This window comes from Eleginops maclovinus, chromosome 16, assembly GCF_036324505.1.
Source record: "Eleginops maclovinus isolate JMC-PN-2008 ecotype Puerto Natales chromosome 16, JC_Emac_rtc_rv5, whole genome shotgun sequence".
Lineage (NCBI taxonomy): Eukaryota > Metazoa > Chordata > Actinopteri > Perciformes > Eleginopidae > Eleginops > Eleginops maclovinus.
The window spans coordinates 6,282,235-6,423,663 of NC_086364.1; the positions used below are offsets into that span (position 1 = coordinate 6,282,235).

The 141,429-nt window shown below is 38.6% G+C and overlaps 5 protein-coding genes across 7 annotated transcripts; 2 read left to right on the top strand and 3 right to left on the bottom strand.

Moving 5' to 3' along the window:
* Positions 1-24,822: 24,822 nt before the first annotated feature.
* On the bottom strand, positions 24,823-31,039 carry pctp (phosphatidylcholine transfer protein). Its single transcript, XM_063904814.1, has 6 exons — positions 30,860-31,039; positions 29,751-29,868; positions 28,701-28,780; positions 28,385-28,556; positions 27,366-27,433; positions 24,823-25,986 (listed from the first exon to the last, which is right to left on the bottom strand). The coding sequence occupies exons 1-6, from the start codon at positions 30,986-30,988 to the stop codon at positions 25,912-25,914; spliced, it is 642 nt and encodes a 213-aa protein (XP_063760884.1). The 5' UTR covers positions 30,989-31,039; the 3' UTR covers positions 24,823-25,911.
* A 4,124-nt stretch (positions 31,040-35,163) lies between these two features.
* Positions 35,164-38,721, top strand: tmem100a (transmembrane protein 100a). Of its 2 annotated transcripts, XM_063904849.1 has the most exons (3): positions 35,171-35,398; positions 36,649-36,744; positions 36,898-38,721. In XM_063904849.1, the coding sequence occupies exon 3, from the start codon at positions 36,989-36,991 to the stop codon at positions 37,385-37,387; it is 399 nt and encodes a 132-aa protein (XP_063760919.1). In that variant the 5' UTR covers positions 35,171-35,398; positions 36,649-36,744; positions 36,898-36,988; the 3' UTR covers positions 37,388-38,721. The 2 variants fall into 2 exon arrangements, with proteins under 2 accessions (XP_063760918.1, XP_063760919.1); XM_063904848.1 differs by lacking the exon at positions 36,649-36,744 and having other exon boundaries at positions 35,164-35,398.
* Positions 38,722-55,461: 16,740 nt separating this feature from the next.
* Positions 55,462-70,921, top strand: mmd (monocyte to macrophage differentiation-associated). Of its 2 annotated transcripts, XM_063904322.1 has the most exons (8): positions 64,769-64,809; positions 65,132-65,165; positions 65,928-66,009; positions 66,248-66,408; positions 67,199-67,273; positions 67,367-67,468; positions 68,451-68,520; positions 69,291-70,921. In XM_063904322.1, exons 2-8 carry the CDS (start codon positions 65,140-65,142, stop codon positions 69,492-69,494), a joined length of 720 nt encoding a protein of 239 aa, XP_063760392.1. In that variant the 5' UTR covers positions 64,769-64,809; positions 65,132-65,139; the 3' UTR covers positions 69,495-70,921. The 2 variants fall into 2 exon arrangements, with proteins under 2 accessions (XP_063760391.1, XP_063760392.1); XM_063904321.1 differs by lacking the exons at positions 64,769-64,809; positions 65,132-65,165 and adding an exon at positions 55,462-55,711.
* Positions 70,922-72,111: 1,190 nt separating this feature from the next.
* hlfa (HLF transcription factor, PAR bZIP family member a) lies at positions 72,112-84,623 on the bottom strand. Its single transcript, XM_063903559.1, has 4 exons — positions 84,262-84,623; positions 82,455-82,808; positions 76,719-76,921; positions 72,112-75,779 (listed from the first exon to the last, which is right to left on the bottom strand). The coding sequence occupies exons 1-4, from the start codon at positions 84,374-84,376 to the stop codon at positions 75,564-75,566; spliced, it is 888 nt and encodes a 295-aa protein (XP_063759629.1). The 5' UTR covers positions 84,377-84,623; the 3' UTR covers positions 72,112-75,563.
* A 36,807-nt stretch (positions 84,624-121,430) lies between these two features.
* foxk2b (forkhead box K2b) lies at positions 121,431-134,578 on the bottom strand. Its single transcript, XM_063903684.1, has 9 exons — positions 134,080-134,578; positions 128,112-128,306; positions 126,926-127,079; positions 126,208-126,354; positions 125,900-126,093; positions 125,205-125,407; positions 124,441-124,683; positions 123,553-123,753; positions 121,431-122,962 (listed from the first exon to the last, which is right to left on the bottom strand). The coding sequence occupies exons 1-9, from the start codon at positions 134,370-134,372 to the stop codon at positions 122,763-122,765; spliced, it is 1,830 nt and encodes a 609-aa protein (XP_063759754.1). The 5' UTR covers positions 134,373-134,578; the 3' UTR covers positions 121,431-122,762.
* Positions 134,579-141,429: the final 6,851 nt, after the last annotated feature.

Consider the following 141,429-nt stretch of genomic DNA (forward strand, 5'->3'; position numbering starts at 1 on the left):
ACTGCTTGTAAAGTGGAGATGTTTCCTCAGTAACTTTATGACATATGTCTGGTCTAGTTATCCATTTAAAAAGGTGAAGCTGCTGATATTATATGTTCTTGTCAGCACATCTCATGAAGAGATCAAATACTATTGAGCAATAGAGCTCTATTGTTGTCCAAAATCTATTAAAACACATCAGTGAGTCACACTGTTGCTCTGGGTGACGTGTTTCTTCATTACCATGAACACACACACACACACACACACCCTTATTTATTTATTTTGAATCAATCACACACACACATACCGTCCTGCTGCCATAAATACTCACTAGAGCACCAAATGTGGATTAATCTGCCGTTGAAAATTGCCCCCTGCAAATCGACTTTGTACTGTTGTTTGAGTCAAATGTGCTCAAAGCTACAGCGCCTAGCTCCAATTTTATGGGATATCTGAGCCTATTTTTAGATGGATTTATTTGTGAGCTAGTTTTAAATATATTTTTCATTAGGAAAAAAGAAATTGGGAGGAGGATAGTATTGGGAGAGGAACTCATTTTGTTGGCTTTGCTCTCTTTAATGGGATTCGTTGACAAAAGGAAATATATAATAACACTAACTTAGTTTTTTACTTTAGTTTCCTAAGTTGGGGAAAGGTACGCTGTATAAGTCTGTGGCTTCGTGACCTCTCCTGTCACTTTTCTTTGTCAACATCTTGTGTAAATGCAAAAAAATATATATATATAAATAAAATCTTTATCCATTAAAGAATTTGCAGAAGTGTGCAATAGATAGGTGCAACATGTTTATTTGTTTATTTTTTTACAAGTGTTTTACATTTGCTTAATTGAAATGACAACTTCATTATGTAAGGATTTTCACTCAATTGTGTTTTTGTTAAATACAAAAAAAATGTCCCCTTAAGTCACATAAAGATATGAACTGAAATACTTTGATGTTGAATATCATTTTGCTTTCATTTAATTTCTCTTTTTTGTTCCTATCATACTTTAGAGCAAACCAAAAAAAGGTGTTGGAGAGTTTTTCTGAGGAGAAAATGTTCCGAGTCCTGATTTATCTGTGGTGGAGTTGAATTACAAAACCGACTCTCGGAACAGGAACACGTTAATTGATTTCTAATCAATGTAACTGACCTGTGTTGGGAAGGAAAATACTGCAAGCTTAGATTTCGCCTAATTCCAGGAGTCTGAAAAATGAGGAGTGGCAGAGAGGAGACTTTTTTAAAAGCTGGAGTCAGTCTGATTGCTCCCCAGGGAGACATTTCCACCCCAGTGTCCCACAAATGACATGTTCGTATGTAACGTAATACGCTTTCTTTAAGAGGTGACGCTTTAGTAGGAGACACATTCTTCCCAAGGGCCCTACAGTCACACACTAAAAAAATGTGTTGGTTGTTCTACTTTATCCTTCTTTTGTCACACATAAAAATACTAGTGAGAATTCATACCTGCTCAGGTAGCTGATTAAGTTTGATTTATCGCCGTGCAGATTCCCAGAATTCCTGGATAGTCTGCAGAAACAAGAAGACAGAAGGCACCGCTTGTAGAAGTTTAAGAAACAATAAACTATCTTTGAAGTTGAATTTAAGCACATTTTTGAAAACAGTCTTTTCAGTGCATCTTTTTACCGATTATAAATCAGTATAAAAACATCTCATAGCACATTATAATAAACTTATCAGCAGATAAATGTATATTTTTGTCAACTTTAACTCTTCTTATAGGCACCTAAATTTGCTAAAAATATAAAAATGTCTTCCTATAACTTGTTATTTTTGAGAAAAACTGCACCTTAACCTATTTTTATAAGTGTGCTAAGGACTGAATCAAATGTTTATACACTGCTTAGAAATGTTTAATATCAGCACTTCAGTTTAAGTGTTACCCTGATTTGTTTTGGGCAGGATTCTTGTGGGCAGATTTATTGGACTATGATATCGTACATCTGTTGTGCACACAAGCAAATTAACAGGCAATTTGTACCAATGCGATCTGTTTTAGTTTAAATTAGGCCATCACATAAACACAGGCAGAAAGACATTTTCCACTGCTGTGGGCTGTTTGTTTTCTGAAGCATTTTTCTCACGCAGAATGAAGTATAAAGACTTTCACAGACACCCAGCATGGCACCTACGACGCTCAGCAGCAGACACCGTGTGCATTTGTGTTTTGGAAAGTTATTATTTTAACCCGTGTTCATTTGCTGTAAATGTGCCCAGATTTGAGCAAAGCAGAACATTGATTTTACGTGTTATTGCTTCCCAAAACCTACTGTGTGAAGACGAAAATAGAAGTAAAGTCAAACAGGAGCATGGCAGATAAGAAGAGAAGAGTAGCTCGTCTTTACATTTCTCTGAGACATGATATCCACACAGGGTTTCATTTCATGGACTCCCATGTAGATAAACATTTAAGCGTTGGATAACATCAAGTATGTGCTGTTTGTTGATGTGTGTTGTTGTTCATTTATTGTTGAACTGTAGATGTCCAACTTGAACTCGGTCATTCATTTTTCAGGAAGAACTTTGCATCCGAATTTTGTAACTAATTAAAAAATAATAATAATTCCAGGTATTTTGCAAAAATGGATCTACAAACAAAAAAAGGAGGAGAAAAGATGACTTGGAAAAGGCCTGTCAATCACAAAATGTATCACACAGTATGTATTATTTAGGGGTGCATCATTATATATGATCAGTTCGAAAGTGGGTTGAATAATCCAGGGCTCCCAAAGCTTTATTAACATCAAATTCATTGTTTCATTGAGATGCACTTTAAACAAAGTAATGTATAGTATGAATGATCTCACTCACTTATGGAGATTAAGGAAAGTAATGGATGATGGTTGATGGCTATTCTAAAGTGTCTGCACATTAAAAAACTGTAGGAAATCTGTTTTCTGAAACACAGACCGACCGAGCTAGCAGATTAAGTTTGTTTTCCGCAATGTTTCTTAATATCAAACACATTGGGAAAGGATTACCACTTTTACTACATCTTAGCTGCTTGCTATGTGCACTCTGTGATGAGGTCATGTGCACTGCTTGTAAAGTGGAGATGTTTCCTCAGTAACTTTATGACATATGTCTGGTCTAGTTATCCATTTAAAAAGATGAAGCTGCTGATATTATATCTTCTTGTCAGCACATCTCATGAAGAGACCAAATACTATTGAGCAATAGAGCTCTATTGTTGTCCAAAATCTATTAAAACACATCAGTGAGTCACACCTTCCTTCTTTCATTACAATGAACACACACACCAACTTTGGGATTTTAGCCTCTGCAGACCATTTACATGCACCAAAACCTGTATAACACTACAGGAAAGGGAAGAGCCCATAAGGCATAATAGGGCTTTAAGTATTTAGGTATAAACGCGAGAAGAAAGATAATTAGCCTCCCAGTGAGCATGTTGAACCGTTAACACCCACTCTTAAAGGCTGCTTACCACTAATGAGGTTAAACGTGATATGTAACCTGAAATTGTAGTAAGAGATGTTGGCAGTGAATCAAAGGAATGAATCATTAAACTGAAATAATATTGAAATCTTCTCCTGACCTACGTTATACAACTAAAACGTTGTTTTCTTTTCACACACTTTAAACATTAAATCTTGTCCAGCATTCATATTTGTATTATTATAGCTTGCAGTCATTTAAGTTTAAGAGTTTGATATTGCTTTTCTTATCCTGCATGGGTAATACAGATCATTATTCTATTGTTTTTCAATTATATTTAGTTGTTTGGTCTATAAAGAAAATAGTGCACGACATGTACAGTATAGATCATGTATACTTTACCTGATTTACAATGAAATAAACCAGAAAGTAGAACATCCTTACATTTAAGAACACATTTCATGTTTTCCAGCTCTAAAAATGACCTGAATATTCATTTGTCATCAAAACTGTTGATAAATCTGTGTATTTACTAATCAATTATTGGACTAGTTGTTAAAGCACAGTTTCTAAACACACATGCCGCAGAGCTGTGTCTTTGAATGGCATCTGAAATGTCCTCTAGATAAATGTTGTTTCTCTGGAAGAAAATCTAGATTGATAGATGGTCTGCCATGTTGTGGCATGGCAATTCGGCATGGAAGGGTGCACTGTCACCAAGGTCCAGTGATCAAAGGGGTCACTGAGGTCAGCAGGACAGTTCACAGTCTCACACCCAGACCAGAATCACCGCAGACCTCTGCTTCATATCCCCTGCCGTGAGAACTCTGGAGCTCTGACTTCAGGCTGCCAGACAACCCATTTCTGGAAACACTTTAAGCCTTCTTTTAGTGTCGATAAGTTGTGTATAAACATTTAATACATTGGGTTGTAACAGAAATGAAGTGTTAATTAATGTATTTGTCTATAACTCCTCCTGTGGGAACTGATATGTAGAGGCTGGTTTAAAAACCGAAAACCGTGTCTCCAACAAAACTGCATTTACAACTTTGTTTATAGCGATTACGGTACTAAAGACGTGGTTAAAAGTGTAAAATTAAACAAAACAAAGCAACGAACCCAACAAAACTACTTGGTTAGGTTTAGGATTTGCTTTGTGGTTCGGCTTGATATTAGTTTGTTACAACATTCAAGTTATACACGTTCAACAAAACCAACATTTACTCTCAGTTTCACGTGGGGCATAATCTGTTTTTCCTGAGTAAGAAATCTTATGTTTATTTGACATTTCTCAATGCAGACTTAAAACAAATGGATAAGTAACTCATTTGTGATCTTTTGAAAACATAAAAAAGGAAGATTTTTTAGTTTTTTCTCAAATTTCATTGACAATTCTGCTTAATCGTAAAGGAATATGTGAGGGGTTTTTTTTGCAGATAAACAGATAACAGATGAACATAGATAAAACACCGGTGAAATGATCATAAATAGGTCATAGGAGAAGTTTCAGATGTTGACATAAATTCTACAGAAAAAGAATCGCTAATTATTTTGATAATCAATTACTTGTTTAAAAGCAAAAATGCTGTTTTCAGTGTTTCTAATATGGACATATCCTGCTTTCTGCTGTTTTATGTCTTACTGAACTGAATATCTTTGAGTTTTTGACTGACAAAAGTTATTAACCCAATAAACCCCCTCAAGTTTGTGAAACGGGTGCATATTTGTCACTTTGTTCTGACATGTTTGAAAATAATCAGCAGATGAATCAATAATGAAATAATCATTATTTGAAGCCCAAGTTGATATTAATAAAGACTTAAAAGAGCAGTGCAATATGTTAGAACCATGTTTTAAAAGTATGTTTGCTGCTAATAAATGCTGACTCTTAAAGTATTCAGTAGCTGCATCTCTGTTAAATTCTCCAAGTTGTCAGGATATCTTCGGGATAAAGTAGTGTGTTTTGTAGCAGTCAAACAGATGTGTGGCGATTGAAAACCATAGATTTTTCCTGTCTTTGTGTTGGTTTTAAGTTAAGTGAACGTCATTAACCTGGCAGAGGGAGGTTGTTCAGTAGCTCCGTCAGATACGAGCTCTTTGGGGATCAAAGAAATTCTCGGCCAGCATGGGTGCTGTTTGACTGTGAAAACTCAATGTTGTGCCCCTGACGAGAAGGGATTCACTGCCAGATAGAGACAAAGAGGGGATCAGTGGCCTGCCAGGGAGGGGGGTGGGTGGATGGGGGGGTTGAAAGCAAACAGCCTGCTGCCAGTGTGATATATGTTTAAGCCCACTGGGTGCAGAGCACAGACACCCAGCTTAAGATCTTTAACTCGTCTCAGCAACCGGGATGGTCGATCCTGCCGACTCTGCGACTCAAGCTGCTGCTTTATTAAAGAAAAACACAAGCTGTGCTTAAATGCCCATATGAAGGCAAAGACCAGAGCATTGTCTCCATTTAAAGAGAATAAAACCCATTCTTGGATACAAGTATACAAGTTTGTACAACTGTTTTTATTGTACCCTTAAAACTAAATTGAGTCTCTTTGAATCTATAAAATAACTTTTACCAGGCAGCATTCCTCAGAGCCTTTGAAAGGGTTAAATTATGTAACTGCTGAGGGATTTAACTGCTAAAAATGTTCAATCCTACCTCTAAAGAAATATATTTTCAGACAGGAAAATAATGTGCTTACAAAGTAAAAAGAATGCACGTTAATGTTTCAGTGAGTGTAAATCTTGTGGAGTAAAATAACAAATGATATAATGGGCTGTAGGATAGGACTGGGCAATACAGATTAAAAACTTTACCATAGTATTTGTAAATCTTGTTCATATGTACAGCATATGCAGTAATATTTCATCTTGTCTTGCTTTTGTTTATGGCAACGTAACTGTAATCAAGACGATGAAACTCTGTAATAAAGACTGCTCAAATGCTCATTAAGCTGTCAGACAAAACTAATCTTTTGGGTCGAAAATCAATAAATTCCTCCAGAGATTTACTGACTCAGTTTCAATGTTCCTTAGTTTAAAGTGCTGGAAGAAACAACTATGCAAATGCTTGTGGTGACGTCTTGATAAATGTATCATTTATGGGTTTGCATGATAGAGTGATATTTCATCTAGCATATAAACTGTTTTATGGTGTCATAACTGAGAAACAGCTATAAATAATATACTCAAATAAAAAAATAGCAAAAAGAAAATGCCTGTTGGGGTTTCAATAGAGGTTTAACTTGTGAGCTAAATATTATTGAATATTTATTTGTTGTCATATGGAAAAATGTTATGATAAATAAACAATATAAGGCTCAGCAAACCAGAAAAATTATCTTTTGGTCAAGATGTACTAAATCTGGACTATATTCCTCGGTCTATTCGTTAGGTTAATGCAATTTAAAAAGGGGCCTCTTCTCTTTTCTTTTTTGGAGTTGTTCCATTTCTGTCCTGTGATTTGGTGCATGTAAATGGCTTGTAAAGGCTAAAATCCCAAAGTTCCCTCCAGAGGGAGTTTCTCTCGTACTTTAATGTCCTCTAGTTAGTCATTGCGAACTGATGAGAAATCGGGAGATTCATTTGACAAGAAAGACGATGTCTGTATGATAAATATGACATGAATCCACCATCATCCGCCCGCATCTGTTTTTACATTCAGCTCTGTCCAGCTGCTCTGACCTGTTTTAAACTGCTTCTATGAAACATTTACTGGTCCAACTCAGCGTCCCAGACACTGAAGAATGAAAATAGTGGCTCTGAGATCCGACCCTGACTCGTTTACAATGTTCTACTTTTCCCTCTCCTTTAAATGTCAGTCTGATGCCAACCGAGGTCTGCGAGTAAAGGCGAGGGGGGACCGCTATTTGCCATGCTGTAACAATTAATTAGGATTCACTCAAATTACCTGAGCAGTCAACCGAGAAGCTCCCACAAAGGAAGAAGATCCGCTCAGACCACCCAGATCCCTCGGAGAGCACCGCTGCAGCTAATGTCAATCATTTTTAAATAAAAGCAAATAATATTGTGTCAAAAGCATTCAGCTCGAAAAAAAACCTTTAAAGAACTAGCTAATGTAGCATTAAATCCAAATATAAGGGGCTTTGAGATGATTTTACAATCATTTGAGTAGCTTTCAGAGCACAGGGATTTGCTTTCTTTAAATACATTTTAGGCATAGTGCAAACGTTCTTTCTTTTCTCCCTGAAGACTTTTAAAACAATAACAATGGGTTAGGGTCTTTGCAGGAGAATGGTTGTGATGTAGACAGGCAGCAGCGTCACATCCTGTTCTCCAACCCAGCTGATTTATTTAATATTGCAAACCATTTCACAGAGCACCAAACAGCTGATCGGGAGTCTGCGGTCGGGTTGTTTTTAGTGTCTCTCTGATTCTGCTTGGCTTCTGTACAGACTGATGGAGAGAGTGGGGTAATTTGTGTCAAGGGGCAAGTAGTGCCACCCCTGTTATCTAGAAAACCATAGAAGAAATGGTCATGTGACCACATATTTTTGAAGAGGCATCCATTTCAATCATCCTGCAAAGAAGGGAGACACATGGCTTGAGAGGTAAACACATTTAAGTTAAAAAAAAAAATGTTTGCCCTCCAAAGTAGCATTTCTATGATCAAGGTTTTTTGATTGCTGTGTTTGAACAATTTAGACAACTTTAAAAACAGTTCACACATGTTTTAGTGCTTTAGTAAGCTACACCATGAGTCTATACAGTTAGCATGATGCTAGCTCGAAACAGCTGGGGGAGGCTTTTTTTTCAAAATGGTGGGCTTGTGTTTCCAGGGCTTGGCAACTTATGATCATTTACTATATATTACTTTATTGTATTTTATTGTTATTGTACATTGTATTCTTACATTTGATCACTAAAACTATGTGACATTCTTAATTTTAGACCAAAATCCATCATGCCACGCAAACATAAGACAGACAGGGTTCCAACTCCTCTTGAGGAGTTGGAAGAAAGAGCAGTGAAAGAGGTGCAACAGGGGAAGACCATACGTCAGGTTGGAAAGGAGATGAAGATCTGCAGGATGACCATAAAAAGATATATGGATAAGAAAAAAATAGGAGAAGTAACAAAGCCATGCTATGGAAGAACAGCAGTCGCCAAACAAGTCTTCAATGAGAACATGAAGAAAGAGCTGGCTGACCTTATTAAGACACTAGCAGCAATGTCTCATGGCATAGGTGTCATGAAATGCCGTGAACTGGCTTTTGAGTTTGCGCAAAGAAATAGCATTGGCATGCCTGCCAGCTGGACCAGAGACGAAAAAGCAGGTTCGATAAAGTATAGGCTATTGGATTGTTACTTGGAGCGGATAGCTTCAACTTATCTGAATGTAAACTGCAATGTTCTGATAAACTTTTAACCTTTTCTAGGACCTGATTGGGTCAACGCCTTTAAAGCATGCTACCATTTGGTATGCCTTCTTCTGCCTTCTTCTGCTCACTTGGGTTATGTGTCTCCAGAAGTCATTCTTCCCTTGCCAAAAGCCACAGAAAAAAAGAACAGAATTGTAAGAAAGTGAAAACAAGAATTGTGACCGACACACCTGAGAAGATGGAGTTGGAGAAGGCTCACAAGAAAAAGAATATAAAAAGGCTGAACAGGAAAAGAAAAAGAAGAAAAGGGCTCTGAAAGCTGCAAATCAAACCAAAACCAAGAAGAAAATGGCTGTGTACAGTAGCTCAGAAGAAAGCTCCACCACCAATGATGAGCCAGAAGATGGCCTGGAGAAGAAACACAGCAGAGAAAAAGAATGGGATGAAAAGAAGAAAAGGAGAGGAAATAAGGGGGCTCTGAAAGGGTCAAAACCAACCAAGCCCAAAAAGAAAGTGCTCTCCAGTAGCTCAGAAGAGAGTGACTTTCCGATTCCACTTAGCGATGCCACTCATGAGAGTTCAGATGTCCAGAGTGACGATGATGATGGTGACAAGGATCTGTCTGCTGGTGACTTTGTCATTGTGAAGTTTGCAGGTAAAAAATCCAAATCCTATAACTATGTTGGATTGGGGGAGAATGTTGAAGGTGACAAGATCAGTGCAAAGTTTCTGAAGCAAAGTCGTAAGAGGTCTGTTGATGGAAAGCCCATCTTCACATTTAGAGAGAATGATGAAGTCATCCCTAGAGGTGATGTACTCAAGAAACTACCCACACCACAAAAACTTGGTGGTACAGCCAGAAGGGAGTATAGGTTCACATTCCCCTGGAGCATTGACAAGTGGGATGTTCAGTAGTAGGCAGAATCTGTGAAGAGATTCAGATGCAGATGATTTGCAGATGATTAGGTGGCTCATTTTGGAATTTTAATTTTGTTCTGAGTATGTGTTCATGTGGCGCTAGGCCTTGTTTAAGCAAATTGGCCACACCACAAACATGAGATGGTCGCCCAGGAAAATAATGTTAGTTTACATCGTGTGAATGCATATCTTTACGGTCCAGCTCTAAAGGATTAAGTTACCTACAATGCTAGCTGTTTGATTTATTTTGTGATAGCAGGGATTTGTCTAAACCGGGTAACAGTGGCGCTACGCCCTCTTCCTTTCGGCATGCACCCTCATACCAAAACGCAGATTTTCCCCATTTAAAAATGTTAAAGTGATGCCAGAAAACAATATTTCTGTTCGTCCAAAAAGGTATAATTTCTCCAATACTATGAAACGTGTGTCAAATAGACAGCTTTGTTTTTACGAAGCTCCAACATATGTTGTTGTTTACGTCTGCGGCGCCCTCTTGTATACGGGCGATGTGTTCTCGCCAGAATTGATATATACAAAATCAGCTCACTCATACTTAATTTTTCTCGAAAACCCCTGGCTAGTCTACATTTCTCAGATAACTTGTGACAAAAACCAAAAGGAGGTTCTCTTGGTTCAATTTTGCTGAGAAAGAGATCCGGATTATGGTTTGAACTACATAATATTATGGGTTTCACTCATTCATCTGACAGATGGTTACAAATCCCTCTAACGCTTCAGAAAGGGAACTCTATAAATGTTTTAATGCTTCACCTTTGTTGCTCAAGTACTACTTAGTAATAGTTTCTTAGCTTAATTATGAGAGGCAAGACCCACCAATTAACATCAAATGAGAAAGAGTTGGCATTAAACACTATTTCATCTTACTATCAAAAAGTTAAAGCATTGAGTGCTTCAGTAAGGTAAATCTTGTTTTTTACATGGATTAAGGACCTAACAACTTTCAGAGTCACACATTCTGTGTCTTTTTTGATGTTTGTATTATAATTTACATTATACCTTGTCCTTTTATTTTGCCAACACTATTGTGGTTTTCTGCCTCTTCCTGGCTGTATAGGATTTGTTATATTTGGTGTTATTATGCATTATTAAACTGTGGATGGACTTCAAAAGAAGTTTACCACTACATTTTAAAGATGTAAAGTTTTAAACTCCATTTGAGCATGATGGTGAGTCATCAGCCAGAAGTCAGAGCCACATTTGAATGATCATTTCTTCTTAAACCGTTCTTAAAGTTACGTGTCTTAAACATAAAGCAAGGACAAATTGACCCAGATGATGAGAGCGATGTCTGTCCACGGCTGTGGGTTATAGGACATTGTCGCTGGTGGAGAGAGTATAGATAAGGCTGTGGGGAGCCGACAGTGAGTGATGTGCTGCCGGTCATTCAGACACTCGGAGATTGGCGTCTCCAAAGGCTTAAGGAGCAGAAGGAGCACGCTGGAGTTAGACTAAACAAAGCCCTGTCCACCCCGGGCCTCTCTGGGGACTACAAAGGGTGAAGCTGCTCCTCTCGATACACCCAGAATCCAGAGCAGCAGTCGGAGTAGGCGGCAGGTAAAGAGTTCAGATTATCACTGCCGTATATTCTTAAGGAGATGATCAACATCCTCTCACTTCAAAGAGGGACTACTTAGTCCACTAAAGCACAAACGACTTATTCAACATCACTTACTTGTTTTCCCCTCACATTTTTTCCATGTTTTTACTTTAGTTAATTTATTTATTTATTTGCTTCTTTATTTATATATTTTTTTGGATAAATGTCCCGGTTATTTTTCAGTAAAACATTGATTTTATTTCACCTTTTTTAGTACTAATAAAAACATATCTCTAGCATTAACATCATATACATTCATGTTCACCCATTCTCTGATCAGATAATGTTTTTATATTAAAAATAGGTAACGTTGAAAGATTTTCTGTGTTAAGACATTATTTCTGAGAATGTTGGAATCTTTCGTTAAATAAGGAACAGGCTTTTTAGATTTTTTATGTTTTATTTTCTCAAAGAAAGGTAGACAAATTGCTAATATTTTTAACCAACAAAAATCATGCATCTGTTTGGCATTAATATAAAACCAAATGTCAAATGATACTTCGCCCTATATGTTTCTTGATCAGTATTTTCTTGTGTGAGAGCCAAAAAGGCATCAGTAACTCCAAATGAATAGACCTAAAAGAACATGAGGAGATAAAGGGCCTGGTTTTGATCTACAGCAACGGTGAACATGGTGATGTTATTACTCTTTAAAAAAAAAGTGGGCCTCAACGCAAGTCTCCATCCAGAGTCCATTTCCATTTTCTTTAAATGAGCTGAGATTTCAGATCAACTCATCCCATATACCGTGAATATTGGTATTCCAAGGTCAAGCGTATTCCTCTCACAATATTTGCACAGTTTAGTCATGCTATAGTGATTGTGTACATATCTTTATTGTGTAGTGTGTGTGTGTGTGTGTGTGTGTCTGTATGCATGTGTGCCACTGACAGTTTAGAGCCACAGAGCTAAAACAAACTACAACATGTGGAATCATCCCACGTAACAACCGTTGCACCAGACTCATCCAGACAAGCCTGAATGGCGAGCTCTGTGAAAATCCAGTCTGCAGCTTGAATTCCTTTCAGTATCTGTGAGACGGCTTAATAACTGTAGAATTAAACTAATTACGAACACAAAGTTAGCGGTGGCGGAGCTGGCAAGCTCGGGAGACCCTGAGAGTCTGGATCCCGGCCTATCTCCTTCCTCCCAAAGCATGCAACCAAAATAACCAGATTAAATGGAGGTAGATTGAATAATTGATGTACACGAGTGTTATTATGTTCACTGGGTTTTGCTTGTGGATACAGGTTGCGGCACATTACAGAGCCAAAGTGAAATCCATCAAAACTGAGTGCGGAGATGCTGCTTTGACACCAACACCAAGTGCGCAGTGCAGTCGATTAAGATGCTTTTTTTCCCGGAGAAAGTGAAAGAGTTTCTGTTGCCATGGCTGCTGCTGCTGCTGCTGCTGCTGCTGCTGCTGCTGCCATTAAACACTTCTGTTCCGTGCCAGTATGTGTGGATTCAAGGGCAAAGCCGTAATGAGCAGAGACATTAATGATACTGCAAGATGTGCTCCCGCTACAGCCCGGATTACTGCAGTCAACTGGTTCTGTGATGGGGTCCTCCTTCAAGCACAAGTCAAGAAGAAATAGAGATCAGAGACAGAGCACAAGTCAATCAGAGCAGTAGTGGAAAGCAGGGAGAGGATGTGCAGAGATTAGGTCAGGTAAGGTCTTCCAACAGGTTAAAAAACTAAGATTCACCCTTAGGTTGACTTTTTTTATGGATAAAGCATTGCATTGTGCGCATTCAGGAGGCAAACCATAAAAAGGGGACGTTTCTAGCAGCAGCCCATGAATTATATCCATTACCATGGATTTGATACTGTGGAATGAACAACAGAGGAATGATAATAACTGTAATATTGTCACAGCCATTGTGTGTCCTCCCCCGACTCCCACTTTGTTTGTGAAAGGCGACGGTATGAGGGTGACTGGCCTTTGATTCTGGGAATCAGTAAATCAGTCTGCAGTCTACAATGAGACATCTCATTTGAGGTATTTGTGTATTTTGGGTTTATTGGTCCCAAAATCCCCCCATCCATCTTTGACCAACACTTTTTTTTTTTTTACTAGGGAATACACTGTTGAGAAGTTTATAGAAGAGCACTTAAGTTCACAGACGGGTTTACTGCTGGCTCCGTGCGCTTGGTGTGAAATAACAAACATTTCTCTTTAAACTGTTTTACTGCTCAGTAGAAAGTGTGGGGTTACTGAAACCCACATAGCAGCGGAGACACAGAGATTCATATCTATATTTCATTAAAAAAAACTCTTCCTCCTTGGTGTCTCCACACTGCAGCACAGTGTCATTCTGAGTTAATTTGATAATGATGGTGTGAAATCCAGCATGCATCAAACCACAGACTGAGCTGCTACCTAAGGCATTTCAAGAAAATTAGGTAGAGAAATGATATTAACAACATATGATTATTATGTCAAAACATTCAGTCGTAAATATTTAGAACATCTAATTGCAGTAAGAATCCTTGTAATTACAAGCTATGGAAAAAAACATTTGTTGTAAAGACTCATCATGCCAAGTTAAGGATCATTGGTGGTTATTGGGGACCACTGAACAAATGCTTAAGCCAGAATAAAACCTTTCAAAAGATAATTGATAAGGATTAACATTTTGTTTCTGAGACTGGTGCTACTTCATCAATCAGAGACTTTTCTGGCAGGATCTTTTGCCTTTACACATGGGGGACTTTTTTCTTGAAACCCAGAATATAAGTGGAGAAAGGGCGACAAACTATTTTCACAAACTATTTTTCAGAGCGTTTACACTGTGAATAAAGGCATCAACCAATCACATCCTCATAAACATATTAAAAATGAGGTATAAAACAAACAAGGAGGCTATTTGTATTTTGACAGACAGCTGATCCACTCCTTCTGTTAATATTTTCACAATAAAAGCCCCAGACATTGTTTTATTGTCGTTTAACACCCCTGGTGAAAAAAGAGCTTTGGAAAAATAATAATGGAAAAAATGCCACAGAAACGGTGGGAAGCTTGGAGGAGATCCAGTTTGTTTAGCCGATACAACTCCTCGACATATTTCTTCAATTAACACCTGAAAAGTGAATTGCTACTAGCAAAAGCTACAGCAGATCCATGTGGAAAAAGACAGATAAACCGACACTGTTGGAGCCATATTTCGATTTATATTATATTCAAACATTTATTTTTTGTAGTTTCCAGGCTTTTATTCTGAAGGCACGTTTGGGCACTGGGTGATAAGGGCACCTGGTGTAATTGTATATAATGGAGACAGGTGGTGGTGGGAATAAGGTACCAGTAGGCACATGGTTTTTTACCAATGTTATTCGGGCAAGAAAGGAGAAAGGGAATCAACAGTAAAGTGTGTTCATTGATCATGGAAATAAATGGACAAAATGGAAATTCTTGTCTGGACTTGCATCCTTCCTCTGCGTACAATTTGCTAACTGGTGCCTCAGCGACCGTTTTACTTTAAGTTAATTATCTGTTTATTTTTATATGATTTTGTCCGCTTCAGAATAAAATGTAGTTTGATCATCAGATTACTGTTTAAGGTCAGACTCTGATCACCTTTGGTTTCCCAAGTGGTTAATAAGAAAATAACTGATTTAATCAAGTTTTTCTAATTTTCCAAAATAATGTAAAGTTCTATGTAGGGGACTTTGACAGCTGTGCTCAAGAACTAAAACCACCTACTTAAATTCTCAGAATAACCAAAAACTGCTCTGAAAAATCGCAAACCGATTATCAAAAGACTTCTCTGCAGTACGAAACAAGTCACAGGTCAAAAGTGTTTTTCGGTTTTCAAAGAGAAAAAAGTCACATTGTTTTACTGCAGGTCTAACATTTCTTTACTGTTTCTTGAGCGGTATTAGTGTGATTTAGCCTAATCCAAATAATCACTGAAGGCAAAGCAGCGCTCCAAGAAAAGCACTTAAGTGGTGCCAGCGCAAATCATGCTATTTATCATTCCTCGGTAAACATGTCTCTGCATTACATGCATTTCTAACCAACACCCTTATTTTCCTTATGCTTCACACCTTATGCCATTTAAGTAAGACATTTAGCATATCAGCACGTACTTTGGTTTTAGGAGCATGGTTCAGGAAAAGAAAAGAAAAATCATCTGCTTGGAAGATAATGACATAATTTGAGGTGTGGGATCCTGGCGAAGAATCAGTCCAGGAGCCAATTAGCAATCACACTAAATCATACACCGTGTAGCAAGAGATCAAGCAGAAAACATCCTGATATTCTCAAGACAGCGCTGGGTGTTTAAACACATTGTACGACACGTTGTGCTGCGTGTTCCACTTCTTGGAAACTGTCTGTCTGTTGATGACAAAGAGCGGAAAACTGAGAAAGCTGAGAGAGAAAGCACAGATCCCTCCTCTGCGTATCCCGCTTCACCTCCTTTACGCACAGCCATTCATGCTGCTTTGTTTCAAGCTGCTTGGCTGACTGCAGGTCTGGCCTGCTGATTACAGTGATAGACATGGAGGAATCTGGCGCTGGCTGCCAGAAACCACAGAAGAAAAAGGAGAGGACCCTCAGTCTGTACCGGTAAGGAGAGGTAAACACAACTAGTCCCTCCTTGGTATGCAGGGCTTATGTTGGCCCGGAGAGGAGCTGCAACTCAGAGGAGGTGCCAGTCTGTGGTATGCTCAGTAGAAAACACAATTATTTTTAATGAACGCAAAAAAAAAACACCCAAGAAAACAAATAGCAGCTATTAACCGTACAGTCTGAGCAGCCTATTTCTGTTATGCAATCAAACCCATACTAGCACAGACAAGCAGAGTTTAGCCTTTAAATTCAGTAATGCATTCATTGAACATGAGCTGTAAAAAGTCACTTTCAGATTATTACAGATTATTTCCTTGGTCTTGCAGTCCTCCCTACATCCGTACTAAGCCAGCTACTTTTTTTTTTCCACTTCCCATTAAAATCGGTAATTTTCACAACTAAGAACTAAGCTTTCTGAAAATTAGAGTGTAGATGATTAAAACAGAGCTTTTGGAAATCAGGGAGTTAAGCCTAATCAATGATCATATAAAATGATCCCATCCCTGGTTAAACATTCATGAGTTCAAACCACTATTTTCTGTTGTTAAAGAGGACATATCATGCTCAATTTCAGGTTCATATTTGTATTTTGTGCATCTAATGTGACATGTTTACATGCGTTAATGGTTAAAAAGTGCTTTATGTCCCACCTCTTTGCCATTCTAGCCAATAGAAGCACAATTGTTACATAGTGATGTCAATATGCTAAGGAGGTAAACAAAGGAGTCCAATGGAGGCAGGTTCAGGAGAGTGTGAGCGAGAGAAACTGCCTCTTGAAGTTACTTTGGGGTTTGAGCCTTTGCAGACCATTTACATGCACAAAAACCTATACAACAGAAAATAGGAAAACCCCAAAAAAGCATAACAAGAGCCCTTTAAGTGTTTGTAAACAACATACAAAGGTTAATGATAATGATAAATCATGAGGTTTACTGTGTTAGGCAGTAAAGGTGATCACAGAGCACCGAAAACTTCTGTCAAACTGCTTATCACAAGTTAGCGATGATGCACAGTTTTGTTGTTTGTTTTAAACGAAGAAAATCTAAAGTTGACTAAAGTCGACGTGATCCAATAATGTGCGATATAAAAAGCCTTAGTCTGCTATTCATACTCGGTGAGTGGCTGAAACAATACTTCCAAAATGAGGCTTTTCGTGCAGGTACAAAACACTGGCACTGTGACAAGTTTCTCTTCCAAGAACTACGATGGAAAAAAAGCTTCCAAGATAGAGACACAGTTTAGATCCCAGAGGTTTAAGGTGTGTTTGTTTTCCAGTTGACCTTTAAAACTTTTAAGATCTTAAAACATTATGATGGCCATTACAGAGGTGTAAATGACAGCTATATTCAGAATGTTGCTTCATATTTAAAAAAGGAGGAATACGAAAGTTGAAGTTTTTTAAATAAACAGATTATTTCCATCTTCTTCACCCTAGGACTTCTTTTATAGGAAACCACTCATCTGAGTAACCACCAAAGCTTTGTACAGTTTGATGATTTATTATTCACTGAGGTTGGATTACCTCCTAATGTTCAGTGTTTGATTTACTCCACTGATTTACTGGAGAGAAATACAGCTGTGCTGCAGATACTAATGCTGACATCTCGACTGCGCTGAAAGCGGCATTATGCAACGCGTGTAGACGGAAGATTAATGATAGGAAGACATTAGAACATTATCAACTTCTTTTCCTCTTGGTTGAAATAACTTTTATTAAATTACATGCGAGTAGACAGGCTGAATGTTCGTTTTTCAGAGTCAGCGGTAGGGCTGGAGGTGGAACGTTTTATAGAGGAAATAAAAGAAACTCTGAACTGAGCCAAAAAATTTCACCAATGAAACTTAAGTTTTTTATTACAATACAGTTCAGCTGTTTTTATTTAGCCAAAAACACGAACGGAGAGTGGAGAGGCACTAACCGCTACTGTAAGATTTACATAAATGTATCCATGACAAGGAATGCATCACTTATTAAACTCATGTGAATGAACTTTGTTCGATTACGTTTACAGCAGATGTATATCTGAAGAAAAAAATCTTACTTAAGACAATGTTTTATTTCGTTTTTTAATAAATATGCATTTAGCACGTCTGTTTGGGTAAAAAAAAAGTATTTTCTATCATAACAAAAACTCATATTGGACTGATGAAACAAAATCAGCACACAGCATGCCGGAAAGCAAAAAGCTCCAACATTTCTAGAGCTACTTCTAAGTTGTAGAAAGTGCCGGTAGATGCAGAGAACAGCCTTTTGAGCTTAAGATAAACAGAATGATAAACACCTTCCAACCTCAGTGGTATTATGTTGGCGCAGGGGGGCAAAAGCTACAAAAATGTCACACTTTAAGGTAAGTTACAGCCAGTAAGTTGGCTGCGTTATATTTTTCAGTGCTCCTGGCGCCCCTCCAAACATTGGCTTTGTAGATATTGCAAACAGCCGTAGAACTTGTTGGCGTAGAAAGCGTGAAATACCTCCAAACAGCTGACATGTTTGTTGTAAGCTCCCTCAGCTCAGGCTTTGCACGAGGATAAGGAGTAGCCAGCCAGGGAAATCCGTGGGATAGAACATTTGGCTGTAAAAGCCCAAATTCGGGCGCCTCTGGTATGATGTAGAAAAACATATAAGCTTTGTTTTCTAGGTTGCATAACTGCAGGATGGTCCATTACATCAGATTGTATTTTTTAACCATGAGGCACTCTACATTAGTTTGCATAATTGGCCAAAAGGATTCTTAAGCGCATTGATTTGAAGCAGACGCTCGTTGTATCACGCATCCCTAAGAATAATATGAACTTCTGTCTCAGCCTGTCTCAAATTCTTCCTTATTGGCATAAATAAACTCTGAAAGGCTGCATCATTACTCCTATGCAGAGGGGACAGAAGTACACAGATTATTTACTTGAGTGAAACTAGCATTACTACGGTGTGAAATAACTCTGATCTTAAGTAAAAGTACATGTTATCATAATTAATGATGCACTAATGTCTTCCTCAGTTCAATGTTACAGATGGGAAAAGTGGTTTGATTTGAACTACTTTATATACTAATACAGTAGCTTACCTATAATAATATAAGATAATATAGTCGTTTTAAGTTTGATCTGAATCTGCAAAGTAGCTAAATCTGTGCAAACAAATATAGTGAAATAAAAAGTGGGGAAATGTGAAAATACACAAGTGAAGTCATCTCAATTTTTACTTAGGTACGGTGCTCGGGTAATTGTACCATTCCATTCCACCACTGCCCCTATGTGAACGATCTGTCCCCTTTCTAGCAACTCTGAAACAGTATTTTGCCTTTAGATATGGTCCCACATTCACAGTATAACCCTGCCTTAATGGGAAGCATTAACAATACAAATATCTGTAATCTGTCATGGATTATCTTGAGAAGCGCGCCTTATGTTAACAAACGTTCTTGCACTATGACACTTGTGGTTTAGAAGAAAGCCATTAGTGGCCATTAGCCATCACAGGAAATAACTTTCATTCTCTGATGGAGGAGAGAAGAAAAGAAATTCAAGCACTGAATTTGGTTCCCTCCAATTTTCCTTCTGTATAAAACAGGCTCACGTTGAGCCTTCATGTGAATCTTCATGCATAATGGAGCAGAGGGCCTTCAAAATAGAGCTCATTTGCACAGAGTGTGTGGAAGAAAAAGGAGAAGGAAACACATAAAAGCCCATTCAGGGTCAAAGATTCCCTTGAGTACACCAATATCTCTAATAGTAATCTATTAAAAATCACTTTGAAAAACCACGTTGAAAAATAGGCTTCCAAGCGGGGCCATTACTTTGTTACCTCTGGCAGACAGAGAGGCACCTGGGAAATCTGAGCTGACGTTTAGGGGGAGCAGCAGTCCAGCAGAAAACCTATATCACTTTCTTAAGCTAATTAGCCCTGTATATTACCAATCAAAAGAACCTCACTCTGAAACACAACGGCCAGCCAAGAAATATATTTGTCTTCCATTTGTGGAAGACTGGCAGTGGAAAAACTCCAGGGCTGAATATTACTCACCCAAGACATTCCAGGGGATAAAATGTTGCATTAAAGCGGGATTTAAACATCTGATTTCTGTCACTGCTACCACTGTTATTCCCAAACAAACGGATGAGAGCTTTGTTGAAACTAGATCTCATTATTTCAGATCAAATCAGTTTTTCCAATCAAAAACTGGAATCAAGTTATACCAAATGTTCTTACATTGATAACTCTCTACAATCAATCTGCTGACTGTGACATTTTAATATTATTCACTGACTATTCTGAAATGAAAACTTTACATGTTGTGAAACAATACAAGAAAAAGGAGACAACTCCGTGAATAATTGATTCTTTCAAATTAATTGCATCAGATATTAACGTTGATACATGCTGAAGGAGTCACAGCACTATCATCACTGGTTTGCCATTTTGCATATACTACTCAAATTACACAAATATTGCAATATGACTGAAGGCAATGAGGTGTAGAATTGTTCCATTCTCCATTGTTCTTCCCATACTTGTGTTGTTTCCAATCGGTCTTTATTCATATCATCTAATATGCAGAAATAATTCTATTTTTAAGTAAATAGTCTCATTTTGGACAGTATATTTGAGATGTATTTATGAGGACCTGTTGATTATGGCTCTATCCATCTCTTTTATGTAATCATTTTATTTTATTGCGATTTATATGGCCTTGATTTATTCATTTTTGTACTTTATGTATACACACCACATTGCACAATACAGAACGATGGATGAGGCACTGGACGAGTTTAGCATAGTCTTTCCTTCATAAAGTGTAATGTGCTGTTGGTAAACAACAGGCAACACTTCGACCAGTCAATGTACAACTTCCACCAGCAGAGGGCAGAAAGACATCAAAGATCTGCCTGAGCTGACAGCTGGTTTAGGTTTGGAGCTGATGCATCCTTGTTTTGTTCTGCTTTATATAAAACAGATAAATACTTAATGCAAAATCGAAATGTAATCTTGCTTGGAAAAGGTAAGCCGTTCACAGTTTGACAAAACCAAACATTTCTAGTCTAAAATTGTATTTGCATCCTATAATTAAGTAACTAACTTTTGAATGCATTCATATGAGGCCTATAGTCTTCATTATCACATTTTCTTTCTCCATCTCTGACATGATAATATTCACCTTTAAGTTGTCCTTTGACTGAACAGTAACAGTAAATGAAGCTTGAAATGTTCCTTCATCTTTATTCATATTTTAATTTCCTCTAATTGTTTTCCTAGTGGTTTTTAAGGATTTTGTTAGACTATAGTGGAAGGACACTGGATAGTCTTAGTCTTAAATTCAGCGTTCTGATGCACTTAAGGAGCAATACAAAAAGTTGCCTTTAAAGAGCCGCGAGCCTTCAACATCAGTAACATTTCCTCATTACGATATCTAAATAAAGACTGAACCTATGCGATAAAGGTTGTTGAGTAGTGAAGTTGCATCACTCCAAATAGATAAGAAATAATGTTAATATGCATGTTGAAATGTATACAGGCAGTGTCAGTTATGACTGCCAGACATAAGCTGACCATTCAAAACACATTTTCAAAAACAACTTTCTAATTGTTTTTCACATCTTCCACATTATCAAATTTATATTTTAAAGGTCTCCTATTATGCTATATTTCAACAATATATTGAAGGGTAATATCTATACAAAACATGTCTGTGAAGTGTTTTGCTCAAAATACCAAACAGATCCCCCATTGCAGCATGCCTCATCCCCCTCTATTTCTGCCCTGTTCCTGAAGTGCTGATTCTGTGACTGTAGCTTTAAATTTGAGCTGAGCTGAAGCTGGCCACGCCCCTTTGGAGCGTCATGCAGCCTCTCTCTCTGTGAAGAGAGAAGTTTCTAACGGAGAAACTCAGCTAAACGATGCCATGATTAAACGCTATATTATGTTCCAAACCACATCCAGCATTATATCTGAAACACTTCTCAGTGTTTACCACTAGAACAGAGACATTATATGTATTATATAAATAACAACTCTAAGTACCTCCTGCAGACATCCTGCTGAACACACAGAGGTGCTGCGGGGGGGGGGGGATTCAGCTCGCGACTGTATATTGCAGAAAGATAGGTTGGGACGTGTCACGTCGGCAGGACGTTGCCAGGAGTTCAATTTAAAGCCAGCCCACATTTCCAATATGACGTCATAACCGAAGCAAATCTGGATCAGCTCGTTTGTACCCCTGTTTTTAGAGATGTGGGTAAGGAGGAAAAGACATCAAAAGGTGCATTTTGCATAATGGGGACTTTCAACGATTATAGTTACCGAACATGTCGGAATCTCAGGACAAACAAGCTGAGCATACGTTAGAAACAAAAAAAGCAAAGGTCAATATCTACTGCACTTGCAAATCTTAATACAATGGTTTGTTTTAACCAAAAAACCATCAACTTCAGTGTAGGCTGGATAGCTGTCTCTCAAAGTACTTAGATAGTGTAGTCCTCTCTTAAAACACAATATTTTGATCTGGATAGAATCACATGAAGAGACTCAAAGCAAAGACCCTGCATCTCCATTATATTATGCCAGACACACAGTGCGGAGGGAAATAAAGTCCACCAAAACCTTCCAAACGACCCCAGCAAATGACCTCATAGGAAACAAAGACCATCTTTTTCCCTCAGGAAACATCTGGGCCAACACTTCAGTTCCACAACTGATCAAAAGAGACGAAAAAGCCAGGGCGTGTCACTGCCTGATTTTACTTTTAAGTCTGTGGTCGCGAGTAATCAGGAGGATAATAGGGGCAACAAGGAAATGACCCTGTAATTCATTGTTTCCACTGAGCACTCCTTTGAGGCAGCAGGACCTATACTGTATATCATACCTAGTATTAAAAATCCTCCACCTCTAACTGATATGATGCAGTGTCCTCACATAAACTATACTTCATAGAAAAACTATACTTCAATGAAGGAGTTCTTCCTCAATCTGAAGTGCTTTATCAAACCCAAACACTAAAAAAAATGTCCGTTCAAATGTGAGGATTTGCAGCTTTTTTTCTATTTAACATGGCTGGAAGTTGAATATCTTTGTATTGTTTATGGTTAAAGACATCACCTTGGACCCGGGGGAAGTGATGTTTCTGACGTTCAAGACACAAAATTACAACACATCAGATTAATTAACAAAAAGGAAGCGGTTACAGATATAGATGAATCAATAAGGAAAATAATCGTATTGGCAGCCCTAATCACTATCCCTTTAATTATTAGTTTAAATGATGCTTATATAACTGAAATAAGGGGGTGGAAGAAGTATTAAAATCCTTAAACAAAAGAAAATTTAACCAAAAGCTCGAAAAGATTTGACAATAAAAAATATAACGTATATTGTAATTGGAAAACTTTCTCCACACTTTTGCTCGAGGGGTTAATGTTCATAGTTTAGGTTGTCAAGTCTTACAGCAGCTGCTCGTTGAGACATAATATTAACTTCATATTCCATATTTTATTATACTCTATATTAAAATACATGTTCAGTTGATAGGTAGTCATAACATTGTTTTTAGATTTGAGTCTTGTCAGGAATTTATCTTCCAGAAAAATAAGGGTTTTGAGCTCTTATAATAAATGTGAAGCATAACCTGGAGCTAAACTAACATCTCAGAATATTACATAAAGTTATTCACATCTCCTCCAAAGTTATAGTAAGAAGACAGTCACACTCTAAAGTTATCAGCTGGACAACATGTAGCAAAATATCTTTTAAATAATCAAAACAATTGTTGTGCTTATTTAGGAAGCTAAATCAAACTAGCTCTGTTTACATCTGTCAGATAAAAATGTTATTGGAAATACAATGACACCTTAGCAGGCTCTAAATGTTTGTCATCTAGAACTCAGCTGATCAGGTATAACCTCCTCTCAGCCATGACTATACAGAAAGTTTTTTGCAACAATTCTCAGTCTCATACAGCAACAAACACAGAGTTAGCTAGCTAAGGGTGGGCAGTAAGGTAGCTAGCAGGCTAAAGTTTAGGTTTAAACTAGTAAATAAATCATTCGCATCACAACAATAAATACAAAGAGTATACAACCACTTATAACACTTACCCACATTTTTTACTGAACACATTAATCCATGAACATGGTGTCAGGCTACATAACATAATACAGGCTACATGTGGTTCTTACCTGCAGCAGCACCTCCACCTGGCCAGCATATGTGTACGGTGAAAGGCTCGCGCACGCAGAGGGGGTGTCTCTAAATGTGCCTGCGCGCGAATGCAACATCGTTTATTATAAATTGTCTAAGTAAATACTACACTGTAATACGTGTGTATATAATATTATGTCTTTCTCTTAAATGTGAAATAGGGCTGTAAAAGTTATAGAAAAAGTGTTGTAGAAAGTAACAGTTAACGGGGACAATGTTTCATTATCTAAGCATGATGAATGTACCGTAGGAGATCAAAATATATAGTATTTGTTCTCAAATGTCATATGTAACTGTCCATATACTCAGAGTGTGTGATATTTGTTTCTGCAGTTCATTTATATAAGAAGGGACATTTTTTAATGCTTTAATTGAACACTGTAGCCTACTATTGTTTGAATGGAACTGAATTATAATGTCCACCCTATTTATATCAATGAAGGCTAAAAAAACAAACATCTGCCTGTATAACAAATACACCACAAACCACATCGTACAAATAGTTTGGTGAAATATAATCAACATCTATTAAACTGATCCTACACACACTTAAACTGTCAAACTCAATGAAGGGCTGTTGTATAATACTGAATTAGTTTTAGAAAGAGTATCTAATAAACTGGCAACTGAGTGTATAAACTCTATATAAAAATTTCGATGGCAAACATTGTATTACTTCACAGTGATTAGTGTTGCTAAGGTTACCATGTACTTGTAAAGCATCTTTATGTGGTAGTGGATCTAAAACGATGGAATGCTCCAGAAATACAATAGACAGTTAACTAAATTTAAAATGTAACTTTATTTATTTCAATCAATATTACACAGTAATAGGCCTTAATTGTGTAGAATAAACTATATTCACCTACATCAACTGGAGCACTGAGGTACAGCCAAAATCAATAGAGTATTATCACAGATAATCAATTTCACCCAAAATCAGTATCATAAAATCCCCTTTGCATAATTAGTAAACCCATGAAAATGAATCATAAAATGCCCATCAGTTAACATTCCGCGAAAAGTACAGATTTGTAATTTTCACAACATTATAACTGATGAATGAATTACAGCAAAATGACATTGTCGGGAGCAAGAATGTGGTGTGAACAAAACATACAGTACAAAGAATCATATTATAATGCAACAGTTAAATTGCACATGTACATTTGAGAAACTAAAAAGAAGTTAAAGTTAAAATGTGCTATGAGAGGAAGGGGCAAACTAAAATACAGTTTGTCCTGTGCAGGATTCGTAACTCTTTTCCAAAAAAAGTAGCTAGGACTAGCACCAAAAGTTGCTAAAAGTTGCCACATGGAGTCATACACTAATTTGCATACGCATTAAATGTAACGGTTGTGCTTGATGAAGAATGTTGCTGAGAAATTTTAAATATATTGCAAAAATATAATACAATTGAATATATAACTTGCTTTTTCACTAATGGTCTGAATAAATTGCTAAATCTTGGCGCTAGTATTTGCTGGTAGTGGCCAGTCAAGGCACCAATATTAATACAACAGGGTGGGGTTTGTCCTTTGCCAATTTAAAATTCCTAAAAGCTCCAAAATTCTGGAGTGACTGGAGCTCACAAACAGTGATAGCCCAGAAAAGATAATACAGTATTGATCAATACAGTACAATGACACATAATTGATTCCCCAGCAGCCTAGTAATGAGGGTGGTAGGTCATGCACATCATGCCTGAGTTAACAGCATGCTACAACAACAAGTAGCAGCCCACATCATGCCACATTCACCCCATTCAGAAACATCACATTTGATCATACAGCAGCAGAATACCTCCTTAGACTGAAACAAGAAAAATAAAATTGAGCCCTTGTGCATGAGCCATTGTGCTGTCAGTTGCATTCACTTCTTCGTGCAGAATTTGCTGTAGTTGCTGCAGGCCTTCTGCATGTCTGTTAAGAAACCTGGAACCCCAGTCTGTTAAAGACAAACACACAAAGTGCATCTATCAGAGAGCATAATGAACAGATGTGCTGAGAAGACACACCCAGGCGGGGCCACCAAGAGAGGAGCTTGTTGACATCATCCTGCAACACATCTGCTAACAATAATGACGGAAAAACATAAAACAGGCAGAGGGACGGAGCTCTCCGAGGCCTGCAAGACAACCCTTTAAACACCCTCTTTAAAGTAGATCCACGACGAATGTGTTCAACATAGTGAAGTGTTGCTGGAGTGGTATACTTTCTCAAAACTTTCATACGTCAGAGAAAGTATTCCTTTAATAACATTTATTAAAATGCATGAAATTAAAGTTTCCATGTCACTTTTAGGGTTTCATAAATAAAGTATTTCTACTTCATGGCTTTTATTATTGACAATTTTGTCTGTTTTGCTGTGTCTATTTTTTATGAGAAATTCATTGATCTGAACAAATGGGAAACGTACAACCACCTTAAGGTAAAAAAAAAAAAAGGACTTACATCAGACTAGATGCTTATAAACTCTTATTTTGGTGGAAAATGGGTATTAGACATCAACATTTAAAAACATATCACTCTTTTTTTGGCTTTCTGTTGATGGGGTGTAGGTGTCGAAAATGGTCTTAAAGTGGGATTAATCTAGGAATGGCTGAAAACAACTTTTGAAGTTCCAGTTTTTCAGCTAAGTTTGTTGTCTGGCAGTAGAAACAATGAGAACTGATTAGTTGCCAGCTTGGCTGTATAACTAAAGAGTAAAGGAGGCCATGTAGAACAGGATTGTACAATTGGTTTTTCCCAGTGTTGTGGATATTATCACGTCACAAACAGCCGCGGAAAAAATTAAGAGACCACTTGAGCATTATCATTTTCTCTTGTTTTATTATTTATAGACCTGTCTTTGAGTTACATTTTTGATTTTTGTATTCTATAAAATACTGACAATTTTTCTCTGTGTTGGAATTCAACAGACACTGGAATGGCTGCCACACATGTAGAGATAAGATTTAAGAAAAATGTGGAGTGGTCTCTTTTTTTTTTTGATTTTTTCTTTTCTCCTTTTCCTTTGTGCAGCTAAGGAACCATCATCTCCATAGGCAACCATTCTAATCCTCTACTTTGCTGAGAAATATCTCCAAACACATCTGGTGTACATAAACTAAACCTGCGTCTTCTTCAAGCTCAACTGTTTATTTACTTTCCTTACTAATCCCAATGAGTAAAGTCTTTGCATGTGATCCATTTGTAACCGTTCAGCGAGGCCAGAGCCCCTAAAGCTTGGGTTCTAAGTTTACAGCTTATACTGTTTTATTCTTGCATTGTTTGTATCCATTGCAGAAATATTAAATAAAGTAAAAGAAACATGTGTGCACTAACCTTCGCTGCCCAGTTCACCAGCCAGGTGGGAATCGAGCCACCAGGGTTGTCGAAGTAGTTCATGAAAACTGAAGAGAAAATTCAATGAAAACCAAATACAATTCACAAGAGTTATTCCTCCCAAACACTTACAGTAGAAACCTATTTACTAAGGAAATTATTATTTTTTTGCATTTATTTTCCCTATTATTATTATTATTATTATTATTATTATTATTATTATTATTATTATTATTATTATTATTATTATTATCATTATTATTATTATCATCATTATTATTATGTACATTTATATCAAAAATGTTTGACATATTGCCCATGCCCATACAAACATATTTAATTCAAAATTAACTGATCTGTAAATGCCAAGACATTGTTTGCTGCATAAATGGCTTGAACTAGTGATTTTGAAAAGAAAGTGTGTGTCAAACTAATAATATACACGTTTTTATTGTACAAAACACATATTTAAACATTATGTTGCTCCGACATCTGTCTTTTCTTTTCAAAATCAATTAAGTTCCAGCTCTGACAAATTATTACAAAACAAATATGTAGTCTTTAAATGTTGATAACTAATGTAGCTAAGAAAAAAAAAAACTTTTAAATACTAGGATATGGCTCACCACTAATTGCTATTCGTTCATACAAAGTGGCAGTGGTTACATTTTATTCCTTGTATGTTTTCATGTTATTATCATGCGTCACCTTCATGGAAGTATAAAGAGAACTGGATACAGCGTTGGAGGCGGGGCCTGTTCATTATTGTGAAATAAGCCCCGCCTCCAATCTAGCCAAATGAATGGAGAGGGAAAATTACTCTTAGGCCCTCATGATTTAAATAAGGGCTATCCAACTGATCAAACCGATTAGTTTATTTAACTCAAATAACATTTTCTGCTGATTAACGGGAGACTCTTTCCCAATGTATCTCTATAGGAAAAACTAGAAGTATTTTTGGACACAATGACGTCATGGAAAAAAACTGAAGTTGTAGTAGTTACTTCTTATAGGGTTACCTTTGGTTCCACAGCCTCCGTCGCTCTCCAAGGCCACGCTCTGCTTGTAGTCTTTGACCCGCAGCACGCCGCTCTTTTCTGCACATGGTGTCTCTGGTGCACTTCTGGCCAGGATCACCCAGATCTTCCTGCCATCCACATCCAGGTCTCTGCGCTCCCTCATGTACACATACTGAGGGTTCAGCTGTTAGGGAAGACTCTTTGGGAAAGTATATTCTCCATTACAGCATGATTTTAACTCTATAAACCATACTTGATTCTTAAAGAGAAAATGTTTAGTGTTCACATTGTTTGTTCGTTTAGACCAGAAGGATACATCTCTGTTTGACATGGGAAATGGGTATTTTACTTCCCAGTAGATTGCAGTTTGTCCACTGAAGTCCTTCTGATAGAGCTCTGAATAAGAAAACAAGAAAAACAATTACTAAAAAAGGCTGCTAAAGATGCATTCGATGTGTGCAATGCCTCAATCTCTGAGGTTACTCTGTAATTTGTTGTTTTTCATCTATTATGGTAAGGAAAGGACAAGAAATGGTAAGGAAATCATTACATCTTTCTTGTGTATTTCAATGCATACCCTTGAAATACTGCCCATGGCCAAATTATGCAATTAGAAATTAGCAATAAACAACTATAAGAGCCAAGTTGGATAAATGTGATTCAGTACAGTACATTATCACATCTACTAGATTTAAATGATTTAAACTATCACACTTTATACAGTAGTTTTCAGCTATTTCATGTAGGAATTACAAGTTACAAGAACATTTTACGGCAGAAATGAGCATTGCAAAAAAACATATTACCTCCTGGACAATATTATTTACAAATGCAAAAATAGGAGCAATAGTTTCCCCTTTTTTGTCATTTTGTGCACTGTTGAAACATGATTATTTGGGCATAGTTGGCTAACAACTAAGTGCAATTGACTGCTGGTCGACTTTATTCTAGGAGGGGGAGACACCATAGCAAATACAAGAAGACTCTGCTACCACCATAGACAACAAACTACCCCAAAATGCGATTTAGAAGAAAAACCTACTTAATAAAATCACATTCGACGAAAATGTCTCTACTGTTTCTAACATACGTTAGGTAGCTACAAAAGGACAACAACATGTTACCTGCAGGTTACTGTAGAGGTGCATGGAGACAAGGATTAAAAATGTTATTTGACAGTAAAAAAACAGAAAACTAGCTCTAAGAAGACAGATGGTTAAAGACTGACAACAGAAGCTAATAATAATGTATGAATGTCAGGAATGTAGGCTACTAAGGAATAAAACCAATCATTATGAGGAACAGTTGATTTGGGTGGAAAGGACAATGACAGTGTGAACTTCGCCTTATCTTTGTTTTTTATTACCTTTCACATATGTATCCCAATTTTTCCGATACGCCAAGTCCATGTAGACATCTGCACACAGCTCTGCATTGCAGGTGTTGAGCACACCAAAGACTTTGTACTCATAAAGTCCAGTTTCCTGAAAACAGCACATGAAATTTCTCTCTTCCAAATGCAGGCTACACGCCAAAACCACAGTATGTGACCAATCCCATAACCAAACAACTCTCCTTAGAGCGGTGTGCGTTAAACCCTCTGTCACCCAAAGTGTGTTGGATTTATTCAGAAGCATGGACGCTGTTGTGAAGACACTCCTTTCACAATGAATTGTATTAGACCTGGCAAACTGCATTTCTAGGCACAGATGTTGTGCCTGAAAGTGTGTCAACTTCAAGGGAGAGTGAAACCAAACTCATTGTTGTTTTCCCTTGTCAGAGAACAGCACATGAAGGGCTTAACCCAAATAATTGCAAAAGATTCTCTGGATTATCTCAAGTGAACTACAAAAAAACATATTAACTTTTGTTTTTCAAAACGAAATGTATGTATCTTTTTTATTTATTTGTTTGTATCACGTCAGGAGGTATAATTCAAACACAGTGAGGGCATGACGATAACTATTGTAGCATAATATGCAGTTTAAGATTTAAATGTGACTTGTTTTACCTTTTTAAAATTGTTAATACCTTGTTAAAAATCATTCAAAAGCTACTGCCTTGATGGGCCAGATGTATGCCGAATTGACAAGTGGACCTTTCTTATTACCGTAATGTATTAAATCAGGTTCGATGATGTGGGTATATGTGCCCAAACAAGAGGCAACTTTAAATGACCACATTTGTAAATGGAGTTTGGTTTGACTGGTTCAACCGCTCTCAATTCAATTTCCGGATAGTTCTCATGTTGGCCGCTAGAAAATCACTGCAGCTGTTTTTTTTTTTTTTTTTACCAATGTTGTCAACAAATGAATCACTCTTAAGATAACAATCTTATCCAGTTTGGATAGAAAGACAGGAAATCGGTGATGATACCATTAGTGCAGTAGGAAAACCGATACGGATTCATTCATTCAGTCACGAGCAGCAGTCTTCCTGTTGTAAAAGCAGCAGTTTTATTTATAATTCTCATACCTTATCGTGGAGCCGGTAGATTTTGACTCCCATTGTCTCAGTGAAGAGTTCCCATCCTCCCTCCAGCTGCGGCTCATCCAGCTCCTTCCAAGCGCTCTGAAACTCCTCATCTGTAAACTGCAGCGACATGACGGCTCACGCTCGTTCATCTGACAACACACACCTGACATGTCATACAAGCGAGAGCACCACTTCCGGCCACGGATTTCAAAATAAAAAGCTGGCAGGAATGCGTCAAACTGGGATAAATTTAACTACAACAAAACTTCCATTTGGAGAAATTTAATTTGGGAAGCAATTTAGAAAAGTATTTACACTACAAAAAAATATAGCAAATTGATCATATACAAATAAATATATGACAAAAGGTATGCTAGCAATAAATACAACTCAATGTGGTTTATATATTTGAAAAAAATCAAATAACAGTTTAATATAGTTCACTTTTTCCCAGCACTGTATGTATTATACATTCTATCTTATGATTTTAATCACTGTGACATATATTGATTTATATATGTCCCATTGGATCTGGTATCACTGTTCATGTTTTATGGTTTTATGGTTCTGTGATATTACTTTTTCTCTCTGTTTATTACTTGTTTTTAATTATTATTATTTTCTATCTGGCATATTTATTTTGTATCTGTAAAGCACTATGGGCTGCATCTTGCATGAAAGGTGCTGTATAAATAATGTTTATTATTATTATTATTATTATTATTATTATTATTATTATTATTATTATATATTTACATCATATTGATTGAGACAAACACTATTACTTTTTTAATTTAAGTTAAATATATATATATATATATATATATATATATATATATATATATATATATATATATTATATAATTCATATATATATATATATATACAGTGGGGCAAAAAAGTATTTAGTCAGCCACCAATTGTGCAAGTTCTCCCATTTAAAAAGATGAGAGAGGCCTGTAATTTTTATCATAGGTATACCTCAACTATGAGAGACAGAATGAGAAAAAACAATCCAGAAATCACATTGTAGGATTTTTAAAGAATTTATTTCAAATGATTGTGGAAAATAAGTATTTGGTCAATAACAAAAGTTCATCTCAATACTTTGTTATATACCCTTTGTTGGCAATGACAGAGGTCAAACGTTTTCTGGAAGTCTTCACAAGGTTTCCACACACTGTTGCTGGTATTTTGGCCCATTCCTCCATGCAGATCTCCTCTAAAGCAGTGATGTTTTGGGGCTGTTGCTGGGCAACACGGACTTTCAACTCCCTCCAAAGATTTTCTATGGGGTTGAGATCTGGAGACTGGCTAGGCCACTCCAGGACCTTGAAATGCTTCTTACGAAGCCACTCCTTCGTTGTCCTGGCGGTGTGTTTGGGATCATTGTCATGCTGAAAGACCCAGCCACGCTTCATCTTCAGTGCCCTTACTGATGGAAGGAGGTTTTCACTCCAAATCTCACGATACATGGCCCCATTCATTCTTTCCTTTACACGGATCAGTCGTCCTGGTCCCTTTGCAGAAAAACAGCCCCAAAGCATGATGTTTCCACCCCCATGCTTCACAGTAGGTATGGTGTTCTTTGGATGCAACTCTGCATTCTTTCTCCTCCAAACACGACGAGTTGAGTTTTGACCAAAAAGTTCTATTTTGGTTTCATCTGACCATATGACATTCTCCCAATCCTCTTCTGGATCATCCAAATGCCCTCTAGCAAACTTCAGACGGGCCTGGACATGTACTGGCTTAAGCAGGGGGACACGTCTGGAACTGCAGGATTTAAGTCCCTGGCGGCGTAGTGTGTTACTGATGGTAGCCTCTGTTACTTTGGTCCCAGCTCTCTGCAGGTCATTCACTAGGTCCCCCCGTGTGGTTCTGGGATTTTTGCTCACCGTTCTTGTGATCATTTTGACCCGACGGGGTGAGATCTTGCGTGGAGCCCCAGATCGAGGGAGATTAGCAGTGGTCTTGTATGTCTTCCATTTTCTAATAATTGCTCCCACAGTTGATTTCTTCACACCAAGCTGCTTACCTATTGCAGATTCAGTTTTCCCAGCCTGGTGCAGGTCTACAATTTTGTCTCTGGTCTCATTTGACAGCTCTTTGGTCTTGGCCATCGTGGAGTTTGGAGTATGACTGTTTGAGGTTGTGGACAGGTGTCTTTTATGCTGATAACGAGTTCAAAAAGGTGCCATTAATACAGGTAACGAGTGGAGGACAGAGGAGCCTCTTAAAGAAGAAGTTACAGGTCTGTGAGAGCCAGAAATCTTGCTTGTTTGTAGGTGACCAAATACTTATTTTACCGAGGAATTTACCAATTAATTCATTAAAAATCCTACAATGTGATTTCCTGGATCTCTTTTCCCATTTTGTCTCTCATAGTTGAGGTATACCTAAGATACAAATTACAGGCATCTCTCATCTTTTAAATGGGAGAACTTGCACAATTGGTGGCTGACTAAATACTTTTTTGCCCCACTGTATACATACAGTATATATACCCTACAGTTAATATTTTTACAACTATTTGCCCTTTATCCTTTGATATATCTATACATTGTTACACATAGTATTCTAAATCTTTGTTAAAACTGCAGCAGCACATTTAAGTGTTCATAGTGTAGGTGTAGAAACACAACATTTAAAGATCAACTATACGCCCACTGCTGCTGTCACATCCATCAGTCCTTGCTGTTGCTCTAAGATTAGTTGGATGCAATCCTTTGACATTAAAATCCATGTTTCATGAAATAAAAAATGATTATGGGAGGAGACAACATGCCAACATCCCATTTTTCCATTTGTTTCTGTGAAATAATCGGTGTTATGCAACAGAGAGAAAATCCCTCATCAAAAGTGAAAGATCAGCCACAGTTTAAATGTGTTTACAGTGTACAGCAACAGAGCAACAGGTGTGTGTGTGTGTGTGTGTGTGTGTGTGTGTGTGTGTGTGTGTGTGTGTGTGTGTGTGTGTGTGTGTGTGTGTGTGTGTGTGTGTGTGTGTGTGTGTGTGTGTGTGTGTGTGTGTGTGTGTGTGTGTGTGTGTGTGTGTGTGTGTGTGTGTGTGTGTGTGTGTGTGTGTGTGTGTGTGTGTGTGTGTGTGTCAGAAAGGAAATCAGCAGGCGTTGTGTGACATTTGTGTAATCATGTCAACAACATTGATCCCTGAGAGAGGGTCACACACAGATCTCGCATACTGGGGCATGTAGTCATCATGAAAACACAAATGGAAGACAAAATAAATTTAAAAACAATTGAAAACATCTGTTTACTTTTCTCCTAATTCAAATGCGATGGATGAATTTGCTGGAGCGGTCAAAAATGAATTTATAATATTATATTAACATTATATCATATTATATTACAGCATATTAAATTCATTATATCACACTATATAATATAATATCATTATAAATGATATAATATTATATGAAATTATTATTTTATTTCTATTAAAGACATTTTAACACATTTTCAGAAATATATACAAACATAAAGGGAAATAAATTAACAAATAAATACATGAGATTGTCTTTATATTTAGAATGTGTTAATCTACTTTTTATTGTTTTATTAATTTCTCTTTATATTTCCACATTCATTTTCTTATCATGTTCCAGATCTATTCATTTTTTGACCGCTCCAGCAAATTCATCCCTGGAACATGATAAGAAAATGAATGTGGAAATATAAAGAGAAATTAATAAAACAATAAAAAGTAGATTAAAAGATTTTAAATATCTCAAGATAATCTCATGTATTTATTTGTTAATTTATTTCCCTTTATGTTTGTATATATTTCTGAAAATGTGGTAAAATGTCTTTAATAGAAATACAATAATAATTTCATATAATATAATATCATTTATAATTTTATATTATATAGTGTGATATAATGAATTTAATATGCTGTAATATAATATGATATAATGTTAATATAATATTATATAATTTATTATAATATACTATGTCAATATAAAGTAATGATAATTTAATGTTATATAATATTATATCATATAATACTATAGTAGCCTATTGTGATATTGGTCTGTGAGTATGTTGAGCCAATACAATGCAAAGGAGTTCCGTGCCTATAAAACTACATTTAATCTCTAAGCAGTTACGGAAATAAACAAATGTTGATTTCAAAATAATATACATACAAGGAAAAGTAATTTCAAGCAATGCTCGCCGCAAAATTAGATTTATTTTGAAAGTAATGACCGGAAAAGGCATTCCCCCTTGCGGCTGTGAACTTCATGCTGCAGTCATCGATACATCAAATAGTTGGACTGAATGGGGATGGCAGTCGGAGCAGCAACCCTGAACCTGAGGACTTCACGGGGTGACGCCTCTCATGAATGGGAGTCATATTCCAGCCCGGAAAGAGAAGCTGTTTGCGGTCAACTTCACCAGAGAAGAAAACTTTTAATTAGATGAATCTGACTGAATATTTTATGAGCGGGTTTACACTGAGGCAAAGCTTCCCTGCAGCTGAGGAGCACTTTGTGCGACATGGAAAACGGTTGTGAGGTAAGCAACCTTTCTTCTTTCTGTAGCCTACTATACTTTGTCGAGCTGTCAAGTAGATTTACCTGACTACAAATAACAAGTTTAAGTTTAAGTTTAAAGGTAAGTTATTCAATTATTACCAGGCTCCAAGTCACTTTACATGGCCGTGGTTGCAGAATATTTTGCTAAAAAAGTATGTTTTCTTCTATTCAATAACTTTTTTTATCGCTAATTACAGTAGCATTAACAAACATTTGAAATCCTTATTGCACACCTGTCAGACATATTAAATTACGTATTACTGGCTATAATTTCATTTAATTATGTTTACTTTCATACTAACACTTGTTTTTTATTAAACTGTCTTAGCTTCACATCTTGGACCCTTTTTCCCCTGAAATTTACACGGGCAAAAATTCCACTTACATTTTATGAGTAAAGGGATCAAGTGTGAATTGGATCAAGAGCATTTCAAACAAAGGCTGATGTTCCTTCACAGATGGTTTTGCTTAGAACTTTTTTTTAAATCCCTAAGAGGCAAAACTTTATTTGGCTTTAACGATAATAGCTTTAACGTTATTTTGTAGAGCAGACATTTTTCTTCTTTCTTTTTTTTCTGTTTTTGATACTTGCTAAAGCTCTTGCTCCCACTCATTTCTAAAAAAAAGTTCATTTTAGTTCACAAGTAGCATTATTTACATTCTAATTCAATCATTTTGTCAATAAAAGTGTATTTCTTGATTTCCCAAGTTCCGGTAAGATGTTTTCAAATTCCTTTTTTTTTTTTTTTGGTGACCAATAGTCTAAAAATCAAAGATGTTTTTTACAATCCTATACAACAAATAAAAGCATCAGACACTAATATGCAGAGCTGGAGAGAGTGAGTGTTTTGCATTTTAGCTTGAAAGACTAAACAAAAATTGGATCTACTAGCTTTAGTTACTTTGTTATTTGAATTCTCCAACTAAATACCCACAATGCTGTTGTTTTTGAAGTGTAGAATGTAAACTTTACCAAGCTTAAATTCTCAGGGTTTCTATCAAATTTAGCTGACTTCTTAACGACCTTTCACAATTCTTCAAGAGATACATTCTGTTTTCTCTTCATAAAAAACAAGCATTTTAAAGATAGCATTCCTGACACTACCCATTTATTGTCACTGACTCTTCACACGATGGAGGAAAGAATGAGTGCTTGTGAAATTGCTGGTGATTTCGAAGCTCCTCGCATTTCACGGAGCAGTTTGTAATGCCATATCCTGCGCTCTCCAGGGAATGTCTCAGCTCGTGCGGGGCTGAGTGGTCCTGCGTCATTCAGACAACTCCTCTGCCGGGGTCAGGAGGCGGTGGCTGGGATTGTGCAAAGAGGTTACATTAAAGTAGCTTGTGGTGGGGGGTCAGAAAAATGTTGCTGAATTGTGAAATATGGTGTCAATTTCTACTAAAAAACAACTCTTTCTGGAAAGTCTGTGTCATGTGTTGAACAACAAGTATGACTCTTGCAATTTTTCCCCCTCATAGACTGGAACACCCTAGCAAAGAAGGGAGGTAAAACGGTGACAGCGTAAGGAACCATCTGTGGTTGGTTGACAGAAGGCTGCTAGATCCTGCAATGCCAGAAGAAGCAAATGAGGACGCAATGAGAACGCCAGCAACCCCAGAGAAGGCCAACAACACCGAGTGTCCCCCAGCCACCACAGTGAACATCCCCCTGGTCAATGAAGTGCAGCTGACCGCAGCCACTGGCGGCGCCGAGCTCTCCTGCTACCGCTGCACCATCCCCTTTGGTGTAGTGGTCCTCATCGCCGGCATCGTGGTCACCGCTGTGGCTTACAGCTTCAACTCGCATGGATCCACCATCTCCTACTTCGGCTTGGTGCTTCTATCAGCTGGGTTGGTGCTGTTGGCGTCAAGCGTGGTCTGCTGGAAGATGAGACTGGAGAGGAAGAAGGAGAGGCGACGGGAGAGCCAAACCGCCCTAGTCGCCAACCAGAGGAGTATTTTTACTTGAACTAAAAGATGGACCCACTTCCTGGTTTTCTGGGTCAAAAAAAAGGCCTGGTTTTGAGATTGAGTTGGAGAACCAAAGATAGAATACATCAACACAGACAAATGCTTAAAACAAGAACCAACTGAAGGCTACAATAACTGAAATCAATATGTTAAAGACGTTTTAATGTACATTACAATTTCAGGATTGATTGAGGCACAAAATAATTCATCTCCTGTGTTCTGCACATGACCAGCTGCAGGCAGATGTTGGCCAGCCTCTTCAAACCTGTAAAAGCGTTTTTTTACCGCAGACTATCAACGCCCAGAACTTAAAGCTTTGAAGACATTTTAAGGATTTATATCTCAAACAGACGTCGAGCATCTGGCCAACTGGGAACGCAGCCAAGAGGAACGTATCACAATTAAGATGAATAACCACCGTGTAGAGGAAGTCTCCCATTAATATTCTGTTAGATGTGGCGACTTTGAATGTAAAGAGAAGGGATTGTGGTTTGAAAGGCCCAGGAGAAGGAAAGGGAAACTGGAAAATCCAGGACAATGATTCATCCTTCATTTACTTCTCCTCAACTGTTTATGAAGTGTCAGCGTTCATCTCACAAGGATTGTCTGTTATGAAAGTTTATGGTACTCAATGTGAGGATTTTCTTTCAAATCTCCAAATATTTTTGCGGCATGTCAGATTAGATGGCACATGATATTTCACTCTGAGAATGTTTAACCTTAACTACATTTTTATCTTAAAGCACTTTGATTTAGGGCTGCAACTTACAATTTTATGATTTTTTAACCTGTCCATAACTTTTCATTTAACTAAAAAGTGAAAAATGTTTATTCTGTTTTCTCAAAGTCCAAGGCAATGTCCTTAAATTTCTTGGTTTTTTAATGCAAAACCCAAAGAAATTCACTTAATAATAAGATAAACCAAATAAAGCTGGAAATCTCCATGTTGGATAGGTTAACAAAAGCATTTACTGACACTTTTACATTAAAACTTACTTTAACTGCTCTATAGATATCATAGCAATTACTAATTCTGTCGATTGAGTAATCTTTTCTAACAAAAACTATTGCAGCTCTACTTTGATTATCATAATCATTATATTCAGTATTAAACCAAATCTATAAAGTAATAAAGTGACACTTCCAGAACTGTGAGTAGTTTTGGCAAAAATCGAAAGAAATATTTTGTATGGTGATGATCGCTTATTGTCCAGTGTACTTCCATACTGTAAGGAATGTATAAAATGTAGCATATGTTTATTTTTTTTGATGTAATCATTTGCATGTATTAACAAGACAAGATGAGGTTAAATAAACTCATTGATACTCAAATGTGTCATAGTTTCCCATTTGCGAAGAACGACTCTCAATGTTAGCAAGAACCAGATCAATGCTGGTCGTGTTTTTGGTTACTTATGTATCATAAATGTGTCTGCAACAGAGCTTATTTTCTGCAATATATCAAAAGGCAATGAAAAATTCCCTTTGTTTTTTGTCAAACACATTTTGATGCTAACTTCAAGGTCAGACTACGAAAAATATGTCATCACTGCACTACTCTATATCTCTGTTGTGCTGGAGTCGGAGCAATATTAGCCTAGCTTGCTACGCAGTTGCTAATTCTCCCTTTTTCTAGTCATTCTGCACAGTTAACTTAGCTAACTATGTTGTTATTTAAGCTCTGTACGTTAACAGAGGTAAAATTAATATCAATGTTATTATTTTACTCAACAAGAAAGCAAATAAGGTCATTTTCAGATATGTTGATTATGTGACAAGATCTTGCTGTTCCATAATTGTTTTCTAAAGGTAAACTTCACCTCAAATTTCAGGCTCTGTCAGTGGTGGAATGTAACAATTACTGTAAATCAGTAATATTTTGTCATACTTGTACTTTACTTGAGTATTTCCATACTTCTTCTTCACTACATTTTGGAGGCTTATACTTTTACTCCATAACATTTATTGAGCCCTAGTTACTTTTTACATAGAAAAACAAGATATGCTGATATGATAAGATTCTGTACTATTGATCTACCCAGAATTTGAAAAAGATCTAAAATGGACAAACTACAATATTATTATGCTCTTACTGCTGTCTGTACTTTTACTTAAGCAACATTTTGAAGGGCCTGAGTACTTCTTCCACCACTGCATTGGTGAGAAGTTGATAAATGATACCTTCTAGAGGTGAATTTAAGTATTCCTGAAAGAATTCCTTCCAGTTTTTTTGCTGTTTTTCTTTTTTTATTAAGATACAGTATATTGAACAGTAGACCAACGGTATAATGATGAAACTGTCTTCAAATAAACGTCTTCAGCATTTCTCTGCTGAAATGTAATATATTATTACTGGCCAACATATAAACTTATACTGATTATTAATCGCTCGGTGCTTCTTTCAATGTTCATAGGAAATATGATCTTCTATGACTCTTGATGAGTTGTCGTCAGTGTTTGTATTACTAAGAGGTTAAGTGTTGGAGAAGTGATGAATTATTACACAATCAGCTCTTTGCTTTCAGGGCTGAATAGAAGGAAATGTTTATTTCTCTGATGACGTACATGGGTGGGCCCGACTCTTCACACACATACATCTGATTACTTAAATAATCAAACTAAATAAGCTAAGTGAGTTCCCGTAGGTTTCATAGATTTCATCAGATAGCAGGATAAATTAGAGGGTCAGTTCATTCAAACCACAAAAAAAAAACGGATCACCGGATGTCGGATCTCCATTTGCTATAAATAATAATAACAGTATAATAATAATAATAATGTGTTATTTGTCATTGCTTCTCAGCACCACATATGAAATTCAAATTGATCTATTTTATTGGGATGAAAACAGAAATGTTAAAGGAGCCCTCTTAAGCTTTTTCGGTTTTCCCTTTCCTGTAGTGTGTTATACAGATTTTTGTTCATGTAAATGGTGTGTAAATGCTAAAATCCCTGTGTTCCCTCCAGAGGGACTTTCTCTCCAAAACACAATGCCTGAAATGCCTCCATTAGACTCCTTTTTCTACTTCAACAACATAGTGACCTCACTATGTAACACTCACTTTTCTATTGGCTAGCACTCCAACACATTGTACGTGATAGGCTAAGGGGGGGCACATCTTTAAGCGGTTGACCAATTACAACAGAGCCGGCCAGCTAACCAATCAGAGCAGACTGGGCTCTGGTTTCAGACAGAGGGTGAAAAGAGGTGCTGCAGCACAGGCAGTATGAGAAAAATAAAGAGCTTTTTGAACATTAAAGTATAGAACCTGCAAATGAGCACATTAGGACCCCTTTAAAGAAAACTAGAGTTGTAAGGTGTAATGCTACTGTGAAAACATTGTTTTTAATGTACTGAACCGTTTTGAAGTTTTTGCTATTGCTTTCATCACAAATACTGGAAAGAAATCATCCAAAATACAGCTTTATTTTACTTACTTTGTGTCTGTAGATTTTAGCTATATTAAAGGCCTCATTTTCACACTCAAACATAACATTTCAGAGAAGTTGCAACCCAAAAAGCAATTGTATTAATGGCACTAATTGTTGAGAGAAGTTTCATGCTGAAATTGCACTTCCTGTTTGTTTGTTTTTGTAACATTTTATCCAGAATCAACCTTTAACAGTACAATCAAAGCTATACCTAGACATTTCAGACAAAATCGTTTTGGTTTTGTTATAATTTAGGTAAACTGACCCTTTAAGTGTTTATTATAACACATTTGATGCCACTTTAACATAATAAGACTGCTCTATGCATAATTTGTTTCCCCATTTATACATTGTCTAATTATAATCATCCGCCCATTTTGTTGTAAGATTCTGCAGAAAATTAAACATATACATTGTGTGTGTTAAAAGGAAGTTGAACTCTCCTGTTTGACCCAGGTTTAAAATAGCTTGGACGTGGATGTGTATTTATAGGCAGCATTTGCATTGCTATGCATCCCCGTGACACCAGACACTACAACTAAATGGTTTTCTTGCGTCAGAGGAGAGCCGTCAACACACTTTGTCACTTTGGGAGATCACCACCACACAAGCAATCATCCTTTTTGGCCTGCAGTGTGTGGAGATGGGAGTTAGGATCAGTAACATTTATTGGACACATGACACGCTGAGGGGTCTCCTGCCTGCTTGTCAGGTTAGGGGAAGGCCGAGTGAAGCTGGAAAAATGGGTGACTTGATATGAAGTTTGACAGGTGCTCTCCACAAGTGTCTTTAGCCTCTTTACACACTGCTGGCACTGCATGCAGGGCTGTGTGCGTCACTTTCTGTGCCTCGCGTGGTTGACATTCCACTCAGTGCCACGCTGCCTGAGTTGGTTTATCAATAAACAAGAAGGCCATTAAAGAGAACTAGTTACAACACAGCAGAAGAAATACTCTATTAGAATACAATCATATGTCTTAAAGTTAAAAAAAATAAATGATGAGAGGATATTTTTGTTTATTCAGAGGGTAATTCCAGTGACAGAATGAAACACAGGAGAGGTCCAGTAAAGAAAGAACACACAAGAATATTGAAAAGAAAACAAATCTTCATTAATACTTGTTTTTTCCTTTCTTTTATGAAAGATGGAAGAAATAGTGATGTACTTAAGACACCCTGGAAGTGAAAATAAGGACAATAAGAAAAGTAAAGATAAGGATGAGTAAAACAGTGGCCAGCCCCTAGCAGTCTGTACTTAGATATTTTTAAATGAATTGGTAAACATTTTATACAGTCAGTTATAACAAATACAGATTCATATATGTACAGTGTAGATATAAATGTATATTGCAGTAGCAGTTTGCTTACAGTATCAAAAGAAAACCTATTGACCTCAGTTTTCATTGGCAAGACAATTAGGAGAGATAGGACAGAAGGAAGGAGTAAAGTAAATAAATACAAAGGAACTAGGAGAGGAAGACGGAAAGGATGGAAAGGAAATCAACAAATCTAGAAAAATTGGCAACAAAGAAGAAACACTTTTTATGAAAGACATACGGGAAAGATCGGGGAAATAAAAGATAAGGAAATGGTGGAACTAAGCTAAAGGGATAAAATGGGAAAATCATAAAGACTGAAAGCTTATTTGAATACATATTGTAATTGTCTCTTGTCCTTTAAATGTAGTTACATTATATTGTCTGCAACCTTAAGCTTAATGTTGTTTCTAAAACTTTGCACACGGAATACAGCTAGGAAATCTCTTGACATGGAGGTACCACCTTTGTCAATAAAAAAAATCTAACAAGCTGAAATTCCTCAACACAATCCATCCCACAGTGTTATAATCCAAAACAATTAAACATAATGAGCTCAGCATTACAGGGATCCTGGTACAGTAAGTCTCATAAGGCAGGTTGAGGCTGACCTGACCTGACAGCCATCACACTGGCTGACTCCATCCAAGGTCATTTTTCTACAACAACGTGGAACACAGAGAAGCCAAATGTTCTGTTCAACCTGTTAAAGTTATTCTACAGCCCTCTGGAGCCGTACAAGGAACACATACTGCCTAGATAAGATCTGTTCCAAGAAAAAGGCTCCGAGGTTCATGTACTGTATCATGAGATCAAAAATAAACTTTGTGGGCGTCAGGAGATTGATACTGCTGATCAAGACTAATCTGAGGAGATCTTAGGTATCAGGGTTTATTGTTAATGATTCAGATTGAGTATTGCTCCTATTCAGAGGAATCTTGTCTGTAGCGTTTTAAAGCACGACTTCTGAAAGACTGAATTGTGAACAATGGTGCTTTAAAGGTATAATATGTAACATTTCAGCATTGTAAAAATGCAATACATTTATTATTCTTTGAGACATTTTGCTTACAAGCAATTCAGAAATGTATGGTTGGTAGAGGCCAAGCCAGAAAACCACGAGAGTTCTTAGAATTCTTCCTCTAGAGATCATGAATGTCTATATGACGTGGCTGCAAGGTAGTGCGCTGATCTTTTGATCAGAACATATACGGTAAAGTATATTTTTGTCCTGATCCATCTATATAAAAACCTGTCTAGTATTAAACTGACCACATTTTGGCCACTTTTTGATGTCATAACAGTTTTTTGGGGGTTATCCAACCATTAGTTGATATCCAACCAAGGTAACACCCGCCCAACTTATCAGCTGAATCTCCTCCTAGAGCCCGGTTGTGTTTTCAATCAATGACTTCGCTGAGGGGAGTGGCCAGCAGCAGCTCATTAGCATATAAAGCTACAGACACAGAATCAGCACTTTTGGAACAGGGCTGAAACAGAGGGGTATGCTACAATGCATGATCTGTTTGGTATTTCGAGCCAAACACTTCAGGGACATGTTTTTTATTTATCTGAGACCTATAATATATTGTTTTGTTGAAAAAGAGTATAGTAGGGGACCTTAAATTACTGCGGTTGTGAGGTTGTGCAGTGATCGTTCAATCAGAAGGTTGTGGGTTAAATCCCACCCTTGCAGTCAACATGTCGATGTGTCCTTTGGCAAGATACTTTAACACGAGTCGCTCCTGATGGCATGGCCAACGGTGTATGTGAATTTGTGTGAATGAAAACTTACTTGAGCCAATTGCACATCGCTCTTTATGAATGGGGTATGAATGGGTGAATGACTTGTAAAATGTAAGGCGCTTTGAGAGGTCGTAAAGACCGGATAAAGCGTTATATAAACACAGTTCATTCACCTACAGCTGATAGTTGTTGAAATGTTTTACTGCCCGTATCAAACTTGTGGACAGACTAACCGACATTGCTATCCCTGGAGTCATGCGACCAACATGGCTAAGGAAACAAACAGTCAACACTGTAGTTTTCTAACCTGCTTAAGCAATGCGCAGTAGAGAGAACTGTGGATCTTCTCTGAGGTCTGTGCACATGAACAGCAGCTGTCCTGTTGTGGGCGTCTCTGCTGCGGGACGGGACACCGCCCACTGGAAGGAAGTTAAACTCAAAGCTGGGCAAGAAGGTGAGCCAAGCTCTGAGCATGAAACGCTTCTCAGTGTCACGCAGCAGCTTCGCTCCTTCCTGCCCACAGAGGTGTGTCTGCTGGGTTTGGATTGAGGTAATGAAGAAATTTTCAATAAACGATACCCTGAATACAAAAACAAGTTGACTGAGACAGCTACAGACTAAGAATTCTATTTAGGTTGTGACTGTGCCTCCTTTAAAAACATATAAAACATGCTAATGTATGCTAATTAAGATCAAACATAAAGTACAGCTCATGCTGATGGGAATCCCATTTGTTTATCAGGTTTACATTTCAAGAAAAGACCTAAGTGATTACAATTGACCCCAAGGGTGAACATGAATCTTTCTGCCAAATTTCAAAGCATTTCATCTAATAGTTATTATTTCAGCCTGGACCAAAATGTCGTCCCTATAGAGCCGAGATGCTAGCAAGCTAGTTTGTTTGAAGCCTACTGATGCCTTTAGCCAACAGACAGACATTTCCACCATCATCAAACACGATCATCTTCAGGTCTTCCAGAAACTCTCCATCCATTTGATAGTTTTCAGTCAGATATTGTTCCTATGACAAAAGTATGGTGCTTTTAGCACCCTTTTTTTCACAAGGCGTTCAGTTTGAATGCAAAACGTCTCCATAATAAGATCCAGATATGTTTTACAGTGTGACAGTGGTGGTCACTGACCCTGCACGTTATGCTCTTTCTTTGATTCTTTCATGTGCTGCCAGTGTTTCTCGAGTGTTGGCCGCCCACAGTCCCAAAGGTGCAGCAGCCTCGGTTCGCCCTTCTTCCATCACATAATAAAGAGAAAGCTCTTCCTGAACAGGTCCTCCCATTTTTACAGTAAATTCCACTTAAAAGGACACAGTTGAAAAAACTAAATTACTTTAGGTTTTAGGCAACAAAACAACTTGGTTAGGTTTAGGAAAGGTAATGGATTGGTTAAAATAGGTATGATTGTTACCCAAGGATGTACGTTTGTTAACTTTGTTATAAGATAACGTAGGCAGCTTAACGTACGTTGACTTTCGAATTAACATTGAACAATAACACAGGTGATAAGGATGAAAAGCCTATGTTTAGTTAGGGAGCGCAACGAGAACCCAACGAGACGCTCTACAGTATATTTCCTTTTTCATGAAATTCGGTAAATACTTACTTTTAACAATAACTTTAATAGCAAAATGCTTGTTTTTAAAGCAACAACTGGAAAACACAACACTTCTTTTTTTTTTGTGCAAAAAGTCAAAGTTAGCAACTAGCTAGTATAGAATAGAATATAATTACTTTATTGATCCCAATTTGGGAATTTTTTTAACACAGAAGCACATTCAGCAGCTCAACCATGAATTATTTCCTCAGGAGTTGGTGGAGACCAAAACAGAGCTCAACAGAAAGTGAATATTTGACTTCTATAAATGATGTTTCCATAAAACAATAATGCATTGTCAACCACATAAGAGGAGTTACTTATTTCATCCATGTTACATTTGTTTTTGACGTATCAGAAATACATTTTTAATCAAAGAACGAAGAGTGAGGCAGATCAAACAAACACAGGTCTTTCACCGATCTCTTTTCTCTAAAGTGTACCAAATATTTTATTATTAAATATTTCTATGCTAACTTGTTAGGTTTAACAAGCTCTTAATTTGCTTGTATGTCAGCTGATTGCAGATGGTTTCTGCTCTGTAATGGACAAAATTAGTGCACAATTTTTTTAACCCTGCATCCATTTTTCCAGTAAGGATTTTACCAACAAAGCAGATGGTTGTAATGTTGCTTTTAAATGTTGGGTTCCCTTGAGTTCCTAAGAAAGCAAGAAAACTCCTGACAGATGCTGCTGTCTGTTTTCATTTCAGTTTATTGAAATGATTAGTAAAGTGTTTAAGAGTTACAACTTTAATCTGCGTTCATTACAATATTACCCAAAATATATCCACCTGTGAGACAGCACATCAGTTTTAGTTAAACTGTTTGGGCTTTTAATCTTTAGACTTTTTGTCTTTCTTTCACTTTTAAAATATGGCAGCTGTGGGACATATTTTAATCGGACCATTTTATTAAGTGTTGCACCACATCTGAATCCTCTTTCTGCATTTTAAAGTGTGCAGTCAACAGCAGAGGAGGAGAAAGAATGAGAAGCTTCAGAACTAAAGGAAAGTTAACACCCTCATGTCAGTCCCATCATGCATCAAGAATGATTACGTCCATATGTGCAAGGAAGAAAAAATCATGAGCAGTTGTTTGACTTAAAGTAAGGCTTTTTTTCTCGGTGTGTTTGTCTTATTCCCACACTGTGATTCATCTTCTCTGACGCACATGGGTTGCAAAAGATGAGAATTGCATACATGACTAATTTGTCACCATACAAGAGAGATGAGGGACTGTAGATAGCTGCAAGGCATCTGTGATTATCTGGTAAAAAGCCTGTTTTTTGTGTAAATAATATAAAACTCTGGGTGGATTTCCTTTTCATAATCTTAGTTTGATTATCAAAGATTTGCTTCAACTCTGCTGATGTTACCCGCTCTGTTATATAAATGTCTGACGTGGACATGTTAAGCAGCAAGGAACTGTGTCAGGGCTCACATATGAGGTTAAAATGGATCGTTTCTGAAACAGGAGCCTATTCAGCTCAGATTGGCTTAGAGATGTGTCAGAAATATCCCGCCCCTTAGCCTATCCGGTTCAATGTGTTGGAGTTATAGCCAATAAAAGCGCGAGTGGTACATAGTGATGTCAGAAACCACTCTCGGGGGGAACGATGGGATTTAAGCCTTTGCAGGCCATTTACATGCACAGAAAGAGCAACATACATCTGTGCATCTTATTTCCCTCATGTATCTGCGTGCAATCTCAGATTTTATGGGAAAAAAACTCTACTAATAGTCCTAAATCAGGAACTCAAATTAAAAGGACAATGAGTTTGCTGTCACAACTGTGGAACAGTCCTCCTGTTTAAATTTGCTGTGCAACCTTAAAAAAGAATCAAACTAAATCATTTTTATAAACTTAATTAATTAACTATTTGACTTGTTTAATGTGTTTCTTGTCATGGGTGTGGGGTAAGTGCATGATATTATTTATATGCAGTGTGCAGCGGCTATAAGGACTTTTATTGCACATAATTCAACTTATTTTGATTTTATAGTTATTTATTTGTTGAATTCTAAATGCAACTGTCACAAAACCTAATAGTCAGATAAGACAGGAAAGGAGGCAGCAGAACAATTATACCTTTTATTGCTAGATATTTAAAAATGTGTACTGCAACAAGTTTCCTTTATCGTTCCAAGGAAAAGGCTTTTCCTCCGACTGTAAATAAAGTAAATAAGGGGAGGAAATGAGAAGGTGTGTCTGACAGGAGGTCATTTAACAAACACACTGATGTCATGGGAAGTAACTTCTTCACAGCTCTTGGTTTCCTTTTTATCTGAACAGCTGAGTTGATCTGTGAAGCTGAAACTTTTCCTGCCTGCACCTCATAAACCTCGGACAAACCCCACAAAGTGTTTCCAGGTTCTTCGCTCACAGTTGATATACACAGATCTGATACAGAGGGTGTTATCATGGCCCAAAGATAGAAATGAATCCAAATAATTCATTTTGAGAGAATGTGGTCTATGGTTTCTTTGCACATCTGAAAAATTCTGACATCTGTTTCTTATCAGTTTCAGTTTGAGCGTGAAGCCGCTTTGCTAATTGAAATGAGGCCTCTCCCTACGCACTAAATCAAGTCAGCTGTTGCTTTTTATTTCCTGTGTTCGATGGTGTGTGTTCATGACAAAATGTTCGATTGCCCACTTATACTTGATTCACATTGCAATTGGAATATGTTTGTTATTTAGTTTCCATTTGTTTTCCATTTGTGTATGGAAAGAGAATTTGAAAGAAAGGAAAAAGACACAGACACTCTCTCCTTTGTAGCCAGCTAGTTGCATGGCTCTATACGGTCACACTGATAAAAACCTAAATATCTTAATAATTATTGTATTAGTCACTTTCGGAGACATGTTCCCCTTTTTAATAACTTGTAAAAACTTTGGTGATCTATTAAACTATTACAAGGGTTAGGTGACTGGTAAAAATGTGCTGTAAGTGGGAGAATGTAAAACCCCCCTAATACACCCTAATTATGTGAAAGGGTATCCTTTCTTTGGGTGATGTTTTTTTTGTGAGATTGTATTGTCAGGTTTGTTATGTGAACCATTTTTTTTGTATTACACATTTCCCTGCAGAATAAATGACATTCCCATCAGCTGGATTTTGTGTTTAATACTGGCTAGCGATTGTTAGCATGACACATTTAAACTAATGAGGTAAACCTGCCAATCATCGCCATGTAAACACCGTGAGCTCTCTGAAATCACTGCTGCTCTGACAGTGAGCTCACGTTCTGTACACTTTCTGTACGTTGTGGGCCCCATGAAGCAGCAAGAGGCCCCTCTTGATCCCTGTCAACAAAAGACCCAGACACAGCCACAGCCACAGCCCCCCATGTCACTTTATGCTACTTAATACTTTTACTCAATACATTTTATGGGCTATGTCATACTTTTTTTCCCCCCACAACATTTATTTTACACATTTAGTGAGTTCAACTCCAAATGAAGTACTGTACCTTATACAGTAATTCAAATAAACCCCTTTTTACAAAGTGCAACATTGAAGTGATAAACACATTAATGCACCATTTATTTTATACAATCATTTAAAATATATGGTGCTTTAATGGGCCATTCTGCACTAACAAATACTTTTGGTACTTAAAGTATCATTTGATGCTTATGTTTTTTACAGAACCATTTTGAATGCAGGACTTTTACTTGTACATTAGTATTTTTTAATTGTAGTTTTGCTACTTTTACTTAATCCTTGTACTTCCTCCACCTCTGCTCCTGAGTGAGTGTTACCAGTGTCCTGGACCCCTGTGGGGGAGGTGTGTGTGTGTGTGTGTGTGTGTGTGTGTGTGTGTGTGTGTGTGTGTGTGTGTGTGTGTGTGTGTGTGTGTGTATGTGTGTGTGTGTGTGTGTGTGTGTGTGTGTGTGTGTGAGGAGATCTTGGGGTGCTGCAGGACATTCCTCTGTGTGTTGCTGCCTGAGAAGGACAACGAAATGCGGTCTCTGCATTTGACCCATCCTAGTGTTAGGAGCAGTGGGCTGCCATTATGTACGGCGCCCGGGGAGCAGTGTAGGTAACCAGTGTCTTGCTCAGGGACACCACGGTGGCACTTGGTCTTTCGGGGACTTGAACTGGTGACCTTCCAGTTCCCAGGCCAAGCCCCTATGGACTTCGCCACCACCGCCCTGTGATGACGTACACGAGACAATGGTGAGGAGTCAGTGTTACAGCTCCCTGCTGCTTTGGGCTGCAGACTGTAGAACAGAGCTATAAGAAAAACACACAACTTATGTCCTCAATCAAGGAAATATACTGTTCTGGAGAAGAGAGAATCTAATTAAAATGTCAATGTTTTCTTGATTTAAATGTTCTGAGAATGTTCCAGTAGACATGGGAGTACAATGAGAAAGGGGCCCCTGGGCACAGACATGCTAAATGCCGCACAATTTCTTCTACGTAAAAGCAAGACACATAGATTCAATCATTTTTTAGCCAATTTTTGTATTCATTTTATGTCAGTTGCAGCTCTTTGTGATCATTTTGCGTCCCTCTATAATATTTATGGAACCATTTTTTCCCTTTGTGTTCATTAATTTATTCCTTTTTGTATAGCTTTTTATGTCATTTTGCATCTCTCTGGAATACGTTTTGAGCCCCTTTTTGTAGTTTTTTTATCTTCTTTTTAGGTTTTGTGTCTTTTTGAAGTCATTTTGCAGATATGTGTAGTTGTTTTATGTCTCTTTGCAGTCATTGAGAGAACATATTGTCTATTTTTTAGTCATTTTGTGTAATTTATGACCATTTTGTTGTCTTTTTGAAGTTATTTTATATCTTTAAGAGGTTATTTGTCTCTCTTTGTGGTTTTTTGTGTGTCTCTTCGTATTCATTTTTGTCTCTTTATAGACATATTGCTTCTCTTTGGCCTTTTCTCTTAGAGAGTAAATGCAATGAGTGACACAAATTCACACTGGTGGCTGCTCCTGTGCAAGAGGAAACCATGAACTCTGGGAGGAGCAGGTTCCCACACCCAGAAGAAGAGACGCACAACGCTCTAACACAAACAGTCCACCACTCAGGAAGGAAAGGGCTCTCTTTGGGCCTTTATCAGATCTGCTGGATCCTCGTCCCGTCTGTCACCCGCTGCTGTCCGAGAGGGACGACCCCACCCTCCAGTCTTCTTCTGCATCAGGGTGTTTCAGATGAGGACACTCTGTGCACGTCATTGTCAGACTCGGGGGGGCTTTGATCGAGAGTTTAACTGATTTGAGTAGTTTATTATTGTCAGGGGATTGATGCCTGAAAAAAATAACTAATAGATATCACTATGAAACATTCCGAGTTGATAAATTACATGAAGACAAATGTTTTTTGTATTACAAGTTTTATAAAATGATGTGTTTAAATATGCAAATTAGAAATATCATCATTTCACAAACCCAGGTTAAAATGAAAAATAAAAACGCATTTTAGGATCATTTGTTCCTTTTTTGGAGTTCCTTTTTTTTGGGAGTATAATGGTTTTCAAATCAGGCGATAAAATACAACCCTCTGTAGAATGCTTCAGAATATAGATAGGAGAGTATGTGTTACAAATTCACTTATAGCTATCACTATGATTTTTTACATTTAGAGAATTATTATTTGCATTACATGCTTTCCTATAATGTATGTTTAAGTATGCACACGGCGCATAATCCAATGCTAGCTTTTGGTGAATTTAGGAGAAATCTATTGATGCAAACAGACAAAGGTCGTAAAATAAATAGCCCAACGTCTCAAATATTGACCAGTGCATGAAAAAAGAGCCTGCGGTGTCTCGCCTTCAGTGTCTCACCTTCAGTGTGTGTTTGTTGACTGTTGCTCATGTGTCTGCAGCAGAGGTTATGATGGAGCCTCAGTCAGCAGGGCAGCGCAGCTGGAGCTTCCCTCAGCTGTCTCCTGGTTGTGTAACCGCACCTCCTCGCTGACCTCATGGAACGTCTCTGCAGTAACTCAAACAGCCCGAAGACACAACGGAGACGGAGAAGGATCACGTTCACCACATCGCCTCCCTCCGCTCTGTGACCTCTGACCTATAAGCCACTTCAGACTCTACTCAATATGCCCCTTTGACCCAGTAGAGGACACTGGGTCAGTTGCCAGTTAAAAGAACATGAACAATGGATGTAACCTGAACTGTTTTGTTTTGTAACTGTGACAGAGAGGTTGATTTAAAATCACTCAGTTTCAAATGTATTCTCTCAAGTGCGTAATCTTAGCTCTGCTTTCAGCGTGAATTAACATTTTGTTTTCCCACCATGAGAGAGGACATTTACATTTTAAAGGAAGCCATGCTTACTTTGGAAATGGTCTAAGCATCTGATGTAAAATATGTAATTTGACATGTTGTATGGAAAGACATTAATAGGTAAGTCCTTGATACCTGGGGAGAAAATAAGCTAAATAAAAAGCACTTCTGCCTGTCATTAATTCTTGCCACCCTTTGCAGTTTTATAAATACTAATATATCCTACAAATCAGGAAGTTATTATATTCATAGTAAATATGAATCGTAGGGCTAATAAAACAAAAAGTAATGAATGACAAGTGCACCACTACGCTATTAATAAAATATAATACAAATAAAGTACCATTCATGAGGTTCAGAGTTCTGAATTCATGATGTATGTATAATACAAATACTATGCATTAATGTGTAAGCAGTGTTTTAATGTTAGGAAAGTTTACTTTCAACTTACATTTCGTGTAAACCAAAGAAAAAATTTGAATTGCTTCAAAGTTTTTTTCTTTGTCCAATTAATTATTTATCAGTCGTTTTGTCCTCCAGGGATGACTTATATCTCATGTTTCCTTGTGTGTTTTCATACTGTATATAGTGGCCACAGTAGGGGAACATGGTCTCTTGCTCTGCTCATTTGTTTTTGGGGATGGTTGATGGTGGTGAATAAAGGGTTGACTTTCACTGTGTGTAATCCAGGGGAGACTCTTAGCGTCACGCTGTGGAAATGAACAAACAACCTGTTGAGGCAGAATATAAAGCACATCTAAACTCGTAACATCCTTCGCCCTCACGGCCCGTGAAGGTTCCTGCAGGGTTTGTCAACACATCCTCTCCATCTCTCCCTGCTGTCAGTCTGCAGGCCTCAGCGAGGCTGCGGGACTCCCTGGCACCAGGGTCTGGCGCTAGAGGAAGATCTATCTCCAAGATATGAGCAGGACACACTCCACCCAGACGCCTGCTGTACACACAGACAGACGTATTACATCACTCCCCGAGACCACAACAACACAAACATCCCCAGGACAGAAACACCTCTCTTCCTCTGAGGCGCTGCTGTTTTTAGAGCTTTGCTTCAACTGACAATCCATGTCCTCACAAACTAAGGCTTTTGTACTATTATTAGTTTCATATTATTTGTTTTTTAGTCCAATGTTAGTGTTAGGGTTAGGGTTTATTATTATTAAAACAACCACAATATGTTTTCTATTTGTTTACTAATTTTAAAATTCTTTGAGAAAACATTTTATATTGTATATTGAAAGGAGTCATCATTTTTGCACCTTCTTTATTTGTTTTAACTTCAATGGCCTTATATGCCATCATTCATATAACGCGCAAGTAAAGAAGTAATTTGCCCGTTGGAGATTAATAAAGTTAATTTATTTGTCTTCGTCTTCTTCTTCCCAAGAAGAGGGTTAACAACTATTGATGATTGTCTGCAACACCAGAATAATTGGAAAAACTGGTAAAAAGTTTACCGTTACCTGCCTAATAAAGTTGCCTTTGAATAGCATGTAACAGATACTCATACCAACATTACTAAAAAAGGGCTTCAACAGGTCCCTAAAGTTGTGAGTTATATCCACATTCATGAAGTGTGTCCCCTTGAGTCATTTATTCCAGACTTATGTGCTATTAAAGCATTTTTAATATCCCTTTTGTTACATGAAAGGCCATCAATCATCATGAGCAAATAGCGACATGTTATGAAACTGAAAAAGTTGGAAATGGCACAGTCATCGTTTGCAGAGTGCACTTTGACTCGTCCAGATGCTGACTCCTGGAGTGGCACATAATTTCTCCCTGACAGATGATCGCTGTGTGTTGGCCATCAGTTCTCATGTGTGGAGGTCAGCCAGGATCGGGGTCAGGCTTTCTGCTGCGAACATCAGTTTCCTGAACATGTAGAGGGATTACATGTATTAACGTGAAGAGTGAGGTCACTCTGTGCTCTGCAGATGTAAAGCACATCTGCTGCCACCCCTCACTGTTACGCACCAGAAGGCAGGAAACATCCCGACGGACTGGATTAGTGCTGGATTTCAAGCTCTCCCTGTTTATTTTATGAATACTTTTCTTGCTGGAGGAAAACCACAGTGTACTGCCCTGTTGGCTCTGCTCTCTTTGAGTGCAGTTGTTCTGGTCTAAGGTTTTCTTTATGGAAGCCCATTACCGCCACAAAAAAAAAAAGAAAAAAGATGAAGGTGAAAATCTTTGACTATGGAAAAACATTTGAATATTAATCAAGACATCTAAGTGTTTGAAAAATTATTACTTAGTATTTCGAAGTTAGGATTTAGTATCTAAAAATAATGTTTTTGAATCTTGACTTCGTAAACTCAATATAACAACTTAATACTCCAAAATAGTGACTTAGTATCTTAATAAATGCCCAAGTATGTTCAAATAATGGCTTAGTTTGTCAAAATAGTGACCAAGTATCTTGAAATATTACTTAGTATCTAAAAAACAGTGACTTTGTATCTCAACATAATGACTTCGTATCATATAAATCAAAATGTTGATTTAGTATCTCGAAATAAAGACAAACTGACACTTCAACACCATATGCTCCCAGTGTGTCTGGGTAACAGTTGGTCTGGCTGATTCCAGTCCCCCGTTTACTTTGCTAGTTGCTGCCCTCTGTTGTCCATCGGTGTCACAGCAATCTCAAATACCTGCACGACAACAAACGCAGTTACAGTACATTTGTTGAGACACATGCAACTGAAAGTCAAAAGAGTCACCTCCTCACAAACACACACATTTTCTTGGCTGCAATCCTTCACAATCATGGCGTGCTTTGGCATGCTGCAGCAGAGATTATAAACCAGAGCAGTCCACTGACTGTGGTAATCCCACCTCTGATTCCCTGGTAGCCTGCAACAAGGAGTCTGCTGTAATCTGCTCAGATTACATGTTCAACAAAATAATACAAGGTCATAGATTTAAGAGAGGAATGTCTTTTACTTTGTCCTGTTGTTGACAAAGTCTTGTGCTAACATGTTAGCATTTTTTCCCGAGTGGCATTTTAGCCGCGCAATCCGGCCTCTATTTAGCCAGATGGCTTCCTCTGTAAATCCCCACTCACAATCAAGATTAAGATTACACCACACAAACATGCGCTCAAATGCGTCCCATACACATTAATTAATATCCACTTTCAAGCAGATGATATAACACAGGGTCTGTCGCGGTTACAATTGAAGCTTAAATTATTAAAGGGAACTGTTGATCGCAGAAATTCAAGGTTGGAGGAGTGGCGCGGATTAAAGTATTTTTACCACAAAGCCCCGTATTCACGGCGCTCATCTGAAACCGAGAGGTGAGAGACAGAAACAAGGGAGGGGGGAGGACAGTATAGGGAGACAGATTGAAGAGGATAGAGAGGAGGAAAGTCTTGCTGTTTCCAGGCTTGTGTTTAGTGCTTCTCCGTTTGTAAAGCAGCCGGTAGCTTCAACTTTCCCTTCTTCTGAGGCCTCAGAGGCGCTTGTTTTTCCAGGCCTCGGGGCCACCCAGCATGAAGCGGGCACCATGGGTTTTCTGGAAAACTATCAGGAGATCGACCCTGTCACTTTGAACCTTTGCATCCTCATTGCCAGCTACGTTATCTTGCTCCTTGTCTTCCTGATATCGTGTATCATGTACGACTGCCGGGGCAAAGATCCCACAAAGGAGTACGCCCCGGACCCTCAGCCAACTCAGTCTCCCATCAGGCTGGTGGTGATGCAGAGCTCACCAGCCCCGGTTGCAAGGTGGGACACGGCCAACATGATCACGACCTACCACGAGCCAACACATTCGGACTTTAGGGAGAAGAAGAGCACGATGGTCTGAGAGACTCTGCAGACTCACCTTTGTATATACCTGACTCTTTTTTTTTTTTTTTTACGTATGTTTCTTTTTACTTGCCTCCTCTCTGAGACAATGCTAGGATTTGACCTACGCCGAACCAGTCTTGCACGGTAGGTATGGGAAAGAGACATGCGTTGATGTCTTTAAGTGCTGTGTGTTTGCATGTAAAATCCCTATTTATATCAGGGATATCAAGCCAAAGCCTGCTGTTTGCTTGGGAGAGGAAATGTCACAACTGATAAAGCACAAGGAATAAAGAGTGGGGCTTTTCTGTTGTGTTGACTAAAAAGGGTTTAGGATTAAGGTAAGGGCTAGGAAAACACACAGAGAAGTGTAGTATAGGAGCAACTTAATTATAGTCTTAACTGTGGCTCTTTTTATATTTCAAATGAGATATTTTAAGACCAACAAGTGCCTTAAAGTGAGATCAATACTTGACACACCTTGTTATCTATGGACTTTGTTCCTCTTCTACTAAAAGTAGATAAAAAATGATCCTATATATTTCGCAATGAAGGGTGCATTGCTTTTTATTGACTGCCATTCAGGGATTAGTGTCATCATTTGGTTAAGTCTGTCAGTAACCCCTTACATAACTCGACGGAGTGTGATGCATGGATGTGGTTGTCAGAGCGGCAGACAGATGAGTGAAAGCTCTCCTGGCAGGTCCTGACGTCTATACTTTCTTATTTTGAGATGTGAGAAAGCTCCTCCCACACAACAGAAATACTTCCATTCAGCTTTCTTGACACCGTGGCTGAAAGTTTACCCCTTGTCTGGAACGTTACTATAGGAATGATGAACAGATAAACAGCGAAAGGAAAAGCTTATTGCTCTTATCAAATGCGGAAATGGTTAATCAAGTCTGTGGAAACATGCAAACTGCATTTTATGTAAATAAGCATGGAGCACATGTGATTAATAAGTTAACTGATTTGAACTACATCTGTGTAACCCATCATTAATTCTTGATAGGTATTTATTATTATGGATCTTCAAATGGTCTCCGCCGTGACTTCACTTCGATTAGATCCGGCTAAACTTTTATGCTTGGTAAGAAACTCTCCAAACTGTTTTACAGGTCATTTATAGTAAAGCATTTCCTGTGCAGTGCCATGAAGCAATCAGACTGATTAGCTGGCTTGTCCGAGGTTCTAAAATTAAAGTAGGGGTACTTTTTCTTAGAAGCTGATATCCCAAAATGTTCTGGATAACAGAACTGAATGAAACCCAAATACCTATCAGACTTTGATATCAACTCAAGAAAAGTTTGCCATGTTTTAGTCAACAAGACATGGAGATAAGTCATTGAACCTGACTGTTGGAAAGAAGCCACATTGGAGTTTTATTCAGATTAACATTTCCTGGAGAGAAAAACAATCCTATTGGATGAGTTTAAACTCAGTTGATGCAAAAACAAACAAAACAAAAAAAGCTGGAAGCTAACCCCACTTTGATCCAGAGTCCATTTGTTGGAAACTGACAAAGGTTTATTTCAGGGGATGAGTTTATATTGCAAAAAGTTATTTAGCTTTTTTCCTAGAAATGTCCAGCTACAAGTTTAAGCAACAAGTCTTTGTTGAAGAACGTTGTGTCGTTTTTATACTTCTCTTGTTCCTGGCTCACAATTACACCATTTACACTCAAATTAAGATTCTATATGAAATGTTGTGCATTACAATTATATATATGAAAAGTAAATGAGAACAGTGTGCGTGCTAACCTATGTTAGATAGTTAGCTTAGCATGGCATCACAATTCAAACCATCGCTAGAGTAGGTTTATACCACATTCAGTTTGAGTTAATGTTATCAGTTTTGTATTCGTAAAAACAAATCATGTCCACATTCATCTTGTCATTACGGCTGGGAAAAACTGATTTCTAAGGGAGCTTTGATAAAGCCCAATGCTGAAAACCACAGATGTGCCAATAAACCAAACAGAGATGGACGCATCATGTGAGCCAGGTCTTTGATCTAGGTCATAACATGGTGCACAGATGAAGTATGTTTTTGGGAAGACCTTGGAGTTTGCAAACCCTTGATAACAATCCAATGAACTCTTGAAGCGCAATTGCAATCACCATGAGTAAAAAACGTTACGGCTACAAACAAAGTAAGTCACGGTCGCATGACTTAACATGACCATCGTAAACTGAAGGCGTCTAATATTTGGCTGGATGACTTATAGTAGTCTCATTTAGTCACTTGTTAGCAACGGCCACTCCCCCGAAAAACCCTCAACAATCACAGTTCTCATGATTCTTCTGACAACATGAAGTTGCAAACATTTTGTTTGAAATAAAATATGGAGGTTGTTGTTTATATATTTTGCTGTACACTTCTTTTTATCATAGTATGTGTTTCTAATAAAATTAGGTTATCAATTCTGATATAAAAACTGTTTTTTTTGCATGTATAACTTTAAGAGGATGTTTTTAACCTAAAGAGCACTTTTTCATACTCAAGACCCGCAGCCAAATCTAGTTCCTTTTAAATTTTTACTCTCATATCTATGAAGGTTTTCAATACATGTCTATCCCACCTTGTTGTACCTGAAGCATATTTGATTTAATGGCATCAGAAAAATACATCTGGTGGCCAAATATCAACTCTATGTGGTTGAATGGCATGCAAACATTGATGGTTTTCAAGTTGACTTTCTAAACGCTTTTTGTGATCCAAATTACATTTTTGATTAATTAAAAGCATGTCAACCAACTATATTTATCTGTATCTTGAAGTGATTTTCATACCTGGTGTGACTCTTTGAAATGTAATTAATGTAATGTAATCGAGAGTGGGAGTATAAGCAAACGGAGAGGCAGGAACCCAAATGTGGGAGCTGATTATTTAACACACTGTGATTACAGCTTTCAGTTTGTGCTGCCAACAATCACAAATAGATTCTGTCGCTCCGGGAACTCTCAGTGAGCATGGGCACAAACCTAGAGCTCAATGTAATCCTGCTTCTGAGAAATGTGCAGAAACTGGGTCTCATTTGCAAAATAGGTTGATGGTAGTCTTGGAAATGTTTGCAAAGATTAGCCAAAAAGACGATCAATGCATTATGTATATAGAAGGGCTCTTGGAGAGCCAAGACCTCAGCTAACATCTTGCATCCTGCTGTAATCCCACTGACAAACACAAACAGAAACTAAAACATAACAGCCGTGGCATTGGTAACTAAGTCAAATAACTCTCTATCATTTTAAATGGCTTTAATTTAATTTTTGTCATTCATATTTATGCAGACCACTAAGCAGCTGGATTTCTCGTGTATTTGACTGTTCCATTAGAGACTCTCCAACAATAGTTATAGTAAATAACTATTGTAGTTGACCTCTATTACAAACCTGCCACTTGGTATCCAAACAGCCAGAAGTAATCTTTTTTAATATATATAAAAAAAGCAATATTTATTGAAAGATCATGTTAAAAACTTAAGAGAATGACTTTCATTTGCAGGACCTTTTCGTAAAGCTTTGAAAACTGCATGTCTGGGACTCATTCACCAGCCATTTTTCAAAAGTAATTTCTTCTTTAGACCCACTTCAGATTAGATATTCAACGAACATGTGATATTTGAGGTTCTCCCGTAAAAAGAAAGAAATCTTTGAACATTCAAAAACATGCTGCTGAACATTTGAGTTCTGACAAGTTTTCCTGCATAATGTTTAGCTAAGGATTTTTCATACCTTCTGAAGTAATAATATTCTCTGGATTAAAATAATATCTATGTGTGCATGGGCCTGCTGTTTCAACCTCTTTTGTTGGGATTAGTGGGATGTTATAAAAATCAGGATTGTGTGGGGAAAATGTTATCCTAAAAATGATGATCTGATTTAAAAATAGGGAATGTTTTAAGAGCAGCTTTTGATTTTGTCTTAAGCGCTTGACTAGATGGAAAATCTGCTTTAATAGAGAAACCATATATTTTGATTTTGAGTGTTTGTATTAGTTTAATCAAAGCAGTAGCTCCTGTATGAGGCGCTGAGGTGTTAAGTGAGTACAGGCAGTCATTCATACCTCAATGCAATCTGTAATCCTCAGGCAGAGAAACCAGCGTACTTTCAGCCACAGAGCACGATATGCTCAGCTTGTTAGCTTCGAGATTTAACTCGGATACAGCAAAACACTGAAACTACAACGCTCCTAACTCACCGTGCTTAGATTTTCCATTCGAGGTCCACATGAATTAAATCAGAGATGTTTAAATAGTGTAAAAACTGTATTTTATCGGATCTAAATTTAATTTTCAGTTGATATATAATTGTGGAAAGGGTTTTATTTGTTGAGGTTCAGTCTGCTTCAATATATTTTGTTGCAATAGTAAAAAAATATTATTTTAAAATGCTCTCAATATATATGGAACTATCTATTAAAGGACATTTTAAAATATTTAAGTTTCCATTGTCTTGACTTGCATAAAGTTGATGGGAGAACAGGTTATCTCCACATTAATTTCCTTAGCTCCAACAATTGAGGTCAACTATGGGTCACGCATCCGAAGATGTATCAGTAAACCAATTACAAAGCTGTTTAACCCTGTGTGACGTGCATAAAGCCTCTTCTATTCTAAGGTCCACCCACCTATATGCCTGTCCTTACAATCCCTTTGGAATATTATTAACACATATTTGTGGAAGTCAGGCGTCACAAGCAGTGTTTTCCTCTAAAGGAGTTTGATCTTTTTCCAGTTTGTGTTGTTTGTATGAAATAATATGTGATATCTGAGCAGCTGTGGGCTATATATTTATGGCGCTGAGAGTTCAGCTGGGGATAGAATGCTGGAGGCTAACTATTTAATAATAGTTTTTCTAAATTGTTTCTGTGGATTTACTAAATGAAATACTGGCATCTCAACTTTTCACTGCAACCAACAATACAAAATACCCTGAAGGATATACAAATAATTACTTCATCTAAGAACAGACATTGAACGTGTGGACATGTTCAAGGTCAAATCACAAGTCTTTAATAAAACAGACTGTTTTATTAACACACTCAATGTTAAGGAAACCTTATTTTCCATTTGCTCTAGTTTTAGTTGAATATTAGCCTTTTTTTTCAACTGCCTCATTTCTGATGAGGTTTCTTATTTGTTTTTCTCGGTAAGAATACAAAAGTGCCTAATTTGTCAAGGAAAGAAAATGACCTTTTGCCATAGTCGAGGATCTGAAACCTTATACACTCACAACATTAATCAATAGAAACACATTAAGACACGGACACAGAAATAGTTGAGGTTAAATATTATATTGTTGTACAACAAACACAATATTGGGAAAAACACTACCTTTGCTCTTAAGCAGTCAATTAAGTAAAATGCTCTCCCACTGATAGAAAGAATCGTACAGGTTATATATCAGAAACTTCCCGCCTTGAACGCACACACACATTCCTGTGTCAAGTCTTATTCTTTGGCATAAATTACAGACAGTTACATTTTTTTTTGGCCTAAAAAAACATGTCATCCCTGCACCAATCTATTATTTCTGCCAAGGAGGTTATGTTTTTTTTTTATGTCTGTTGATCAGAATGTTTATGGAAGAAATACCTGCCAGATTTGAATGAAATTTGATTGAAGGGTGCAGCTTGGCAATTTATAGATGTCTAACATAATGGTCAGTGGTTTACACAGGCTGAAGATATTCCAAAGTTGTTGTTTTACGCAATAAAATACACGAGTAAATAACCTCGTAAAAATGGTGTTACGATTTTAAGTGTCTTAAAAAGGCAGTTGCAAACAAGTAGGTTATAGTTGATATGTGATACTAACCCTAATCCTAACCCTAAAAGCAACGAAAGAAAAGAATGGATTGTGCCAGGTAGTCAGAGTCAAGAAAAGTTTCAAATTAACAACATGTACATGCTTCCTTTTGCTGATAAACTCATCAGGGATAGCAGGGAGGATCCTCTCACCCTCCACATTAAGCCCCCGTCCTGCTCAAATCATTCACGAGACCCACCTACTTTTTCTTTTGTTGCTACACTCTTAGCCTTTACCTCACCTTGAGTACTCAAATTAAATACCATGACACAACATGATTTGGGTGAATCTAGGCAGGAAATTCCATTAAGTCATGGAAGTTAATGTAATAACAAAGCTACAGCCCCTTTACCCAACCGTAAATAGTCTGTTGAATGGAAAGGTGAAATCTGTTGGCAGGTAAACAGTTTAATAGAACTGCAATTGAACTGCGATAAGAACACGACATTAAAGCTTCAACTTTCCCTTTATACTGGTTTTAATGTAACTGAACGGGGCGTGGTGACGTTCAGAATGATAAAGTTGTAATTTGTCATGTTCTAACAAGCCCTATTTTCAACATGTCAGGTTTAATGACAGTTATGTCAAAGCAAGATTATCCCCCCCATGAGGCACTGAAGTTAAGTTAAGTCTCTGTAGTAGAAAATATTATTTCAATGTAGTTTTACACAACTGACTGTTTTTTAAACATGTAGAGAAGCTATAGCGCCAAGAAAATACAAGAGAAAGACTGAGGAGATGGAGAGAGCAGCCACTGGTGGCAAGAGTGGAAAATCCATCAGAGCAATGGCAAAAGACAGAAACTTTGACAGGTCGACCCTGCGTAGATACATAAACAGGAAGGAGGTAAAGGAAGTGAAAACAGTAGGGTACAGGTAACCAGCAGATGTGTTAGAGAGGGTCTTCACACAGGAGAGAGAAGGAGCTTGCAGACCACATCAAAAAACAGTTCCACTGCCATACTCCAAAGAAATGCTGTGAACCGGCATTTGAATTAGCAGACAGAAAGAAATACTCCTGTAGCAAACAACCCAGGTTTGAACTTCAAAAGTAAATTGGTCCATATACCCCCAGATTGACTCGGATCAATTTACCCTAGAGATAGGGCAAGTTAAGCCACAAGATCACTTTTCTTTGAGAAGTCGTATTTTCGTGGCCCTTTGTGATAAATGCATCCTTATGACTGACAGAAGACATCCTGGAACAAAGGTTGTTGTGTAATTTGACTTCTATCTAATTGTTCCTGGCCTAAAGGACAACATAAGTAAAAAATAACTCATCTTACCCCACTCTACCCTAAATTTCCTCAAGTGATGTCAATTGAGTCAGTGCCGGTTAAAGACGTTAGACCTCTGTGATTTGCTTGTTTCCTCAGCTTGAAGTTTGTTGCTCGAGGCTACATTAGCTGCCACCATAGCATAACACACCCAAATCATCAAAAGAAGATGTCTTTGGTTCTTCTCTAACAATTTTGTTTATTTCTTCAGCCCATTATACACTGACTATTTCATATTAGGGCGTTGCTAACGCAGTGCATTACCAATTAAGCTTAATCTGCACATGCTAATAGTCTTGAGAAGAGGTGTAATCAGGCAAAAAAGTGAAGAAAAGTGTAATGGATGTGCAGGTCTTTTAGAATAATCTATTCTAACGATGACCACAACCCAGAAAAGAAATAGGGGAGCACACACCACCATAAAGGCCAAAAATCAAATGTTTTAATAAAATAAAGTTTGATCAATTCTAAATTAAATCAAATAATTGCTCATAACTGCATAACATAGTTCTATAAAGAGACAGGAAACCTCCAATCATAGTGAGTTGGATGGGGATTGTTTACGGCCAGCACAGGAAGATCCCTGAGCTGCTGACACGCTGCCAAACTGCAGCTCTCAGGTCTGTATCACATTAGAGGTGTCAGCGAAGCAGCGTGCGGATAAAGCAGACTGTAGCGAGGGACAAGAAGACTCTGTCCCCTGACATATGGCCCTGTTGTCAGTGCTAATGTCCTTTTTAAAACTACACAATGAGCTTTTTCTCTTTGACTGGATCAATCCCATTGTCTGTTTTCCCTGGTACAGACAATGTGTACCACAAAGCCCCAGATACCTTTATTTAAAAAGTTAAATCACCATTCTGTTATGATTTTTTTTTTTAGACGTATCTTTGTAAGTTAAATGTCAAGAAAAAGTGGTTATATGTATCTGCTGACAGAAAAACATTCTTGAAGTACCTACAAGACAATTGGCATTCAATCACAGAGTGCACTGCATGAACTTCATTAAGCCCGAGGATTGCACTTTGGTCTTACATAAAGCCTCTGTTATATCTAAGAGACACTGATCAAGTTATAGTGCTGTTATGTAACTGTGCTGTTACATCGTGACACTGTATATATGTGTGTGTGTGTGTGTGTGTGTGTGTGTGTGTGTGTGTCTGTCTGTGTCTGTCTTTCTGTCTGTCTGTCTGTCTGTCTGTCTGTCTGTCTGTCTGTCTGTCTGTCTGTCTGTCTGTCTGTCTGTCTGTCTGTCTGTCTGTCTGTCTGTCTGTCTGTCTGTGCAGTTCACTGTCTAGTGATGTCACTTAGAATGTATGCATATTTGGTGACTATATGTACAATTTTGACGAAACATGTCAGGATTGTCAGATTCAGATTGTATAAAATTGAGATGTTCAACATTTAAAGACAAATGTTTGGGGTTGGGTTGTTTGTTAGAGGTCAGTATACAGTATATAAAAATACTTTGTATTACGTTTATTATTAGTAAGTGTTTTTGTTCCAGTAATACTTCAACTCTGCAGTTATAAAATGTAGAGAAAAGACAATTTTCCTGATGAAGGACGATTTTGAATTGAAGTATTTATATCTGATCTATACAAAAAATGATTTATAAAACATTAAACCATTAGTTACAAATGTATGACCTATTTGTAAAGGGTTTCATAAGTATTACTAACAAAGTACAGGCAGCAGTTTTATCTATTGTTTTTTAAAGTTATTTTACTTTTGTTAAGGTACACATGACATGACAGAAGTGGGGGATGAAAAGTCTAAAAACATTTAAAAACAACCACAATTGAGTCACACAACAATCACTTACTACAACACAGCAACGACAAGTCAATCAACATCTTACAGTATTTCTATATTTGTTTATTTATTTTTTCCCATAAACATTGTACTTTTTTATATTTGCATATTACTGGGCGTGTGAGTGTCTGTGATGTTCCTATTTTGGACTCCGCCCTACCTAAGACCTGATTCGCCACTTTTCCGGAGGTCTCGAAGCCTATTGGCTTAAACCAGTGCCACTAAATGTCTCGCCACTGTTTGGGCGGCGAGGCACAAAAAGAAATCATGTTTTTTGTTGAAAGGCACAGCGGGGAGTAGCCTGTCATTGACTGGCGGAGCTGCTTGCTTGCAGGGGTCTTTTCGGTTTGTTCTGGCTTCTGTTGGTGCTTATGGATATTTCTAGCTTAAAGAAGAGGCAGTGAGCCAGTCTTTGTAACAGAATGGTATTAAGGAAAAGACTAAAACGGTGCCTTTGTAGTTGGAGTATTGATGCTGCTGTTGGCTTGTCGCTTTAGTGAAAGTTAGCTAATGAGTAGCATAACGTTAGCTACAAGCTAATGCTAGGCCTTCCGTTTGCTTTCGCTTGTCAAGACAGTTTATGGTTTTATTTTTCCCTTTGTAAAGCCGGGCTTTGTAGCTCTTTTGTTTGCTGATTTTGTTTCTTTGCTTCCTCTGGGTGAATAAGGCACTAAAATGAAGAGAGTGAACAGCTTTCAGAGGTTTGTAAATCCAAACATCTCATTGTAAAAATAATGTTTTGGGCTGTCAAGCTAGGATTGCTAATAATGATTGCCTTTAATAATGCCAGGTGTGGTTGCTTAACGTTTCGTCATTCAGCCTGACCGTTAGCAGCTTAAACCTGCTTCCTTTCAGGTTAACATGCTGCTTAAAGTTCCTGTATAGCTATGTTATAATAGGGACACAATCATTTAAAATGAATGCAATTTTAATTATGATTAACTTTCCACACATTTTATTTCTGTGTTAATCACTGAAATTGAGTATACTTTGGTTTTGGATCAGTTGTGTAACAGACGGTACACTTTAATAAACATTTAAATGTAAATGGCAATTGATATGTATTGTTATAAACTAGCACAATAATTTGTATTTTGTAAAATGGCAATGCCTTTCATATCATCTGTGCACAGGAGTAGTTCCGTTTACCAAAGTTAATAATATATTATTAACTTGAAGTTATAAAATGTATTATTTTGTAATTTCATCTAAAGCAGGTTAAAATCAGACAATAGGGATGTCATGGTCAGTCATACAACAATGCACAACATATTGTTTCTATATGAATATTACAACCATTGTATTTATTGATGTACCTCCCTACATAGAGAGCTATTTTGTTTAAAATATACCCTTTCAAGTTTTTTAGAATTTTTCCACAGAGCAGTTTTAAAGTGACCATCCCTAAAACAGTGCTTGATCAAATGACTGCAGATGTTTATGTGTTCTTTTGTGTGTTTCAGGTTCATGAACAGACGGGCCTCTGCTAACTGCCGCTACCAGCCCACCTGCTATGAGCATGCTGCAAACTGCTACACCCATGCAGTGAGTGGATGGGATTAATCTTTTTGATGATAGATTTCATCTCAAATTAAAATTGGTCTACCTCATTATCGCTCTAAAAATATCACAGTAGCCTTCAAATCCCATGTGAACCAAAAAACATAGAGAACATTGTTTGTCCCTATTGCCAACAAATATCTGCGTATTAGTGCTTCTTCCAATGTGGCTTCCGTTGTGTTTTTATTTATATGATTTTAATGGTTTCTTTCCATCTACGTAGCTCCTCATCGTGCCGGCCTTCGTGGGCATGGCGTTTTTGCACCGTCTGTCGGACAACGGCTGGGAGAAGATCACTGCCTGGGTGTACGGCATGGGCCTGTGCGCCCTCTTCCTGGTCTCCACTGTGTTCCATATCATCACCTGGAAGAAGAGCCACATGAGGTGAGCAATAGCATGATGAAAAACCCATCATGATGGCAAAGACATCTAGCAGTGCTCACTGTCGTAAAAGACACGTCACAAAAGAGGACAAAGACAAAAGAGCGAGGGACACAATCATTCCTTTCCCTATCTCTTTACATTCCTTGCCGCTGTGCTGTGTTTTTCCCAGTGCCGTTGTTTTGGTGTCAAGTGTCAAATGTGCAACCTTTTGCACACTGTTCAATGAAGGAAGGCGTACATTTGTTGCCTTATTTTGATCCCAGAAACCCTGGGTGTTTGTTTTTGTTCCAGAGAAAATAACACTACAATTATTTCATTAATTTATTCCCACTGTTTCTTTCATTTGTTGAAATGTGTGTTTTCTTTTGTTACTGTACTTTAAGACACATTATTGCCAATACCAGTAACTTAACACTACTATTCAGCACCTTCACTGAAGAGATTTAAACATGGTTTTCTATAAATGCCATGCCAACTTTTGTCCAAACCCAAGCAGACATACACACACTTAGAAATGATGTCCAACATTGGCAGAGGTTTGGTTTCCATCAGGAACTATTTAATCAAAGAGTGCCAACACATTGTTAATAATGATTGCCCAGCCAGACTCCACAACACCTGTGCTTTTCCTACAATGTCAAGTCTTAATTTAGATCTCCTTTTGGATGGAAACATGATTCCACTTCCTTTGACAAGCGTTTTCCCTGTTGGAGCATGCAATTAATGTGCCTGCTTTGCATACCTGTGACCTTTTTTAATAAACAGATCAGCTGTTTGTTGTTTGTTTCAGGTCTGTGGAACAGTGTTTTCACATGTGCGACAGAGTGGTCATCTATTTCTTCATTGCTGCCTCCTACACACCCTGGTGAGTGTCACACAGAGGAAAGTTATTCTCAGAGGGTCTGCACGTAGGTGGAGACCTATTATAGATGTCTTTTTTCTTCTCCTGTCTCCTCAGGTTGAACCTGCGTGAATTGGGCCCTCTCGCAGCACACATGCGATGGTTTGTGTGGCTCATGGCTGCTGCTGGAACCGTATACGTCTTCAACTACCATGAAAAGTGAGTTTGATGTGATAATAAGAATTAAAAAGTCGGAACTACCACTGAATATTGTAACTCGTATTTTATTTAACCTTTATTTAACCGCGTAAAAGACCCAGGGTGACCTGGCCAAGAAGGCAGCAGCACACGTCATCAACATACAAGATACAAAATAGGGCCACAACTGAATAAAATAACAACAAAGTGCAAGAGCAAAGGAATCGATCATAGGAAATAATTAGGAGCAGAGGCACCGTCCAAATATGTTTTGTTGTCCTTTAGGAACCGGCGGAAGACATTAAAAGTTACAAGTTCAGACATTTTTAGTTCGCCCTGAAAATTGTTCCAAGTTGATGGGGCAGCAAAACTGAACGCTTTTTTCCCCAATTCCGTCCGAATTGAGGACTATGTGTTAATATTTCATCAGACAATCCAACCAAGGGTGTTTTAATATACTGCTCTGGAAAAAATGAAGAAACCACCCCAAATGTTTCTTAAATCTGTATCTTTACATGTATGGCGCCAGTCCAGTGTGTGTTCAATTCCAACACCGAGAAATGTTGTCAGTAGTTTATAGAATACAATAAAACAAATAAAATAATCATTTAACTCAAAGACATACCTATAAATAATAAAAGCTGAGAAAATTAAAATGCTGAAGTGGTCTCTTCATTTTTCCCGGTGCTGTATGTATATGTTTTTATGACAGGTTGTTTTTTTTACAACAGGTTGGGCAATTTTTCTCAGAGCTTCAACATTTCTCCATTGTCAGAAAATATAGTGTCGACGTGTTTCATGCCCTGAGCGTAGCCCCGTGCGTGAAGCTGTCACAACAAAGATTTAGCAGCCAGTGTCTTCTCCAACTGCAAAGAAACAGACGTTATACCTGGCTCTGGCTAAACCGTTAACTGCAGATATTTCTGAAGCTTGTACAAAGACTTGCTGCTGTCTGGTTCTTTTCCTGGCCCGCTGACCGAGTCGGTTGTTGTTGTCTTCACAGGTATAAAGTGGTTGAGCTGGCCTTCTACTTGATGATGGGTTTCTTCCCTGCATCAGTTGTGACATCTATGGTAATATCACTATTCATAAATACATTTATTATCCCAATCTGTTTATTTGCATGTGCTGAATCCATTTCAACACTGGTATGAATTGGTATTATGAATAAACACATTGTTCTCAACGTCAGTTAGTGATGTAAGCATGTATAATCTTTCTTTCTCAGCACATTGTGGCAATAATTGTGTAAGAAAAAGGCATTTTTAGGGCTTTTAATATTGGCTCTATGAGGTTTTTGCAGGATTTGTAATGCATGGTAACATATAAACTCTCTACTGCTGCCCTCCTGTGGTTTATATGGATATAGCAGCCTTAAATACCACTAATACTGCTACACACTTCAACATATTCCAATGTTTACACTCATTATTTATTTCTGAGGAATAAAATACTCCACCATTTGACTAATTGTGGGATCAGTCAACAAAACAATATGTATAAAGATAACAAACAGGGATAATAAAAAAGACAGACAATAATTTCACAAACATCATATGGGTGTTGTGTTGCATGTGACAAATGAGATATTTAAATTATACTGCCGGTATACATTTAAAAAATAATGGAGACCTTTAAAAAAAAAAAAGTTGTATTCGATGGAATAGGTTTCTTAATTATTTTCTTCCCTCAGAATGTATTTCTTTGTTGACAGACACAGCTTTTCGAGTTTACATCTTTAAAAAAAAAGCAAAAAAACAACACGCAAAAGGCAGCTGGAGATTTGTTGTTGTTGTTGTGTAACATTTCTCACCTATCTCCCTGTGCTCCTTGCTTCCTGCAGAGCAACACGGAGGGCCTTCAGGAGCTGGCCTGCGGCGGACTCATCTACTGCCTCGGCGTGTTCTTCTTCAAGAGCGACGGCGTCATCCCCTTCGCCCATGCCATCTGGCACGTGTTCGTGGCGCTGGCTGCGGCCGTGCACTACTATGCCATCTGGAAATACCTCTACAAGACCCCCGGCACTGACCTCCACCTTCAGTCGTGACCACAGCCGGGGGCTGGACGCCTGTTCTCCATCTTTTCCCCCCGTTTGCTTCTGAAGAAGGCGCCTGCACTCTACTGCCCACTGAAGCTGCGACCACAGCCGTGAAGTTTACGAAACAAATGACCATGAATTGTTTACTGTTTTCTAACATGGAGAACAGATTTCTGAGCATTTTCCTGACACACAAAAGCTACTTTCAAAGCTGTTTTGTAAAACTTCAACGACAAACAGGTCAACGGGGGGGTGAATTTTGACTTTTTACAATGAGTGTTTGAGCAATTTGGTAGCAGACTTTTGTATCGCTTGAGTCACATTCCACATCGGGGTCATTTGTGTGTTGTAACTGGGAGATTTCTCATTATTTGAACAATAGGAGTATCCAGTGAGGTGCTACAGATCAAGCAGGGCTGGGGTATCATTTGGTTTGGAACTAAAACCAAATGCATTGTTGTAAGTGGGTTTCTCTGTTTTGTTTTCATTAAAAAAAGAAACCAAAGATCGCAAATATTATCAGAACACGCAGCTATATTAGAAATTTGCCACAGGGCAATATTTTTAGGGCAAGATTAGAGTAAAATAAGGAACTCTCGGTACAAAAGCGCATAAATCTGACCACATATGCCAACCTTTCATAAAGTATTGAGGTGTTCTACCCATCCCTTTTTATTAGTGAACACAGGAAGGAACAACAGAAATAAGTTCTTGACGGTTTTCCATTTTCTTTGTACAGTAATCCACATCACCAACTTTTGTGACCAATGTGTTTTATTTTTTTCTGGCCAGTGTCCAAATGCAGTTTTTAGGGACTCACAGTTTCTAAGTGTTTAGCACCCTCTGCTGGTGATGAACAGCATTGCAGGGTGTGAAGTAGGGGACACGGGAGGTGGGATTTTGTTAAATGAGCCAAATGATGAGAGAAAATCAGTTCAGGTAATATGATGAGAACTTTTCCACTTTCTTATTAATGTGAACAGTGCGATGGAGTGTGCATGCATGCCCTTTGTACTGTAGTCCAGTATTACCTTTCCACTGATTCTCTGTTTTGATTTTGCACCACTAATACAAACGGTATTTCCTGTCTGTATTCTGTAGCGGGTTCGATAAGTAGAGAAACCTCTTGTTCCTTTTACTTTCATGATGTCGGGTTGTGTAACTGTTGGCTCCAGACTCCTAACATTACCTTTCCTTAGTGAGCGGAATGATTTCTCATGTTGAAAATATATCCTTAACCACTGTTGTTTTGTAATGTTTGTATATTCTGTTGTTTTTGTTCTGTTGATTATATGATCCTGGCCTTCGACAGGGGGGAAAAAGCTGCTTCTTGTCTGTTCCATTGGCTGTTAATGGTGCTTCATATCCATGAATGATCCTCCTCTGTCCTGAGAATCACCTTTCTAATGTGACAATAAAAAATGATAATGCCCCAGCGTTAAGATCTTCATTCAGGATGGCTGTCTCTGAAATGTAGATTGCATTAAATGTGTTGTGTACAGGCTTTCATCACAGTCATTTCATGCAGGGTCAAAAAAGGATTTTGAATTTGAAAAGCAATCTGAACAGATTATGTGTAAAACATCGAAAGACGCTTTTGTCCAAGTGTAGCTGATGAGTATAAGCGCCCAAAAGCTAATCTTTTTAGATATCTAACTTGAAATATTAAAGTGCCGCTGTTAGGTTTTTTCCCTTTCCTGTATGTGGGAGTTTCATTACTGCTTTATCTTGTATTTGTGAATATACACATTATTGCAAAAATATCCACCGATAGAAGATGAGCAGTACCAGATGAAGTACACTTGATTTAATGTGACAAATAAAACAGAAGAGTTAAAAATGTCCTATTATTAAATTGTTCTGTGAGCGACTCCGCTCACACACGATTTCAAAAGGATGGGAGGAGAAGGATTTGGGTAAAATAAAAAGGGTTTGATTGTTCCACAAAGTCAAAACAAAACTCCACACACATGGAAACTGCGTGTTTCAGTTAACGTGTTTCAGTTTCGGTGGCCCACACGTCCTCCCGGGACCCAGCCTACAGCAAAAGAGACCATAACCAGGTTACCAGCATGCTTTTTACTGAGGGACTAATTACCTGATTCTGATCAGTTGTCTGTCCTCCGGCTGAGCCACTCTCATCAATCCAGCAGCCGGCGCTCTAACCACACCCCGTTGCAACATTTTCTTACCGTTAAAATGCAAAGATTCCATTTTCAATGATGATCTCGAGGGTGGCGAGGTATCTCTTGAGTTTCCAAGTAGGAGGTCCGACCTCAGGGGGTATTCCAGCTGAAAATGCATCCTGGAATACACCATAATTACACTAAAGATCAAAAACCCAATCAAATGCACAAAGAAGCCATTACAAAATCTTTGCACAGTACACATTTGTAAAATGTCTTTACTCAGATTATCTAAATAACGATGTAACTATGCTAGACTACTGCCAATTGGAGTACTCGCAATATAAATGTTGATTCTCAATGCTCAACACAAATTCTGGCCAACCTTCATTGATAATTAAACTTTTGTAACTGTATTTATTTTACCTTTAACAAGGCAAGTTATTAAGAAAAATGATTGTTACAAGGATGCAGTTGTATCAAAGAAATGAGACACAGAGGAAAAGAATTGGGATTTTATTAGACACTACAAATTACAGAGAGGCTGAACAGCACAAATAAAAGTTATGCATCCATTCCATGACAATCAAGACCAAAACACTTTAGTTAGTATTTTTATACACTCTGAAACAGTACGTTGGTGTTGCCATGAATACAATGGTTACAAGTCTGTTGCAATGTCCAAAATAAGAAATGAACAGAGTTGTCAGTGTATAGAATATATATATACTTTATTTTTGATGCACTAAGAAGCCCTTCAGTGCAGATGTGAACCTATCCGATTGGCGAACTTTACATTGCTGAGAGACTGGGAAACAGTCAGTGTATTCAAGGCACTGGAATAGACTCAGAATTATGGTTAACGTTTCCGGGTGAGGTAGTGTAATCACTCGACAGTGAGGTACTTTTGGGATACACATGGATTAATTATTGGCTTTTTCCTATATATATATCTTTTTATGAATATATATATATATATTTATATATTATTTCATAAAAAGATGCCCCGCAGATTCAGGAGGCATCGTTCCAGTCTTCGCTCTTTCTCTCTACGAACCCTGTTCACACTCTGTGCTGATAAGATGCGGAAAGGGAACCCCTTCTAAAGCACAAAAATATGAAGACGATAGTTTGTGGTTAGAAAACCATTTTACAACACACACACACACACACACACACACACACACACACACACACACACACACACACACACACACACACACACACACACACACACACACACACACACACACACACACACACACACACACACACACACACACACACACACACACACCTTTGGATTGGATCGATAAAATTCAGCCAAGCGATATTGACTCGATGGTTTTGTTTTCAAATCCAGTTTTTACCCTGAAATAGAGCAAATATTGATGCTTTACAATTTACAGATATCTAAACAAATATACGGAAGCCCAGAGCTGCACCAACAAAAACTAAATTAAATACATTTGCCATTTGTGTAATTAACATGTGTCTAAATGTACATGTAAAAAAATAATCTTATCTTTGTCTCAACTAATAGCTGCTCAAAATAAAATAGGAAACAAAATAGAAAAATAACTTAATTCAAATGAACAAATCAACATTGTTTTAAATTGGCAGACCAACTTAAATTTGTAAATTAAATAACAAATGATTTGATTAATTTCAATGGTCCTGTTGTCAGGACAAAACAGATCTTTATCTGCAGTAAGTCTTTTAAAAAATATGCGGAGCTGTTCCCCTCGGTTTTTAAAGTTTGTGCTAAGCTAAGCTAATCTGCAGCAAACTGTGAATTCATATTCAACGCAAACAGTCATTTTGGTACTAATCTTCTCATCTTTCAGCGAAAAAGAAAACATCTTAATTTGGATGATAGGCAGCAATGGACTTCCATACATTCTATCAGGAAAGTCAATATCAGCTGTGAAAAACACAAATCAATCCCAGTCTTGGACTGATTGACAAAAAGCAGCATGCAGCTCTACTATACAACACAACAGACATTTAAGGGAAACTCTACTGTAAGCCTTCATTTAAGAAAAATAAAGAAAGCTCCCAGTATCCATCACTCAGGTTCAGGTACACGCTACAACTGCATCAGCCGAATCCCACACAGAACAGCGACAGAAACCAGCTTCCCTTCCTTCATAGTAACTTCAACCCGTCAAATGAGATCCCAAAGAAATGACTCACAAGCTGCGCAGTTTTAAAAAAAGAAAAAAAAGCCTTAAGAATATTCAACAAGAGTCCTTAAGTGTCGGGGGAATGTCACAACACTAAACATGCTGAGCAAACGCGTCTGATTTGTGTCGATTTTTTAAAAGTGCCCTACTGTACATTCTCTCTTCTGGACTGCATCTGCTTCCTCAGAGTTTTAAGGGATTTTTTTTATGACATAAGAGCCTAAAAGGAGTGTTGTCATAATAATATCTGTAGTGATGATGATAAGAATAATGCCCAGGAGGTTTGGGTGCTGCTGAATATCCACAAATCTCTGTAAAACTATCACATGTTAAGCTAATATAGAATATCAAAATACCACTATCTGTTTTTTAGCTATATATTTGTATTCTTTAACAATATTCCGGATCTGTTGTGCCTTTAAAATACATAGTTCAGTAATGTATAGGAAAAATACTGTACAAAAAGAACAACTTATAGAATAGGTTCATATAAACATATTATCTCTTGTAACCAATATATCATCTCTGTTGTGAATCTTTTGGTCTGCAGTAAACAAATCGATCGGGTTAACCACAGTATTGGACAACACCATCCAACTTTTTTTTTTGTCAACATCTTTTACATTCATACAGCCATCTTTAAAAAAGAGGGTAAACATAGAGCTACAATGAGAGACATCTGTATTGATTTCTAAAAAATAAACACACTCTTATATTAAATCATGCTAAGTTAAGCAGAAGCGGAAAAAAACAATAAACAACTTTGCAAAAAAAAAGCTTATCGTTCTGTGAAAGCAAAATCATGCTGTAATCTGGAAACAAGGAGGAGCTAAACGACAATGTCAACAGTAGTATTAATACTAACAATTATATCAACAGAATGCATATATATATATCTATATATATAACCGAAAAACAATCTTCCATCTGAGAACAAATAATGCTGATAAATATGAAGCGGAGGAATTTCTTTTGAGTGAACCGAATCAGATTGTGAGACACGCAGTAGTGCACAGGTTATAAAGTTATCTCGGGGGGGGGGGTGGGGGGAGGTGTTAGGTAGTCATTTCAGTTTACTTCTGGAGAGAAATTATTGCTCAGTGTCAGGATAAAAAATAAAATAAAATCTACACCACGAATGCACCGGGAATTTTTTTGGGAAGTGCTTTCTGAACGTTAATAATACAGAGAATGCTGTAAGAGGGAAGTAAGACAACTGAAATACGACATGATCAGCACGAAAAAAGTATAAGATGACGGGAAAATAACATTAAAAACACGATATTCTGTTGGGTCCGAGCAGGCTCTCGGACACGTCACATGTTATACCACAGAAGAAGAAGCAGAAGGGAAAGAGAACAGTTTTCAGTCCCCAATCTCATGTATAAAATTGGTATGAAAGTGAGCGACGAACAGCATGGCATCGACTCTCAAAAAGGTAGCAGGGGGGGGGGGGACTCAGCTGGTGGGTTGGCTCATAGCTCAGTACATAAAACAGGAAGTATGTGTGTGTAATTATGCATCTATATATTAAGTGGAACGATGTGCACGGAAACTAAAAGAAGGAACAAAGCTTATGATAGAAGTCAGTTATAATACCAGAATCATACAGGTGTGTGTTGGGGGAGGTTTGTGGGTGGAGGAGGAGCAGGAGGGCGGGGGGGCAGTGCCACCGAAAGAGACACGTTGTCCTTTAAACTTGAGGAAAGGTGGGTTTGAGGAGGTGAACGGGTGGGGATTGGGTGTTTGTTTTTTTTTTGGGTGCCTCACAGGGGCCCATGTCGGGCCTCGTATTTCGCCACAATGTTCTTGCAGCGGCCCAGCTCCTTCCTGATCTCTGCCACCTCGCAGCGCAGAGCGGCGTTTTCCTTCTCCAGAAAGCTGGCCCGGATGGCGATTTGGTTCTCCTTCAGCCGCCGCGCGTCCCGGGACCTCTTGGCGGCCACGTTGTTCTTTCTGCGCCGCGCCCAGTACCTGTCATCCTGAGAGCGGGGTAAAGGTGTCAACACTGAACGCCTCAGAGGGGTTTATTCAGACTGTATTAATTATTACATGAATCATAGTAACATATTGAGGCTGGCCACCTGACACCAACATATTCTAACAGCAAATATTAACGAGGCCCTATTCTGCTTTTTGGGGTTTTGCCTTTCCTGTAGCGAGTGTAATATAGGTTTTTGTGCATGTAAATGGTCTGCAAAGGCTAAAATCCCTGAGTCCCCCCCCCCTACACATTGTTATTAAAAATCACTCAAATTTGTATTTTGGTGTATATAATAAAAGAGTGATTTTTCCTTCAGGTTTTCTATTTTCCATTAAAAAAAGAAAAGAGTGGAAAAGGCTGGTAGTCGTACAGTCAAGAGTTCTTTCTGATCACGTGATAATCAGATAGAATCTTTATTTTTAACATTTCTACCAGTGCACAGTTTATACTGTCATGTCCTTTCTCTGTTCCCCTCATAGCCCCAGAGTCTGATGCTTGGTCTTGAGGTTGTGATTAGTCCCATGATGAAGGCCTCTTGCCCCTTGCAGGGTCACAAGGTCAACACAGGGAGCTCTGCTGACCCAATGCTGTCAGTGTGAGTTATTCCCACCAGCAAATACATTTACTGTCTCACAGTTAAAACTTTCATCCACAGACTGCTGAAAACTTTGGAGCTTAATGAAATGAATGAATAATGAAATAATCTTTATAAAATAAAATAAAAAGGCTATGGTGTAGTTTCTCAGATGCAGTACGTCAGAGAGGAGCTTTTTCTTGCCTGACTCATCTGAACCTGAAGAAAGCAACAATGCCTGCTAAATATAGCACAACACGGATTAAATAACCAAGTTTTTGACTTAAGTGACTAAAGCCGTTTTCAAAGCATCATGTTGCTCAGGTAAAATATCTGAGTTAAGAGACAACAGCAGCAGCTCACCTTCAGATCCTCTGGGATGAACACCTTGCGGGCTTTCTTGATCATTGGCTGCGGCTTCAGCTCCTCGGCGGAGAATTTGCGTTTCCTGGGGTCGAACATTTCCTGTCCGGGCACGCTGGACAGAGCCAGGTCCTGGGGGTCCGGTTCGTAGGAGATTGGCACCTGGATGGACTCTGGGTCGATGGGGCTGGGGGTGTCCCGGGCTGAGAAAGAAATACCACACATTAGCTGTTAGCAAAGTGTACTGAATCATGTCACTTTTGAGGGTGTGAAAACCGCTAATTATTTAGAAATTGGAGAAGCCAGCAGGAGGAAAACCTCTTACTTTGACTTCTATTGCAACATTTAAAAGGTGCCTCTTTATTTTGGCGGTAATTGGTTATGCAGCGTCCTCACCAGCAGCTCTTCTTAGTAAAGCTGTTAAAGCTGGGAGGACGCAGCAGTGTAAGGAGAACTCGTACGGTACAGCAGGCCTCGCAGGGGGGGCTCACTTTTGCCGCATCTCTCTGAGCTCACAGGGTTGTGTTTTTAATAATCTATTCAGAGCTACAGCTGCAATTGAGGATTCATTTGTCGAATTGTCAATAAAATGTAAGAAAATTGGGAAAAATGTCTATGCTAATTTCTGTCAGTGCAGGGTCATGTTTTTAAATGTCTTGTTTTCAGTCGAAAACTAAAAGATATTCACTTTAACATGGTATAAAACAAATAAAAGCATGTTATCTTCTTATTTGAGATGCTGGAAAACAGCATTTTCCAATAATTATTATTAACAATTTTATTTTTCTTGCGTATCAAAAATAAAAAATATTTTTTAAGGAGGTGCTGTAGTTCACAAACCATGCCTAGTTTTGAATCTTCATCTACAAATTGGCAATTTCTTTAATAAAAATAAACCTTACTAAGATGCATCGGGAAAAGTATGTGGAAATTGTGCATCACAACTTTCCAGAGCCCAAAGATATTAAACAAGTGATTAATATTCATTTTCTGTTTTCCTAACAACGGCAACAAAAAACCATTATATATATAAATATATATATTTATTTATTTCAAGTTTTTGTTAAAAAAAAAAATTGGAAAATCATCCAGTTTTTTTATGATTAATAACAGTACAAATGTTCACAGAGGACGATGGGCTATATATGCATGTTGTTGCACAACCCTGTTTTATAAAATAAAATAAAAAAACATTTCCTTTGACGAACTGTTGCAACCCCAACACAAAATCTGTCCAGAGGAGTTTATTCCTCATGTGTGCAGCAGGTGGCGCTATCAGCCCAGCTTTGAAATTCACAGGTGGGGGAATAATGTGTCTAATAGTTTTATCTTAAACTGTGCAGCTTTCAGAGGCTCAGCTGGTCTCCGAGCAGCCACTGTAATCTTCTAGAGGAGATCTGCATGCGTCTCCACGTCGGTCTTCCTCCTGTGCCAAGCATCCCTAATTGTTCCTTTTGGGCAGGGCCAATGAACTGAACTGGATGGCTCGCAGATCCAGATCAATTTCTCTGTGATCCACTACATTAGGACTCATTTGTTTTCGTCACACGGACCAAACCTGCGTTCACCCCGCTCGATAGAAAAAGCTCGATGAGCATCACAGCAATCGGCGATATGACTGCAGTAGGTGACATTTTCATTAGCTGCTGTTATGCTGCTGCCGTTAGTACATCATGACCTACATTTCTGTGCTTGTGAGCTTGCCATGACAGCCAGTCAATGCTGCTGACCTTCAGTCAGAGTGTGTGCACGTGGACAGAATGCTTTGGGCTGCACTGGACATTTGAGGAGGGGCCCTCATATTGAACCCTGCTCTCAGGGGAGAATATATGAGAATCAAACAGGAAGTGTTAGCTGTTTATACATGAGAGGAAGTGATTGGCTTCTTATTCACAGACACATACCACAACAAAAGTGGGAAAGACTATGCTTTTGAAACTGAAAATGATCGCCTCGTAAAACTGAGGAGTAATTTTGAAGAGAGGTGGAAAAATCCTCTGATGAAAACATAACAACATGGTTCAGATATTTGCCTCGAAGAGGTGTTGATGTTGCAGCTCATTAAACACAAGGAATGCTGGGTAAGGATGAATATGTTCTATTTGATACATTCATTTAACCTTTATAATTATATAGTATATCATGTTAACCTTAAAAATGATATCATAGCAATTAAAACAATTATAATTATTAGACAGATTAATAAAAAATAATTCAAAATACAGTTATGTTAAACCATGGAAGGTTTAAGATGTAATTTCTGATATGTCCAAAATTCCCAAGTGTGCTGTTGTCATTAAAACAAGTTAGGAATATTTATTTTCTGTAAATCAACTTATCCATGTTTTTCTTTATAATGGCAACACTTGTGGAAACATTTATATTTTTTCCCAATTTTTATAAAGTAAATTATCAAAGAAATTCAACCTGGGTTTTTTCCTTTACATTTAATTTATTTTATTTTATAAGAAATGTTCAAGTAGAAATGTGTGTGTCCTCTTTACTAGCTATGTTCGTGCTGTTTCCAAAACAACTGAAGAAACTGCTCAGGGTTCAGAGGGTTGAAACATATTGATCCTTCTGATCACATGACTTTGTCAAGGTAACCCATCCATAAAGGTTAGACCCATAGCTCCCACCTTGACCTCCCACCATGAATAAACTGGGAAGAACCAGACAGCAAGCTCCTTACTCACTAAAACCAGCCGCTGTTAGACAATCTGTCAGGCCTGCAAATAGCCAGCAGTGTCGCCTTAATCACCTTACCGCTCATTTTGATCGCCTTATTAGCGGAGTTCAAACGGGCTAAAAGTACATGCCCGCTCGTTAACCTGTACTGTCCTTCCACACATTCCAGTGGAGAGGAAGCAGATCATTCACAATAAAATAGTCCCCCCTCCTGGCACAGGAAATCTAAAATTAGGCCAGGAAAGGTAGCCGTGTGAAAGCTGAACTCCTGCAAACCCTGCTGAACTTGTTTCATTTTGACGTGGCAGTAATTATGTATTTACACACAACACCGGCTGCAGGTTGCTGTCACGCTACCTGATGTTATCAGAGTGTTATCACGTTGCTGTGGGGTGATAGTACTCCCGCCGGTGATAAGCTCTGTGGTTGGTTGTATTGCAGCACTCTGACCTGGGTGGGACCTACTGCAACAACACACTTAGAGACTGCTTTGCCCTTTAGCCCCTAGTTGGCTTTAAACTAGATTGAGCATTTCAACAGGTCTCTTTCAGAAGATCATCCTGGTTTACATGATCACGGTAATGTACTGCATCATTTTTATCCTGAACAAATTCACAAAAAAGACCAGAAATAAGAGACTGGTAAAAAAAACCTGATACATATTCGTATTAGATTTTTGCCAAAAAGCTATTAAAAACAATTCGCTGCGTTCCTGACACTGTATTATTTTTGACTCAATCCCAAACACACTGCTTTAAATACACACTAGATGTACGATTGTGTTTCAATCCACAGCTGAAAATAGTCCAAAACAAATGCAGTTTCCTCCACTAACTTGTGGAAAGGAATGAGCAATTCTTTGAAAATATATGTTTGAGTCCTTTTTATGTCTTCAACAGATTATATTATATGTGTTGAGGGGATCATTGTTGGTTTTGGACCTTTTTTTAGATATTTTTATCAATATAAATAAAAATTGATTTTGATAAACTGTGATTATTTTATCAATGACATACAAGCCCTCTGATAATACCTCCTCCAGGCCATTCATGCAGGACATGTTGGTCCCTTCACCGCATGCCAAGACATTAAAGGCCAGAAGAAGCTGGCTCTGACACTGAGAAAGAAAAACATGTGTGTAGAGCGCAGTATTGACTGATTGCTCTCTGACACATTATTCCTCCACGATGATAAATACTCTACATTTAGTTCCTCAAATGTGCTGATGGATGTGTCCCGCTGAGCCAACTTTCCCTGACTAACATGCAGGAATGCACCTCAACACACCCTCTGACCCCTCCTTCACCCGAATTCCCCTTTGGCCCCTGCCAACAGCGCACAGGGGTCCATGTCCTGAACCCGGCCCCCTACACAGACCCTTAAAGTCTGCAGGCTGTTCAGACTGAGAAAAACAGCGAAACGCCCACTCGCTTGTACGTTAGTTGTGATAACAATATTATCAGCTGCCTACCGCGCTGCTTGCAAGCACAGAGGGATAGAGGTTTGTTGTGGGGGGGGGGGGCGGGGGGGGGGGGGGTGGAGGCTGGTTAAACGAAACGAGGCTTGGCGAGCTGGAACAGTTTTCACGTGACCAAAGCACAGCAGACTCCATGTGATCTCTGCAGGGAACAGCCTGTGCCTTGGCTCAGAGTCCAGGCAAGTGTCGGAACCAAGCGCGAGCGAGGGAGGGAGAGGAAGACCGGATGGGAAGTGGAGAGTGTTAAAGGGAGAGGAGAGAGGGGAGGGTGAGAGCGCAAGGGAGGCAGGTTCTTGCCAGGACAAGCTTCTGTTTGCACACGGCGCCTGCATGTGTCTGTCACATGGCCCAGCGCACCGCAGGAGACCCCAGACGTTAGAGGTAAATGTGAAGATGCAGACCAAAACAGAACACACACAGGCTGGGCTGGAGTGTACCGTGCAGGTCACCTTCATGTATCGCTCATCTTAGACTTGAGAGGCTTTAGGCCAAAGTATGCGTTTTGCATCCGTGTGTTAGCGAGGGGATGCTTTTGTCCTTATGACTCATCATCCCCCGTGCTCCCCTAAATCCCCAAATTTGTGACTGTGCAAAATGCGAGTGCAGCAAGCGCACACTCCGGTTTCGTTCAAAACTCCAGTCCAGTTGGTGGCGTGTGCACCTTTGGCTGGTTTGCCAAGAAGAATAGAAATAAACAACCGACTACTGCTTGTTTGGAAGAGAGATTATGTGGGGAGCAAAAAGTTAAATAACTATTTCTCTCTTTTTCTCCTCAGGGCTGGCAGTTTGTCTAACGGTAGAGGATGTGTGAATGTGTGTGTGTGTGAGCATCATAGGTCTTTTACAGCATCCCCTGAGACAGTGGAGGTGTGAACAAGAGTGTGAGGGTTTAAGTAGGCCTGTCACATTAATTAGGAATTGATTTATAGTACATTATATGGACTTTGATAAGTAACCCTATCAACTAAGAGTGCAATATTGTGAGCTTGACCTCGATAAGTGTGTGGACACCACCTGGATCACATTTGGCTGACCTTGATAATCCATGTTGTGTTTACATACCTGTTTGTCTGGTAATATAAGAATGTCACCAACATGTTATCAGTAGGGTTTCCGTACTAATATAAGACTTAATCATTTTTTATTAGAGCCGTTTTATAAAGTTATTGCTGTTTGTGTTCATTTTATTTGGCATATTTTGATACATTCCTTTTTTTTATCTTTAGAATTCAAAATGGGTTTTTTGTAAATGTATTTGCAATATTATGCTATTATTGTCGTTAAATAGTATTCAAAAGACAATAATATGATTCAGTGTAATTATTTCTGGGATATGGAAGAGGATTATGGGCACAGATCTGACTAAAAGTGATTTTTATTTCTAGTTCTCAGAATTCTGCCTTAAATCTCAGAAATCAAACTCTAAGCTCCACAAAAAATAAATGTTGGACTTTGGATCAGATCTCAAAAATATTCACACGCCCTAATCGTCTTCCGTACAGGGACAATATATCGTCCAACCAAAGTAGTTATTGTGACAGGCCTCAGTTTCAGTTTGCTGTGGTTCCTACCTGCTGTGCTGGGGCTGCGGAGGCAGGTCTGTGGAGCCATGGCTGTGTGAACCGAGGTGGTGGCGCGGCTGCTGAGGTCCACCACGGTGGGTGAAGGTGTGGCGGGTGGTGCAGGCGGGGATGCCTGAGCGTTCTGTGCTGCCTGCAGGGCCTGCTCGCCCTGGGCTGTGATGGCGGGGATGCCGTTCTCCGACAGGAACTCCTCCAGGTCCATGTACTCCAGCTGGAAATTGTCCCCATCGTACGGCAGCGTCTTGTCCCACAGGGTCGGGCCGAGGAAGGCCGACTGCGGGTGGTTGGCTGTGCTGGTCTCATCGTCCAGCTTCTTCTCTTTCTCCTGGTCCTTTCCAAATCCTGTGAATGTTTGAACAAAGTCATTTCATTGTCACAGCACAGGAGCATCACGGGTCAGTGCATGGGTATAAATAGAGAGTATGCCTCGGAGAAAAAGGGTCAGTCTGGGAATAATTGGGAACCATTTTTCTCAGGAAGCTATCTTTTTAATTTTGTAAGTAAAAGCTGATGACGTCATTGTTCAACACATGTCTTATTCATTTACCACACACTAAATATATGCATATGGTCCAAATTATCCCCAGTGTGATACTTTTGCCCCACAACATTTTGTGAGCAATTCTGCAATCAACTTTATTTATAGGCTTTTATTTTGTTCTTAATAGCCTTTGTATATGTATAATATAGCCTATTGGTTTATAGATGGGAAGAAAGTGCGGTTAAAGACTGTTGCATGTTTAATTGCATTCCCAAATGTAGCCATGCTGTGCTGACGATTGTAGCATAGATGACAACTATTATAGACTCGGCTTGAACCGCATCATTGGTTAGTATACTGCAGAATTAGTTATGTTATGTTGTGTCATAACAGCTGTATAGTGTGAACAACAACACGGTGTGTGTGTGTGTGTGTGTGTGTGTGTGTGTGTGTGTGTGTGTGTGTGTGTGTGTGTGTGTGTGTGTGTGTTTTAGAGATGGAAATTAAAACGAAAAAAATATATAATGTTTGGTTGATGGATATGGACAGTAGCCTAAACCAGTAAATACATATGCTAGTATTTTTGCAATCTTGGAGGCAATTTTAGCTTCTTGATCCTGGAAATCTCAATCATTCTGATGTGTTTTGCTCTATGCCACCCAACATTTCTGACACTGGTTTCAACTCTCAACTACCTTAGATCTATCCAAACCCATGTTTATGATTAATAATTGGGGAAATATGTTCCTTTAAAGATTAAAAATGCTAATTTAGGCACATTTAACAATACAAACAGTTTGTTATGATAACATACACAATAGCTGCATAAGAGAAAAGACGCCCTCTGTGGACAGACTGCGGCATCACTAATTTAAATCCCATTGAAGGTTTAAAGGTTATGAACGCATCTGCGAGCTAAAACAACGCTGTCACAGTCACAGCACGATCACATGAGTTGACAATAATGTATTTAGATCACAACTAAAAGCAAAACTTGTTTGTTAGCTGCAGCTGAAGTTCGTGTCAATCTGTCAGTCAACAAAAAAACAGCAAAAACAATCATCATTGTATTTAGGTTATCGCTGCTGCCCACAAAACCAATAAGACAACTTTATTGTCGACAAGGATCGTGTTAATATTATGAGATATCCCACTGCATGATTTAAGTTGAACTGAGTCTCAACTGCGCTGTATCTGTCAAAACATATGGGTGTCTAGAGAATAAAAACAACCAGCAGACAAGCATGGCAGAAGGGGAGACGAAAGCCGAGTTAGTGTACATGCCATTTAGCTACTTTTAAAAAGAAAACATACCTTCATCGTGATGGAAAGGCAGCTTTAGAGGATTTTCCAGCAAGGATTTCAGTACGCCATGAGTCGGCGGCAGGAAAGTTGCGTTTATAGGAAGAGGTCTGGCCATTTTCTCCATGTCTTGAAGGGCAATTGGAGAACAAAATCTCGCAAAGTCAAAGCCAAATGTCCCCCCCAAAATAATTGACACGAGCGAACTCGTTAGCCGGTGCTTGGGAGATCCTCACAGAAGCAGTGAAAACGACGCGGGGGCTCGGAGCGAGAACACGGGACTCCGCGCAGCAGCAGGACGGTGAGCGGCTGGCTGCCTGTAGACGGAGCTGGCTGGCAAATAGCTGGAGGAGGAGGGCGGGGGGAGCGGGGCTTTGACCGAGCCTCTACACTTCTCCATCCATGTGCGGAGTGACGCCTCTGACGTCAAAGCACCGGAGGGCGGCGACACTTACCGATGCTGCCTTCATGGACAGTGGGATATTTACGTCATCAGGCGACCAATTTAAATATACGATTATGCACAAAACAATGACAGCCTGCATCTTATATGATTTATACATATATTTGAATCTATTGTCATAAATAAACAAAATACTGTTTTTGTATTTCTTTTGTTTTGTGTGTTTGTCTTTTTTGGATATATTTGTTTTATCTTTATTCGTTCGTTTATTTACATATTTCTTTATTTTTTCCCATATATTTGTTTTATTATTATATGTGTTATTTAACATTCGTTTCTTAAGTTTAGGGATAGTCTGTTGTACAAGCCCGTTGCTACTTGACCTCTCATGTTAAAAAAATAAAACAAGAACATGTTTGTTTACAATTAAAATTTTAAAAAATGTAAAAAGGATTCTAAAATAATATTTTATTTAATTAATCATATTTTCTACTTGTATGGAAGTGCACCACTAAATGCAATTATTCCTTTTTTCCTTATGCATCTTGTTTTAAATACTCATGAGTGATATTATGGAAGCACATGTCTAATCTGCACTTTTTTGTACAATGTGCTTTTATTTCCTATGAAAATAACATAATTGCTTTAATAGAATTACTTACAAATTATAATCAAAACACCAAACCTTTGGGTGGGGGAGTAGATGATAGTCGCAAGGGGCCCACATTTCTTTTTTTTGTCCTGGGGGCAGGTTACTCCAAGCAGGCTTGTGCTAAGGTTTCACTGTGCATTCAACAGTTTTTCCTCATAAAGGTAACACATGACATTAGTTGCTTACTTTAAATTGCTTGGGTAAATATAATACATCTTATCAGGGTCATAGCAGGTTACCTATTTGTGGATTTATGGCATGTTTTGATAGTCAAACTGACCGTTTATGTTCTAAGTTTCAATTGCTCTCATGTAATTGTTTGCAATTGCAGCACTGTGAGTTATTTAGAGCAGGTATGCCAAGCGTTTAAAATCACGAGTGACAGGTCCATTAACAGACTGTCACTCTTCAGTTTCATGTTATTTGGATTTCTTTTAACTTGTGTTGTGTCAAAGCGCCTCATTTTGTGCCAGTGACACAGATTTAGATCCCTGAATGGTACATTTCTTCTTCTCAGATGTTCATAAATGAGCACAAACTGTCCAACTTCACCGAAATGTCACACATGTCTCGTTGTACAGAGAATAAGCTTCTCAGGGGTGCTGAATTTAGGTGAACAAACAAAGAAAAGAGAAAGGAGGGCACAATCTGTAGCACCAGCAAAGTATGACGTGAATGCAAACTTGACCTACTTTGAGCCAATGGGTGTTTTCAGACTGCAATTCCATCTAGCATGTTGTTGCAAATTGGAATGAGCTTTCCTCTGCCCACTTTTTGTTTTTGAATGTCTACTTGTTTTACACAAACAATCCAGAGATGAGAAGAATGACAAGCTGAAGAGAAAAGTAATTACATGAAGAGAAATATGACAAAAGCCTTATGAAAGGATCTGATTGTGCTTACCAGACTGAGACAAATGCCTTTATCTGAAACTGTCTTCATTCCTGTAAAAATGGCATGGCATAGTAAACTAAAGATTATATTTTTATGACATCTAAGCAAGTCTTTGCATCACAGGACATTTAAGGTCAAAGCCTCTTTCTTTCTCTCAAGTTCAACCAGGTCAGTCTCTGTTGCTTGAATTTTAATCTACCTCATTGATATTGTCTTGATGAAGAAGTTGGTAATATATAAAAACGTATTAAGGACTGATCCTTCCCACAGCAAGACAGGTTAAATAAAACTATAAAAAACTCCCAAAATATAATTAGATACACATCTTCAAACTTTCAAATAACAAAGTTTTATGTTCGTAATCTTAAATTAATTTCAAACTATGTACCGAATAATATGATAAAACATTTTATTTGTATAGCATCTTTCATACAATAAATGCACAACAAAGGAATAGAAAACATCATCAGAACATGAACATAAAAAATAATGCCAAGTTAATAGATAAAAAACACTTGATAACAATCAAAAAGAGGATATAATATGTATATAATAACGTGCACGCACACTTTGTATCACTGCTACAGGCATTGTAATATAAAAGCCACTCCCAGGTATAGACTATTTGAAATAAGGTATTTCGTTTTCATCTGGCGACCACCAGAAAATGATGTGCGACCCTGTTGGTGGTCCAAACCCCCAGGTTGAGAACCACTTCTTTGGAACAGAGAAGTGTTGCAGTGGATTCTAATGAATTAGCCCAATTTATTATCACTTACGTTTGTTAACAACGTTGCAAATTGGCAATTGAATTTAAACTGAATTATCAGTAATTGTTTTTAATGAATGTACAGACAACTCTCACTGGACAGTGGGAAGAATCTCAGGCAATACCTCCTTTTTTTTTGTTGGAGTTATAACAATCGAATATGATTTTTGAGCAAATTGTGCAGTGGGCCGCTTTGGGTTATTATTGACAAAATTAACTGCAGCTCCAAATATTAACCTTCTTTCACTTATTCACAGGTAGAAGGGCCATAAGGCCTTGCACCATGGCAAAAATAATGCTAATTTTTTTGGGCTAAAGCTGTTTTTTTCTCTCGATCAGCATAGAAATCCATATTACGTCAGCTGATTCTAAGCAATTCAGATGTTCCAAATAGAGAGAAAAAAGCGTCTTATTTAGAATCCATTTCTTAATATATGGCAACAATAATTTAAAGTGATGTAACCAATGTTATGGTGTTTTAGGAAGATTCACTAATAGTATGCACAAAAAGCTGTCAAACATCAATGCAAAGCAGTGTTTGTTGTGCATCCATCAACAACTGAAATGCTTTTCAGATAAGTGATTGAGAGCTGCAGGCTAAATGTCAAAGGTCGGGGTATGGATGGGTCACATGGGCAGTGACAACTATGTCATGCAGTGTGTGCAAAAAAACCAAACATTTCAACTGTGAGAAACTTGTGTAGAAGACATTAGTGACGTAAAAGCCGAACAAAATGTGTGTTGTATGCAAGCGGTCAGCTGAACGGAGCGGCTTGCCCTCAAATCACTGAAGAAGAGTTAGTCAAGAGCACATAAAAAGACACTGTGAAAATGTGATTTAAGACAGTACAAAGACTTTTGTGTGGAAGCAATGGGGATTAGCTAAATTGAGGCTACTCCTCAGTGTCAGGGATGGACAGTCATATGTATATATATTTTATAAGGTTTCCTGTACAGATTAAAACATATTTATTTTTATGTGGATAAACCCTTTCAAACTTAAATAAATTTGTACTTTTAAAACAGATGGTCCTTGGCTGATAAATTACATTTGTTCATGTTTATATTCCATGAATAAGAATGTTTAGCTTAGAGTACGAGAGGGTTACTTCTTTATAGTTTTACTTTTGCAATGTGTTCTGCAGGAGTTTTTCTTAAAATGTATGAACATGTTTTGTGATCATTGCAAAAGTAATGCTTCCCCATCAACAGTAGAGGAGCTTTAGGGAACATTACCAGTGAGTTTGGATGGCTATCTCTTTTTAAGAATGAATTATCTTGCTAGCTGTGGCCTACATGCATTCAAAACCCAAAGATAAGCAGATTTAATGGTGCAAAATACTGAAAATGTGCTCATTCAACATTGTTTTACATTGCCTTGCCTACATGACTAACATGTGTGTCGTTATAGTAGAAGATATAGAACAAATACAAAATCTTCAATTGTTTAGTTTTAATTTTCGACTACGTTTAAGACTATATGTCATTATGTTAATAAAAGTGACGTGGAGGCACATTTTTATTTTAAAATGAGGATAAATCAGGAAATAAATACGCTTTTATAAAGCTGTTCCACTATATATCATTTTTTGGAAAAGTTTGGAACAGTTTACATAAACTGCCCAATAATATCATGACACCAGAAGTAAAACCTTGTCTTTTTTTCTACATAAAAAAACAAATTATCTTGGTGGTTGCAGTTAGTTTAACCTGTGTCTTGACCTGACCTAGAAAACACTTACTCAGGACTTGATTGAAACTTGGACAGAGGAAAAAAGGATTGCCATATTGAGTATATGCAAGTTTGCCCAAGTTTAGTTTAATGTTGTGTCATTCTTGTTTCTTTTTTTTTGCTTCTTCTCATATAATATTAACAGTACTTACTAACTAGGTTTCGAGAGTCAAACAGTAAACACAATGCAAAGTAAACCATAATGATCAGTAGATCTGGACAGTTCAACCACAAGCCCAACCATCTCGATAAAGTAATTGACAATCTATTTTTGGTCCAAGCCTTAATTAGCGTTTGATCTGTAAGCACATTGGAAAATGTTTTAGTATGATTGAGTAACCGTACCTGTGCTGTTTGGTGTGACAGTGACTGATAACATCTGACCTCTTTTCCATTGTAAAACCATTCGTGTAACGTTAACTTAAGTAGGAAAATACAAGGCTTACTCTGTAAGGGGATACATTATGCAAAATATGTTATATAGTGATTTTTTTCTCAGTTTCCATGGGCTTTAGCTCACCTGTCGCCAGGAAGCGCAAAGTAATCATCCATTTCTCATTATCTTTTAATGCATAACAACCATTACAAAGCAAACAACAAACACAAATAGTGGGCACAATAACTGGAGGAAGTTTATGTGAAACAATACTGTATATTCCTGTTTTTTTCAGGAACTTTTAATACAGGCCTTTGTCTGTATCATGTGTAATTACTCATCATATTTAAAAGAGTTATTTATAACATAAGCTTTCCTTCTTCCTTATAAATGGTCAATGTTCCATTATGTTGATGGTTGTTCAAACTGCATACTTTCTAATTCAAGAAGAGGCTGTTTTACATGTAAATAATGTATGAATGGAAATACATCTATATGTTTCTGTTGTTATGATCATAACTTTGCACTCACATTTTTTTAATTGACTTGAAAAACATGCTTTATTGTTACACACTACCATGAAGATATGAAATACCCTATATTTTGATGGGAGAATAATCCAGTCATACAGGGACTTTTTTCTACGGCAACAACTTTTCAGCTCCACAAAAACACGCACCAAAACAAAGAAAGATTTGTCAATTGCATTGGTGTAAACGTACAGACCGACACATTGCACTTGCAGGTATCAACATGTCTCATTGCAAATCTTTGGTCTGAACTGGGCTTAACACACGAAACAGAACCCTGACCTGATGAAATAAATAGGTCAAGGCAACAGATTTCAGGCACAAACTTTTCCATTCATTTGAAATAGGATAACAGAAGGAGGAGGGGAAACAAATAAGCTTGATGAAATATACTGGAATAATCCCGCAGCACCGAAGCTTTCAGCCTGCTGCTACTGAAATGATCCCGTATATGCAACAAAACCATTCCTGTTACGTAACACTTAGCCTGAGTCCATGTAATTGCTTTGCCGTTTTCCCTGGCACCATAACACTAGAGTCTGAAACTACAAATCCATCCCAGCAGAGAGCCTTGAAGCAATTTCATCACATCAAGATGGTCAAAGATTACTCTGACCTCACCAAACGCGTTTTGGGCCATAACTCAAGAATTATGAAGCTAGTTATGACAATTTCACACAAAATCTAATCTAATCTAATCCAAACACTTGCAACCGAGATGGATATAAACTGCTTCTTCACTGATTGGAGGAGACATACAACTAAAGCAATGATCTTTTTGTAACCCAATGTTTGAAAGTGTGACCATTAGTTTTACTTTATCAATGTATGAATATGTGCTGTTTGCACATTTTGGCACATCTGAACCAAAAGATTAGGAGGGATATGAGCTAATAAATTAAGTCATTTTGTCAATTTAGGACTCGAGAGTGGGGCCAGGTCTGATAAGCCCCGTCATACCCAACACATCCAGCCTTTTTTGTCTCAGATGTCATGACCAGCCCTCTCTTTCTGTTTACATTTCCATAAGATCATCTCTCCCTCCTTACATTCCTTCATGCCTCCCTTCCTCAATCGTTGCTCCCTTCCTTCATCCCTATATCCCATTATCCATTCAGGCCTCCCTCCCTACATCCCTTCAACCCTGACCGTTCCTCCCTTCCATCATCCCTTCATCCCTCCCACCCTACATCCCAAGATCCATTCATCCCTTCCTCCCTTCAACCCTTATCCCTTCCTCCCTACATCTCTTCAACGCTCATCCCTCCCCTCTGATGTCCCATTATCCATTCATCCTTTCCTCCCTTCAACCCTCATCCCTTTATCCCTACGTCCCATTATCTATTCAACCCTTCCTTCCTTCCTCTCTACATCCCTTCAACCCTCATCCCTGCCTATAGCCCGTCATCCCTCTTCCTCTACATCCCTTCATCTCCTCTTCCTGTGTCCCATTATCCATTAATCCTTTCCTCCCTTCAACCCTCATCCCTTTCTCCCTACATCTCTTCAACGCTCATCCCTCCCTCCCTATGTCCCATTATACATTCATCCCTTCCTCCTTTCCTCTCTTCATCCCTTCAACCCTCATCCCTCCCCATAGCCTTTCACCCCTTCATCCTTTCTCCCCTACACCCATTCATTCCCTCTTCCTGTGTCCCATTTTATATTTCTATCTAACCTGATACAACCTTCAACCTGGACTTCAGTGTGTCATCTAGACCAGCCTATCATCCCTTCCCTGTACATTCAATATGATCTGTAAGTACATATACAACTAACCTTTAGTTGTGTCCTGGTCCTTGCTGGTTAACTAGCATTCAATAGGCCAACCACACTCAAAAATGGAAGGAGAAGTCATATTTAACACCATAGATATCGGGCCTAAAAATAGCTGCCATCGACATGAATAAAGATTTTTTTTTTAAATGTTGAGGTTCAGCAAACTTCTATTGAGACATTTTAATTATTTTTAGAATGATGCAAATCATGACAATCACGAGTGTCTAGTTGTTTTTTCCTGGTTACCTACAGAGTCAAGGAGAACATTTTCTTTGAAACATGATCAGTACTTGTGTAATGAATAATTTGCCTCTTAATTCAGACTTCAGTATCATCATTATTGTTAGGTTTAACTCAATTCCTGAGAACAGATTCCCTGTTTCCCCTTTAACAAACAAAAGATGTAACATTAATACATCAAGCCACATTCTCCCACCTTTGAATAAAAAAATTAAATTATTTGCTTCGGGCTTTCTGCAGGGGTAAAATCCGAATTTCTAGGGGACTTTCCACCTACCTGCTCATCATCTCCTCTTGCCAGCAGGTGAGAGATGCCGAGGTTTAGGGTTGTTCATCTCCACATCCCACACACTGCATTAAACACTCACATCCCTGCGCACGCCGCCATACAATCAGGTGCCCACACACATCGAGAGGGCTGCAGGTGAAACAAGTGGCTGACAGAATCGGTATATTTCTGGAGCCTGTAATGTGCAGTGAGTCCATTTATAGAGGTAGGAGGGAAAAGTCATGCATGGATAGAGGCTCTGCTGGGTTTCTTTACAGTTGGGACTTGATTATTTAACAAGCAGACGGACAAATAAGTCAAAGGTAGATAAAAAAAGGAAATATACGCTCAAATGAGATTAAAAGGTGTTGTTATTGAAGGAATATTTTCTTTCAGTGCATTTCTCTCAAAATCTGTTAATTTTAAGAGCACATAACTGCTAAAAACAAGCTCAGATTGTATGAACCCAGCATCACCTTGGACAAAATGATGTGAGCAGAATTTTCATCCATTAAAGTGATTATTCTTGATAAGGCTGTAATTTGTGTTAGAGCAGAGTGACACTTCAATAAGTAATTTGGCAGATCTGATGAGAGCAGTGTTTTTGAAATGTAATTTCATAAAGTACTGTGGAAGTGGGACTTCTTTTTGCAATCAGAAAGAATTACCAAAAAGGCACTTTTAGCTAGTTTGGCTAGTCCATTAGCCCCTGTTGTGGCGCTTACTAATCTCACAGTTTATGTTTGTGAACTCCAACATAACCAACATTTACTGTGGGTGATGTGGAGGACAAATAGTCTGATGAAATTGCAGAAATGAAAGCCTTTGATTGCACTATCCATTATATGCAAGTGTTTGTACATCCTGTTTCATTTTTTTTGCAGGATTCACATACATAAAATGTGTTTATGCTGAAGAAAATTGGACGTCCTTTTCTCACAAATACCTTGAGATATTTTGGTATATTGATTTTCTTATCGACGTGTGAGAAATTAGAGAACAACCTGGAAAAATTGGGTTTGGAGACATCAAAATCATCAAATGTGGTTTTAACCATTGAATGCTTTGATGAAAATAATCTGAATCACATCCAATGCTTCGAAAATCCTCTATACAACAAGGTAAGCTGGAAACATTTGCCAAGGTTTCAGTATTGTTTGTCTTTTTTATACATATTACTCAATACGTATCAAAAATACCAAAATATTCTGTTACCCAATTCACCGATAAAAGGCCTATTATGTTTTTTAGGGTTTTCCCTTCCCTGTAGTGTGTTCTATAAGTTGTTGTGCATGTAAATGGTCTGCAAAGGCTGAAATCCCAAAGTTCCTTCCAAACGGAGTTCGTATCGCACACACTCCCCCTCTTGCCTGAAACGCCTCAATCTGACTCGTTTGTTTACTACTGTTCTAAAGTGACACCATGTAAACCTTGCGCTACTATTGGCTAGCGCTCAAACACACTGTACATGACTTACTAAGGGGCGGGACATTTCCGACACATCGGTCTGGCCTGCTCTTTTGACTAATCACAACAGAGCCGGCCAGCTAACCAATAAGAGCAGACTGGGCTCTGGTCTCAGACAGAGGGGGAAAAGAGGTGCTGGAGCACAGACAGTATGAGAAAAATAAAGAGCTTCTTGAACAATGAGCCTCTTAAATCTTCATAATTTAGGAACAAAACACAATCATTAACCTGAAATTGAACATAATACGTCCTCTTTAAATCAAGATTCGGATTTGGTTATATCTGCGCCATGGTAAGTGGGTCTGGGGTCCGAAAAGAGACACGTGAAATAAATTAACAAATCTTTGCAATGAATTGAGAATACATAAAATGTTTCCCTATACATAAATGTCCGAATACATAGTTATTAGACATTTTCATTAGCTTTCTTTTTCAACCTTTATTGTGTTGTTTGTCTTATTCTTCATTCATTTTCATGTTGGGTCTCCATAAGTAAATGTGTCTTTCCCTGCAAAAAAAAGAGCTGTATACTTTCATATTGCCTAACATGTGTTTCTTTTGTCCATCTTTTAATTCATGCTGAGCTGTCATTGAATGTGCATCGTCTCCTTTTGTTGATGCATGCTTCCTGTCTTTGTCACCTACTCACCTGGCCAACCTTCACATGGCACACAATCTCTCCTCGAGTGTGGGTGAGGGACGAGAGGGAAAAAGGGAAGCCAATACCTAATAACACAACAAAAAGTGCATGCAAGGAAAAAAAAAAAAAAAGGAACACACTCATCCTCTCCAGTTGGTTTAATATCCTCTAAAGTCCCCTCAGACGTGATTTCTTTCACAGTCTGCGTGATTCTGCAAAATGAAGACACACGTTTGCAAAACCTGCACACAAAAAAGATTGAGGATAACACACACCCAGCTGTTCTGCTCTCAAATTGAACTAAATATCGGTAACGTTTCTAAACACATGTCTCTCTGAATCTCTTCTCTTCTTGTTTTGTCTCATCTTCTGACTCTATTTTTCCATTCCTCATCTCTTTCCTAATCCCCTATTTATATCTCATAAACAGAAATGAATGTTTATGTACCTGCGTGCCAGTGTATTTCAATGTTTATGCCCCTTGTAGGAGAGCACTGTGAGTCAGAAAGCAGAAAACAGGTAGAGAATGTCGGCACGGCGCTGTAAGACATTTTAATTTAGCTCGCTCATTTTTCCATGACATGGAGTGTAAACAATTTGGACCCAGCAGAGCGCCTCATTAAACGACTGCTGTCTGCTCCCATTGCGCTGCTCAGTTGATTGAAATTATTGGTGTTGAGCCCAGGCTTCCCTCAGTGGGAATGATTGCTGAAACAAGAGCATACGTGATTATCAAACATCATTAACTTGAGTTGTCTTTGATTGGTTCCTCCAATTCTGTAGCTATTATCGATGCTACTAAAATCAACTTAAGAGTGTTAAAGGATTCCTGCACATGGATGATAGCAGTGGTTATCAGCAGATATTGCATAACATGACTTGGGATTGAGAAAGAGTCAATAGGGTTTAGACTTCAGAGAATGAAAGAGACTTGCAACCTGACTTTGATTCTGTTGTTTCTCAATCACTCTATTGTAATTCACTTAGCATCAATTTCTAGACGATGCTATTTGTCCTGAGGGTAGTAAAACCTGTACAAATACTTGTAAGCATACTGACTTGTTTAGGACTTGACTTGTTGTCTAGACATTTTGACTTGAATTGGGTATAGTTGGTCTCAATTTGGGACTTTGTTTTACTATTCAATTGCAGTACAATGTATTTGACTTACAATTCGAAATCAGTGCATCACAAAGGCTAACATAGCTTAAACATTTGATCCTTGTAGTTTCCTTTTCCACTTGAATTCTGTTTAAGACATTCAGTAACAGGAAGTAACAACGCTACTTGGTCAAAAGTGGTGTGGGTTTGCCTTCACCGAGCCTTGACTTTAACCTCATTCAACACCAACATCAATTGTATTCAAGGCCTTATGGTTTGACCTCACACTGAGGGTTGGACAAAGCTTGAACCAGGGTTGATTAACAAATAAAATACTTTTTTCGGCTACACTGACGGGAACAACGATGATTTGAAAAACATGGATAGGTAGCAACACTTCAAGGGCATCAATGGTTAGGAAAAATGAAGCGGCAGATGACCTGGGACAGTGAGGGACCACGTATTGTAAACAAAAACAAAATTAATCCACCCTCCAGAGAAACACTGCCGAACACATTAGGGTGCAGCCAGCTGTGTTCATCTATTTTCAAAGTCTGTCTGAACATTTAATATTTGTATATTTGTAATATAACTTCTGAAAAACAATACTTTTGTTGCATGTTCCTTTTGTAGTAACCATACCAGTTTAAGTAAATAAGCACATTAACACAAATTAGCAAACTTTACGGAATAAAAACCCATTTAATCACACTTGGACAAGCTATAACATTGACAGACAGAAGCAATATGCACAGCTGAAGAACTCGAGTATTGGGCAAATCTTGGATGTGATGGTGATGATTGTGAAACATGAATATCAGTCTCAATTTGTTTCTGTAATCCTCTGTAAAAGGAAAAAGGTTGTATGTAAAATGTCAACCCTGAATAACCCGTGTTGACTGACTTTCACATGAGAACAGTTTATCTCAGCTCAGATGATCCTGGTCCAACCGCAGTCATTGATGTGAAAATGTAAACTTAACACAAAAGTAAGGACATTTGTGTTTGGTAGCTTATTTCTTTGTCGTAAAAATGCTTCTTATACCGTTGGAAAGCCTGTTTTCTTTCCTTTCAAATGGTGCCACATTTGTGAGGAACATGCATTTGTGGGAGGAGCAGCAGAGCTGAGTATGTGGGTTGCACCCATGAAAAACGTGACAAATCTCCTCTGCCAAAGCCAAACTGCTTTTTTTTGCTTTTGACTCCATTTGTGTTGTTTGGTGGATTGGATGATTGAAGTCTGATGAAACAAGACATATTGGCCACAGTTCATTTATTAACAATGTATTCATTTAACATCAGCCTGAGTAGCGTGTGGAATGACCGTACACAACAACAACAGCCTCTCCTTCTCATGCTGGTCACCAGCCTGGTCCCACACTGCTGGATGGCATCCCATTCTTCAACCAGCATTTGTCCCAAGTCAGCCAACGTGGTTGTGTTGGTCACTCTGGCACAGACAGCAAGCCCAAGCTGATCACACAAGTGTTTAATTGGGTTGAGGTCAGGACTGCAGCTAGGCCATTCCCTCCTCTCCACTCCTACTCTATCGGTGCAGCAATCAGCAAAGTGTTCTCCACGTCTTCTCCACACTGTGAGCCTAAGATCCAAGTGCCGTAGGCAGAATCTGGACTCATCGCTGAACCTAATGTTCCTCCACATCTTGAGGTTCAGGTGCAAGTAGGCCTGACAGTAAAGGGCAGTCAAGGCAGGCCTCCTGGCGGCCGTACGAGACCGGAGATTGGCTGCAGTTTGGCATTGGCAGAGATTTGTCACGTTTTTCATGGGCGCAACCCACATACTCAGCTATGCTGCTCCTTCCACAAATGCATGTTCCTCACAAATGTGGCACCATTTCAAAGGTAAGAAAAAAAAAAAGGGTTTCCAACGGTATAAGATTTATTGCCAACAAGCATTGTTACAACAAAGAGATAATCTACCAAACACAAATTTCCTTACTTTTTGTGTTAAGTTTATAATGTTCTTGTGGCTGAACTTAAAAGGAGTTTTCGGACAATCAGTTGGCTAACATTAAGACATAGTAATATGTACTTTATAAGAGAGATTTTTCTCTTTAATTTTAGGCTACCAAAGCGTGCATGTAGGAAGACTGGGTTCATGTACAGTACATATAATATAATGGTTTAACCAGTATGTCAGTATTGAAATGCCTAACCACGTTAACCAGCATGCCCTAGGTTTGGCACCAGATGCTGAATATTTGTTGCACTATAAGATACATCCTCAGAACCTGTGCTACTGCATTTCCCTCTTGTGGTTCTGATTGGACTGATTGTCTCACGTTCCCACACAAAAACAATTATTCTCTAAGCTAGCCTTGGCACCAACACTCCTATTAACACTTGTTTAGAGGAGTCTCAATTACATGATACAGCGTAGCGTTCATTGTGCTTGCATGGATGTGTTAATCCTTCTATTGGCGGAACTCCAGTTTAAGTCCTACTTGGTTTGAACCAAAGATGAAGGATTTTCCCTGCTGCAGAAACCAGCTTAATATGGGAGTGAACCAAGTATCCTAACTGGGTTTATAATCAGATAATGTTCTTGCTTGTGTACTTTGAACAAGGTTTGTTTGGTTGTGACAGTTAAGAAGTGAATTCAAGGTAAATATAGAGACGGATGCACTGTTTGTCCAGCTGAAGGCATCAGGCACGCTCCGTCCTTCAGGCTCGTCAGGCCCGTCTGTTGTTTCCGGTGTTGGTACGCAAACAGCAGCTGCTGCCCCGACGGGACCGTGCTCCTGCCTTCAGGCGCTCGGAGCAGAGCCAGGCCAAAGTCTGCAGAGCCAGCCGAGACTTTTGGAGTAAAGGAAGAGTGGGAAAATGAGTGATTGTTGACTGAATGTTTTCGGGGGGAGGTGTCCTCAGGCTGTTGTCACAGAAGCCCCTTGGAGACTAGCCAGCCAGCCTTCAGGCCAAGTGATTCACACAGGTGCTAATGTCATGGTGCTCACGACTAAGAAGCACTTAGTTGCCATGGAGCTGGAACTGCTCATTGATCCACACAGTGAGGGACAGGAAGTCTTTAAGAACAGGGCTCAACAGGTGTTATGAACCAGATACCAATGCTAGTAGATTGAGACTGGAGCTTCTAAAAGATTATTTTTTAAATCTTTTTTTACTATGGACTCCCCTGTCAACAATTAGAGAATTAGAATAAAATAACATTTTGTTTTGGAACACAGACCAGGCCACAACCAAATGAGTAAATGCTTGGTCCATTATGCTAAATCAGACAGATCTGCCTAACCAATCAAAACAGAAGTTAATTCCTTCATTGCATTATTTACACCAGAATAAATGTTAAGACTAGCAACAAAAATAATGAATGCATGTATCTACAGGGAGGCAAAGAAGATATAAACAGAGTAAATTAAATTATATTGCAATATTTCAATCTCTTAACACTAACCTGCTATTGGATATTAAACACTCAAACCTTAACACCATTCTTTAAAGAGTGATGTTTATGAAAGTTCTCAAGGCTGACAATTGGATAAACGATAATTTGTGTCATCGAAAAACCCAAAATATATTTAGTGCATGATATAATATTGAGGAAAATAAGCAAATGATCAATTCTTGGTGATTTTGGGGGATTTATCATTTATCAAAACTGTTGACGATTTATTTTGTGGTTTTTCAATTCATAATTAAACCAAAAATTGTTGCAGGGACAGTTTGTATTCATCAGTTAGACTACTACTACTAATGTACTTCAGTTAACATTCTTGAAGTGCCCATATTATCATTATTATTATTATTTATTTGTAGTATTATTATTTTATTAATATTATTATTATTATTTATTTGTAGTATTATTATTTTATTAATATTATTATTATTATTTATTTGTAGTATTATTATTTTATTAATATTATTATTATTATTTATTTGTAGTATTATTATTTTATTAATATTATTATTTTTTTGTTTAGTTTTACAGACAACATGCAGAACAATATAAAGCTTACCTCACTTTTTGTTATCCTTGCAATTTAAATGATTTTATTAAATCCAATTTCACATCCTTTTTTAATTGGTTCATTTGCATCTAAATGTTACTGATTATTTATTTATTAAATATTCTTTTGTGTGTGTCTTGGTGCCTGTAAATCTTAGTTTATACTTGGAGATATAGAGAGGTGGAGGCCTTGTTTTGAATATAGTTTAAATAAAGGTTGAAATGAATAAATGATAACCCACATAGTGATCCTGCAGTGAGCCAGGGTTAAAAAGACCACAGAAATAGTATTGTAGAAATAGTACGGTGTAGTATCACACGGGAAAAAATAGTGGACTGCTAGCTTTGAACAGCTGAAGGGAGGATTACTCAGTAAATCCTCTGGTGTCCTGGAAATCTTAACAAGCCACCTAAATGTGTTGCGGGGCACTCTTGGTCATCACAGTTACACAGAACCAGAGGTGAAAAAGGGATGTAATTAATGAAAATGCACTTATTGCTGTACAACATGAAAGCTTTTACAACATGTGATTTCAAACACCACATCTTTTAAACCTGCATCAAGAAGAAAGGATAAGTCCTTGTCCTTTTAACCCACACTTATGTCTCCTCATTGAGAGGAAAATGAGGCAGCAACATGTGACACAAACCAAAAAAAAGACAGACTTGTAAACGATAAATAAAGAAATAATATGACGTTAATGGATTTTTCGAGAGGGACTACAGAGTGTACTTTTAAAATAATCACAGTTCAGTCTGAAGGTGATGTTGTATCAAGACGGCTCGGGGTACTGAAGAATAAGCATTTTCTCTGTTACTAGGCAACAGTCTCTCTGGCCTGCGGTTCAGAGGATCAGCAGAGAGTTCATGCTGTCTTGCTGCTCTTACGTATTCTGGCTAACAAGACCTAGTTTCTGTTGTAACCCCGGCCTCTGAGCCAATCACGTCTTAATTAGAAGATGGCTTACCTAAGAGCTTTCTCTAACATTGCTCAGAGAGCTTCTGCATCCTCTGCATGCAGCAGCCGTTCACTCCACCTCCAGCTCATACCTCTATTTATGTTGTCTTCACATGTGTTGACCTCTAAGAGAAGAATATTTACAATAACAACAATAAAGATTTAAGGATGTAAAATATATACATATACATTAACCTTGAAGCTCTATTAAATAGCACCTTTCAAACAAGCGTCCTGCCCAAAATGCTTGACAGAGCAAGATTGAAACAACACATACAGATAATTATAATTAAATGAATATAAAGAGAAGACACCATTTGTCCTCGGGGAAAAAACATGATGTGAAAAAACTAAAGTTGTGAATTTTCCATCTTCTTTTCTCAAAATATTATGTATATACAAATAAAACTGGAAAATATTTTTTCTTAGGTCTTCTCAGTACTTTGTATTGAGCATTTTAATTGGCAACATACAACATCACAGTATAATGGAGGATTTTTCGGGTTTATTTGAATCTTTTTGTATTTACATAAAGGCAATCATTTGGACTTAAGACCATGTTGTGATAGGATGACACCAGGCGCGACACCAAATTGGGCCAGGGGTGTATACTTAGGGCACCATGATTTAGATGACAACCATTATTCAAATCGGGCCTTTATTATGAACTCAACTAAACACCTGCAAAGTTTTGTGATGACAAATCAGAGGACGACCCGGAAGTCAGCATCGCAAATACTCCGTCGACAAAAAGTGCAATGGATTTTGAAAAACTAGTACAAAAATGTTTAACTTAGGCAAACACAGGTTGATGATACTTACAGGTTTTGTGGGGCAGAATAATCTTCACTTTGAGGTTTTTTTCAGCGTAAATGAAATCTGCAGAACTAAATAGCTTACCTTAATTTTAAAGGCCTACTTGAAGTGCAGCACACCACGCAGTCTAATAGTACATATACAAATGAATAACATATATCATTGCAACCCATGTCATTGCGGTCAAATTAACGGAGTAATTAATCATTTAAAAATGCGCGCAAGGAAATCCCGGAAAAAGTTGTTGTTTGAGACCCTTGGGCGTGGAGGTCCGTCGTGACGTCACGAGTGTAACCACAAATTTGGCGTCCATTGTTGCCGATGTGTTTCGTCGTGTTTTGCTTTGTCAATTCTAGGCTAAAATGACGAAAATCGCGAGTGGGAAGCGATGCATTGCGGCCTTCTGCAGCTAATATAAATATGGCGGGAATCCAAAAGTAGGTCAGCCACGCCCAGCCAGGGAGACAGACAAACAGACACAAACAGGGAGGCAGTACTGTGGATCCTCACATTCCCTGGTTTTAGGACTCATTCCTGCACCACTCTATAATTGGGGTCTTATAATGGCCCCTTTCCCCTTTTGCTCATACTACGCCCGTGCGTGAACTTATTTTGATGTCAACAACATATCCGTGATTGTTGCTTGCACACAGTTGCAACAGTAAATCTGTTTACAGACAGAGGGGAGCCTGGGAGGTAGCTAACCCAGCCATGTGGTAGTTCACACTAGTGTGGGAGTCTCCAGGAGCACATATTGTTATGATAGGTTACACACAGACTCACATGGGGAAAACAGTAGCAGCGTGGTTTTCAAGGCTGGAAAACATTGAAAACTTTAATTGGGCTGTACGGGAACAAGAGGACATAAAAGCTACTTTTGATACAAGTATGAAATTGGTACCATAACTGCTATTGGAGGACTATGAAGTATTTTATTCTTACATAGCTACATGTGGCAAAAATTTGAACATTTTGTTTTTAGCTTTCAGAAGAAAAAAAAATCTGCTCTGGTAGGTGTCGATAACTCATTGATTTCCTTTCTGAAACTCTACATGCTCTTTCCTGGAGATAAACTCTCATGTTTTGGAGGATTAGACACTGTTGAATAACCAGAGGTACTGGTTGCATTAGTGAAAGCCACCCATATTGGCTGAGCAGACAAAGAAAACATGGAAACACCTTCAACAGACAGATGGTGTAAATTAGAATCGGAGGATGAAACCCTCTTTATTATTCAAACACGTGCACACAGGAGGGCACACACAGTGAAATGTGTCCTCTGCATTTAACCCATCCTAGTACTAGGAGCAGTGGGCAGCTATTGTGCAGCGCCAGGGGAGCAATGGGGAGGGGGGATTGGAGGTGTCCGGTGCGTTGCTCAAGGGCACCACAGCAGGGCCTAGGAGGTGAACTGGGACCAAAGGGACAAAACAGTTGCCTGTTCCAGAAAAATACCACAGCAATAATCAGGGTCTGGCTAACTGGTTATTGACACTGGGGCAACCTCGGGGGCAGAGCAGTGGATCACATGAGCAAAAATTGCAGTTCATCAAAAGGCCTATTGAGGCTAGCTTCATAGACCTCTATGGAAAAAAAGAGAGCATTACACTCTTGGCTAGTATCCTTATTCATGACAACTGTAGAAGTGGTGAATTTGTATTTAACTCACTCATTGTAGTTGTATTGAGGCTTAGGAAGTAAACACAATATGTAGAATTTACAATATACATTTAGTTGTACTTCTATTTGAAATGTGTTAAAGTTACCATCCTCTTCAATACTTTTGATTGTTCATTACTTTTTATAATAGAGCTACTTGTTTTTTTAACATTGTGTACTTGATCTGCACCTTGCTGCTGTGACGTGGTAAATGTCTCCGCTGTGGGACGAATTAAAGCTTTCTGATCCTGATTTCTGATAAGATAACACGTCATTTGGGAAATGGCTGCTTCAAGTGACAGTTGAGGGCTGTCTCAAGTTGCTAGCCGGTTTGCTGTGTGCTCTGCTGTGCAACCCCAGGCTCACTTCAATTTTACGCTCAATGCCCATTTCTGGAGTTAGACTACAGTGTCACTGAAAAGAGGGTGAAAAACGGTGCCCAATAAAATCTCTTCAAAAACATAAGGGTGTGTCACAGAGACTACGTGCATTTTTGTGCAGTCAATGTGTTGGACCCAACTGAACCCACAGCATCGGTGCATGTCTACCCTGTTGTCGTCTGAAGGGAATAGTCTACAGTTGCATCTGGTTGTGCAAATCTTTAGCAGAATAACAATGCATGATCCTTGACTCCTTGAACAATGTGAACTCAATATGGATAAAAATTGTAAAAACTGTATGTGTTTCACTTTCTTAGACAGCTACAGTATAGTATAAGCTAATAATAAGGAAGAAGACTCTAGTGAGGTTGCAAATGTGCAGTATATCAACCAAGTGACCTACACTGAAACTAATCAAGCTGATAATGAGCAATTATCATATCACCAACATTTTTCAAAAAGGACTCTGATTTTTTACTTAAAAAAAATGTAAATCCTCAAACCTTTGCACACTCACTTAATTAACAGCAGTTCCTTAATTATTCAGATCATTGAAATATATGAGACACAATGTACATGATACTAGTAAACTGAATAAGACTAATGGATAGGGAGTCTTAGGGAATTCTCTGAATTTGCGATTGTGCTGCACTGATCTCCTCATGTCTATCCGCCTAACTCCGGATGCAAAAGACAGGTTAGAGAGTACGAGTAAGCGTGAAGGCAGGACTCAGTGGTTGCAAGGGGTAGGGCTCAGTTCTGCTCTGTGTCCTTTTTCAAGCCAGGGCTCAGGCAGCATTTATGCAGCAGATGGCAGCTACAGGTTCAGCACCGGGCCGCTGACTCGACTCTATAGGCAGATTCTGCATGCAGCACACATGATCCTGCAGAACACTATGATGCATAAGTGACTTTACTCTAGTATTGATCACATGACTGATGTTATCACTCTTTAAAAACACTGGATCTGGTACATGTGGTGTAAAACCATTTTGTGCAGATTTCAAAACACGGCTGTCTTTGTACTTAATATTTAACATGTGAATGATCAAAAACGGGAAGTGAATGTTGCATAGTAGAGTTATAGTGAGGGTTGTGTTAGAGGAGATTCATAACAACTAGGCTATCTCATAGCCAGTGACACATCAGCTGCTAACAGTACTGTAAAGCATCTGCATCTGTTAGTATTACATTCTCACAAAAGTGAACCATGATACTAGTAGGCATGTAAACAAGAGGTGACAGATCAAACATTCAGAATTGGGCCTTGTAGATGGATTTTTTGTGAACAGCCACTCTATTGCCAATATCGCATCTAAATAATTTTTTCAAGAACAGGTTTTGGCCAACTGTTGAAGTAAAACCCTGAAAGTTCTTTAGCATAATTTCTTGTTTTTTAAGATTCAAGGGACAGGAGAATTGATGTCACATTCTCACATTTCAACGGTTAAATTCATTTTCTTGGCTTTAAGAAACACAAATTGCTTGTGTTAGCCTTGTGTTGCTACTATGCTAGCTGCTATGCTATACTGTATCTTAGTAGGCTAAATACTGCATTAAAAAGCAAAGCAATATGGGCTCTTAAGAGTCAAATCCTACACAAAAACATATTCTGCCTTGTCACATATTACACTCTAACTAGTTTTCAGCCTTATAGGTTTATTTTTTCGCCCTGCAGCATCAATAAGATCCAGGCGACCAAAATTGCGTGGCCCGAAAGCAGCATAGTATCCTGGACTCAAGTCTTGCATTGCTCAAATACAGGATGCAGCCCTGTGCCAATGTTTGAATCACTGCTGCTAAACAGAGCTAAGATTACATAACCAAAATCTGCCCAATCATTCTACAATATATGGGGCAGAACTGGCTCACATTTGTCCGACTAGTTACACATGCACTGACATTCAACTTCAATCAACACAATTTGAGAGGCAAACTGCGACAGGTTAAGGTTTTACAATTTTATTTTTTTGCAGAACCTGTGAATTTCACACATCTTCAGTTGCCAAAAAGCTAATTTAAAAAACATGAGCACTAAACGGAAAAAAACAATGTTTTTCATAGATGCAGTTTTTCCATTAGAGCTTTATATCTATATATTTCTTTACCTCTGTACAGAGATTATTTTAAGCAACCATAGTCCTCCATCTCCAGCTCTGCAGGACATGTTGGAGGATTTTCTGTTGTTCCCTGTGGAGGATGAGGCAGAGAACAGTACCCACTACTGAGCCAGGCAACAAAGACACACGGAGACAGGCAGGCAGCTGTGTGGGCTGCATGTTCCCAGTGAAGCAAGATGGTTCACCCTCCTGGTTCCTGGTAAAGGATGTAATGCTTAAATGCAGAAGGATTGTCTTTTTGCAAAATGAGCACAAACATACTAACATCATATTTCTTTAAAATAAAAACGACTTCTATCCATTTGTACAAGGTAGAAAATGATTGAATTTAGATTTAAATCATGCATACTTTACATTTTCCTATTGGAATTTTGCTTCAAAGATCAAAAACCTGGTAATGATTTATGTAGCGCAGCTGGAGGCCCAGAAGGTGAGTAGGAGCATTCAGTTGGAGATTTTGACAGTGGCAGATTAATTGGAAGTTTCACGTTCCATTTTCTAATATATAATATAGTTACATTCTGGTTAAGTATGGACAAATCAATCACATTTGTTTTAGTAATGTGGTTTACCTAGTTTAGAAATATGTTAATTTAGTTACACAAGTGATCCTGTTTAAACTAAGAGAAAATAACACTTTTCCTGCCCTAATTGACTCTTGGACTTGCAGGTTTTTAAAGCCCATCACGTAGAGTATTTATTAACACCTCCGACACCTACGATTGACAAGCTATACCCTGCAGATGGCTTTTTATCACGCTGAGATGAAAACCATGACATACTTCAAAAACAAGGGTACATCTGTAACCTCCATCTGTTAATGGGGAAGGGAAAAGGTTATCAGAACTGGAGCAGGAATCGTCACCATCTTTTTTCGGTCCAGTGTATAAGTTTGAATTCTGGAGGCTTTGTGTAGGGAGGCATTCGGCCTTTTCATCAATGTCATTAACTCAATGACAGCTTACATCACCTGAAGTTATTATGACGGTTATTTACTCTGGCTGAGGAAAATGAATAAATTGAATCAAGAGGGAACCGATGAGAGGAACTAAGGGACTGTATGAAAATGATTTGGATGGAGAGGGCAGCTGATCCCTTTGGTTCAAGTAGCTCTTTAGCTGCTAAATGCTACATTATATTACCTAGCTATTGTCTCCAACTGTGTCTGCTGTGAAGAGACAATGTTCAGTGCGATGTTAGAGCTTTTTCACCCAGAAATTACACAACACTATGAGATCAATTATGGCAAACTAGAAAAGAGTAATATAAAGCAAAAATATCCCCAAAAAAGAAAGGAGAAAAATTAGTTTTACCAAAATTCTAATTGTTCTGACAAAAAGTAGAGAAGCGCAATTCTATATGTAAAAGGACACATCATGACTATAATGGCAGCATACAATGCACACTGTGTGAAACCAGAGCCCAGTCTGCTCTGATTGGATAGCTGGCCGGATCTGTTGTGATTGGTCAACTGCTTATAATTGACCTGCCCCTTAGCCTAGCCTATCACTTACAATGTGTTGCTAGCCAATAGAAAACGTAAGTGTGACACAGTGATGACACTATGTTCCTGAAGAAAACAAAGGAGTCCAAAGTGGGGGGGTAGGAGAGAAACCTCCTCAATACAATGAAAGTTGGATGAATCTAATAAAAGATTTTAAAAAGTCTGAGAAAAAATCTTAAAATGTAACCACTTCCACTCTTCAGTACAAACAACAACTTGCACACAATCCCTAACTATGAGGCTTACAGTTGATAGATTCTGAGAACTGTTGTTCAACTGATGGTAATTCATTTATTCACAGATTTTCACGCATAGCTAAGCACTGCCTCCAATCATTTAATAGTGTTTGTCCCTGCTGTATTTTTCAGATGAAGCTGGTTAAAAAAAAGCCACAAAGTGCATCAATCACAGATCATCCAAAGTCCTCCGACTTGCGTAACAGCTCTGCATTCCAGGTAGGATCCCAGCCTGGACTAATGCCCCTGTGGACTGAATTCAGATTCACTTAGTAGAAAAAAACCCCAATAATTACTGAAAATATTTCATACCAAGTGGGCACAAATATGCTGTATGTACCTGCACGCACGCACACAGACCAAGCTCCTGCCAGATTTGATAAATGTGCTGCAGGCTGTGTTGAAACGAGGTGAACTCTGTGTAAGTTCATATCTGTTTGTCTGCCGGAGCCTCATTGGGTTTCTTCAGGTTAAAACAAATCACGACCCCCTGTTGCATTGAACTGTTTTGTTTCTTCACCAACTGTTTGTTAAGCATCCTCCTCTTCTCATTGAGGATCCATATGTTTGTGACATGTAATGTATATGTGGGCAGAGGTCACACACAGAGGCTGCAGTTTAAGCCTTGAGAGTGCAGACTTTCGCTCTGCTTTTAGGTGCATTATCTTTATCGACCAGGCAAGGTGTGCTGTTGCCTGGCGGCTTCTTCTCTATCTCTCTATTTTGCTTTGCTCACCACTGGCTAGCTGCATGTCACCCAGATCACAGTCAAGAACCCTCACCGCACAATCATTCCAGTTGCTGAATAATACAAAGCAAACAGTGACCTACTTTCGAAGTAGGGAACAAGCTGGAGAAAAGACGTGGAGTGGAGTCCTGCACGGAGGCGGACTGAGGGAGAAGCGGAGACAGATTGAGAGGCGGGGCTACCGCTGACTGACAGGTTAAGGTATTGGCTCGTGTTAGGATTTAAGAACAGAGAGGCGTGCACTGTGTGTCCCAGAGGGGCAAGTGTGTATGGTGTGCCATGTGAGCTCCTCAGTCCGGTCCACGCGACCCAGAAATGCCCGTCCGCTGCTTGTGGCCTCCTGTAAATGTGATTAAACAGGCAGGCACAAGAATACTGCAGCAAGCCCCTATCCTGGAGGCCTCCCTGCACAAGGAATGCAGTTCACAGGAACAGGGCCTCACACGTGTCACATCATTAATCTGGGCAATGCACACTTTCTGACCCTGTACCTGCCCTTCTGCATTCCAGCTATTTTCTACCTTTTGTTTACATCCTCTTGCTTGGGAGAGTTATATCCCTTGCACTTGTTGCACCTGTTGCACCTGTTGCACTTCTTGCACTTGTTGCTAGGGCAATTTCTGCTGCTCCATCATCGTCTAGGCGGAGAACTGACACACAGGAAACCAAAACACACACATAGCCTAGATAAAGTTTTTTTTTTACCCTCTGTCTAAAAATCATGCATAATTATCATGTTTTCTAATTGTATTGTAAAAGACTTTTAAAATGACTTGGGTAGTAATTTGGGGCTTAATTACAGGTGGATCAGGGCTGGTCTAGTTTTGTGATGAAAGTAATTGATGAGTCACCGAGATCTAATGACTTTTCAATAATCTGGGCCTATCTATTTCGTATCAAATTAGCAGACAGTTTCCTATGGTCTGGAGAAAATATTTTAGAGTTTCTGTTTGAAGATGCACATGGCAAGCATTTAAGGTAAAAACGGCTCCTTTAGTGAAACAACCAATAGAGGCTGAAACAGAAGTGTTTAATGCTGCAGATTTATCATGTTGCAAACAAGTGTTGTAGGTAGGCCTCTTTCACATGCCTAATGGGACAGAAGTTCTTTTGAGTTCTCATTTCCTTGCTCTTCGCCGACACTGAGTCTGTAAACATGAACTGTTCTGCTGTTTACTGCAGTCAAAACAATAGTTCTAAAGTTCGACATTGTCAAAAAAAATAAAATAAAATGTAATTAAATGAAAAGTTATTTTTTTTAAAAAGGACAAGGTTAAGAGCATGTGTGGAACAGGTGGCTCTAGTGATGCAGACGTCTTTATGTTCTCTGGAAGCTGATTCCACAGACGTGGAACCAGGGAGGTTTGTGACATAAATACCTGACTCTAACCCCAATCCTAACTAAGAAACCATAAAAAAACAAACAAAAAAAGTTATTTTGAAAGATTTACAGCATCAATCTGAATATCCACGTTTATCGCTGATATCGTTGCGGTTTGTCTTTAATATTTTTTTTAAGTATTCAAGCTTCCCAATTAAGCATTGTTCCTTCTATGATATTATAGAAAGACATTTGGTGGTTCTTAGTATGTAAACTTAATCGTCATAATCGTTCCCAGACTGGCGCTAGGACACCGAGGACTCGCCCTCATTGTCTTCGCTTTTCCTGATGTTGGGAATAGGAAATAAGGAAAGGAGACAAGTGAGGTAAGCAATAAGGCACCTCATCAAGTCATGCTTTCCACGTCTGCAAGGGTATATTGGTCCTCTTGACGCAAATTGTCAGTCACCTGTCCGGGGGCGAACAGACTGTGTGCGTGGAGCCTGTAATCTTGGTATGTCAATTGCGCATTCTCCTGTTTGTTGGGGAAAATAAAAAAAATCGGAATGATTGTTTTGAAGAGAGTTGTAGTGAGAAGATGCACCATTGGTGCCGTTACGTGAATATATAGTCCTAAATATATATAGTATATATATATATATATATATATATATATATATACATATACAGTATAGTCTTAAAGGAGTACCAAGACAAATGTTTATACAGTGGTAAACAATGTAACATGTTGGTTAATGCCAATCAACCAACATGTTACATTCAAGGCAGATCTACACGGATGCTCAATTGTAGAATACAAAACAAGAATGTACAAGCCTTTTGCTTACTGAAAAGCGTCTGTTTCCATATACGCATATCTTTCTTGTCAAAACCTGGCGCCTATGTGTGTTATGTGCTTGCAGAGGATTGTTTATGTTCTGACCTCGTTTAAATCATCATAAATATAGGTAATAAAATAAATAGATCATAAATATATGTGGATTGATTTGTCATTAAGACATAAATCCTTCTCTAGTCAGCCCTGACAGCCTCACATACGTAGCTATTTGGCAGCCAGAATCACAGCCCCCAGAGGTGTAGCACATGTCTGTTTAAAGGTAAATGTGGGACACGGCAGCAGTTAGTATGTATTTATACTGTATGGGGGCATCACACATGGTAAACATTGATTAGTGTTCACACACAGAAAATGGGGTGAAGTTCCCAATGCTGGGAAGGTAACTGAGCGCCCAGTTTGTCATCTGCCTGCTGTCAACAGGCAATTAATAGGTAATTCATTTAGATGGTCTTGTTGACTACTGGATGAGACTGCCAAGTTTAACTTGCAGTTTCTTTTTAATGGTTAAAATGGCTGTCTACGGAACACCTTGAAAACAACAAACCAGCATGATCTTAAGCAATGGAAAACACAGCTCTGGTGGAAATTTCCTAAAAATGAAGGAATAAGCCAAATGAAAGAAAAAAGGTGTTTAAACTCCTTATTGATCACCACCTTCATTACAATAGAGTGGTGCAGTGAGGACGTAAAGTATGTTTGTAGGCCGAACCAGAAGTAAGCATTGCAAGGGCTCCCTGGACCAAATGCAATGGAATTTCTCCATTTGATTTTGTTTATTGCTTCGTACATTCACAACTAGGGTATTTACTGTAATATTTTTTGCTTTAGAACAAAACATAAACAATTATTGTGAGCTTGTGTTAGCCAAAGAACTTATTGCAGGCTCCTGATCACAAACACAATCAGAATTAAAATGCTAACTCTTTTCCTGGTTTACTTATTGCACCACACTCAATCTTATGCACGTAAGAGGTTACTTTTCAGGATTGATGTTTAAGGTGGTGAATTATTTAAATAAAACAGATCCTGAATTTATCATAATTCGGATTCTGGTGCACAGAGCCGTGAAGACAAAGAAAGGTACTCTGTGTTTAATAGGAGCAATTTCGTGCCAAGTGATGGAACAAATGCTGTTTCCAGGGAATTTCCACCTTCACCCAAACAAAACGACTGAGCAGATGCCATTAATTGAATGGTCAGAGTTCTTCCTTCATGGATTGTCTGAAAAACTACTCTCCTATATTGGATCCAAATCCAGATTACGGAGGTGGCTTGACCTCCGACCTGAGCCACAAGTGAAGAAGCTGGTTAGCCTCATGCAGCTGTCTGCAGACACTCAGAGACTCATCAGGCACAACACAAACGCAAGAGCTCAGCATTAGCAGGGCATTGTGCAGAGCAGGTGTTATCATAATCCACTGATTTTTTAAGAATGACTTTTTAATTTAAATTGTTATAAAAATAAGTGCACTAAGCACCATCCCCCTATGATTCAATTAAGAACCCTGTATCTAAAACAATTTCAAAGTTTTGAATCCATCACTTTATTAATGACAAAGCAATTTTCTGTTATCATGCAATTACGCTGAGTAGTATCGAGCTGCTTGTTTTTGATGAGTTGGACTGACAATTAAGTCAGAAATATGGGTTTCTGCACTTTCAATTTTTGTCTGTCATCTTAAAAGTGGCCTTTGCATAACCTAATGTAAATGGTCTGCAAAGGCAAGAAATCCCTCTCTCTTACTCTCCCAAACACTCCCCCCCCCCCCCCCCCCCATGGCCTGAAAAGCCTCCATTGAACTACTTTGTTTACTCCTGTAACATAGTGACATCACTATGTTACACTCTTCTGTGTGCTTCTATTGGCTTGTGCTCCAACACATTGCACATGATAGACTCATGCGTGGGAGATCTCTAAGCGGAGTCAGCCAGATAACCACTCAGAGCAGACTCAGATCTGGTTTCAGACGGAGGGTGAAAAAAGGTGCTGCAGCACAGGCAGTATATGAAGACATTTTTTAAATCTTGCATATCCTTGCAGTATTCCAAAGTATTTTTGTTTTCAGAATTATTGACTAGAGCAACACATCTTTACATTTCTATTTCACCAATCCTGGTAAAATGTTTGAGATTATTTAATTTGAATAGTTCTTTTGGACGACAGCAATGAAGCTCTGTGGCTTTGAATTTGCTGTGTCATTCCCTCATGTTGCTTTAATGATTGACGCCCTTGCATGGTCAATGATTACTTTGCTTTGACAAGGAGGTTGTGTTTCCAGTTTGGTTTGATGTGTATTTTTTCAGCAGGGTGACAGAAAAACTACTGGCTTGATTTCCGTCACAATTGATAAAATGGTGCAAGGAAAAATCCATTAAATGTTGGATATCTGTGCTCTCTAAAACATTTCCATTTTCATCCAGACTCAACTTAATTTTTACAGGTTGTTTTTTGGATGCCACAGAAATCACTGAACAAAAGCTTGCCCTTGCAGACCCAGGTGTATTTATTCAGTAATCAGCTTCACAAAGGTGATCTTCATCCAACTCATTATGTGACCGACTGCAACAGTGATGACTCTGGTGTGTCCAATTAAAAACGGGTGAATACTTCTGTATACACGTTTTTTACATTAATCTTACATTTGTTATACATTTAGATGAATTTGAAAAGGATAGTTTTAGGTTTAACATTAAAGAGATTTTTTCTGTTGATTAATCTGTTCAAAAAAGCCTGATTAAATCTGCTTTTATTCAATGGTGTGAGACAATAAAACAGGTTAACTCCTAAGGTTTAAATTGTTTTGGTGTTAAGAGTGTTTCTTTAAAGGTACTAAAGTTGACTGAAATAATTTATAGCTTGTTAATATCTCTGGAAGTTTTTTTTTAAGTCGCAGTGTGAACGTTTATGCATTATGTTCCTATAGAGTCTAGACAGAGATCAAAGCTGGAGGACAAACCACCTTAAAGACATATTTTAAAATGAAAGGTTGTAATAATTTGATGTTTTTTCTCAAGAGATGTGAGAGCAAGAACAGGAAAAAATAAAATGGATTTACTAACAAACAACAATTAAACCCATATTGCATCTTTTAAAATATCAATAAAACACTCAAATGGAATGATTGAAACCACATTTCTGGTGATCACTTGGTGGTCCTAATCAACACTGTTCAATCTTTATAAGTGAGAAGTGGGTTGATGACAGGAGATCTGAGGAGTCTTCTTGAGTGCCTACCGTGGCCTCTCAGGCTCAAGGATGTTACATGCCAGGGTGACCTTGTGTGTACATCAGCAGGGGAGCTCCCTGAAAGATGTCCCTACTATGTGCCGTTTTTAAGGAATACATTTTTTAAAGTGGCCAAATGACAGTGTTTTAAACACATGGTTAACATACATGAATAAAATAAACGTTGACTGACAGTCAATAAGAGTTACATTGTTTGACCCGCGTTTTACGACCCTCCTGGGGAGCGTGATTAGAAACGTATTTGTAATATGTCAACAACAACAAATGTAATCTGGAATAAAATACACCTTACAGAGAGAGCAAGACAAATATAGTTATCTCTGTTTTCATATTTTTCTATACACTTCAGAAAAATATCAAAATCAATGTCGCTTGGCCCCGGCCGTGGCGCAACTGGCTGGGGCACCTGCACTGTATGCCGGCGACCCGGGTTCGACTCCCGACCCGTGGTCCTTTCCGGATCCCACCCCGACTCTCTCACCCAGTTTCCTGTCACTCTCCACTGTCCTATCCGATTTAAAGGTAAAAAGCCCCCCCCCCCCCCCAAAAAAATGTATATTTAAAAAATAAAAAAAATCAATGTCCCTTTCAGCTGCTCTTAACCCATGCCCTTTGATTGTCACTGAATATGAAAATCTCTAAATAATTAGTCAAAAGTAAATCATTACTTTAAAAAAAAGTAGTTTTAAACAAGTGTTATATAGCGCATTTACTGGGCACTAGTCAGCGGCAGATTAATCCATATTTGCTGTTCTAGTAATTATGTGGGGCAGCAGGACAGTATAAGTGCGATTAAATTACAATAAACTACAGTGTGTGGAACATGTTGTCCAGTGCAACAGTGTGGTTTATTCATCTGTTTGTCATTTCAACAATGGAGCTCTCGCACGCAAACAAAATGTATGATTAGTTTTGGTCTTTTCCATCGGAGTTGTTGACTGAAAAAAAGAATCACATATTCAGATTATGCACAGAGCATCATTCAGAAGCACGACTGATGTGTTACGAGGATGTAAGAATAATACTAAGAAACTACTCGCAGATTAGCATCAGAGTACATACACACTGTTTACAGCCGGACACAGGTGAGTTTTCCCTTTAAAAAAACAAGAGCACATCTCATATCCCATGTGTTATGAAAGGCTGTGTTATCAAAGAATCGGTAGTCTTGGAGACATGATGCAACTAGTTAAGTGGAGCCCTTATATCATGTTGTGAAGCAAACGTTATAAAATGAAAACGTGGCGCAATTTGTGATATTTTCAACCAGTGGAAGTCCTATGTAAAGACGATGATGGTTTTGATTCAGCCGTGGTACATTCAGCTCAGAAGAAAAGAAGATAGTGATGGAAAAACACATTTTGTCTGTGTGAATGCTAAACTGGCAAGAGCTGTAAAAAAGAAAAAAGAAAAACTGCTGCAGTGTGAAATTGGCTGTTGTTTCCTTGGATACAGAGAGAAGGCTTTCCATCTCGGAGCTGAGGGCTGAGAGAGACTGACCACAGACAAGAGGCTGCTTTCCTCTCACATGGCCTTGTTAAATAATCCTCATTATTCTCCTTTCCCATCACCTCAGTGAAGAATGCAATTAAGAAACAAGAGCAGAAATAACTGAATGTTTTGGCTTTGCTTTTTTTTTTTTTTAGATGTCCTTGAATATCTTTCCAAATCGAAGGCTGTATATGAAAAGGGAATGTAGGTTCCAATGGGTTCGTGGACTCCAGTTTTAGAGCTTTTAAGTTGAGCATTTTGGCCGCACACTCTGTTGTTTTTTCTTTAACCAGAAGAAAAACATTTTTATGTTACAAAAATGTTACCACTGACTTGAAGTGAAAAGATTGTTAAAGGGTTCATTTGTAAGAAAAAACAATGAGCGTAACCAGCATATACAACACCATAGTAGCAACCTGACAATCAAAGGTAGCCACACTCTAATTATGCGCTGCTGGTTAATACATTTTACTCTAAATGGTGCTGTACTTTACAAAATGTAAATTATGTTGTGTTAAAGAATACTTGAAACTAGCAATTGAGACCCTCAATTCTTCTGCAAAGTGTTTACTAAAGGAATACATCAAGTGTTAAGTACTGTAGCGTCATTTTCTCATAGACTTCCATGCAATTGGACCTCTACGTTTAGGGCTTTGTAGACCTGGTGGTTGCAGCTTGAGATGTTCTTTAAAACTGCTTTTCTGGAGTGGCATTAAGCCTATTTTTGAAAAAAGTTTTTATCACGCATTTGGTAAAACGCATATCAATATTAGGTAATCACAGTGCCACCAAACTCATAATGAATCATCCTCTTGGGAGCATCAATATCAAATAATTATCTAGTTTGCTGACAAACTACAAGTCACACTTTGTTTTGTAGAACAGTAAATACTACCTGCAGTTTAAATAATTGATTGAATGTTAGGATTCATGAAAAACAAGCTGACCTCAAATGTGCAGTTCATACATTGCAGGTCAATGAGTGCAAATGTTTTGCTCTCTGATGTTGGGGTCAGAGGAATCATCTCTCACTAATGTTAATACTCGCTGATACACAGTGTTCTGGTTTCATGGATTCTTGTTAACAGGCCAAATAGACATGAGATCTTGTCTTCTGCTCAGCTGAATGTCATGAAATAAATGTCTGCCTCCCTTTATCAGCCTTCACCATGATTACTTTTGTTTTATTTGAATTACTTGAACACAACAATTCTTTTTTGATGGCAATTACAACATTGACATCAACAACAGAAGCCAAATCACTTACATTCACTGTAAATGTCATATATTTAAAATAATTTAAGTCTGCCATACTTTGTAAACATCAAAGACAAAGGCCTCTGTTATATGGAGGCCCCAAGAGACAAACTAGAAGAATACAATTCTGGTGATTTAGTTTCTCAGTCTGATCTGAATTGTTTTCTATCTGGTGTGTATAACTAAAATACAGATATTAAAATGAGTTAGGCAGGATCATTTTAGAGTTCCTTTAGAAGTAAACTGTTAAAAGTGTGAAACAAAAAGTTTTTTCAAGGGAAGAAAAGGAAATGTTTCTACCTTTAAAAAAAAAAATATGACATTAATGTTACATAACAACTTAATTTTGTATATATATAATATATACCTTGTTAATAAAAGTGCACGGTGAAATTAAAATTCACCTGGACGAAAACATGAACTCTTTTATTATAATTAAGACCACGAGGGAGTGGTGCTCCCTAGTGGCTGCAATAGATATTACAACAACAAAGAAAAATGAGCCTGAAAACCTATTTTTTTTAACGGTTTTACTTTGAAATTGATCACCATACTTTTTTCTTCTTACTTGCTTTTTAGGGCTTCAATTCTGAAGGCCTCTCACCAAAAATAGAATAACAGTTGTGAATTAACAAAAAATCCCCTTATCAAGCTTTATGACGAAGTAGTATTATATAATGGAGGCTGTCATTACAACCCCTGCAAATGTAATGAGAAAGAGCTTGGTATCATTTTATTTAAAGTACACTTTCGGTATCTCACTGAGCCTTTATCAGAGTATGACAGGAAAATGTGCATCATTTATTTTCCAGAAGATGTGATAATTCACTTTAACATTCACACAGAAAACATAACCTACTTTGAGCAGAAAGGGAAAGTCTTGTTTGTTTGTTTGTTAGACAGTACTACACTTAAAGGGTGTTTGAATAAAAGGAAAAGGGGAACACATTTTTAAGCCAATACAGAATTAGGAAACATTAAGATAAAAAGAAGTTCTCTATTGATTTAGCATTGGTGAAAAGGTAACTATTAGCCAATTTAAGTGTCTGCTACCACTGAATTTGATTGAAAGACTACAACAGAGATAATAGTTAACTTGCTAGCATACCTAGCATTCTCTCCGTAGTTAGCAAGATTGCTAGCTAGCTAGTCAGGCACTAATTGAGTAGAATGTAGCAACTTGGATTCATCCACACAATTTTGCCAGAGCAAAGGAAAGCAAATCGACACTGTACAACAAATAACCGAACATTTCCACTTTTGTTTTAATTTCCAAAACCATTTTAGCTTTTGCATTTGTGAACGCAAACTGTACCAGGTGGAAGACTGAAACAAGCAGTGATTCTCACATTTAGGAACTGGACCTTCAGGTGTCAACCAGCCCTCAGCCAACATTGACTCTGTGGAACAGAGGTTTTTTCCAGTAAGAATAGAATAATTGAATTGTGAAGATTTTTGGGTTCATGACATCATAGGACATGTCAGAGAAGCATCCTCTCGCTCAAGTATTACAGCTAAACTGTTTTCCACAGTCTGGTAGCTGTGCAGTAAAATGGGCCTTGTTTCTGAAGATCTAGAAATGTGTTAGGGAGGGAGAGGATCTCATGTCTGGTTTAAGACTACTTGTTAACCCATCACGCACTGCTTGATCGTGGAGCATCAACATGTAGAGCGAGCAGCTGCCGGCAACATGTCCTAACTCATTCAACAGAGACAGAGAGATTAAACATGTGATAGACAGGAGAGGTCAACACAAAGCACAAGCTCCTAATATAAGGAATCTGGGTTGGTTTATATTATAATATTCTAACCACCACCAGCAGATCTTCTACGCTATAAATATTAACGTTTTAATGTGGGTTTTCTAAAATGTGTTGATTTATGATTGAAGTAATATTCTTTAATTGCTGAGAAAGCCCGAATATACTATACAGTAACAGTTTTAAAGGACATTAATGGGCACATGACCCAACCAATACTGGTCACATTTTAGCCAGACATTTTGTTAGTCTGCTTCCATTACTCATTGCACACTTTCAAATCTTATGTCAAAACATAGCTAATTCTTTTATTTATTTATTATACCGCTACCGAACACAGTTGTTAACACGTTCAGTCCAAAGACTACTTTTTTTACCAAACACATGAAAAGTTAGGTCTTTGTTGATGTTTCAAAAAAGTAGATGAGTGCAGATGAACAACGCTTCATTTTTGTTTCTGTGACCTTTACCGATCCAAAAAATAGCTGTGTGCCAGCCAAGCCTGGGTCCCCCCTACTTGACTTTTAAAGTGTTTTTAGCATCCCATTAGCATGTAAAACATCAGTGGCAGCATGGTCTATGTGCATGTCGAGGCCTAAGTGAAATGCCTTCGAGTGCTCTTAGCATCCAGCTGCTGCTGTCAGAGAGCTTTTTGAAGCGCTCAGATTAGTAAGAGTCCTGCATGTTTCACAGCTCTGGGATCTAATGTGGGCCAGTTTTTTGAGAGGCTGTTACTCGGGGTTACAGCTTCCCCAGGTGGCATTACTCCTCTCTGCAAAACAAACAACCAATATTTTCCAAAACGCTCACAGCCAACCACATCTCTCTTTCACTGCCTTCCTCTCTCTGTTTCCATCACTCGGTCCTCACTCCCCTCTCCGCTGCTTATGGAAATGGCTGCCATTCCCTCTGCTTCAATCAGATGTCAAGGCCATTAAGTCTGAGATTGAAAAAAAGCCCATTAGATTCAACATAGGTGGCACTTTTGCAGTTCAGTGTTAGGTGAACGCATCATCTGGTACCGCGCTTGTGACTTTGTTTTTTCTGTGTGTGTGTGTGTGTGTGTGTTGGTGTGTATATGTGTGTTTGTGTTTATGCGAATGTGGGGGCCAAGTGTGTGAACGTGCAAGTTTGCATGCTTTGCTCTGCACTGCTGTCGTGGGGTCAGTGAGAATACTGCAGTCTCACAGGAGATTGGTAATCTGCAGCTTTTTCATATGAACAAAAATTCTGTTTTTATCTGATTTTGTAGTTGTAGTTGCATCAGGAAGCTTTTGGAGTGCATGAACTTTGTGGTTATTCATTCTGAAAATCCCTCAGGACACATATACAGATGAGTTGAGACTCACTTACAAAAACAGTCCCATGCCACTTGACAATAACTTCCCTCTTTGGTGAGGTATCTCCCTTTAGGGGAAATGTAGATGATATCAGTACAGAGAAATACAAAAAGGAAATAATGTTTCTCAGGAAGACCTCTATAACACGGTGGCCGACAGGGGCAAAAGGGATAACACTTCCATTAGGAGAAATGCAGTTTAAAAACGATGCAAATTTCAAAACACAAAGCAAATTAAGAAACACTTTCACCTGCTTGGCGAAATACGTGCAGTGTTTCACTAAAAGCGTTGCATAAACGAAACACTGCAAATAAAAAAAACGATGCAAGAAACTCAAAACAGAACAGAAGCTGGGGGGATTATACAATTTGCCAACAGAACTGTCACTGGAAACGTACCTAAGATGTACATTCTATCGGATTATTATGTACGTTTATTTATTTCTGTTCTTTTTATCTTATTTGTTTCCCTTTTTGTCCCCCTTCCACGGTCCCTCGTCCTATTGTAAAGCGTCCGTGGGTTACTTGAAGGCGCTATATAAATCCAAATTATTATTATTATTTTAACAATGTGATCGCATGATTCCTTTCGATATTATTGAAGATCTGCTGTGAGATAACTACCTAAAGTAGCTCACCTAGTAATACCAAAACTACTGACATAACTATAATTATGACACAGACAAACTCTGAGAGAGTGACATGCATTTTACAGTACATATTATTTGAAAGTGCAGCACGTTTCTCCTAACGCAAGTGTTTTGGGCCGTTGTAGTCTGTTTGGATGGGTCGGCCACGATACCATCAGGGCCAAAATAATGTAAATAATTAAGAGCAAATTAATCTTTTATTTGAGACACAATCTTTTCTGAAATTAAACTGGACAAAGTAATATGTGAAACAGCATCATGAAAAAGAAAGAAAACTGCCCAACAGTAAAGTTGCAGCATGCAGTTTTGCTCCAGTTCATGGTTTCATTGGGTCCTGTGAGGCTGAACGAATGAAAGGCTTTTTGTTTTTCCTGCTATGTCAAAACAGGGATTGCAATAATTACCAAATAACTGGATTTAGTCTCTCAAAATAGCAGCATCACAAGAGGGAATCCACGTGAATATTTTGTGTAACCAGAAATGCATCTTATCTTTGGATTACATATTTTCATGTCAAAACGACCCAGCTTTAATGGCTCCTCACAACTTCACTGATCACTCCTACTTGTTTCAAAAAACAGCAGATTTAAGAAGCTGCAGATATTATCAGAGGATTAGAGACATGGAATAGTTTCCCACTAGGAATACAAACAGCGTCATGGCCTAAAGGAGCAGCTAATAACAGACACGAGGCCGGAGGTGGTGTTGTTTGTTAGAGCTCCATTCTTGAAAAGCAGGGAGAATTCTGAGAACAATTTGGATAAGGACCAATCAAGCAGAAGAGAATTTTGGATAAACAGCACACTCTTGCTCCTTCTCCAGAGTAGCAACACTCGATGCAGGCAGTCGCAACAAGCTCCTGGTTTCTATGGAGACTCCACCTACACAGCCAGCAGAGGAGGCACAAACACATCCTCCCTGTGTTTGAATTTCTGCTGCTTCCCACTGTTAGTCACCTTCCTCTGCTGTCTGCCAGTACGCTGTACAGCTTAATGTTAGAGAGTGGAAGCACGCGTCAGTGTGTGAGGAATACTCAGAGAGAGACTCTGAGACAGTGTGTTTTTGCACCAGCAATAACTGTGGCTTCTTACTGTAAAGGCTCACTTTTTTTAAAGGACTTTTTCCATAGTTTCCATATCATATGAACCGGTGATTCGAAATCAATTCGGCATAATAATAATACTTATTTTTCCTCGTACCGCTCTTTTCACCCTCTGTCTGAAACCAGAGCCCAGTCTGCTCTGATTGGTTGTATGGCTACACAGATACAAATTTTCTGAGAACAGGGTATTCAAAAATTCAATCTATATATTCTTATCATTTAAGTGATAAGTAAGTGGCTAATAAAGTCCTAGGTTTGCTGCTAAACATCTGCTCAGAGCTTTATCTGAATCTCCTGCAGTCGCTAACGTGAGGAAACACCTTCAGTACCACAGCTTTATTTAGCTCGTCCAGCACAAAGGAAGAATGTTGGGCCGCAGTGGGGAGGCTAGCTGGAATATTGTTCTATAGTCACTGGGAGTCTGTTTATCCAAACACACAGCAACGCTGAGAAACACTCTTGAACACGACTTGTGATTCCTGCAATGCTGTTCTGAAGAAGAGTTACTTGTTCAAGTAATTGTAGATTTGTAATCCCAGAAGTGTGATATGGATCATAGTAAAGCATTACAGATCAATTTAGGAATAAAAAATGTGCGCCAATTTAACAACGCTGTTACATCAGAAGTCAGAAAGTTCTTTCAATGAAAACATGTTGTGGATAGATGGGCAGAGAAAGAACGTAGGACATTAAAACAGTGTCTGCTTTACATGGGATACCTGACCACTCTTAGGATGCAGCTAACGTGTGTTAAAGGGCAACATTGATATATGCTGTTATTCTGGGGTATATTATTCATGGTTGTATCTAGGGCAGTATAGGAGCTCCTACACTGCCCCCTTGTGGGATGGAGCAGCAATTACACCAATGACTGAAGCAAAATATACAGATACAGAAAAGGGCTTTAAATTAATTTATTTAAAAAAAAGCATTTCTCCACTTAAGCAGAACAAACATCAATTTTTTTTCCTTTTACTATTGTTTGGAACGTGTACAATCAGAAAACAGACTCGCCAGGTCGCCGGAACAGAGTAGTAAAATAATCAAGCAAAGGTGGGGGAGGGGGCTGCCAACACCACAACGTCAACACAGCTGGGAGGTACGAGGAGGAAGAGGAGAAGGAAAACAAAAAAAAAAGAAGGAGGAGGAGGGAAATGAAAACACAAACATTTAATCAAGTGCAGGTCTGTTTGGACAAAGCAGGTCTTTTTTCCTCCGTTCAATTTACAGTTAACAACTCTCGTGTTGTCGGATACATGCAAAGGTCAACATCTGGAACTACACATGGAGAGATTTCATATGCTTATATCGGTTATCTGTGCAAGTATTAAAATATGTAGGTATAATTAAGCAAATTTCTTATGGATATGTCAGAACGAGGGGGGAAAATAAATGAATATTACGAAAAAAACTAATTACACTGTTTCACCAAACAGAAAAGGAAGTCCACATAAAAAAAGTGAGATTTCTAACTTAGTTACCGAAATGTCGTCGACCTCATTATTTTGTACGCTTCCTTTCATTAAATTATTACTTATCTAGTTAAGTGAAAATACATTAAAAAAAAAAAAGAATCCTATGCTCCACATTTGAACAACAAAATACTGCATATCTACGTACAGCTGCGATTAAGGAAGGTCAGTATTGTGAAAGGCTAGCTGCCAGAGTTTCAGGATTATTGGCTCCGAGTTGATCCCTTTCTGAATGCGTTGACCGTTTTCTTTTTCTTTAAACCTTTGAATGCTCGTCGTACTCGTCGCTCGGTTGGTCGCTTCATCCCGAGCTGCCCCGACAGGAGTGGGTGGGGAAGGTGTGGTCTCCTCTCTGCTCTGAGGTAGTTACGACAGAAAGGTGGCGTTAGGGCCTCTCCCCGCACGGGACCGCTCCAGGTCAAAGGTCAGCTCTTAAGGGTTAATTGTTGTTAAGGCTTCCTGTGGTCTTGGTTTAGTCACTATCCCATTTCAGTGGCTCACAGGGGGACACCTTTGAGTTCATCTTTCTTTATTTTTGTTCTCAACCCACATTCAAGTCTTTAAAGGGGTGGACAATATCTTTTTTTTTTTCTCTTGTTGCTCTAGAACAGAAAAATGAAAAGAATCCTCTCCGTTTGGCACCTCAGGAGTCAGTGGTAGAAGGAGGAGAAACGAAACAAAACGACGGGGACGAGAGAGAGAAGGTGGTGGTGGTGGTTGGGGAAGGGGGGTGTTTGTGTGTGGTGTGTGTTGTACAGACTAGTTGAGGCCGGGGTCGTTAGCTGCCGATGAGTCCGAGTCCGCCGCGGTGGCCGGGGTCGAGCCCGCCTCGTCCTCTGATTTGATGCGCTTGGCGTCCGGCTGTTCGCTGGCCTGCTGGTCCCCGTTCTGGCGCTTGGTGGGGAGGGAGGCGGAGGCGGAGGCGTGGGCCGCCAGCAGGTGGAGGGGGCTCGCCACAGCTGGATGGGAAACAGATGGGAAGAGGGGGGTAAGCAGAGGAAGTCATTGTGTGGTTAACCGACATCTGTAAGCAGGAAGCCTGTGGGAGGAGCAGTCGGCTTTCTGTGATTCAGTGGAGGCAGAGAAAGTTTTAATCATGTCGGGTAATACCTTAAATATTTGGGCGAGGAACAATTGCACAAACATTAGGTAAAAACTAGAGCGGAAAGGAGCAGTTCTTTAAATCAATCGGTTTGATCTGAAACATTTTTCAAAAAAGGGGCCTGTTTCTACTTTTAGGGGGTTTCACTTTCCTGTAGTCTGTTTTATAGCTTTCTGTGGATGTAAATGGTCTGCAAAGGCTGAAATCCATGTGTTCCCTCAAGAGGGAGTTTCTCTCCCACACAATCACCCCCATTCTGCAACGCCCGACATCACTACATAACACTAGTACTTTTATTTATTTGCATTGTTCCACTCTCGTTCCATTATTGTTTAATGTAAACTCTTCAGCGTATACATGATGGATTCTTTCTTTAGACTTAATAATCAACATATAAACTCTCCACGTTTCTCTTCCTGCTTGTTGAAGCGTTGCAGTGCTTCTCACCTGAGCTGCTGGCTCCGTGGATGGCAGTGGTGACGCTGTGGGTGCCGTTCTGTGTAATGGCCTTTATGGGCAGCTGGTGTTGTCCCATGGGTGCCTGCTGCACGATGGTCACAGTCTGCAGCGAGCCACCGGACTGGGAGCTCTGGATGATGCGACTGGAGCCGCCTATAGAGGTGATGGTGGGGACCGTCTCCACTTTGACTGAGAGACACAAACAGTTCAACAATGACTTCAGGGAAAAACAGTATTCTAGTTTAACTGCACTGTGCATGTCTACACTAAGAAGAGGAATTGACTGTTGGGAAACCAGCAATAGTATGATCAGTTTAGTCAATTAAAGACAAGAAATAATTAACTCGAAAAGAGCAATATCTCGCTCAGTGGTCCCCTGGCTCTCTTACAGTAAACATAGCATTAAAGCTAGCAAAATAAGCTAGTCAAGCTAGCATTAAAGCTAACAAACATGTGGATCTATTCATCTTGTATCAATCTAAATTTAGAGGATCATAAAATCAGGTGTGGAAGAGCAACTATTCTTTTCCCTTGTAACTTGCTAAGGTTTTCTGTGTCAGTTAGCATTGATGATGGAAAGCATTAGCATGTTTGAAAATAATACTTTTTGTCCTTGACGTTGAGTAAATTAGTAGAAAAACTTATTTTCCTAGGGACACTTAACACAGGAAAATGTTCAAGCTTGCGAGTGAGAGCCACTGATGCCAGGACGTATTTGTATAAACTAAAATATTTTAATTAATGGTAACAATAATGTATTGATAACAAAACATTTTTAGTACCCGAGTAAACAGCATCAACAACTGGTCAAACGCTGTATGCCAGTTTACAAAATGGTGGTTGTTACCAACATTTCCCAGCATGCCCCTGCCTCACCTTTGAGCCCTGTATGGTCTCCGTTCTCCTGCAGCTCGCCCTTGATGATGGTGGCTGGCTGGGCGATGACGGCGGAGCTGATGGAGCCGGCCGGGATCTGCTGCAGGACGTGCACCGTCTGCACAGATGGCTGCGAGCTGCTGGTGCTCACCGGAGAGGCCATGGTGTAGGTCACCGGCTTGATGCTCTGAGGTAACTGACGCTGGACTGCTATGAGTACCGGCTGGTTGTTAACAGGCGTGCCTGCAACAGAGACAGCGAGGGACACAGGGATATTTAATAAATGCGTTTGAAATCATGCAGGATTATTCATTATCATTACAGCTTTCTAAAGAGGCCCTAATATGCTTTTTGGGGTTTTCCTTTTCTTGTAATGCGTTTCTTGTAGGTGTGCATGTAAATGGTCTGCAAAGGCTTGAATCCGGTCACCCTTAGTTACTTGTACAGGGTCACAAGTTACAAAAATCAAACATTATTCAAGGAGTATATTCTGTATCAAGTATATTCTTAATTAGAACACATAGCGGTTAAAATGAAGCATTTCCAAACGTCCAATACTTGTATGCTCCTCATAAATGTAAAAGTAACACAAGTAAAATAAATATATGGACACTATCTATTGCCTGCAGGGTGAGCAAAACTGATCATTTCAGCTGCATGTTGAACAAACTAAAGTAACTCTGTGTTTAATTGGACGCCAGAAGCTGTGGTCTCCAAGATGTTTGTTATATTGACACAAAGCCCAGAAAGAGGGGGTTTTATACCTGGTGTGTTTTGTGCAAAGCGTGCTTCCTGGATGACAGCCAGTTTAGGCTGGACCACCGTGGTGGTGGTCGGGGCGGGGGCCGAGGAGGTCTCCAGCTCCAGGGGGACCGGGGAGCCCTCTCGTGAGAGGCTGTCAGGAGTCTGGACGCCGCTGGAGTGAGCGGAGAGAACGCCCGAGTGATTGGGAGACGCCGGGGCACTCCTGAGAGTCAGAGAGGAGAGGCAGGTTAACCATCAAACAGCAATATGGAGATTTCATAGTAAAGAGGGGGTTAACATTTTGCTCAGTATGGAGAGGACCTTCATGTGCCCCATAAGTGAACATCAATGACATCAAATGAAAAACATTTGTAATTGTTTATGAACATTGGAGGAATATTTGGGAGTGGGATCAATTTTGGGTTGTTTTTTTGTATTGAAGTATGGGACCCTGTGTATGTTTTAAGGCTTTAGTGCAATTTAGATATACTCATTTATTTAAACAATGTATCTCAAGCTTTTTTTTTTTATCTGAACAAAATTAATGCTACCAATGCAGTTGGTGCTCTTTTTATCATGAGGAATGTTAAAAAAAAAGACGGTCTGCATACCGTGGACCAAAATGTAAAAGATTGTGCTAATGAATGCTACAGTTACTGAATGATGGTGTGTATGAATCAAAGCATGAGTGTGTGACAGTGGGATGAGAGCAGACCTGGAGGAGAGGGGTCCGTGTGGGGTCCTGAAGCAGGGGACACCCCGGGGCCTTCGTTTCCTGAAGGCCTGCTCGATGAGCTTGCCCTCTGAGGATGGGTCTATCCTCCAGAAGGAGCCTTTGCCCGGCTCCTCCTGCGACCGTGCCACTTTGATGAAATAACGGTTCAGCGACAGGTTGTGTCTGATCGAGTTCTGCAGCAGAGGAAAGATGGTGTGAGGGTGTTGCAGTGAGAATAAAGACTTTTAGAGGTTTTAATGGTTATTTTTGTGACAGGTTCTGGCGCAGAGACCCTTCAGAGGACTCACCTGCCAGCCCTTGTCTGCAGTCCTGTAGTAGGGGTAGTTCTTCGTGATGTGATTGTAGATTCCGTTTAGTGTGAGCTGCTTGTCCGGAGCCAGTGTGATGGCCTGGACTATCAGCTGTGCATAGGAGTACGGAGGTTTGGAGTCATCCTGTGGAGCAGAGGAGAAATGCACATTCTAAAAGTATGAAGCATCAAAAAATAGCTGACATTAAAAAAATGTAAACATTATTTCCTCAAGTCCCAGTTAAAAAATAAGGATTTTAATGCCATCTGTAATCTTGTGGCTACTGTATTGAGTCTAAAGACACCACCAGGCTGGATCTGTTTGATGAAATGTTAAACATCTCATAATATAAAAGATCTAGTATATTATGTTTTAGTCAGATAGACTTAAGCAAAAAAGAACAAAAAGGTTGCTGGATCAAAATATAGCCTTTCTTAGCTTGTGGATAGTGATAGCGATATGTTGTTATGGCTTGGAGTAGAATTTATTAATCATTTCATTTATATCGAAAAACCAATTTGCAAACATTCTGATAATTCTTTAAATAAATCTCCCTAAATATTTGACAGTTCTGGCTTTTTTTTTAAATGTAGCAATATTTAAAGAAACATCAAATTATATTAAATTGTTTTGTGATGAAACTTTGACCAGTGTCACAAACTAAGGGTCAGCACCCTCCCCTCTCAGAGTGAAAGTCCTTCAGCCCTGCTCTCACCTTGGGACTGTCCCCTCCAGAGGCGTCTTTGTCGTTGTCAGGCTGGGAGTTGTCGTTCATGAGTTGCAGCTCTGCAGAGCTGACCATACGGCCTCCCATCCTGTAGCTGGAGGAGCCTGCGCCCCGCGGGCTGGAGGGGCACGAGTTAGCAGCACTGCAGGAAACACAATATCAACCGTAAGAAGCAGAGAAACTTATTGTAAAAGATTATCAACACAAAGCTATAGTCTGTTGAATTCTTTATAAAGTGCTTCCATCCTAAATATAACCAGGCTAATATTTCCCAGAAGAGGCCCAGTTAGAGTAAGCGCAGTCTGTGCTGCAGTGGCACGCTTGTGTCCCACATCTATGCAAATGGCCTCACCTTTCAAATTAAACATTGTAGGCACTACCAGGTCTTAAGCAACAACGCATACCAATCTTAATCATTACATATTTTAATGTATATTTCAGGACCTGGGGGACTCAGGAGATCTTCGTACACAAAACAAAGATGCAGCAGCTCAGGAGTGTGCAAGACCTGCTGCCTCTTATGTTTCGCCATCTGTTAATTTACCAACAGAAAACACATTATACCATATAACCTTGAAAAGGGGACCTGTATGACAGGAGAAACCTGCTTGTTTTTTAACCATCTGGTGGAGATCAGGGGGTTGAGAGGATCTAAGAGTCTGAGATGGAGGCGCCTCCCTCTCTGAGCCCTGCAGTCTCTGAACTAAGCCTAAGCTGATCACCCTGTAGGGCCATGTCAAGGTCAGCTATAGGCAGCGAGGGAGGGACCACCGAGCACTGATCTGGGGTGTTAGAATCTGGAAACGGTACGTTTGCACAACTGAAGAAAAAAGTCAATAAACATAGGATAAAAGGGAGGGAATATAGGATGTTATGGATGGTGGTGACCGGACTCATATTCTTCACATTATCCCATACCTAACACAACACCTTAATAAAGAATAGAAAAAGATATGTGAATTGTTACTTATTTTTTGTACCATGGATGATCCTTAGCTGTTACCGAGAGGGAAAAAGACAAATAGGCTAAAAACATAATCTTAAAAAGAAAGCAGGAGGCAAATCCATTCTAAATGTGCCTGGGAAGAAAACACCTGGTGGTCTGTATGAGGAAAAAGTCACCTTTTTCCTGCTTTTAGATAGGGAACACATAACACTTTGCAGAAGCGAGTACCTAATGGTGCCAGTGGGCGATGGCAGGGGGCTCATGAGGTGAGCGATGTTGTCTGGAATGTTGATGGTCAGTGGGGAGATCTGGGGTTGTACGGGCTTCACTGGAGACTCTGGAGCTTCACGCTTCACCTTCTTGCCGCTGGACAGAGCTGTGAACGTGATCTTGATGTTTGTGCTGGGGAACCTGAAAGTGCACCTGCAAAATAAAACAAGACACAGATTTAAAACGCTGGCAAGTAAGGCAGAGGTTCCCGTCAATCTAAACAACATTACGAAAGCAAATCAGTGAGCGCTTAATAACAACACCTCAGCTGACGGGCTGTAATTAGCCGAGAGACAATGTGCAAGTTAATTACATTTGAATACTGATGCAAAGGCTTAATGAAGCTCCTTTCTACCTCTGCACAGCTGGAAAATATTTAGTTTTTGCTGAAAATGATCACAGTACTGCACATTACACTGCAGAGGACAAAAGCACACCCAAAGGTGTTTGCTCACTGGAGTACAGGCCAAAACAAGCAGAGGGATAAAAAATAAGACGGCATGCTAACAGCATTCTAGTCTCAGCAGCGTGTGAAAAAAAACCAATCAGAACATTTGCATTAAAGTGCATGTACTTCTCTTGAGTAATAAATGGTGCTGCAACACATGACGACTTTCATTATTGATTAATCTGCATCTATGAATCGATTGAGAAACTGTGATGGATATTATACTAATATAAACCAATTTTTAAGAAGGAAAAAGTTAATATCTGTTAATGTTTAGTTGTCAGACCAACACTCAAATATAATCTCTGTGAAATGAAAGAAAAGCAGAAAAAGGCATCTCAATAGTTAAGGCTGAAAACAGCATTTTCTGCATTAAAAACTGTTGGAATATTTAACCAATGAAAGTTCAGTGATTACTTTCCTGAGGATAGACTTGTAGTTGCAGCTCTAATAATCTATAATAATTTGAATGGAGTTGATTTATTTTTTTTGCCCAGAAAATAAATTGACAATGTATTTAAAAAACAATAACAGTGATTTATTCATCAAGTATAAAAAGGCCAATAAGCACTCTCTCTTTAGTGCCATGTTCATTTAATAGTTATTTAAGACCCAAACACTTTGGGGATATTTTCACTCTGTTGTTGTCATTTTTCTGTAAATGGAACTTGTTACTGCATTGAGCTATGCAACGACCTAACAGAAACATTACCACAAGGCATCTTGAGGCTGCGTCAATAAGTCAGGGTTGGGCCAAATAAGAGCTTATCACAGGTGTACAGTATTGGTGTAAAAGTCTGCTGATAAATAACTTTTTGTGCACACGTGAACCAACAACACCTGGCATAATGTACAGGGTTAAGCATCATGAGAAATTCATGTTGCTTTTCATTGAAAAGAGAATGACATGTTACCTACTACATTACTTGTCTTAAAGACGCACTATTATGATTGTTGGGGGGTTTCCTTTACTGTGGTGTCTTATATAGATATGTGTGCATGTAAATTGTCTGCAAAGGCTTAAATCCCAAACAGGGAGTTTCTCTCATGAACACTCCACCCCCTCCCCTGCCAAAAAAGCCTTCATTGGACTCCTTTGTTTATTTCTATAACATAGTGACTTCACTACATACCACTTGCTCTTCTATTGGCTAGGGCTCCAACACATTGTACGTGATAGGCTAAGGGTTGGGACATCTAAGCAGTTGACCAATCATAAAATAGCCGACCAGCTAATCAATCACAGCAGACTGGGCTCTGGTTTCAGACAGAGGGTGAAAAGAGGTGCTGCAGCACAGGCAGTAGGAGAAAAATAAAGATATTTTGGAGCATTAAAGCATGGCAACATGTCACAGTAGAGGACGAAGTACAAATATGAACCTGAAAATGAGCATCACAGGGCTCTTTTAAATGGATGAAACATTTATATCATTGCTTCTCCATTTGGTATGCAGTATAATTAAAAAAAAACAAAAAACGTTAACAACCAACCAAACTAACTCAGGAATGCGGAGACATTGCCAACAGAAACTAAGCATGTTTTTGGGTGGATTCCTTACAATTAAATCATTTAGTCTTGATGATAACAGACTCATTGCCTGTGGTGGGAAATGTTCAACATTCACGGATAGTGGTGAATAGAAGGAACCTTTCTAAATCGCAGTTTACATCAGGCGGTCTGACACCGGGGAGACGGAGCAGACACACATTTGTTTTCTTCTAGTTACAGAGTGCCAGGCACAGCAGTTTCTTCGCCAGGCCCTGACAGAGCTGGCATCTGCTGAGAGAACTGGATCCCTGACACCTACATCTCAAATTAGCCTTGCTGCTCAAAGGAGGAGACTGAAACACTTCCTGGAGCCAGATTGGTGAGGGGAGACACTTTTCATTGTGCATGTTCCCTCTCAGCACCCTATAAATAAGGGTAGAGATTTTACTCTGGATCTGGCAAAGTCACGATGGATCCTTTAAATAACATCAGAGCACTTGTCAATATCCAGCGGCTGTGGAGAGGTGACAGAGTGAGGACAGTGATATCTAAATATATCAAGAACTAATAAAATATCAAAAACAATCCTCTTCCTTTGTGTTCTTGCCTGTACTACAACCTGCTGAAAATGCAAACCGCTGTATGTTCAATGTTACATTTTGGCTCATGAAAAAGCTTGAACGTTAGGCAGCATAGTTGATTTAGGAAAATCCAAGCAGATCATCAAGGTTACGGTTTTATTTCAAATCTTTTATATTATAACTTGGTCTTTGGTAATGGTAAGTGGCCAGTTGTTGCTATAACAGACTCTTGGAAGAACACTGCGAGTAGCTTGGTTTGATGGATTATATGCATGCATGTAGATTATATCCTTTATTTGAAACTAGACCCTTACAACAAGCCTATCTTCTAAAATGCATCAATATTTAACATTGTATCAAAACAAAATGCCTTATAAGAAAAAAGGGCTAAATCATTACATTTTGAAAGGAAATACGACATCAATCCTAAATACTAGGAAGTGTTTAAAAGCTATGGACAAAGGTTGGTTGGGGTGGCTAAGAACTTCATGTTTGTATATTTTTGATTTATGGGTTTCTGACCAAAGGGTGGAACATCTCCCCCAATACTATTTTAACAGGTTTGAAATTATAAATGCTGACAAATGCATATAAATGCAACTGGGGGTGCAACAAACCATTATCGTCATTGTCAGTCAATAGATAAATGTCCAAACAAAACCCCAAAAGATTGTATTTACATTGAAATACAATCTCACATTTGAAAGCTTGGACGAGCAATGTCCTGAAATGTTTGCATTTGAATGATCAAAACAAATACAGATCGTTCCATTTAAGGAGCTGTTGCTTAACATGTATGGATGTTGATGCAAAGAAGACACACGTTCTTTAATAAAATAATAAAAATGTACACTGTTTTTAAAATCTTTAAAACGCAGACATTCGAAGAGCTAGGAAAAGTCAGTTAAAATGACGTTAGGCAAGCCTCATTCAGGAAATATCTAATCAACGAGTGAGTGAATATGCAATAGGGTCTAACCAAGGCCTTAATGCAAATACTGATATAAGACCTAAAACCTAAATCTATTGCCACTTATTTGATGATATACAGAGTAATGAGGTTCCTCACCTAGCCCAAACAGCAATTCATTACATGATCCTTACAGCCTTACTTAAAACACATTCTTTTGAATTCATAATTGGAGTTTTTTAAAGTCTGGGTGTGGTTCAATGTCATGGGAAGCAGTGTCCTTATTGTTGAGTATCCCCCTGAAAGCTTGCATTCACTGAAGCCTCTTTAAAAAAAAAAAAATCAACCCTATTTCTCTCCTGTATGAACAATGAAGCCCGAACTCCATGACACAAACGCACAGTTGCTATGCTGCTAAGCTGTGAGGACGGCAACAAACAAAGCTTGTTCAACTGAAAACATTCACTTGATTTTCACCCCCACCCAAAATGCAAAATAAGAATGTAAACAAAAGGAGACAGGAAGAACTTGGAGAGTGTCTTTCGGGTGTGAGAGAGGACATGGAGGGGAGTGAGAAAAAGGGGAAGGGAAGGCTGTTCCTTTCTGTTTAGTCTGTTTACATCACCAAATAGGAATCCCTGGAGTACAACAGACCTGTCCCCTGGGCCAAAGCGGTGCGAGTTCTCTCATGCTGTCAATCTGTGCTTTAGAAAGTCTTATCGTGTACAGCGAGGGTCGTCTGAGTGAGCTTGAGGATTACAGTAAATCATGTTAGCCTGCGCTAGGTGTCTTACTTATAGAAGTGCATGTTGTAAAGAGTGCCACTGATTAAAAGCTCTTTATTGTCAGATGGCCTGATAAATACGAGAACCTGAAACCGCTGCTGCTCCTTCCCTTGGTCCTTCGGGTGCCTACTAATGAAATACATGGGTGTATGTACGATGTGGTAGTGCAAACATTGATTTACTATACAATTATGAAAACACAAACATGTTCAGCTGTAGACAATATTTTGGAGCAAAAAGGCGAGTGTGTGGTAAAAAAAAAAAAAAAAAAAAGGCAAAACAAGCCGTTTTTTTGTGCAGTAAAACTAAAAGTGGTTTCACATTGAGAGATTGCACAATAGCTGAGAGCAGTGTGCAAAGTCTGGCCTGTAATGGCAGAGGCTGTTTTTCTCTAGAATACTGCTATCTTTGGTGAATTATTCAACTACTTTTTGAAGTGCTAAAACCCCAAATCAATCTGTCTCACACAATGTAAACAGAGTGGTTTGTTTACAACCAGAGATGATGATCCTATTCTGTTTTTTTAGTTTTCATTGTCAATTAAGGTGGAACTCACTTGACCCCAGACCATTTCAGAACATGCAAGTTACACATTTATAGTTTTGGTTTGAATTAACATAAACACATCACAACATTTTAGAAGTTGGGATCCAACGTTTAGCAAATGTATGATTTGAACAATTGATTATCAAATTGATTGATAATGAATGATTAGCTTTCTGTTGATGAAATGTTCATTTTATCACTACTACCACATAACTATAATCTGAATAATTATTACTTTATTGCTTATCTTTATACATAACTGTATCTCTGTAAGCCACTTAAACATGACTTGCATCCACACCAGGTGGCAAATATTTCAAATCCCATAACTACATTTTAGTACAGATCAGGGCAATACATTGTTGAGTAATAAAAGAAAAATGGGAAAGCAGCACATTATCAACAACCCTCAAAGATAAACAATGGCAGGGTGCAGGCTACAACCTGCACAACATAGCTCAAGTTTTTTTTTTTTTATTCAAACCGACCTCTTTGGGAAAAACTTCTCATTTAACTTTTAAATTAATGATCAGGGGCAATAAAAATACTGTTCATAATTAAGTAGTTAAATACACCGGCTAGCAACAATTCGGCTTATTTGAACAGCGGCCAAAGGTCCCGCAGGCTCTTCTGTTGTGAGCCGGTAGGGCGGGGACGGGCTGGTTTGTTTACGTTTAGGGGTCGAGAGGAGCTCCATTCACAACTAAAGAGAAGCAGCAGCTAACTGCGAGCTAACGTGTTTGCATGACAACAAGGGTCAATGTTTACAGTATCACGAGATATACATTTCTGACTTAAGGGTGTCCACGTGACAGAAAAAGCTGCTACTAGTCAATATCAACAATAGCGTCACCATAGCCGTGTGCTAGCATAGTTATTTTGGCTATGTAGCCCCCAAAACAGACACAGTGGAATGCGGCTCACGCAAAGATAACCACAGGAGAGAATGTGGGGTGAAGGCAGGCGGCTAAATAACACTGTTGCTATCAAAAACGTCAGCAAAGAAAATGGCATAAGGAACAGGATGCGGAGTTATTGCTAACATGCTAAAACACGTGGTGCTCTCAACCCTGCTAGCCACTATCAACCCAATGTTGTTGACTGTTAACTTTAGCTTCTCGGCTACTAGCGCTAGCATCCACATGTTCGCGTAGAGGGGGAACTTACATTCGTGGTAGCTGCAGAGGAGGGGCGCCCCGTCTCAGGAACACTCCGTCTACAAACACCCCGTTTTTACCGAGGCACCTCAGGTAAAAATCCCCGCTGCCGGTGCCGTCGTCGCTGGCAGTGAATATCTCCAGATGCCTCCGGGAGATGAAGCTGGAGTGGCCCATACTCACGTCCACTGAGCCCTGAGACGAGTTCCGCCCGATGGTCACCGAGCGCTTTTTCATCATGTATTCGAATTCACGGCCCTCAAGCCGGGCAACCGGCCCAGACGATCCGCTCACCACGGCCATGTTCGTGTTTAAGTCTCAAAACGCCAAATACTGGGGCAAATAAAAAACGGTGTATGGACGCCCGACTGTGGCTTAACAGAGGGGTGTAAATGGATCAAATGTACAATAGGGGCATCAAATTGAAAACAGGAATTTAGAGGGGAACATGCGAGGCCAGGGACAGCGGCTCCGACCCACCGCCGAGAGAAAGGGTAGCAGAGAGCACCAACCAAACAGAGCAAGAGGCGGATATGCTTTTACTGACAGTGCGCTCCACCAATCAGAATACAGGAAGTCGATGCAGCCCTGCAACTGCAACCAATCACGCGTGAGTATTAATCTGAGGACAGATTCAAGGTCGGTTGGTGAGTAGCAATACGCGCATATGCTGCTTGGTAAGAAGCAAGAAGTGGCATATACGGTTTTTTCACCCGCACAGGAAAGGAGTGGAGCAACCGGTTTACACGTGCTATCTGTCACAATAATTACTACAGAGATAAATGATCGATAATCTAGGATAATGCATCGATATCACCGCCCAATCGTGAATTCAAAACAATAATCTACCGCATGTATGAGATCATTTTGCAGGATCCATTCTCCCCTTCAGTCTCCACGTCGAAGCAGCGCAAAGCCACACTGCATGATGGTCTTCCTCCTCCACTACAGAATCAATGACAGGTTTTGCACGTTGCCCCCTTTGCAGCATATGGTCACTTTGAACTGAATACAGACATTCATTTAAAACATTAATCATTACAAACAAATGTTTTTGTCTCGAAAGAAAGGTTAATACTTCATATCCCCCATTTTAGGCTGCAGGTTTATAATCCTGTGCTGTCCTGTCTGCAGGCCTTGTTATCATAAGGGTGAGTGACCCTGCCATCTGTAGGCCACTTGTTTGTAAACACTGAGACTGTCTGTGCGGAAGTAGTGTGTGTGCGCGTGCAAGCAGACATCATATGATAACAGCCAGGACGAGTAATGAGTAAAGTAATGATCAGGCGCTAACTGATTGGTTTCATTGAATGCAGCATGAAGTTAAAACCAAGGTTAGTCTATATCAGAATAATACATTTATTACATGGAACATTTTAGTTTGTAGGATAGAAAAATTGTCCACAGAGAGAAGTAAAATGATAACATGGTCTGAATCATTATTTAGGCAAAAACATATAATTAAAAGAAACGGAAAATCCCTCTGTGTGTTGATAGCTTCCGGCATTATTTAATATATTAATATAACAATTTGATACACAAGATTTATGAGACATCCTTTGCCACTTAAAACAACATATGATTCCCTATATAGTTATACATTCAATTGTCGTAAATGATAAAGATATATGATCAGTTTATTTTTCACAATAAACGAACATGAAAATATATCAACAACTTTGTGCTGTTGCCTGTTTTATGATCTCTCTTCTTTATGATAGAATTTGCCATTTTCACAACTTTCTCACATGTATAGACTAAGCGATTACATGAGAAATCGTGACCATAATTACATAGCAATGAATGGTGACAAATATTCTTTGCTATAACCCTAAAGCTTTATTGCATTAAGTTACTTAGTAACCGCAAAAATATGAAAACATGCTACTTGTATATAATGAGGCTCATCAATGTTTTCAATACTACATAAGAAACCAATTAAATTAATAAAGTTTTGTCTTTTATTTTAGGAAATTATAACTACTTTATCATAGTAGGCCTATAGTTGAAGGGCAAAAGTCACCTCTAACTTCATCCACTGGAGGGAGACATGCACCGCCCCATCCTCCGAAGGTGACATCATAGTATCACCAGCCATTTTAAGCTTTTAAACTGAGGTAGTGTGCACAAGCAGAATAATGAACATCATCACTTCATCACAGGCCTAAAGAAAGATTTATCTGCCCACACCCAACATATAGCAGCATTTATCTGCTTATTATTAACAGCATTTGAAAGGCGGATATTATCAATACAAGTTGCCTAATGGGACTCGTCATTATCATTCACACAGCTCAGATTTACTAGTTTAGGAAAGTAATTTGACGGCAATTTTTATATTACAAATCTCCGGTAATCATTCATACACTGATTGCAATATTTTTAACAGATGATAGCATATCATAGTGTAACCCTGCTGTTGTCTTACCTTGTCATTTAAACATGATAGAATATCTCTATCCTATATGTATATATCATAGTACAATGTCACACATGGTGAGTATACACTTTTAGGTACAAGTATCCCTCATGGATCATATCTGTAAAAGTGTAAGTGTATGCGAATATCTATGTATTTGTTGTGTCCTATGATGCTTCTTATTTGCTTATTGCTTTAGCCCTCCTTTAATAAAGTACATTATCCTTTTAATACATTTTAAAAACTATTATCTTTAGCTATCTCATCTTTTATTATCTCTTGTGTCAAGATTAATAAATAAAGCCACATCCAAAATATTAAAACTTTAAAAATGTATAAGTGTTTCTTATTAACATTTTGTGTACTGTGTTTGTTGCGGTCGATTTTCCACTGGTGAAAGTCAGTCCCGTTTTTGAGTAGTAGGAAATGCTAATGGTAACCAATTATTTGCTAAAGCTCTTTCAAACCACAGGATTTGGAGTCACGACCTATGTTTTGTCAGATTTGCCAGCAAACGGCTTCATCATGCTGTGTTATTTGATATAGACTGTAACCAACCAGGAAATGTATCTGAGCCTCATGTTCTTCTAACCTATAACCTCTCATAACGCCATGTCTCTCAATGGAGAATCTATTATGCACTGACGAGTACAGCTGTGATTAAGAATATAATGACATATACCATCAAGACAACTTGGGGATTTCAGCACAACGAAGAAGGCGATGTCCCGCAGGGGAGGAGGGGCTGAGCAGCAGGGTTTCCATCTCTTTGCAGTGAGAGAGTCCCATTACGCCTCTCCTCCATTTCCTCTCTCAGGGGCAGGAACCAAATGGACACATTAATAACACTCTCCATGTCTGAGGGGGCTAATGGTGCCTTGAGTGCTGATTAAGCCTGGGAAGAATTGGGCGTGGAAGTGAGGTATTAGTTTCATTCTCCTCAATGGATGTTGTGGTGAACAAACTAAAGCACAGATCCAACAGCTTTTGTTTGCTTTCTTTGGGAAAAATTATTAATTTAGAGAATGGGTCCGTACAGTAGATACAAAACTTAAACCCCAATGTAACACTATTCTTCCATCTTTTATCCAACTTTTAACTGTTAATCTACTACTGTAACTAACTTAATCTAAATATTTCAACTGTTTATCCTTTACTTTATTTCAACTGTTTATCCTTTACTTTTAGTTAACTATTTCAACAGTTTATCCTTTACTTTTAGCTAACTATTTCAACAGTTTATCCTTTACTTTTAGTTAACTATTTAAACTGTTTATTCATGACTTTTAGTTAACTATTTCAACAGTTTATCCTTTACTTTTAGCTAACTATTTCAACAGTTTATCCTTTACTTTTAGCTAACTATTTAAACAGTTGAAGCACTACTTTGAGCAGATGTTTTCAACTGTTTATCCTTGTAGCTAACTTAAGCTAACTATCGCAACAGTTAATGCTTCATTTAAACTAACTCCACAGTTTATGTAGTTAACAATAGCTTACAATTACAACTGTTTACCAATACTTTTAGCTTATTCTTTCAATTCATGGATAAGTTTTAGCCAACTATTTAATCAGTTAATGCATTATTTACTTAAACCTTAACAGTTTAAGCATTACTTTTAGCACATTTTTTCAATTGTTTATCTAACTAACTTGTTTCCAAAACCTTTAGCATTTTTTTTCCACAACTGAAGGATGCATTTTAACTATGTACAACTTCTGTGCTCACTTGCTAGCAAGTTCTAACACACTTTCACATAACTGCAATATAAGGCATAAAGGTGTAACAGCTGATGTTTACATATGTGGATATATTATTGTAATGAAATAAAATACCCATGGTTTCAAATGTCGGCTACTTGGAGCTACATTGCTTTGTGAATGATCATGATTCCTTTCTTTCTGGATACCTTAGTAATTTAGCTTATGTGGGTGATGTTAATTCTTCCTGTTGAACTCTGCACTAGATGGACTAAAATAAACCAGAGCAGAAACCTACATTGCCTGTTTGGCCAGTTTTGATGGAGGAGCAGCTTCACAAAGAACACAACAAAAGTCACAACAACATTCATTTTAAAGCATGTTTAGACCCTAATTCCAAAACCTTATACATCTTACATGAATGTGCAGGGATATGTTAAAATATAAATATCAAATCACAATGTACATGATAACAAAACATAAATAGGGCATACAGTATCATCATAGTAATCATTTTAAAGAGTTTCCTTCCAATAAAAGTGCTGAGAAATACATTTTCCACTCCAACAAAGTCTAGGAATCAATGCTGTCCACATACAACATGACAAGTTGTTTTTACCCTGAAGTCAAAAGGGTGGAAAATACTTCTTTTTATCTCCTGGGATTAGTCAAATGTGTTCCTGGTCGTGCCCGGATTTGGTTTTATCACATATCCTTCACTGAGGCAAAACTTCAAGGAGTGCCAGGCTCACAAATTCATGATTTTTGATGAAGCTTTTGCTTCAATCTGTCCCTTCGGTCCCTTCCTCATCATAGTGCTGCTGGGTTGAAGGAGTCCGGCTAGGCCAGCCCTGCTTCACACATACTGTCTCAGAGTATGTCGTGTTTGGTCAGGTTAAGCTCCTCATCAGACACCTTGATGTTCCCCATGTACCAGAATATCCAGAAAAAGGTACTAAGGAAGATCAGCAAAGGTCCGGAAAGCACAAAAAAGTCCCAGAAACTCAAAGGTGCAAAGATCCCAACGAAGAAGAGGATAAGGCCGGCGATGTCCAAAATCACAGCAATTGCCAAGAAGACGATGGTATACTTCCCGTCCTCCATTGTCGGGCCTTGTGGGACAGACAGGTGGATGTCGTCTGAACGTCTGACAGGAGTGAGAAAAAGTCTCTACACAAAAGAACTTTCAAGATCGTACTGTTTCAGCCTCAGCACACCTTACATTTATATCATAGCACAAGGCCTGTTGGGAAGACTGGTATGCAACCACAACAACGGGTTGAGCTGCTCATAAATATAAAAGCCTCAGAGTCCTTCATTCCTGCGCAGGGCTGACTTGTTTTGCTACTTCCATGTCATTAAGGTGACACCTCAACCATTGTCTGTAAGCTGCATGGAATATTTATGCACATATATTTCGCAATCAGCCGCCATTGAGCTTGTGTGTGCACAGGGATAAGCCTGCTATCATTAATTGAGGCCCCCCCTGATACTTTTTGTTCAGCTAATGACACTAAAGTGATTCGGAGCCGCATCAGTGTGTTGCATCTTTTATCTGATGGTTCAAAGCTCTCTGTTGACTTTACTCCTACTGAGTTCAGAGAGTGGAAATATACTTGCTCTTCATATTTAACTTGGGAGCAGCACTGCAGGGTGGATGCACTTAATTCAAGCCTCGCTCAATATTTGATAACCCACAGTCAGTGCAAGACTACAATAATGACACCTATTGTGAAGTGACTGTCATAACGAGGAAATTAACGTAATGGTAACTTCTCTTTGAGCTGCTTGTTTGAAATGACAGGCTGCCTCAATTTTATCTCTGTTATGCGGATTTAACCTTCTGCCCTGCGTAGCATAGCTTGTTTACACAGCACCGATGGATTTTATTTGCTGTGACATCACAAGATTCAAGTGTGTCTTGCTTACTAACTCTGTATGTGTTAGTCTGCTTCAGGTTAATAATCAAATCCATGGCACGGCCGGGATATTTGCATAAGGTGTGCTATCATTTGGACTCCAATTTTGTCTACCTTTGCCACATTTCCTTATTAGACACAGTATGTTATTCAGGGTCCCAGGTCATATGATCCTCTGTTGGGGAATTTCAGGTTTGTTTAAACAACACTACACCATTGAGACAAAACCAGTCCGACCAGTGCGTGTTGCTTTGACAGCAAACCAAAGAGCAAACATGACTTGACTTTTCTCTGTCATGTAGCAGCAACAACATGTTTTAAAAAAATGTTTTGGAACATGTGGGGAAGAATTTGAATTAATAATAAAATGACACGTCATCTTGTTAGACTAACACAACAGACACACCATTTTTTTGATTCAATATAAATTAATATATTATACTCCTAATAACGCCTCAATAAGAAATAAAAGACCCACTATCTAATACTATTTTCCTGTTGCATCACTGGAAACAAACAATATTAACTTAACAAATACAATATTTGACACGGCTACAAGTTGAATGCAGAGTAATGAAAATATTCCCTTAAGATCTTCATTGCTAAACTTTATAATGTGCTTCAGTCGTAAGTACTGTATATACATCAACTAACACAAGAACGTTTTGAAATAGTTTAGACCTTGATGTTTCTGAATAAAGTGGACATACAATATAATTGAACTATTCAAGCAAAACAAAACGGAAAATGTTTTTTTAGGGCAACAATGTTTGGAGTTTCTTGGAAAGACAAAGGTTTGTTATTTAAGGGAGACTACAAGTTTTCTCAACCGTTTCACTTAGAATGGTGAATGGTGACTTGATGTACTTTGAATTGTTTGCCTTCAGACCAATTTTCACATCTTGGCACTAAAAAAATATTGACATATATTAGCTTTATTTTTAATGCAATAACTAAACTTTCTTCCTCAGTAACATTCTTTCCATGAAACCTACAGACATGTACCATAAAGTGTTAATCAAAAATAAAAGCAACCGAAGTAAGAAGGGAGTTTTTCAAGGAGAACATTGAGGTTCTTTGGATCTCCATATTTCAAATAAATCTTGGGTATGACATTATCTCCACGCTTTCAGTTTTAGGCTGGGAAATGATAGCATTATTATAATCTTGCGTGAAATAGTCTCTGCAGCAGATTTGTATTTTAAAAGATACCCATTCATGGCATCTGTTCAGATGTTTCCGTATTCTTCTTCTTCTTGTTCTATCTCCACTTTCTTCTCCACAGCAGGGGAGTCTGGACCCTCCTCATAGCCCTCATTGT

Coding starts and splice junctions, on each gene's coding strand:
- pctp (XM_063904814.1), bottom strand. CDS start 30,988: ATGTCGCTGCAGTTTACAGATGAGGAGTTTCAGAGCGCTTGGAAGGAG. Junction 28,781..29,750: donor TTGGGATACATATGTGAAAG/GTAATAAAAAAC, acceptor TTTCTTATTCAG/AGCTCTATCAGAAGGACTTC. Junction 28,557..28,700: donor TTCCCATGTCAAACAGAGAT/GTATCCTTCTGG, acceptor CTGAACCCTCAG/TATGTGTACATGAGGGAGCG.
- tmem100a (XM_063904848.1), top strand. CDS start 36,989: ATGCCAGAAGAAGCAAATGAGGACGCAATGAGAACGCCAGCAACCCCA.
- mmd (XM_063904321.1), top strand. CDS start 55,641: ATGTTTCTTTTTACTTGCCTCCTCTCTGAGACAATGCTAGGATTTGAC. Junction 66,409..67,198: donor TGGAAGAAGAGCCACATGAG/GTGAGCAATAGC, acceptor TGTTTGTTTCAG/GTCTGTGGAACAGTGTTTTC. Junction 67,274..67,366: donor GCTGCCTCCTACACACCCTG/GTGAGTGTCACA, acceptor CTGTCTCCTCAG/GTTGAACCTGCGTGAATTGG.
- hlfa (XM_063903559.1), bottom strand. CDS start 84,376: ATGGAGAAAATGGCCAGACCTCTTCCTATAAACGCAACTTTCCTGCCG. Junction 82,809..84,261: donor GCCTTTCCATCACGATGAAG/GTATGTTTTCTT, acceptor AAACATTCACAG/GATTTGGAAAGGACCAGGAG. Junction 76,922..82,454: donor CCGCAGCCCCAGCACAGCAG/GTAGGAACCACA, acceptor TTTCTTTCTCAG/CCCGGGACACCCCCAGCCCC.
- foxk2b (XM_063903684.1), bottom strand. CDS start 134,372: ATGGCCGTGGTGAGCGGATCGTCTGGGCCGGTTGCCCGGCTTGAGGGC. Junction 123,754..124,440: donor AGACCATACAGGGCTCAAAG/GTGAGGCAGGGG, acceptor TGTGTCTCTCAG/TCAAAGTGGAGACGGTCCCC. Junction 122,963..123,552: donor CCACGGAGCCAGCAGCTCAG/GTGAGAAGCACT, acceptor TTTCCCATCCAG/CTGTGGCGAGCCCCCTCCAC.